We start from the raw sequence: 113,900 nt of genomic DNA, 5'->3' as shown, positions 1-113,900 counted from the left end.
TCAGCAAAGTGAGAGATGACTTGATCCAGTAGGTTCAATCACCATATTTTAGTTGCCATCATATCCCCTGATTGTTGAGGTCAGCCTTCAATCTGAAGTGTTTGTTCTCTAATCACAAACCTTCACATTTGGAAAAAAAAAAAAAAAGAAAAAGAAAAATATCAACAGATTACCATTATTAACTGAGAATTTTTTAAATTTTCACCCTGTACCTGTGTACCTGTAACACAGGTTGACAACTGCAGAGCTGTGCTGGTACAGTAGCACTGCCATCATCTACTTCTAAGTGGTGTGCCTCCATGAAAGACAGCACACTGGGGAAATTTATACCTGTTCATCTGCATCTACCATTAACATGGGTGTGCAAATATCTGCTTCTACCATTACCACGTACAGCTTTCCTGCAGTTATACTGGATATTGGAAATGCAGCAATATCTCTTTTCAGCGTCTCTCTGTATTTTCATGCCAGTCACTTAGGAACTCATCATGTGGAAGAAAAATAAAGCATCCTCCTATAAGAAGAGCCACAGTGTCACAGAGATGGCAGACCTCTGTTTTTCCACTCATCAAATATGTTTCCATCACACCAGTGAGCTTTTAGCCTAGCTACACACTCAGGGAGAAGTTTTGTTTCCCCACTGCCCTGATACTTTCCTTGTCATGATAATAAAAAAACCCCCCAAACACAGAGCATCAGCTATGCAGAAACTCTTCACCAGAAATCCAATTGCAGCTGTCCTAATTCCCACCACAGAGGACATTAGAAATCTCTTAGAGGCAGGAACCTTGGGGACAAAATGGGTAAATACCATTAGGCACCAGGTGAAAATCATCCTCCATTGCATGTTCCTGAAGCAGCTTTTCCCCAGTAACTTCCACTCTCAGCAGGTAAGCAAGCAGAACAGCATGAGGGCAGAACAGCGTTCTGGCACTACTGCAACTTGTACCAGGTTTTCTCTAAGCTTGAGCTGAAATTTCATACTAGAAACAGTTATTAAGACCTCTTACAAATGTAAATCATAGGCAAAATAGGCATTTCAGCAGGGTGCTTATGTGCATTTGAACAGCTGTTCTAAAGTAGCAGCTCTTTCATCCACACAGATATTTCTTGTGTCAAAGCTAGGATGAAGGTTTGGGAACAAAATATTCTTGCATGGAAGAACAGCACTACTTGGTAATTAAGCACATTGTGATTCACAACACCAGAGGAATGTCAGCAAGGCACGATTGTCCTCTGATTAGGACAAAAAAAAAAGATTCAGAAAACAAACCTGGTTTCTCTATGGTTTTCTTGTGAGACTCTTTAAGGCTCTATTCTCTGCCCACAAAACAAGAAGAACAGTGCTCCCTTGTGAGACACAGAAATTGTCTCATTTGTAGTGTCCAGACTCTGTTCTATGTGCTATTAAATAACATTACATGCTACTAATAAAGCTGAGTTTATTGTGGTGGCAGGTGCAATCAACAAACAGTGTCATGACATCCCAAGAATGTTGTGGAAAACATAAGAGAAAGCAAAACCTGTAACAGAATGGATATCTGTGGTGATTTTGGCTGAGACAGAATTATTTTTCTTCATGGTATCTAGTGTGGGGCTGTGTTTTGAATTTGTGCTGGAAACAGTGTTGGTATCACAGGGATGTTTCGAGCAGCGCTTGCACAGAGCCAAGGCCTTTTCTGCCTCTCACACCACCAGTGAGTGTGTTGAGGATGTACAAGAAGCTGAAAAGGGACACAGCTCGAACAGCTGACCCCAGCTGACCACAGGGATATTCCAGACCATGTGGCATCATTCCCAGCATACAAAGCTAGTAGAAGAAGAAGGAAGGGGGGACACATGTTACACATGATAGAGCCCGGCTTTCCTGGAGATGGCTGAACACCTGCCTGCCCATGGGTAGTGATGAATGAAAGAACAAATGAATTCCATGTTTTGATTTACTTGCACACATTGCTTTTAGTTTACCTATTAAACTGTGTTTATCTCAACCCACGAATTTTCTCAGTTTTGCTCTTCAGATTCTCTCCCTCATCCCACTGAGGGGGGAATGACCGAGTGGCTGTGTGGTGCTTAGTTGCCAGCAGTGATTAAACCACAACAACATCTCTGAGGAAAACATGCTTTGCACAAATGTTTGAATACTCCTGGATCCTTTGTGAGAAATGGGCTGTGGATTCTGGAAAAAAAAAAGAGTTGGGTAAGAGTAACTGGCCAAATAGCAGAAGGAGCACCCTGACAAGTAGCACCACAGAAAGTGCCATGGCAAACATTTTTGTGGCACATGGAACTAAACTTTCTCTCCTATGTCAAGTCTAGAGCCAAAAAAAAAGAATAGCGTGTAAAATTTTTACCTCTGCTATTTAGCTTTACAAAGATGGAAGTAGAAAATCAGTGAAACAATGGCCCTGAAGAAGAGTATCTGAAACATACTAGCAAAATAAGCTAAGAAAAAGTGGCTGCAGCCAGTGCTCCCCTGTGCTGGAAACCTTGAAAGGTCACTCCAGTGAACCAGAAAAGCATACAAGAAGCAGCCAAAAGGCTTAATAAACTGAAGCACCCTGAGCAATTTGGGAAATTAGGAATTGGTTTATGTGGGTTTTTTTTCTGGAGTTCACCACCTTGTCTGCAAGAAGGAATAAATGAAAAGTTATTCTAGTGGTTATGGGCTGGTGAAGTGTGAAATGCACCATGTGCAGCTGCCTACTCAGCTACAGCTTTCACTAACATACAATACCACCTAGGTAGCCACTGCCTAGTGTAGCACACAAACCTCTTTTTCTAAAGGAACTAAAATGTCAGTGGCCTAACACTGCAGTTGGAAAAACCCAGTTGTCTTGTTGGATTATATTTCTCTTCAGATACAAGAATATGTAGGTGTGGAGCTTCAAGTCTTTTCCAACCTAAATGGTCCTACAATTCTGTGAAATTATGCAAACATCTCTGCAAAAATAACACAGCAAAATTTTCAGTTAAGGATAAACTAAAACATTTGAAATGAAACCCTGAGTCTTTAGATAATGGAAATCTGTGAAAACACAGCTCAACATACATCTTTGCTTTTCAGTAGACCATGTTGCTCTCTCCTGACTGGATCAGAAGAGATTAAAACCGTACCACCAACAGAATCTCCAGCTCACTCTGTGGAGTGTGCAGAGTTCATGGATGTTTGAAATACGGCTGGCATTTCAATAGGACTTGGAAAGGGCAAAGACATCTAAAGCCTGCTATACATTCATGTGGCCAGATGCCAAATACAGAGTGGTCCTGGACAGGGGAAGGATATTAACTTTTCCACTGTTCATATTGTATTGAATTGTCATTTACTTTATGTGGAACTATTTTCTGTGGCCCAAGATCTTTATTTATTCCTTGCATTTCCCCTAAAAATAACCCTGACTGACACTTCAAAGGCTAGATTAAGCAGGGGAACTACACAGCAGTATTGTTAAGGTAGCCACTCTGGGCAATTGGTTAGCAAAGCCTTCCTAAAGCAAAGGTTTGAGTGTTGGGCTTGTGATCCCACTAGGATAAGTTTCATCTTCTCAGTTTGGGATCTAGTTCTCAGAAAGAGCAGTCCCAGACTGTGGTCATGCTCTGTCTGTGTTTACAAAACAAAATCTAGGGGAGGTTGACCTTGTCTGCAGAGAGGACCAAAGGGCAGACTCTCAAAGTTCCCTGGCATACCTAAAATCAGCATGCCTGTTGTATACAGCTTTCTTTTCAAATTTAGAAACAGAGCCTTTTCTCATCTCACTTGTTCCTGGCTGTGGAAAGGTCTCCAGCTATTTATATATGTTGCAGAGGTGCCAAAAGGCACAAAACACGGCTGGCAGCTTCCAGGGGGCTTGGCTTCACTAAGACTGTCACTATTCAGAGTTTTTTGGAAGCTACTTTATTCCAGCAAATCTTTTGTTCTAGGAGAACTTTGATCTGGGAATTTCTGTGTAAATATACTTCCTAGCCTGGTATCCTTTAGATTTCATAATTACAAAAAAGGGGACAGAGCAGCTTCCTGTTCTTGATAGCCTTTTATCAGCTCATTTATTTATTATCCATGAATGAGCTTGTTCAGATGCAATACAAGTCTTTAAAACCTTCCATATAAAATATGAGATACACTGCAATTTGGTAAATGGTATAGTTTTATGATTTCTTTACATAGCCTGCATCTTTGAATCTGTTGTAGCAAACATGTATCCAGAGACCATAAGCCAATTATCCATTCTGCCAAGTACAGCGTGGTTTGTGGTTTCAATTCATATTGATTTACTTCTCCAACAAACACAAAAACTTTGACTAATATTAAAAAATAATTATTATGAAGGCAGTTTTGAGATTCAAAATTTAACTTCTGCATAGGCTCTGAGACAAGAGCCCTAAACTAAGTAATTTTTCATTTCCCTCTCTCCTTTTTATCTTTTTCTTTTTAAGCTGGGAAAAGAAATCAGAGAAAACATAATAGATCTAAACCATAACTGGTTCACATAATTCTTATATTTTTATATATATATATATATATATATATATATATAAACTTAAAAAGTCTGTAAGTCAAAGAGAAGTTAAACACTGAGAACAACATAATCTGGCTTTCCATTCTTTCCCATGATACAGTTTGGATTTTCTATGAACTCTCCCATAATTAGGACTCAGTCATCGTGAAACACTTTTGTCCCTTACTGTTTCTAGGTAACCTCAATTAAAAGCCATGCAGAGTGACAACAAAATACTGCCAACACATCAGTCATGCACTGCACGATAAAAATAAGTTCTTTTTTGTGCGTGCTTATCTTTGAATGTAAGAATATTTGTCAATTCAAAGGAGCTGGGAAGGGTTACTTTGATTACTTATTTGTTACACTTTAATGCTGTCCTCTTTTCCAGTTTTCCCAGCATATTGCCCTTCTCATTCAGATTCCCTTCCAGTATCATCATTGGTATCATCAAGCAGAATTCTTCCCCCAGCTTCTCATGAACCATCTCATTGCTGTGTGGCCAACCTCCTAACTTGCCATGGCTCCCTGAGAACCCATTTGTGCTTTTTCTGGGTGCTGTAGTCTGATTTGAAGGTAAACCTCAAACAAGAAGTGACAAGTAATGCTTGGGCCTAGCAGCTGCTTCAGCCACTCAGCACGGGTGATATGCAAACCTCAACTCGGGACCGGATGGATATTTTAAGAACCACAGATGCACAGCTGGAAAGTAGCCTGTTTAACCCATGGTAAAGATCGTGGAGCAGATCTTCCCGGAAACTATACTAAAGTCCATGGAAAATAAGGAGGGGATTGCTGACAGCCAACATAGCTTCACCAAGGGCAAATTGTTCCTGCCAAAACTTGTGGCTTTCCATGATGGGTGAGGGTGTTGGTGGATGAGGGCAGAGTAACTGATGTCATCTACCTGGACTTGTACAAACAAAGCACATGACACTGTCCCACACAACATCCTTGTCTCTAAAGCGGAGAGGCCCAGACCACACCACAAGGATTTGGCTGGATGGTCACACTCAACGCAGTCACTGGCTCAATGTTCCAGTGGAGACCGGCAATGAGTGCCATTCCTCAGGGGCTGGGGCAGTTTAACACTTTTGTTGGCTACATGGACAGTGGGACTGAGAACACCCTCAGTGAGTGTGCCCACAACACCGAGATGTGAGGTGCAGTCAACACACGGGAGGGAAGGAATGCCATCCAGAAGGACCTGGACAGGCCTGAGAGCTGGGCCTGCACAAACTTTATGAAGTTCAACAATCCCAAGCATAGGGTCCTGCACCTGGGCCAGGGCAATCCCAAGCACAAACACAGGCTGGGTGGAGAACGGACTGAGAGCAGTCATGAGGAGAAGGACTTGAAGGGTGTTGGTGGACAAGAGGCTCGAAATGACCCATCCCTGAGTGCACACAGCCCAAAAAGCCAGACACATCCTGTGCTGCATAAAAAGCAGCATGGCCAGTAGGTCAGGGAAGATGATTTTGCCCTACTCTAGGTCAAAATGGAAATGCCTTTTGTCTTCTCCACTCTGGTGAGACTTCACTCGGAGTTCTGCATCCATTTCGGGGGTTCCCAGCATAAGAAAGATGAGGACTTGCTGGAGCAGGTCTGGAGGAGGGCCAGTAAGATGGTCAGAGAGGGATGGAGCACCTCTCCTATGGCAACAGGCTGAGAGAGTTGAGGTTCAGCATGAAGAAGAGAGGGCTTCAGGCAAAGGTTAGAGCAGCCTTTCAGTATCTAAAGGGGAAGGGGGCTTGTTACAAGAGCCTGTGGATCAGATATAAGGAATTCATTATGAGAATGGTGAGAAGTGGTTGCCCAGTGAAGTTGTGGATGTCCTCTCCTTGGTGGTGTTCAAGGCCAGGCTGGATGGTGCCCTCAGCAACCTGGTCTAGTGGAAGGTGTCCCTGCCCATGGATGGATGGAGCTGGATGATCTAAGGTCCATTTCAACACAAACCATTCTAGGATTCTGTGCTGATACCAGCTGCAAGAGATGGCATACATCAACATGTACAGCTTAGCAACTTAGCTTTGAAAAGAATGAGGTGTTCTGTAGCACAAACTCAAGCACATGGCCACAGGCTGTCCAAGCCATGATGAAGCAGCATCTCACATAGACAGTAAATACTAGTGGGCTTTCTCCAAGCACCCAAAGTATACAGGATGTTAGAGAGAAATGTTTGCATATATGGAGCAGACAGATTCAGTCTGGAGCTGGACAGCTCAGAGTGGATTGTGAGGGCAGGGAAAAACTACTGGTAAGGGAGGAAACAATGAAACAGAGAGGAAAACCAACTGGGGGCCAGAAATCGTAGTGAGGGAAACCCATGCACAAACCCTCCACTGAGCTTCTGGGCAGGAAAGATCGGGCAGAGCCTTGAGAAACCCTCAGCATGCTGACTGCTCTGACTGAAAATATGAGTCATCAGCCCCTAGGATGACTCACGGCTGCTCTCCTCCACCCTGAGTGGCAAATGAAAATATAGATGAAGAGGAAGGTCGGGCTGAGGACAGTACTACAAGCCAGGGAATTTCTCAGCCTCTCACTATGTCAACACTCGTGTCATGAATCCTTTCACATTCAGCAGTTGGTGGCTGAGGAGGAGACGGCAGTGACCATCTGGGGAAGGAGAGGGGTGCCATCCTCCCTCATGTTGCCTGCCAGGGAGGGAGACGTTTTGGCAATAGAAGAAAGCACCTGAGAGACAGAAAAAGGGCAACTGGTACATGTAGCAATTTAGCAAATGAACTAGAAATAGGAAGGGGAAAATCATAACGGGTTTTGCGTATCTTGGTTAATTGAGTTACAGCTATGAGGATAGCACTGCTGAATAGCTTGCCAGGCTGAAATCCAGGCCTTATTGGAGTCACTGGAAATCTGGCAACAGACCTGAGCAAATTTGGTTTTCACCACAGCTTTAATGCCATGTGAGACAGAGAAACAACCAAAGCTCAAGGTCCAGGAAAAGGCTGAGCTGATTACTGGCTATGCGGGTGCAGCCAGGCCAGGTCTCCCCTAGCACCTCTGCTCCCAGCACTGGGCAGAGGGGCTCCACGCCAGGCTGGGCCTGGGTCCTGCAGCTGAGGAAAATCAATGTGCTGACAGGGATATGTGGGCTCTGGGACCTGAACTTATAGACATCACCTTGGCAATTACCATACAGCCAGGCCATAGGAAGCTGCCTGTAGTCACTCTGCTGCTAGACTCTGCTACTGTGGCATCTGTATTGCATTAAATTTCCATCACCTTTCTTTCAGTCCAGACCGACTGTAAGGAGGGGATAAAGTTGTTTATGAGCCATTAATGCTCTCTAGACTGGCACATTCCCATATCAGATCATGCCACTCTTGCTTCTCACCTCCCTTGTTTTTCCCTTACACCTGTTAAGACTACAAGTTACTGGAGCTGTGACTCCATCTCTTGGGCATTGTTTGTCCAGCAAAGCCTCCACTTCCTTTAATTCCTGGACCTACCAGTGAGATAATATTAAAACATTCACACATTGTCTTGTCACATAGCAGAGAATTGGCTTTCTTTGCAATGGGTTTTTCCTAAAGTCTTTTGGGCACGGTTGGATCATACTCTGTTCCCACAACAAAGTGAGTTGGGTGATTTAGTAGCATGTAAGAAAATTATTAACACAAATCTGAGCAGCAACATTTCAGCTTCTTTTCCCAGACCAGTGAAATTCAGCATTAACTCTGTGCAGTGAAGCATTCACTTTATTTAAGTACTTCATCTTCTTTAATTACCTTCAGCATGGAATCCCCCTCCCTTTCCATTCCTTTCAAGCAGCTATTGGCCTCCAGCTAAAACAATGGCCTTTCGCTCCCCCCCCACTTTTTCTTTTATCAAACCATTTCCCTTATCACAGAGCCAAAAAATGTCAAGATAGATATACTTTTTGCAGATACACTTACTGCTTGTGTAAATGAATGAATGCTCAGGAGAGAGCATGCTTTATGGGTAACAGACAAGTTAATAGGAACTTGAGAGGCTTGGGATTGTTTCTATGCCTCTCATTCCTGCCTCAGGACAGTTCAGGATTTGTGATTCCATAGTCAGCAATGGTTATTGACTGACTGTTCCCAGCCATGAGTTTTGCTGCACAGACTGAGCACTGCATGGACTCAACCTTACCCTTCAGAGATGCTTCTCTCTTCTCATTCCTGTACAGAGTCAGTTTTCACTGCCTGCCAGGTCCATGCTTCTGGCACCCAGCTGAAAGGAGTGGTCAAAAGCACTGGAATCATCTGCCACATACTGGAATTGTCTCCCCATGGAAGTGGTGGAGTCACCATCCCTGGAGGTGTTTAAAAAAAGTTTGGATGTGGCACTTGGTGCCATGGTTTAGCTGAGGTGTTAGGGCATGGATTAGACTCAGTGATTTTAAAGCTCTCTTCCAACCTAGTGATTCAGTGATTCTGTGAAAAGCCATCACTAGCAACTCATTACATGCATGGAAACTCAGCTGGGAGACAAGACAAAAGGAACAGAGGTCTCACTGCAGTCTGGGATACTGAGGAAAGGCTAGAAACATTTCCTGTTTCCAAGAACTGGCCCTTAAGGGAGAAGATACCAATATGTGAATGCTGTCCTGAATGTTTTTAATATGCCTCTGAATCTCACAGAAAATTCAGGAAAATTTGAGATGTTTTGAAGGTTCTGCTCTATTTTCTCTGCTGTTGCTTCTTTGTTTTCAATTTTTCTGAGGTCATGTTCCGTGGCTTATACCAGTATGATTTTCTCTATAGCAACTAAGCTGTTCTATGTTAAAAAAAAATTAGAAATCAAAGGCAAATGGCTCATCTAGACCAGTACCTGCCAATTTGCATCATAATGCGGGTCTCTTAGTGCAATGTTCTGCCTCAGAAAACTACTCTGTTGCCACACTTCATAATAAGACTTAATGGCAAATTTTCCCCTTGTCACAGTACCCCCACTGGTGCAATGTTCTCTAATGGACAAAGGGGTAAAAGAAGATTAAAAAAAAGTCCATATGCCTTGTGGCAACAGTCCTGAAGCTTGATGGCCTATTTTAGAATGTGCAATTTGAAGAGCGCTGCTTGTTTAGCCCAGCCAAGCAAAGGCTGGCACAAAATGTGATTATCCCAGGCATATTTATAGGGGGCATACATTGGGGAGGAAGAAGAGCTAATGAAGAAAAAATGGCACAAGAACAAATGGGAGTAAGTGAGCCACAATAAAATTAGGCTGGAAACCAGCAAACAATTCTACCTGTACTGTTCTGGAAGAACCTCCCAGGAGGAGAACAGTAAGGGAAAGAACATGGCTATTTTTAGAAAACAACAACATTAGTTTAGGAACGTTTTATCACTGTATGGCTTGATGGTTATGAAAGCAGATGATAATTTCAGGAATCTTCTAGTTCTATACACTTCTCTTTCTTGACCATTTAAGTTTCTTCTGAAAACAGACTTCACCCAAGGATTTTAGGATATGTTAAGTTTTTTTGATCAAAATTAATCCAATCTTATTTGAGGTACAGCCTCGGCAGACTTGAATGAAAAAAAAACCAAAAGTGATTTGCTCGACCAAATCAATCCGACGTCTGTCTGAAAGATGTTTTCTGATTCACACCGGAATTAAATCACATGGCCGGCAATCCCCAAGAGGCAATCTGAAGTGATCATTGAGTACCCGTTTGTGTTAACTCTGTTAACCTCCGCCAGCAGCAGAAAAAGGGCTCAGTGCCAGCACATCTTATAGTTTTAATTAGTTTTCTTCCAGACATGGCACTCCCCATCCTGCGAGCCCTCTAGCGGTGCCCTCCGCGCTTGTGGGCCGAGCAGAGCCGGGTCACCATCGGGGTGGGTGCTGCCACAGCCAGCCCTGCTCAGTGCCACACGAGTAAAAGCCACAACAATTTTCATCCCCACGGCGCATCTGTGGCGTGCATTTCCTGCTTTGGTGGAAGACCCAAAGGAGAGTACCCCCAAATTTCCTGTTTCCCTCCCAGATACTTCACCTGGCTTAACAAACACTATTATATTTTCTTACAAATCACACCAAGCCGATACATGGCATGTTTGGCCACATGAGAATAGGGCCCTGATGGTCTGCATGAGCACTGGCATATTTCCATGCATATCATATGTGAGCAGATACCCAACTGTACGGCACAGGAGTAAAACACAGCTGGAACCACCCCTGCAGTGCTGCTGGCACCTGGGGATGCTGCAGAGCCCAGCAGAGCCACTGCCGCTGTGTCCCCAGCTTGCTGCCAGCAGCCTCCCTCTGTCACAAAGCCAGCAGCCTTGCTCAGTGCCCTCCCAGTGGCACTGGGCTCTGCAGCTCTTTGTCTGCTCACGTTCAGGAATTCCATGATAACTGCTGGGATATATATACATATTTTTTAAGTGCCGTCCCTGCACAGAGACCTCCATTGTCGCTGCTGCCTGGCCACAGGGGGAAAATCCAAAGAGGCACTTTGCTGTGTTTCTATTTCTGTCTCCTGGACTGCAGAACACCTCATAGTTTAGTCAGTTCCTTGCTGAAGTCTGACTTTCACAGCACTAAATATAGGAATAGTGCACTCTGCAGGGGCTAAATTTAGCTTTGCTGCGTTAGAAGGGGAGGTACCTCATTACTGGAGGCAGGAAAGCTAAACCACTGCAGGCAGGGAAACTTGGGTGATGCAGTAACAACCCCTGCTCTGTTGTGCCAGTGCAGGGAGGAATTGAATTAGTAAATTCAGTTGTGGGTTTGATTTCTTTCTTTTTGAAGAAATCTGGTCAATGCTTCAGTGAGGTTTTATAGTAGTTCACTTCCTCCAGAAGAAATTACATACCTCCACATTATTTCTGTAAAAACATTTAGGAATATTCCTTATTTAAATCAAGGAGAGACTTTAAAATAATACAAATCAAATTTCAAGGTTTCAGGCATCTGAGCTTGGTACAGCTGGCATGTAAATCCTTGCATAAAAGATCCTCAGAGGCAGTAAATCATGACTACCTGCCATGAGCCTGGGCAGGCTTTTCAGGAATGTTAATCACTGCTAAAAAAATGAGGGCCAGTCGTTGCAGCCTTTCACCTTTAAGTCACCTATTCTAGCATAGTTGGCAGGGGGGCACACGGCCTGGACTCTGTTCCTAAGATGCAATTCAGTGCGGATTAGGCACCATGCCTCTGTTCCCCTGTCTGTCAGCTGCGGGGGGCAGAATTTCCCCTGTGCCGCAGAGCACTTTCAGAGCACAGTGACAGGCTAAAACCATTACCTTAGCACCTCTTTCAGAATCACAGAGCCCTGGGAGGATTTGAAAGACAGGATTTCGACCAAAATGCTATGCAGGAAAATGCCTGACTGCTTGAAAACATGTTTCCTAGCAGGTGTCATCAGCCATGAGTCAGCAAAGGCAGGTGAGCGCCAGAGGCAGCAGACCAAGGCTGTGGATGCATCCTGGGAGATGTAGTGCAAGGAGATAACACCGCAGTGGAAGCAGCTGATATAAAATAATTTTTTTTCAGGTATTAGGACAGCATTTCAGAAGTGTAAGGGGTAGGTTTTGTCAAAATTTTACAGTCCCATTTTTCCACTATTTTTCTCATTTATGTATAGTGTTCACCAATACGAAACAAGGCAATGAGTCAGATCATCTTACACGTGGAGAATTATTAAATAGCAAAACAAATCAAAACACAACTTAATTGAGTTATTTCACCTTCATACAGATGATAACGATACACAAACTACACAGTGGAGGAGGTGACCGGTTATAACAAAAAAATATTGTTGGGATGCCCCAAATTTTCTCCTCAGAATCAAACATAATGAGGAAAAATACCCTTTTACGAGTCCACACTAGATTCAGCGCTGCCTAATCCAGGACAAGTGACAGCTGCACAACCATTTTACTGCAGACTGCTGACAAAAGTAGATTATTCACTTGGTACCTAATGTCTGTACTGGGAAGGTAAATGCACCCCCAGCACTTACTCTCTACTACAGACTGGACTTTTTTCACATACTTTTATAGCCCAACTTCCATATAGCCCAAAACGTTTTGGTCCTTGTTGATTTTCAAGCTGTGCCTGTGAATTGTCTGGAAGCAGATTATTTGGCTGGGACCAAAACAGATCAGTGACAGCAGCTGAGCACTTGTGGAAAGATGACTGGGGCTGAAAAATAACAGTACAGAAATTACAGAGGAAAATAAAGTGGCTGCTCTCTGGATGGAATGTGGTCAGTACACCCGACCTCCCACACACAACACAGTCTGAGGGGGACTAAACACAGGGTGGGGCAGAGTGGAAACACCATGACCAGACTCTGTCAAAACCCTTGCAGAGGAGGGAACTCAGTGGTACTTTCTAGCAAGTACACAGCTGAAAGTCAAGGGAAACAGAGGAAGATGTCCTGCAGTCGAATCAGCAGCTGTAGTGAAACCTCTCTCCTTGAACTGACCCACGTCCCCATGCAACATTTTTCTTGGGTGCCATACGGAGATGTCTGCCCCAAGGTATGACCACACCTCAGTAACTCAGATGTATGACTAAAGTCACTCAAGCTCATCATAAATATAAAGAAATAGTATAAAAGTAAGTCAAGAATGGGAAGAAGTTGGGGAAGACTCCACCATAAATTCTGGGATCAGCTGACAGGCTGAACCTGTCTTCTCCCCTCATAGGGACCCCTACTGGGTAAGAACTGAAGGATTATTTTAAACTAACTTTTGTTAGGGATTAGATCTTGTTAGTATGTTGCTTTAAATTACATTCCTTTGAATATGTTTTTGATGTGAGATACCACCGCCAGCAGTCCTTGAACCTTGACCCATGGCAATTATATTAATAAAGAGTGTTATTCCATCACCTGTTACTGTGAGATCTTCAAGGGGACTGGCAGTTGCTGGCAGTGGGTGAAGGTGTGGAGACCCAGGAGGAGGTTTCTCAGGCATGTGTCCCTCAACAAGTCAGTCAAACGCTAAGGGGTGGAGTAAATCTCCCCTTTTCATGTGACAATATTATAAACAGAATCATACTCAGCATGTGGAAACAAACTTCGGGACTGTTTATTAGCACAGATACAATCACCTGAGTTTAAAATAAGGAAACCAAAATCGTCTGTCTTTTCCCTCAATGCATCCACTAAATAATGTTAAGTCAAATACTGCTTGGTCTCACTCACAAACTACACTCATCTACCAGCCCTCTCAAACCCTGTCACTTCAAATTTTGGTTCTGGGAGTCAATGCTTGTGTCACTGACACACTGAGGTGTAGGAGTAGATAAGTCTTCAGAAAGGAACAATCAGCAGGATTTTAAAATTCAGGATACGTTTGCCATCCATCTGTTCACACTTTCTATTGCCTGTTATGAGCAAACCATGCTCCCTTGGTCTCATGCACAGCCAGCCTTGGGTCTTCAGAAGGCCTTACAAAAACACCGTATGACTACATATTCATGAAGTAACTATCAAAAGAAAGAAAAGGAGAAACAATTTCCAAACATGAACTCATTGAAACAAAATTAGAAAGCATGGGGAAAAGAAGAGACTCCATGAAGGACCATCTATAATTTAAATATTTTTGTGGGTTTTGCTTGTGTCCCTGAGAGACTAAAGATAAGGTAACTCCTTAAGTTAAGCATCTCACAACCCTGATGCTCTTTCCATATTCTGAATATTTCAGCTGGTATAAGGAAAGATGTTACCAATTCCTTCAAAATCTCTTCCCTCTCTGACACTAAGGGGTCATGAGCACAAACCCAGTGACTACAACATTAGAGATGATACTCTGCTTGTACACCTGCTTCCCAAGATCCTTTTCCCACAGTTCTCACATGTGCCAATGGAGATTTCAGATACTAATTATTCACATCTGTTCAACATGGCCAGTGACAGGACATCTGGAAATAAGCCTAATGAAACATACAATATTATACCACGAAGCAACATTAACAAAACAAAAAAGCCCAACAAACAAAACTCCTGTCTGTGCAGAGAAAGAAAAACAAGAGATAAAATTAAGTATGTTGATCTAGGTGCCCAGGAGTTCCCTTGCGCGAAGACTCACATCAAGATTTTTTTTCATTTCACGTAACAGTTCCAGGCTGATTTAATGCTACAGGCCGTAACTCTTAGTCTTCTATATTTTCAAAAGACAAGGAATATTTTATCCTTTCCTGGTTGAGGCTGTTGATCTTCTGTGTAATAACTTGCATGGTGTTTTGTTTGGGATTTGAGACCAAACCAACATTGATAACGTGGGGATGTTTTTGTTAAAACTTTCACAGATAGTGTTGGAATTCTGGAAACTTAGATTTTGGGGGTTTAGTATATAGTAATACATGTGAGTCAAGATGGAGGGCTTTGGGCATTGTCTGAGTCCTTCTTCACCTTCTTCTTCCTTCTTCTTCATAGGTTTATGTGGTTTTCTGTAATTAGTTGTTGAAGTCCACATTGCAGGCTTCAAGTAGTTATTTGGCTTAAAATTAAAAAAAAATAGGTGGCATTTCATAATTGAATGGATTGTCCTTAAAAAGACCTGGAAAAGACAGAGAAGCACTCCATTTTACCTCTTTTCTCTAACTTGTTAGTTAGAGCTCATGGCTCATGAGTCTGTAAATAGATAAGAAATAATAAACATCCAGGTCCGAACACGAAACCTACATTTCCCATGTATTAATCCCAACCTTGGCAAGGAAAAAAGGAAGCAAGAACCTTCACAGGTAGCATTTCTGTGGGTCATATCTTTGGGTATTTCAGCTTTAAAAAAAGGGATAACATTTTCCTTGCTCTCTACACTACTATGCATTTTTTAGATATTTGATTATTAATCATACTGTTGGTATTTTCATCTTTAATTCTTAATAATGATACTTCCCCTTTTTTAGCTTAACACTTGCCATCCCTATCAACATGAGTATGTACTCTCTTTTAGTTGTCATGTAGATGAACATATTAATTTAATCTTTAAATCAATGTCAGCTGGGAGAGCAGATTTACGAATGTAACTGAAAATCCCCAGTTCTTTTGTTGTGCAAAGCAGATTGTATAGCTGAGCTCTGCCTTCTCCAAGAACGTCTATGAATTCTTCTCCAATTCTGTATCAATAGATTTGGAGACACTTTCCTATTTCCTTATTCCTTTTCCTGTTTGTGTGAGCAGTAAAGGCACAGAGAAGGAAGCACAGGGGAAGCCAATCAACTCTTACTCAGGTCAGCATTGACCACTGAAACTTCTGTAATAGAAATTCCCTGAAAAGAAAACGTTTCCCCATCTGCCTGTGTATCTGACCGGCAGAGTGAAGGAGAAATGGGCTAGGAGGCCTTCCAGCTTGCAAAACACCCTAAATGGTGCTATTACAATGTGCTATGAATATTGTATATCTAAATAGTCACACAGATGTGACTTAACATCTCTATCTAAAAATCTGATATGAGACAAAAAATTTCATATACTGTCTGCAACATATACAAATAAATGTTTATGTGGTTAGATAAACCTATGACATAACCTGAAATGGTTTGCCATAGTGACAGTTTTGTTGTCAGACTGAGGAATCTTCCTTCAAATGTGGCTTTGGGTGCCTGTTTGGTGTAGACCTTTCAGCTGTTTACTTAGGTTGTGGATTTGTCCTTCACAGAGTATTCTTTGTTACATATCTGTTTATTATCTGCCACAATGGTTCTTGGTGCAGGACTGGAGTTTTTGATTGGAGTTTTTGTCATTTCTTTGATGACAAAGAAAATTCTTCCTAAGACCAAAAATATCTATCCAGAAGCTTTCAACTGAAGTGATTGCTACACTTATGTGGGGCCAATTGCTCTGAATAATTGATGAAACCACCAAAAGAGACAAGATGTGCAATGCTATTTAAGGATCACATATTATGCAAGTTGTATAAAAGAAAAGATGCATCCCATCTTCAAGCTCACACAGCCAATGCCATCTCCTTTGGAACCAGGAATCAGCTGACCCTACCTTCAATAGCAGCCAACAAATGTTTGATTTGAAGGACTTTAAAAAATGCCCTGTAACTCCTCATCCATGAGGTGATGAATTGCTAGACAAAAAAAGTGTGAACAATCTTCAGATGCGAATTCTTGACAACATTGGGAACAAGATGAAAAAGAAAAAATATATGACCTAGCTTGAATATTTGTGCCAGTATTTAGTCTTTAACTTATAAGATAATTTCTTAATCTTACAGAACCTTGACATAATTATCTTGCTGAGTCCAAGATAGCATGTCAATGACCACAGTATGTTATTCAATGATAATTCTATTAAAACAGGAGTTCACAACTTGAGTGAAAAAGACAAAAGATGTGCAATCAAATACTGCACATATATAGTCTTTTTATCTTGTAGAAACTTTCTGCGGTTTTATCCAGTTTGTCGTATGACTCCAGCCTTAAACAATAACAGTAGAAGAGTGAAGATTGAGGATTTGGAGAAGGAAAGAAGAAAGCACAAATGCTATCATCCTGTAACAAACCGCAGAGAGAGACAGACGTGGTTTGGAACACATCACTGTCAGAGACATTAGATGCACATTGCTTGCAAGGGATAAAATGAAAGCAACTGGTGTAACAGTAGAGCCTGATTCAGGATAAATTATGAGAGTTAAGGCAGTAAAATGGATCCATTAGTGAATCTGCTTATTTTCGGCACTTCAGCCAGTCTGAGATGGGCTTAATGTGCTTATTTCCCATTTTTGCCTTGTGTTTATCTCCTGTCTTTTCACAACGTAACTTCATATTTCCACTTAGACTACATTAATAAGAACATGCAAAGAAAGCCTAGTCTCATCTCTGTTAAGTGTACATGAAATAGTTTTTTAAAACACATATTTTTAATGACATCATTTTACAAAGTTACTTCGCAGAATTCTTCCAGATGAACCAAAACTTCTAATTCTCTAGTTTAGATTCCTGACTGAAGATGTGCATTTTTCCATACTGAAAAAGGCTGACTTTCTTTAAACAACAGAGAGTTGGTCTCTGTGTTTATGAAATCGGTTGATCTAAAGTTAGAGTTTCTTAAGAGCTGAAGAAGAAAGGATTCAAAGCTTTCTTTGATCAAAGACTGACGTTAGAAACAGCAAAGGAAACAATAAAACGAAGCAAACAAAGCAATATTCCACAACTTCTGACTGCCAGTTCAACCTCCCAGTGCCAAAAATGGGGCAGAATATGGCCTAGCTTATCAAATACATTCAAGTTCTGACTTATTGCTCCCCAGTTTATAAGATGTTTACATAGCTAAGTGGCTCAACAGAAAGGAAGCATAACTTTGAAGTTCACAGGACTACTCTTTGCAAGGAGATAAGCAAGTGTGGATGTGCCACCAGGAATTTGCATCCCATTGGTACAGTTTCATGGCCTAAATAAGCTCAAGGCCAAGCAGGGAGGGAGGGGAGAAGACTGCTGCCTACTGCCACCTGAAGTGCTCATCCAGAGTAGCCATTTAACCAGCACCAGCTAAACACCCATCTCCAGGACTGAGTTTAAACACAGGCTGGTAATTTGAAGTACAGACAAACAAGAAATAAACCTCTAATTAGTTTCAATATGAGGAAAAATTACATTTCTATTGATATTAGAAATCTGAGCTCCTACTTCAAATCACCCACATCAATTTTCTGTAATCACTGCTGACTACTTATTATTTTCTTTCATTTCAGCAATCTATATATTTAATAAGGTAGCTTTACCTTTTTTAAAACTTCAATTTGTAATAAGTAAACAAGGTAGAGAAAAATCATTTATTCAAAGTATTAGAATATAGGTTTCAAGTTTTTCTCTGATTATATTATTATAGAAATGAACCTATTTTGTATTTCAAATGAACTTTAAACAACAAATGTTAATAATTAATTATAGTACCATAAATTAAGCAATTTTAAACTACCATTTATTGACTCATTGAGCTTTTGTAAGTAGCTACAGAAGTAAATTTTTTTAAATTGAATGAATGGGGTGAAATGCCTTTAACTAAATTATCATCTTCTTCTTTATTTATGAAGTACAAAAAGCCATTTCCTGAATTAAGAAACTTTCTATTCATCCAAATGCCAGCACCTACAGACTTTCTATATTGGCATATTCACTGCTGCTATCCAGAATTCTTTAAAGTGCAACTTTTACTGAATATTTTGAAACTTGTTCAGTGTGGAAAAATCTATTAAGTCATATTAGAAATTATTTAGAATGCTGGCATTCAATGTATAAAATTGTGCTTCAGTCTTCTTCCAAGATTAACTTGATACAAAAAGTAAATAGAAAGGTAATTGGGCCAGAAATGAAACATTTTCTTTCCCTTTTCCTAAATTTACTACAGTGGAAATATAAGAATGTAAAGAAATATTTTATAATTTCTTAAGGATACACAAAGTATCTTTATCAGATAAAAAGACCCCCAAGCATATTGTGTAAAGATTTTCATTTGAAATCAAATTAAAATATCTTATAGTTAGTACCACAATTCTTGATTTTGGAAAATATGAATACCAAAATATGTAATTTATGTCACTGAATTAAAAGAAAATTTTAAGCTTATTGATTTAAAAGTGACATGAATTAAAATCAATCCTTAGTAGAGCCTGTGGAATGAGACTCTCACTGGTAGAAAATTATTTAATCTTATGAAGTTTCCTTCATTCTAATTTGAAAACCAATTCTGAAAAAGCTTCTGAAATAATTTATTGTAGTAAGTATAATTATTATTATTAATGTTATTTATTAAATTACTGTGGGCCAGCAATTCATTATCAATAGATAATTTTTCCTCTGAGAATCCAAAACTGAAATTTTGAGTTGAATTTTCTCAGCTTCAGTTATATACATTGTACAAGTCACAAGCAATCTTCCAAATCTTCCATTTCTCCATCAGACCAACCCAATTCTAGGTTTAGTTTTTGAGCAGAAATGCTTGTGTGCATGAAATTTTTCCTACTTTTGTTCTCTACCTTTGCTTTGATACGACTTAGTTAGGCCTGTGACAAACACCCACACAGGAGATCTCTAACAAGCAGCAGAAAGAGTATTATAGGAACTTGAGTCTCTCCCTTCAAAATACATCTGGACCAATGTTTCAATGCCAAGTTTAAAAATTTAAGTGTAAATCTCTTCTGACCAGTATGATATACTGAATCCAGAGGCAGCTGCGTATCCCCAGCAGCAGTGCAATATCTGGACGCAAATAGAACAGAAATATCATCAGTTTTCAGAGTAAAGTGCAGGATGAAGCTGGTGACAGTGTCCTGTCACAAATCACCCCACAGGGAAAGTCCTAAATAAATGAATCAATGAAAGAAACTCATTATTCAACTAAATCTGTCCTGCAGAGATCTGAAATATGCAGGAGAGCAAATGTAAAATTTTACATTTATGCACTCTCCCCATACACAAAAACTGGTACCCATACTTTTAAGCTCAAATGTTACAGTACAGCACCATTTGGTTTCTTCACAAAGATAAAAATGTACCAAGAAAGACAGAAATTTCCATTACTGTACATGCTCAACTCATTCTCATGTACAGCACATGAGGGAGGTGAAAACTTGTAGAGCACAGTATCATTCCTACAATTTGTATCAGCACAAGGCTGCTCCTCTCTGGAGCTGCTCTAAGGTTCTGCCCTGTGCCCCCAAGGCCCTGATAGAGTGTTCCATGGGGCTCTCCTCATGCCGTGGAAGTGCCACTGCCCCCGAGCTCCCCACCCATGTCCCCAGAGCAGCCAGTGTCCCCATGGCAGAGCAGCAGGCCCCCAGACCACGCCCAGACTGTCAAATCTGCAACAGCTCAGGGTGGAGACCATGCAGGCACAATACTAAGTCCATAACTTGCACTGAGACAATTCTGCACACATTTATAGGCAAAGCAGATCTCTAATTAGCCAGGAGATAGACCAATTACCATAAAAGAAGATCATAGGAAACAACTTCTCCCTAATACCTAATCTAAACCTACTCTCCTTTAGTTTGAAGCCATTCCCCTTTGTCTTGTCACTATGTGGTCTTATAAATAGTCTTCCCGAACCTTCTTGCAGGCTCCCTTCAGGTACCAAAATGCTGCAATTAGGTCACTCTGAAGCCTTCTCTGCTCTAGGCTGAACAATCCCAACTCTCTCAGCCTTTCCTCGTAGGTGCTCCATCCCTGTAATCATCTTGGTGGCCTCCTCAGGACTCGCTCCAATGACTCCATCCTCATATTAATAAGGTGCTGGTTTTCCTGCTCATAGAGCAACTGAGTAAGAGGCCAAGGATATTCCCACTTCCATAACAGAGCTACAGCATTTCAGCACAGTCACTAGGGGCTGCAATCAAGCATTACTAATGTGCTCAATAGCTTAGGCATTAAGTTCACTAAAGAATAAAAAAGGCATGGAATGAACACGTAGGCAAAATGTAATGGATAGCCACAGGTGGGAGGAAAAATCAGCTTTGAATTCTCCCTAGAATAATTCCTTGCATAAGACTTTATATAAGCTGACAGCCTTTCATATTCTCAGAATAGGATCCCAAAATTCACTGGGAAGGTCTGCACCCTCCAGTAAGAATGGCCCCAAGACTGCACTCACCAACTGGCACACTGTTTATTGTAAGGGAAAACAGGGAGAGTCAGTTTCAGGTGGGGTTGGAACCCAGTTTCGACAGCATTTGGGACTTTGACGTCACCAACTGGGTCAGCTTACAACCTGGCAAGCCTGCAGAGGCACATCGCTCCCTGTCTGTGACTGTGTGGAAAACAGATATACAGGCAGCGGCAGGAAGAAAAGCTGACCTTGATCAAAGCCTCTCTGGAGTCCAGTCTTTTAAAGAAAACAGAAGAAAAAAACCCAGCTGTCTTGCCTCCTGGAACTGCTGCTCTACAAGAGTAGAGGTGCAGGAAAACCAGGCAGCACCGAAGCAACCTGCTAAGCCAGAGGTGTGTTTGAGCACACACTTACTTGCCAACAGCCCCACAGGGAAGGCTGGGCTCAAACAGAGCTCTCCAAGATGGAAGGAAAAACTGTGAAGCCTATCTAGCTTTTGCCACTTGAGAGCATTTTTGCTCCAGAGGGCTTTTGTATATTTGAAGCCACCCAGTTGTTTTTATGAACGAGACCTATACCCAGCATCTCATTTCAAAGTGAGTCAGAGGCAAAAGCAGCAGGAGAGGGTAAAAGTTTGGTTTCAATGCCAGGCTAGCACTCATCTCATTTGTTTCATTATTTGGAACCACATGCCCAACGGAAGAAACAGGGAAACAATAATACCAGCTTTATTTTAGAGCAGTGCCCAAGGGACTTGTCATCTGACATTCAACATTGCCAGAAATCCCGGTGCAATGAGGACAGTTACATTCCCTAACTTTGCTTCCCTACTCAGTAAGTGGCACACCTGCTTCATGGAAGATAAGAACAGCTTTTGATTTGTGCTTCAACTTCTAGAGTAAATAAAATTTTCCCTCAAGATCTTGAAGAAAATATTGACAATATGACACAACCATATACCTAAGTACTCAAAATTCTCAGCACAGAAATCAAAACCTTCTATTGACAAAAAAGTGCAACTGTGTTTTGATTTAACCTCATGTTTCGGAGACCTTCAGTTTCTAGGAGTTTCAGATTGGAAAAGTTGGTTATCATAAATCCAAATCTCTTAAAAGCATATATTTTAGATAAAGAGGAGGAAATCAACAATATTCTTACTAGGTAGGCATAGCAACATTTTGCATGTAAGCCACATGCAGAAGTTTAAAGGAGAAAATAAGTAGCACACAAGACAAATCCAGACTTTAGAATATTTTTGTGGAGTTTTCTGAAAAAGTGAGCCTCTTTTTATGAATAAAGAACCACCATGATGACTTGGCATGGCATCTCTTCATTGAAGCCACCAACAGACAGGAAGGAGAACCAAAACTTGTGGTGGAAGGAACCCGCTGGGCAATCCCTTTTATAAGGGCAGAGAGGCGATACATTATTTGTTCTGCCTCACCAGCTTCCTGCCTAGCTGGGCTCCAGCTGGAGCTACCCATCCAGAGCAATCAGAGTGCAGGGAGCCTCCAAGGCACACCAGGACCATGAAGGCACTAAACCTGATTCTCGCCTGTTTGAACTAGATCGTCTTTCCCCTTGCTGGGAACGGGCCTAAACAAGATCATGCCCAAAGTCATCTGAAACTGAATCAATGCAAGGCCAGCTCTGTTGATGGAAGTGGCTTCCAGCAGTTTTTCAGGCCAGAAAGGACCAGCAGACCACAGAGACTGACCTGCTTGACAAAGGCTGCTGCAGAGAATATCTGCTGGGAAAAGGCACCTCATTCTAACCTGGAGTGAGGCCAGGGAAAGTCTAAGATCAGTGTCTCCAGCCCCTGACTGAGAAGAATGAGGCTGTTCACAATACAGCAAACATCATTCAGTTTCTTTCCTCTCAATAAAATAAGCCAGCTCAGTTTGCCCTTGAAATTCATTTTATTAGACTCCATGTCCCCAGGGCAACCAAGCCTCTAAATCCTTGAAATTTTCTCCTCTCCTCCCTTCAATAGCTCTGTCCATGGAGAAGAGGCTTAACACTTGCCTACCAGTTTCTTCTCTTTTTAATCTCTCTTTTCCCCTGGCTCCTCAGGCTAGCCAGTTCTCCCAGGTTTTAGGCCCTGGGTTCATGGTACACCTTTCAATTTTTTTTTCCCTCCAAGGTAAAGCATATGTCACAAAACAGATATTAGGCAATGAGGAAGTAGATAAGCTATTAAAGGCTATGACTTACAGGGACCAGACTGCAGTTACCTCTGTCCACTTCCCCTTACAACATTCTCTGGAAGCTCTGCATTCCCTCCCTACAAGCTAGTGAGTGCTTGTAGGAGGATGGCACAGCAGCACAGTGACAAGGTTCATTACTCTCTGCAGAAGCCACCCACATCACAATCCATGGTCTGGAGAAAGGAGGAGCATCCTCCATGACCCACCTGTCACCCCACTCAGAGGAGAAAGAAAATGGACACAGCCTAGAGGAGTTAAGCAGAGCTTTGGAGTATGATCCAGCTGATGAGCTCTTAAGTTGATCTGCAATGAGAGCCGTGCTCCCTCACAAAGAAAAAACACAGGAATGGATTATATATTTAATCACAGGACAGTAGAAAGAAGAGAATAAGTAAGAGCATGAGAGTGCTTCAAAGATGAAGAATAAATCCCAGTTCTGAGGTCAACCAAGCCTGTGATGGAAGGATTGAGGCACAAGTTTGGAGACAGAACAAAAGAGTTTGCCAGTTTCCCAGTTCCAGTTCTTTATGAGGGAATTCCTGCAGTTCTGCAAGGAGCACCAGATCTGCACACCTCCCATGGGTTTCAATGCCAAACCATACAACACGCATACAAATCTCACCTAAGCACTAATAACTGAAGCAAATTGTTACTGAAAAATGCTACTGCTAACACAAGGCAGAGTCCAGCTCCTATTAATTTCACAGTAGCTATTTTCTAATGCCTTTGAGACCAGGGCCATGCAGTTTCTTCTAGATCTAATGGAAAAACAGAGCTGTATCCACTGACAGAGCAAAGGAATCCAGCAAAGACAAGTGGTGCCTGGAAACTACAGTGTCCTCTTCACAGACAATTTGAGGAACATCACACTGCTGTAGCAGTAATTCCCCCCTTCGCTACACCTAGACCTTCTCTCTTTTGGGATTAAACTGTCCAATACTCTTACAACCTTTTGAGAATCTCTGGAGAGAAGGGCTATGCAAGAAAAGTGGTTTTGCTCACACAAATTTCCTAGTTGCACATGGCAAGAGGAAGCAAAATAACTCACAGTTGGACTGACAGAGAAGAGATGGAGCGCAGTAAGAACAGAGATAAATTAGCAGGGCAGTCCCTGAATCTTGCAAGTAGCTTGAATTAGCTGACTCTGATCCCATTTCATTTGGGGTTGCATAAATATCTTCTTAGCCCTAAAGTACAAACTACCCCATCAAGCAGAGATTGGGTCATCTTTTCTCATGCATGTCTTTGACAGTGTGAGAGTGATAGCCTCCCTTTCATTCTGTGTACAAAACGGGGAAAATACTCATTTATCTTAAAGAAGGTAATACAGGGAATGGAAGAAACCAGTGTTCTCTGTCAGTAAATAAGCCAGTACACAGAGAGTAAACAGATAATTTGACTCTAGACATGGCACAAGCAGGTAGCTTTATTGGCCATGGGAACATGTGGCTAGTTTGGGCTAGGTTTGTGGAGGAGAGGAGGGAGAAAGTGTTTACCATACCTGATAAGCTTTGCTGCACGGGGTGGAGAGCTGCACATGGGGCCATGCTGAACCACGGGTGAGGAATATAGAGGTCCATGACCACACGGAATGCAGCCAAATTAGGTGCAAGAAATACGATAACCATGGGAGGGAGCTCTTAATTTATTGCTGTCTTAGATGTGATGGGGGTTTCTGCAGCCCTCAGTGAGAGATAAAAGTACTTCGCGAAGGAAAAGTGAAACAGCATTTAACGGTCTGAAACTACAAAGAATAAAATTAATGCTAACTTGAGGGGGAGAATAGTCCCATCCCCCTTGCCTCCCACCCGCATCACTCACTGCAGTGAACTCAGGTGAATAATACAGACTGATGCATTTGCCTAACATGTGGTTTCATACTCATTGTCATTACAATGGAGGAAAAAGATATAGAATAAATAAACCTCAAGGACTTTCTTTTAGAAAGTTCAGAGTGGAACATTTTCAAGGGTAAGTATTTGCTACAGCACCCTGTAAGCTCTTTTTTCCTTGCTCCTCTCATTTAAGCCTTCATCTGCACAGTGACTCTCCTGCTATTATGGGCTCACTGAGCAAATGGCTAATACAGAAGCCAGCTTATAGAAAACCACTACTTCTTAATCTGTATCTATTTGAGGGTACAGGTGCAAGAGCACCAAGTTCCATTTCAACCCACAGGTGGGATCAAGCACTGTGATCAGTTTTAAGAAGCTCTAAAACACTTTTGAACAGGATGTGGTCCAAAATTGTCAGATGATAGAAACCAGTGTGAAGCAACAAAATGTATCTCACCAGGGTGTGGTTAGAAAGTGTGACGGTTCTTCATCTCCAGAGACCAATTAAAGTACCTATTCCAGAGGCTACTATAACACTCTTTGAAGGAAGGGAAAAAAAATCCATGGATTACTCTTGCAAAAATTCTGGAATGAATTCTTTATATCTTCTTCTCTGTGTTTTTTTGTGGGGGAGAGTTGTTTGGTTTTGATTGGTTGGGTTGGGGGGGTGGTTTTTTGATTCATTGGTTTTGTTTGTTTGGGGAGATTGCTTTGTTATGGTGGTTTTTTTGTTTATTACTTTATTTGGGGCAGTTTTGGTGGGTTTTTTTAATTTGTTTGGGGGGGTTGGGTTTTTTTGGGGGGGTTTTATTTGGTTTGGGGTTTTTTTGGCTTAGGTTTGTTGCTGTATTTGTTGTTGTTTGGTTGGAGGTTTTTTGGTGGTTTTTGTTTTTTTGTTTTTTTTTTTTTTTTTTTTGCCTGGAAGCCATAGGGGTTAAAATCATAATTATAAGTTAAAATTTGTCATATCTGTTTAAGTTCTGTGGTAGGACCTCATGAAGGTTTGGTTATTAAAAATGTTCACAATGATAATTATTGTTTCAAACAAATGCATTTATTAGAAATCAGCTATTTAAGGGGGAAAAAAACCCAATCAAACAAAAAACAGACGAAAAACCCCAAGATTCCCTTTTGAAAAATTCAAGAAGGTGACATTTTAAAAAAAAAACCAATTTCACATTATTCATGTGTCCCTTGATTTTTATCTTTTTTTTAATCCACTATCTTTAAAATTTTAACCCAGTTTCAACTTTTGGTAAACAAAAGGCAAAAATCCCTATGAATTTTCTAAAACCTAGCCTCCCAGCAGCAGAAAGACTCAATATGGTGCCTCAACTGTGTGGAAAACCCAGCAGAAAAGGGATATTCAATGCAGCACGTCTGACAGCCCATGTCAGCTGGACAGCTGCAAGTGTGTGGATGCAGTTTCCTTTGGCATGTGAAAACATATGCTGAGGAGTTGGAACAATTCTTGGGTGGGGGGAAGAGAAGTCAGCAGGTAAAAGACCAAAAGTTGAATCCAGGCTTCCCGGTTCTGCTTATTGCTCTGCCTCCTGGAACTTGGTGCTTTATTGTGATTGTTACACAGCCTGCCCTTCAACAGATATGATGGCAGAAGTATTTAATGGCAGTAATAAGAAAAAGTCTATACACTTGTAGATAACAGCACACACTGTTATGTTTGAAGCATACAAATATCACTGATGTGTGTTGTTGTGTAGGAAATGGAAAGATAGAATATTCCACAGTTACTGAAGGGTTTGATCTGCAGCCTTGGGAGAAGCTCAGACTAATGTAAAAATAAAAGTACACAGACATTAAGCAGAAAAATTATAAACTTATGTTTCTATAGTTGTAAGTAAGAATACACCTTAAGCTAGTAAGAAACTGTATTAGGTAAGATAGTGAAAAATTTTATAGTGTAGTAATGTAATTTTATAGAATAAGCTAAGAGTTTAGATGTTATAATAGAAGCGTATGTGTGTACGTATGTTGTAGCCCATTGGATAAAAGTATGCACAGTGCAGCAAAATTAATCAAAGGTGATAGGTCAAAAAAACCCAAAATAAACTCTTCGGCAACTTTCTATAACATTAGAATGTTATATATTGCCTTGTAACAAAGAAACTTGTGACTACTCTGAGCTGTGGCCGACTTCTTGTTCCTCTAAAATCTCATGGACTTTTAGGCTGATGTTTATCTGAGCAATAAATTGTTTTTAGCCCAACACTCGTCCCATCCCCTTGTTAAGACATCGATAATATTCTTGTAGCTGTAACTCCCCCTTTCCACTAACAATCTTTGCTCTTCAATATATTCCTTGTGATGACTGTCATGGAGCAAAGGAATCCAAAGACATATGGATTGGCCAAGGGACTCTCTCCAAAGTGTGAGGTACCACTGAGAAAACAGAGAAACTTAAGTGTCTGAACTTCTTCAGTTTTCTGAGAAAAGCTCAGGTTTATCCAGAAGGAACATATTGGTTCTGATCCATTTCCAGTGCTTTAGGGACTGACTATCCATGGGTTCAGATAAAGTCACTTATTTTTCACAAAACTGTCTTTTTTCTTCTCCTGAAGATTAATAGCTTAAGACTTGGTTCTCAGCCCTGATCCTACAGATATGGCACACACAAAAAGAAGCACTAAACAAAATTTGCATTCTCTGTTTTATGTGACAACTGAGGAAGTGGAAAAAGAAATAACAAAAAAAAAATCGACAAAACAAGGAAAAGGAAAATCACATAACAGAATCATAGAATGGCTTGTGTTGGAAGGGGCTTTATCTAGTCCAACCTCCCCTACTTCGGGCAGGGACATTTTTCACTAGACCAGATCACTCAAAGCCCCATCCAACCTGGCCTTGAACATTTCCAGGGATGGGACATCCACAGCTTCTGTGGGCAACCTGCCCCAGTGCCTCACCACTCTCTGAGTAAAGAATTTCTTTCTAATAGCTAATCTAACACTACCCTTGTTCAGTTTGAAATCATTGCCCCTTGTCCCACGACTACATGTCCTTGTAAAAAGCCCCTCTCCAGCTCTCTGTAAGCCTCCTTCAGGTACTGGAGGGTTGCTAGAAGGTATTCCCACATGGATTGAGAATATTCCACAAACTCACAAAAGTATTTGACTCCAGTTTCAGCATATACACGATTTAGGTACATTCACAGAACCGAGCTATAGTCACCTCTGTGTTTTTCTGCAGCAATAGCATTGCACAGGGTTTAGCTGACTTCCCACAATGGATTTCTCAAAGAACCAAAGCTCACAAAACCAGGATTATAAAGATGAGGATCTGAGTATTCCTTCTGTAGATCTTGGGTGAGTGTTTAGCTAAACCAAAACAAGCGAATTGAACTAAACCAAAACAAAATGACACTGAATGAAAGAAAGAAAGAACAAGTATCTCTGGGCCCTTTCAAACCAAATCATTCCCAGTGTAGTTTTATGTATCTGAATACTTCCAGTTGAATGGCTAAAGAAAGATTTTGATTGATTTGATTCCTTACTATTATTTAAGAACACACAATACATCAAGGAAAGATGGCAGGACCAGGGAAAAGCTGGCAGGAGAAAGCTGGCAGTGTAGTAGTGGAAACAGATGGTCTACTAACAAAAACTCCATTATGATTAAGAGAAAGTACTGTTAATAGGGTTACATTTCTAAAGAAGGAGTTCTGCCAAGACCAGCACAAAACAGAGTAGTTATTAAAAACGTGATTGAAGCCATTAATATAGATTAGAAATCATCTCTCAGCTGAGCTGTGAGCACTGAGAATGTGTTTGCTTCTACCCCATTACAATATGAATTAAAATACTAAGCACAAACTACTATTTCAGGTTCTTATGAAATTAGAATGAAAATTAAAGAGTAAAAGTGATGAAAAGCAAGGGAAGAAAATCATGGAAATATCACAGCTGGATGTCACTTGCTGCTAATTTTTCAACCAGTACTCCAAGTGTTTAGAAACACGGTAAAATCAAAATACATTAGGGCCCCATACATTCCATCTAACTTCACTTACTGTATACTGCCTAAGACACATATACAAATTGCTTCTATAGATAAGATGGATAGATACTTATCCCCTGAGGGTGACAATGTCCTTCCTAAAACCGTTCACTGAGATACAGCTGTATTTAAGCTGAGGTCCTTAAGTCCCCTCCAAAAGTCACTGAATGCCCTCATTTAGTCTTCAAAAGTGATTGAGTGATCTGATGGCACAAATTCAACTTCTGAGTTTGTGAATTTCTGAATGACTGCTGAACATCCACTAGAGATACTAATTTCTAGGAATGCATAGGAATTTAGTTATTCATTAAGATCTTGACCTCTCTTTTTAAAATCAGACTACAGGATGAGAATATCCAGTACTACAAACCCTTTGCCCTGATACATAAACTCTTGATACTAGGCCAAACTCTGCTCACTGCATATTTCTTTTCCTTCAGCAGGGCTGCTGTCCTGAAACAGCGTACATACCACAATTATTACAATTAAAAATTATTGACCTTGTTAAATATTAAGAAAACTATTACATTTAGCAGTTGTCTCTGGTTCAGAATAATCATAAGCCAGCAACAACTGAAGCACCCATGTGTTATCAACATTATTCTCATGATAAATCCAAAACACAGAACAGTTCCACCTACTAAGAAGAAAATTACTCCAGCTCAGCCAAAAGCAGGACATTCTCATGATTCCTCCAGTCCTTGCACTGACAGCTCTTCACAAGCTGAGGCATCAGGCAGCCTGGTATTTACCTATTCACACCAGGACTAGCTGGGTTTTCCCACTGAGCTGCAGAGGGCACATGAGAAGATTTCTGCTGTGAGGCTCCGCAAGAAGATGCCAGCTGAGCTGCTGCTTTGTGTGTGGCCTGGAGGTCCACAACTCGCCTGACAAATTCTTGCAGGCCCAAAACTGGTTTGTATGTCCAGTAACTCAGACCACATTAGACAGCCAAGACAGCGAAACCTGGGTGCTAGGGTTGACACAGTGTGCAGAAAATGGCACTTTATGTAATAGAGATACAATTGTAGCAGGCTGACAGGCCGGTTATCAGCACCATGTTTACCTGAAACTGCAATTAACTTTTTGTCTTTGCTACAAATTATGCCTCTCTGATTGCCCAGTTCCTTTCTTGGGCGCCATTCTTTGCACTAGAAAATCCATTCTACAACCTGCCCCCCTCCCCCCCCCCAAAAAATCCCCAAAACAAACACGCAAACCAAGAACCCAAATCAACAAAATAATAAAAAGCAACAAAGCAAAGCAACCCTGACACAACCCTTTACAAACTCTTATTCCTCTTTGAAACCATTGCGTTTTAGTTATGCCTGACTGGCAAGAGGTAGAATTGATCTGGATCTGTGTGCAAAGGTGTGTTCAGTCTTGCTTCTCCCAGCACAGGGATATCGGCTTTGGCCATATAAAATCACACAGAGCAAACACAAGAGCTCTGACTACACCTACTGCTCATAGGAGATAGCAGGGATACCCCTCCACAGCTGCATGTTAACATGACAAACTACCCACAGCTGCTTAGAAAGAGCCAAGATGTTCCTGTTTCCATCATCCTTGATCTCACAGTTCCCTTTCCAGTGGTTCATTGGTCAGTGAGGTAATTCTGAATGTCACTCTGTATCTCTGCAGTGCGGCTTAGCTAAAGGTCTCAAGACTGAAGTGTGAAATGACAGGAACATTTATTACAGGTTTCCACCACTGCACAAGAGCTCTCACTTTTTGCAGCTTGAAATAAACCCAAGTAACAGCACCAAAGCAAGTGCAACCACAGTGGGTTTGAGCAGGAAAAGCCTTCTTCTTAGGGGGGCTAGTGAAGGAGAGGAGGTGGTTCTCTCTCACCAGAAAAAGTACTGCCACTCAAATTTTCCACTTATAGTCAGGCCCTCCGTGACACCTTAAAAATCAGCACAAGAACTGACCACTGAATGACAATATATAAACCCTGAGAAAAGGGGGTGACAGTAGATGCTTTCTGCTCTGCCTTGACACAGAAGCCACAGCGATGAAGCTCCACACTGCAGCAATCCTGCTCCTCTTCTGGCTTGGCATCTTCACTATGCACACAGTTCAAGGTAAGTTTGCAACTCAAGAGGAAGACAGGAATTGCTCCACATTGCACCTGTGGTCTTTTGAGCAGGATGAACTGTTACAGAGAGCTGATTTATAAGATAAAACATACAAGAAATCCAAATGAAAACTGCAAGAAAGGCAGCTTCATAGGGGATTCCATCTGATGTCCCGCCACATGGTGGTCATTTTCTGCCTTAATGCAAGGAGAGATTCTGTGCCTGGGAGCACTTAAAGGGTTTCTGTGCAACGTTCTCCTTCCTAAAATCAAAAAATCTTGAAGGCATAAGGTCATTTAGTCTCACTGATGCCATACCCCTGTGTGTACTATACATTAATAGGATTTCATGAAAAATATTTCTTGAATAAGATGTACTTTTTTCTTTTTCCAGATAGATTACTTTTATATGAGTTCTCTTGTTATCCGTCTTTAAGTATTAATATTATAATTTTAATTATATAATTATATTTAATTATTAATTAATTGTTATCTGTCTTTCTCTAACTATATAGCTTTAATTCCCTCTAATACAACTATTTTAAAAAGTTCTTCCAGTTCTGTATCGTATATCCCATATTGCCTTGTTTCTAGACCAATCTTGCGGTACAGAAAGGGAAACTATCAATGACAAGTAAAAGGGGAAGAACAGATTTATACAGTACCTTCTCTCTTTTCATTGAATTGGACATCTTCTTTCAAACCAATTATGAATGCTGAGATGAGCCCTGTTTATTAGCCATGCTTTAAATAAGTTTGTCTGCAGTGCTGGTTAGGTCAGTATTTTTGGCTACAAGTACCATGTGAAAATACCCATTACCACACATATTCTTATCACAATTAAATTCATTCAAGCCCATAAAAATCACACAAAACACTGACATGTAAGCCATATGCAAACCCACAAATATGTACTCAGAAACACAGAGAAAAGGCATCCTCACAAAACCACACCAAAACCAAACTGACACCAGCTAAGCATTCACAGGACTATGAAGCTAACACAGCCTTTATGCTGACCCACTACCTCTCCAGCTACATCCCACTACATTTTTCTATTTTCCTTGGTGACACTGCTCTTCATCCTGGCAACGGCGGCTTCATATCACAGACTGCCAGTTCCCAATGTCATTGTCCAGGCTGTATCATTGGCCATAAGTATCACCAAGTCTGAAAAAGCATACCGAGGTGGTCAACAAGAGAGAGAAAAAAGGACTAGAAAGAATGATAAAAAATACCAAATAGACCTGGAAATAAAGGTAGTTATATGCGCAGAGCCATTGGGGTTTGTTCCTAGCCTTAGGGAAGCTTTGCTGCTATTCCCTGATGATTGTGTAGTAGCAGAGGAAATAGCTCCAGGACTAGTAAGGATTTCTTGACTGTCTTTGAGCTCTTTTAATGCCACATTTTGAAAACCAGTCTGAGGCAGTAAGAAATGTGTCATAAATCATTCAAATAATTACATTGTGTTACTCATGACTAAAGCAAGATCAGAAGAGATATTCCTTCAGGCAAACAAAATCTCAGGAATTAGCAGATCTGCCAGTACCTGTGTGCTGGCTATCCCACACTGTCTCAAAAGACTGATGTGTGATTGTCTCTGCTATTCCAACTATTTCAAATAAAGAACAGCTCACAGATAGTGAGACTGTTGTGCAGCAGGTTTTACATTTAGCAAGGCGTACCAGAACAGCTCTTGGACTTTGCTTAAGTCAGTAGCTCTCTAAATTCTTTATAAAAACCCCACTGAGTAGTGTTCTGTTTGTCCCCTGCATGCTTTCCCAAACCTGTCTTCCATGAACAGGGGAAAACCAGAAATGGGCAAGTGGAGACTAACACTAATGTATGCCTATGCTCCATCTCACCTAAATGAGCTCCCATTTTTTAGCAATCATCATGTAAGATAACTGCCCAGAAAATTTTATACCAATATGGTGATCCTCTTTTTTAATCACCACTGCATTTTTCTGAATTGTATCAAAATCTTGGAAGAATGCAAGGATTAAGTGGCACTCAACTGCCTATGAAATCAGAGCTATAGCTGGAGGATGTAAGCATTTATTCTTCTAGCAGATATATCTCTCTTTTTGTCAACTATTTTTATTAATACTACTCTTTAATGTGAGAGAAGTAGGCTTGCTTTTCTTTCCTTCACTTGGAAAATAGGAAGAATTACTGATACATATTCAAAAGATATGTGGAAACCCACCCAATAAAGTGCCAGCTCTAAATGCTCAGGGATACTTGCAGATGATGCAGACCTAATTATGAATGATGTCAAACTCTTCTACTGCTATGGAAGCAGTGACTCCCTAGGGATAGACAACACTTAGAGATGGTAGGATGCATCACAAAGAATAGCTTAAGGTCTTTGGTATAACTGGTATTGTGGCTGTACACCATGAGACTCTCATGGTCTAACCACCATAATGAGTCTTTTGGAATTCCTAGTTTATTCAGCAATTACAGCTAAATATCAATAAAATATTTTTTCCTGTTTCATTTATCTATTTTTCCCTTCTAGGGAGTGCTAGTAGTCAGTCCATGAGAAAATTCAGTTGTGTAACTCTGTCTACAAAGCAGTTGAACATCCGAAACCTTGTGAGCTATGAAAAGCAGCAAGTACCAACAAATGCTATCATGTAAGTATCCCATGCACCCTTCAGACTTCCTTATGCAAACACAAAACCATCAAACAGGGAAGGGATATCAGAACACAATTCATGACCCAACTCACTAAATCTGCCATGTCTAGGTCACCCTTCCAGTTCTTCCATGGAGGAGTCACCTGGCAGCTGAGGGAGTGAGAGGAGAGGAGAGGAGTGGGCCTCAGAGATCTGGGAGATGTGTGCTGCTCATGAATAATGACAGGAAGCTCACTGACCGGCTCACATCTTTGTTCCCAATGGGTGGGGAAAAATTTCAGCAAGGTTGGAGCAGTCAGAGGTTCCATGCATGAACTGACTCAAGGGGACAGATCGTGTGAAAGACTGCGGGGTAACTCTGAGTCCTACTAGGAGATGTGTTTGGTTGTTTGAGCTCACAAGCATGCAATTTTATCACTTCTGGGATCTGCTCCTGGGAGATAAACATTCATTATGATTTAGCATAAAGTCCCGGAGTAGCAGATATGCTTGATATTTTAATATCAGTTTATAGGTACGTGACTATGTATGTTACCTATATCATAAATAGGGAAATAATGTTTATAACTGCTGTTATTCCAACTAACACCTACAAACTCCAGCATCTAATATTGTTTTACCATGTTTTTCCTCATGTTCTGCATCAAAAGCAAGAACAGCAGACCTGGGTTTAGAGACTGGGATTTAACAGCCAGCTTGTTTGTTTTCCTTTTTTCTATAGGTTTATCACTGCAGGAGGTATCAGGATCTGTGTAAGTCCTGATCAGAGATGGGTGCAGAATGCTATAAAGAGAATAGATGAAAGACGTGCTGCCAAACGCAAATAATCCAAGCATCTAAGGCCAACCAGCTGGCAACATCTTCAGTGCTGCAGATAACAAGGAAGAAAACTTAACTATCTGCTTTTATTTCCTATTTATTAAGTGCCAATAAAATCTTTGAACAAACACAAACTCACCAGAATCCATTCTTCACTGGTTGAATGCCTGCAGACTTCTTCATTTTACGGTTGAATTCTATTAGTCTGTTTATTTTCTGAAATGCTTGCTAATATTTATTTACAACTGAATGTGGATATCATCTCATCCTTGCTGTCCTGACCAGGATGGCATTTAATGGTGAATAACTGATAGTTTCACATAGTGTGGTGAAGATGACCACCCATAGAGCTGGAAGAGTGCACACCTACATGCTGATGGAGATCAGAGCATTCTACACTGAGTGCTGGTTTTAAGAAGATGCTGTATAAGTTAGTCATTCACACCTATATAACCTACACACAAACTGATTTCATTCTTTGGGCTATCACCTGATCAGTGCCATATTCAGAAGATGATCCTTGAGTCTTCTATTTTTACACACAGTACTACACTATTAGCTCAGTTCACAAAGGTGTGTGAATGTTCTCACCAAGGGATGATGTGGAGTAATTCAGTGTAACTCAGTGAATATAACCCTGCCGGGCGACTGAGAGACAGGACTTCAAAAGAGGGGGTGTAAAAGTAATCTAAGCAGGGAGCTTTAAGTCAAAGCTTGAGCAAAAATAGGTCAGAGTTTGAGTTGAAGTTAAAGATTATTGAAGTCAAAGCTGAAGTTAGGCTAAAAAGGAGTTGAAGCCATTGAAGTTAGATATTATTCTCACAGTGCAGTGTTATATCCTTCTTATAGCCCAAAACAGGCCACAGCCCTAAACAGTCAAAAGACTTTCCCCACAAACTACAGTCAGCTTATTGTTTGCATTATTTGGTAGTCTTTACAAAATTATATAGTTTTAAAGACCTTGATAGTGACATATGCAGCTCTCTTCCTAGTGCTTTTTCATATCTGTGATCATTCTACACCATGGCCTGTACCCAACCACAGCTAAGATGTCTTGATTCACAAGCTCCACTGTGCTCCCCACGTCATCTCTTATCTGTTCTACATAACCCTGTTCAGTCTTGCCCTGGGGAAGCCTTATCCTATAAATGGCATCTGCAAAGTGACTTCAGTTTTGCCCTCATTGAAACAAACCTGAAACAACTGGTTTGCTTTTCCCATTGCTTTACTCTGAATAAGAACAAACCAGGTCTGGAATCTGTATTTCACAAACTCGTAGGAACTCCCTGCCCTAGAGAACTATGTACATAGAAATGTCTTACTGTCCTAAAACTGATACATGCCACTAACAGAAGGCTTTGAATTTTAATAAACTTACTATAAACCTGAATCAAATGACAAGTTTGGTTGCATGACTATAGCGCAGATGGATACTGCTGAAACAGGTCCCAAGATGACAGCACAAATATGAGAACTTATGGGCTAGTTAGCTAGAACTGACACTACTGCCAACTCATGATTCAGATGGCTTTGGAATGATCTGATATTTCAGCTCACATTACAGACAATACCTCTTCAAAAGTTTGAGTACTTCAAGAACAGAGTTCATACCATGCTCGGGTGGTCCTCACATTATCAGAAGCAGAAATGCAAGAGGTCTCCACCCAGAAAGAGAAAAGATGGTATTTGAGGATCTTGAGGGGTAGAGAAGAGGTATAGGAAGAGGTGCTTCTAAAATAAAGTTCCTTTCATATTACCACATGTATGCAGGCTGCCCTGCTGCTAACCTATGGGCTTTTCATCCTACAGAACCTCTTAGTGAGACTTATGGAACTACAGCACTTCCAAACTGCACCACAGAAATAAGATCAGACTACTCTAAAAGCCAGTCTTTATAGTTCCCTGCTTTGGTCAAGAGTTTAGACAGAATTTGTCTCTCATGGCTCACATTTTGCCAGAGCTCAGTCCTGCATGGGGAAACAGATTTAGTTTCCAATATCCAAGACAGGCTTTTAAATAGTGGTATTGCCAAAGCAGGGAAAAGAAGGATGAATGTATGTGTTACCATACAGAACAGGCCAAGGCAGGCTACTGAATCTCTGTTGCAGGGAGTTATGCTTCCTTACTGAAGTTCTCTATATCAGCAAGACTAGAGAAAAATAGTTGTTGCTACAAACTTTTTAAGGAGAGCTTTACAGGTAGAAAGAAATGTTGACAATAAGATGCTGCTGGAGTATGGCATATAAACTGTGTTGATTGATTTTGAATTGCTGATCTCAAGGCCAAAGATCCTCATATTATAGACAACAGAAACACTCCTGTTCCTTTCAGCATCACCAGAGTACTTGTAGGCTACAAAACCAGGTCCCCTATAAAAGCATTTTTATGGTAAATGCTCACAAATACCGTCAACTCTGACCGATCAAATTCATCCAGGACCCAAACTATCGAACATGCTTTTTTCAGGCAGAATTTTAATGCCTATGCTCATACTTAATGGTATTAGTATCATATCCTGGAATGAATCTTCCTGAAGTGAATATAATTTTGTTTTAATTAGGACTCTCACAACCTGAGGATATATTAACCATCACATAGCAATTAATACTTTATATCTGTTCATCCTCATCAAAACTCATAGAATGATTAATAATTTTTAAGAGTGAATCATCCTACTTAAACAATTACTCCTTGTTTGTTATACCTTGCAAGATCCATAGAGATACTTGTACAGTCCTTGACAGTTAATCACTATTGGTGATCAGGGCTCTCAACATCTCTTCCTACTCCAGGTATTAAACTCCAGGAACTTGTCTGTCTTTCCCTGACTGTTCCTTACCCCAGACCTTGCTGTGGTTCCAGTTGCGTGCTACTTTTGTCAGCTCTAGCTGTGGATAATGTGGAAGCTTATCTGTAATAGCACTGTTTCCCCCCAGCACTTTTCCCTAAGGCTCACAAAAGAAAGAATGGAAAACATGATTAAACCTCCTTTTCACACACACAAGCACAAAAGGAAAGTGCAAAAAGAAGAGCCAGAGTGCTGCTCTTGTGTTGGGGCCAAGTAAGAACCATAGTCTTGGTCTTTCCAACATCCTTAGGAAGCACCTATAAAACAGAAAAATGCACTTACAAAAACCACAAAAAATTAGGCTTAGGGGCTAAAGCACACTTGAAGATTTGGGGCTGTGGTTGGACTAATGTTCTCCCAGCTCCTGGCTACCCAACATTTCTTCTCCAAGTGAGGTAGAGAGCAGGAGACTCATGGTCACCATTTCCCTTCTTGCTCAACCTTTGCTAGATCGCAGTCAATCTTCTTTGACTCCTTTTGTCATACCTGTGCACCACTTTGCCACAAAGGGCTCTCCAGATACACTTGGGTAGACCCTTGTGCATCAATATTTGAAAAAATCAACCATATCTCTCCTGTCCCACACCACTTGAGTTTCCACAGAGACTTAAGAGATGCACTCTGTTTGGATCTTTGGCACAGGAGAAAGGCAGCAGAGAGGACAGTGGACAAACCCTCAGCCTGTGTAAATATTCACACCTTCCCTCACTTCAACAGAGCAGACAAGGCAGTTCCTCACCCCTTTGGGCACACTGGCTTTTTTGCACAAAACCAGTAATTCTTCCTAGGCAATGACTTCACAAAGCTGCTGCTGTATCCTTTTCACTACTTATTTTTGATTAAGGAACGGGAAAGTTAAAGGTTTACAATGACCATCAGCTTTCCTGGAAAATGCTAATGCATCATTCCATCCCCAGCCCGCAGTTCGGGATATTCCTTGATTTTTGGAGGTTTTTGGTTTTGTTTTGCCTCGGTTTTTTACATAATTTCTGACTACATTTTGTGCTTTGCTTTATACTGGAGGCTTTCAGTTAACAGATTGCCTGAGATCCATCACTGGAAGAAGAAAATGGAGGAGGACTGGGTACCTCTGTACCTCAGTGATGCTATTCTGCCAAATATTCGTGCATGATGTAACAAGTAAGACACATTAATTTAGTAAACACAAATATTTTCTTCTCTTATTCCTGTGGAAAAATGCAGTGCCTGCATTTTGGAAAGCTAAACCTTGTATTCTAAATTGCAAATTAATAGATTACTGAACCCAAACTATTGGGATTTGCTACAGAAGATGCTAATACAAGTTCTGTGGCAAGTGAGTACAGGAAAAAGTGAGGGGAAAGAGTAAAAATAGAAAAGGGGTGAGAAGGAGTCATTTCAGCAGGAAGTGGTATGAGGTTACTGCCATTAAGTCCTTAATAAGTTATAGTCTTTTAGCAGCTGCCTTGCTCCATTGAGTTTTTGTCTCTGCACTGCATGTGCACCAAGTCTCTCTTCACTTTGGGAAAAGAAGCTGCTTAAAAGAATTGCCATAAACCTGGAAGCCTCAAGTATACTCTTTCACTAGCAAAGATGGGGGTATGAACAAACTGAAAACATCTGAAATTACTAATCTGCAGATGCTTGTCAGTGTAATTCAGATCACAAATTTTAGCTGGGTACAATTTGTACAGCACTCTAAAGCTTTCTACAGAGTGCTCTGTGGTCAGCACCATCACTGCTGCATGTCCCAGGTAATTCTAAGGGCAGTAGAACCTGGACTGTTCCAAGGGCATTTCTGATTGCCCTTACTGCCTGTGGGGGTCTCCCCAGCCACGATGGCCCTTTCTCATGCTGAGAGCTATTTCTGTCAGTATTGTGCCACCTCCTGCTGTCTATCCACCCACAACTTTTAGTTTGGTTAGAGGATCTGAGAAGAAGAGAAGACATTGCACAGAGGGTTTAAAAAGCATTCTACTGTTATGTCATGGTTTACCTTCCCTCCCATTTACCGTTGTATGAAACAGTAAATAACTATTCCAAACCAAGTATGGGATTGCAATTTAAATAAACTTTTTAACTTTGTGAGGCTTATTTGAGATATTTGCAGAGCGTGTTCTGGTTCAAGGCCTGCATGTAGCCTCTCCTCTACATCTTTTAAAGGAACAACAGAAAAATGGGGGTGCACAGCAGGCTCCTTCCTGGAAATGTTTTGGTTTTCCTTCCCATCTGTGTGGCTTAGAACAAAAGCATCTAGACCAAATTATTACGTGTTTGTTATGAAAAGGAAGTGGCCGGTCCTGTCACCAAGGCAGAAGAAAAGGAGTCCAAAAATAAAAGCTCATGTCCTGCTCTCCTAATGATTTACTGTTCATTTTTGTGCAGTGTCTGTCATTTGATTTGGGCTGAGTATTATGTACCATATTGAATATTTCTTGCAGTAACTCCTTAAAAACTCAAGGAAAAAGAACGTCAAAGGCTATTGTGAAACAGTAACACCAGAAACAAATCTGCTAGCTCTTTTGTTCCCTCTGGGTTTCTGAGCCTTTTGGTTCTCTTCTGGGGCTACAGTTTTCTCAAGAACCATTATTGTTATAAGACTAAGCACTAAGACTTGGGAGTCTCTGAGAGATGGGTGTTGAAAAGAGTGATGGCAATAGTGCACAAGAACATAAATGCACACAAGTGGACACATGTTCAAGACAAGGTTTTTATAAGCTCCTCAGCAGGGAAAATACCTACTTGTATCCCACCCTCTGCTGTCTAACATCCATCATGTTGTCAGCTCTAACATGCCCACTTCCCTGAAGCCATTAGCAAGTTACTCTGGTATTTCCCAGTGGAACAACATTGACTCACAGAAAACCCCTCAAGTGATAATAGCCCAGTACCTCTCTCTGCAAAGTGAGAAGAAAAGGAAATGAAGAAAATGTTAGGGCTCAAATCAACCTCCAGTGTCAAAACCTGCCTATAAATAAACCGTGAACAGGAATTGCCATGCTTGAGTTGCCAGTTCACCTGGTACTATCCTTGGTGTGCTTTTCATGAGGTGCTATCTGCTTCAGGTTTGATTTATAAAGGCCTTCTAGCATCAGCATCTCTCATGAGGGAGACCTTGTCTGCTCAGAAGGACTTGTAATAATACCAAATGAGTTAAGCAACTAATCTGGCAAAATATTGCAGCTCTCCATTTCAAGATTTTTATTACACTAGGAAAAAGTGAAGCGGTAATTACTTAGTAGATACAGTTCATTATATGATTATAAAAAACTTACTCTAAGGCCTATTTTATGGGCTTAGATTTAACTTTTAAAATCAAAAATCATCCAATTGGAGAAAAAAAGCTGGGGTGAACTTCACTCTTTAAACTCAAATTGGTTGATACCTCCCTATTTTGACTACTTGTGGCAAATGGAAGTTACAAAAATGCATCTTTTAAACTAGAGACATAAGAAACAGTTATCACTCAGAAAACTTTGGAAGAAGCTTTGTAGTTACAGCTACAGGTTTTAGTAGAACTATAGCTGGGTGGAATTTTCCGTCTCAAAAAGTCTTTGAGAGCTCTCAGGACTTCAGATGCAGTCTGGAGTTACATTAGCGTATTTGCAAACTCTTAAATGTTTGAAGAGCAGGATTCATGAGATGGTTTGTGATGGTTATGTTCTGTGGGAGAGAACACATCTGTGCTTTCCCTCAGCCAGACCAAACACCTGATCCCTGTGGGATCAGCTAGGGCTCCCTGGAGTCAGGAGAAAGCACTAAACTTTGGACAAACTCCACCCCACAGAAGGGATGTGTGGTACCTCTCCTAGAGGTACCAGGGAGAGTAACCACTGGCATACACAGCCATTATGATTGGGGTACCTCATTCCTATTAACAAAACTGGCTCTTCTTTTGATGTGTGAGCTTGTCACTGGTCTGTTGGGCAGAAAGTGCCATTCTGTGCTTCTGTGGGGCCCTTTATGTACCACATTCAAAATATAGACAGCACAGTGAGCAAAAAAGTAGCTAAATTAAAACTGGCTAAAATAAAACATATTTCAGAGAACTTCAGCTACAACAGGTTTTGAACAGGAAATGGTGCCTACTGACAAATAATGGACAGGAAAGACATAGTTCTTTTTCACCAGAATTTAAATCTTCTACATATGCCCAGTGCCCACTACTCCACTTCCATTTTCTGCCAAAAACAGGATCTTAAAAATTAACAACAATATATAAACTCAATGAAATGAGGCTCATTACTTTCTTTTCTGCTTTAACACAAAAGCCACAAGCAGTGAAACTCACACCACAGCCACCATGCACATAGTGAGATGCAAATTTCCAGTCCAATAGGAAGACAGAGATTCCCAAACATGTTGCACCTGCAGTCTGGTGAGTTTAGAATTCCTTCTCACACAGAGCTGATTCCTCTGATCAAAACAGCCAGAAATTCTGTTGAAGGCAATTACAGCATAACTTGCCTAATGAAATATTCATCTTAGTGGTAGGCTTCCAACTTAGTGCAAGGAGAGTTCCTGCACCTCAGGAATCTCTTCTCTCCTGTAACTTTGACATCTGGAAGCCATATATATAATGTCTTTTAGTGTCATTGATGCCTTATGGCAATGAGCTCCATGGGTTAATGGCATTTTATGAAGATTCCCAAGCCAGTTTCAGATACAGTCTTTCCCTTTTTGCCTTGCGTACTTTCACCACTTATTTACCATTTTCTTACCTATTTAGACCTAATCTTCTAGTAACCTCATCATTTATCAGTCTGTCAGCTTTCTGGCAATGTATCTTACCTTTTTGTTGGAATCTTATTTTATTGCTACATGTGTTATAGATGTGAGGATAAACAAAATTTGTTGATTTTGGGAACAAAAACAGCATTCAAGATGTATGGGTACAAGTGATTTATATAATGAAGTCTTATTCCTGACTTTGTACAGTTAATACCTTTATACCACCATTGCCTACTATTTGCAGTGGTGACACAGCCTCAAATCCACAGACCACACCTGCTGCTAAAGCTCTCATGTGATGTGCATAATAACAAACAGAAAAAAAAGCTTTGGTAAAGACATAGATTAAAGCACAAAACCCCACACATTCACACAACATGGGAAAGCCAAACCAAAGGACACCTCTAACTTTTCATGAAATGACCCTTGCACTCTGAGGTTACTGAGTAACTGAGTTTACTGCCACTATTTTTGCTGCTGCTTATTCACAGTGTCTTCCTGAAGAGTTCTATAGCTGATTTTTTTTTTGTTTGCAGCATTGTTAGTAGTTTTTCAGAGCCAAATAATTCTGGTTTGGGGGAGGGATAATTTACTATAAACATTCTCATGTGGGGAGAGAGGTGCGGGAGAAAATCAGTAGAAAAATACCCTGGGGTTTTTTGTTGCTAAGTACCAGAGCTATGCAGAGGTGACAAGGCTTAGAAGTGTAACCAAGGTAGCTAATAGTTCCGTTGACTAACACGCTAAAGAAGAGAGATTTTGCCTAAAAATAAGTGAAAAGGAGACCAAAAAAAACCATGCCTAGGAGACTATGTTGTGAGGATACTTTTCAAAGAATTTGCTGTCAGAGGCAAGTTTGTTTTTTTTCTGAAAAGCCAGTGTTCAAGGCACAGTGGGCAGCAACAGCTTTTAAGAGGGGAAATAACTGCAAGGAGTAAAAGGAGGGGAGATGGATTGGTCCCATCATGAAAAGAAGAAATGGAAAGGGAACAATAGGGAAGGACAGTAGCACCAAAGGAGTGTGGGAGGCAGAGGGCAAAAAGACAAAAAATCAGAAAAGTGAGTAACAGGAGGGAAAAAGGAGATAAAAGAAATTGTAGATGTGGACCTTGGTGCTCAGGTCATGTCATTTAGATGGCTGATTCCTGATTCCTGTGAGCTGAAAACGTGCTCACAGATTCTCTGGGTTTCTTGGTAAGAGCTGCCCAGACTGTCATGTCTGCCATAGTGCATTCCCTCTGCAGAACACACCTGTATAGGGAAGAGAGGGATAATGATTGGGAATCACCATTACTCCCCTAGCTCTCAGAACAAAGCTGTTGGTCTTCTCACAGTTACACTTCAGTCTTTTCAAAACTGCATCCCAGGGTGAGGAGGGGATGGCTTCTATTTTTGTATACCTACCTTAAGACAAACCAACTTTCCTTTTGGAGCTGAGCTGCTGTGCATACACAAATTATAGGTGCTGTACAATCCTGGAAGTTGGCACCAAAAAAAAAACCACCGCAGTTTATACACTTGGAGAAAAAGGAGCACAGATTTAATTCTATGTAAACACTGGTCTGTCCTTGGGAGAACATTCTGAGATGTTCCCTACCAGCTGTACTTAGTGCTGCTCCACAAACATACTTGTTTCCTAAGCACAAATAATGCTTTTTGCCAGGTACTTTAATCCTTTAGCTTAGTTACACTTTCACCAACACTTCTCCAGCTATTTTCTGTATATGAGGCCTCCCAGAGTAGTTCTCAGTTGCATGCAGCAACACCAACTGTTCAGATTCTACACATAACCACAATTATATGTATTCATAATATAGATAATCATAGTTGTGCTCAGTGTATGAAAAGTTAATATGGCTGTCTGATTTTGCATGGAATGTGTGATGACAAATGTATTTAAAAGGTCCCATTAAAGCATTTATAGCAAATCTTGGATTAGGAATCAGAAGTGCAATGGCAGCCTAGCCTGACTTCTTTTCTGAAGGTTCCTTACCCAGTGCCCCACAAGAACTGAGGACTGACTATGTGAGGACTGATCTCCAGTGGGAGCAAGTTGCCATGGAAATATCAGATGAAAGGTCAAAAAAAAAGACCTTCCAGCAGAGCAGTATATGTTATTCCCAACAGACACAAAGGGCTGGACAAATGCATCAAAGACTGCACTTTTTCCAGAGACCATGCCCACTCCTGGTTCTTGTCCCAAGACGACATTATCTTCCAGATGGGTTCATAAGGCTCCATTAGCTCTCTAGCCCATCTACAGAGGCTTCCCCAAACGTACCCTCAGGGCCATGATCCCTCCTAAGCCAACTCCCAAGGCCACGCATTTTCCTGAAGTTATACCCAATGCCAAGGGCACTCCGAGAGCCACAGTCACTCTTAAACTTATGAATGAGCAAGTGACTAAACAGGGTACCAAATACTGCAAGGAACAGCAAGCTCACACAAACTACTTGCAACCGTAAATCAAGAAAGAATCTGAATGAACGTGGGCTTCATTCAACCCTACACTTCTGCTTGTGTTTTCTGGGAATTAATGACTACATGAGGTTCAGCCATCCAGCTGTGACCTCATCATGTGAGGAGGGGTGTGTCTACCATACAGGGCATTGCTAATTAGATGGAAACATGGGGTTTGAGTTCTCTGAGACTTCAGAATCCTTTGAGGAAATCCAAGTTCGTTGAATAAATCAAAACACCTCATGAAGCCACAAAATTATATTATTTCACTCCAGTAAGGAATCCTGCTCATACAACCAAAGATGACTTTTGATAGTTGAGATTTGGCTGAAGTTAAAAAAAAAAAAAAGTCTCAGGTAGACTAAAACATTTTGCAAATTCATTTTTACCTTAGCAAACTATTGGGTTGGCAATATAAATAGTAAATCCCACAAAAATCCAGAAAGGTTTAATTGCTTTATCTTTCTACATTTGTATTTATAGTTCATATTTAAATTTTAAAATACCATTACATTTTTGTTGTTTTTATAATTTAATATAACATTTATAGATAATATAACTTTTAATATAAAATATGCTTAAAGGTTTGAAAATGAAATAAATTACAAAGACTGATTTCCTGGAAAATGAAATAAAATTTGTTTTTATAAAGTTTGCATTTTGGTCTAATTTGAGAACAAATGAGAAATAAGTACTCTTGGAAACCGCCATAAATCTTGGTATTGATAATGATAATATAGTGTAGGATGAGGTACTAAACATATTAGCTGTTACAACTAAAGAAAAATACATGAGAAGTCTGAAATCTGGCTGAGGAACTGAGTAAGTTCCAGTAATTCACTGTATGCTTGTCTGTTAGTAATTAGTCCAACTTAGCCCATACCAAGTAATTACAGAGAGCATTTTAGAGGGCAAATACACAGATGGGGAAAATCAGATATTTCAGGGTTACAGAAATTGTGTTCTGATTCATTTTTAAAGACACTTGACATTTACACATATGACAAAGTTGTGGGCTGGCAAAATGGGGGTAATGGAAGGGAAAACACAGAAGAGGGAAGCCACAATGAACAAAAGAGGTTGGGGAAGGTCCAACAAAACCTCATTTTTACTCAGATAACAATTGTGGAAATTGTCTTGCTTCAGTGTTCACAATGACATGATGCCCACCAAGCACTGCCCTCAGAAAAACCTGCAGACACCATCTTCACAGAAGAGCAGGGAAAGGAGACAGAGGATAATTTAGCTGCATGTTTGAATCCTAGCTTTATACAGTAAAGGATTATTTATGACCACCTGCCACCCAGCCACCTGTTATACCTTCCAGCAAATGTTTAAGTGCTGCACAGGGAATATACATGGCTGCTTTGAACTGGCTGTAACAATTAACTTAGAGAACTCAGTAAACAAAATAAGAGAGGACACACTAAAAGCTAGGAAGTTTGCAATCATAGGAGAAAATTAAAAGCATGTATTTTATAAATCAACTAAGCCACAACCTTTCCCTTACAACTTTGAGAAAGCTGCTAAATGAACTAAGATCCTTTGGGGAATCTAAACTCCCTTCGTATATAGAGCAGCATCAAAGGAGGGGCGGGCAGTCTGTTCTACTGGAGTCTGAGCCCACCATCAGATAAAGACCCTTGGAGTAGAGCATTATTTCAGTTTGCTAAAGGTTTGCAGCCTTATGCTAGAGTTTCTCCCCTCTCTCTTCTATTATTTCAGATTAAATTTGCCATGGGCAGTACCTACCTTACTCTCAATGTTCCAAAATAAACAAAAGAAGCCCTATCCTGTACTTCTGCTGGAATAAGCAGTGCTACTTCTAAGGGCTCCATGAAGGCTCCCTTCCTGCTAGGAATCTACTGCCATCTTGGGGCTTGCACTTCTCACCCACAGAGCCATCCTCACAGGCGGCACTGAAGGAGAAGGGAGGCTGGTGAGAGCTTTCCAGAGTACAGTGAACAGAGACAAAAACTCTCATCTTCCAAGTCTCCTAATATCCTTAAAAATGCTGCCACACCCTCTTTGTAAAATGTAGATCATACAGGCAAATCACACTGTCCTGTTTATTTGTCTAATTCTTGTCTGACAATTCAGCTGTGATTTTGGGTCCTTCTGGCTGTTCATTTGGTGTGATCTTTTTCACTTGGCAAACACAAGTCATGGCTCCTTTCTCACTGATGTGACTGACAAGTGTTGCTGGACCTCTCACAGTCAAATAGTAGACAGATCCAGACACACTCACTCAGTCCAGCAGCACCATGCCATCACTACCCTTTGACTCAAGCAAAATTATTCCTTTTGATGCCAGCAGCAATTTAACAGAATACAGAGGGAGGACATGCAGAATTTGGCCCAGTAGTTTTGACTGACAAAAATCATGGTTGCTTTGGCTGTTTATTCCCATAGGAATTATTTTTGTTTTTGATGACGTGGGTTACTGGAAAGCACTTCTAGGCTTCAGAAGAACTGATTCAAATCTGATTGGGGGAGAGGGGAGCAGGCAGGTGGTGTGTGTTAATTTGAGATTGTTCAGATCAACTAACCCTTAGGTCGTTTTCTCTGCCAAAGTTCTCTCCTGGATTTATTCAGCACTGTATGAATTACTGCCTTTCTGCTTCTGCTCCTGGGGGGTCAGGCAACCACTACTGCACAAGATTCATGATGATCTTCTTCCAAGACTCCAAATACAAGCTGGTACAGTCAGAGTGGAGTCAGTGATCCTCCACATCCAGCTAGGTAAGACAAAAAGGAAAAAGAACTGCCAAGAATGAAATAATACTGTATGAGATTGCATTTTTATGTGAGCTGCTTCATCTCCCTTTCCTGGCATCAGATCAAATCAGCTTGAGTTGCAGAGCAAACTGTAATCTGTTATAAGCCCCTTCCAGACAGGCAAAGGAATGTCCCTCCTTACTGTAAGCCAGATTCTTTGGTGTAAGACTAATGCTTTATTAACTTTTGATTTGCCTAATGGACATATTCCTGCAGTTTAAACTCACAGGTTACAAAATTATCTGTTAGATGACTTTGTTTTTAATTCTGAAAGCATTTGTCTAACTGATTTTAAATTAAAAGGCTTCTAGAAGAAAGTCCAAGCACCCAAACAGGTGGCTGCAGTCATACTCCATCACTTGAAATAGCTAGTGAAGCTCAGCCTTGCTAGGGGAGGTACAGTGACTGTTTGAGTCTCCTGTGTTTCTGTGGGATGCAGAGTTGCACAGTCCTTTTGTCAGGGTCTCTACAAAGCCATTATTACACCAGAAAAAAAATTCTCTACTAACTTTACTTGCTAAGATGAGTGTAAGCAAAATGCTCCTTTTGCACAGTACAAATGGTCCTTGTGTCATCAAAAGCACAGTTTTGCTTTTTGCTATTCAGAAGGGGAGTTTTCCACTGAAACAACAGTAGATCCAGTGAAACAGCAGTAGATCCCACATGTGATACAATGAGGAAAACACAGAATGTATCTGAGCATGCTACAAGCTGATCATGAATGATTTAGACTTTAAAACCTCTTGGACTACTGCTAGTGATGCAAAAGAATCCTTCATAACAATTGACACTATATAATCTACATCTGAAATCATGAAGAATTCTGCTCATGGCCAAGGAATTTTTATATGGCTGAAAAACAAGAAGCCTGTACTACTCCCATACCATCTGCAGGGCAGTAGCAACAGGGAGTGGTGAAAACGTCTAACTGTCCAATATGAAAGGAGTGCTTCAGGCCACCCAATGGACACCGATCCAGGCCAATACTTTTGGACCTCACTGGAAGACCTAGACCAAACTTAGGGCCCAAAACCGGCCTCCCTACACAATCACTCTCTGGGTGAACTGAAATGCCAAACACTCAGCTCCTCCTGTCCTTCATAAATACCTCTGAACATTTTCCTAAGCCACACTTCAGGTAACAAGGATCTCAATTACCTCCCCTTCTTGCTTCTTCAGATGGTACCCATTAGAACTGAGGTAAATCCTAAGAGTAAAATCTAGTTTTGAAGGTGTTCAGGATGGAATCACTCTGTAGGGAGATGACATCACATTCTAGGCCTCTCAGTCTAGTTCTTCTCAATACCACTATGTTTGATAATAAAACCAAGTAACTTTTCACATGGGAATGGCCCCTGCGGTCACAGTAGCCAAAGGCTGGAGCAGTAAATGTGTCAATAGTGGTTCTACAGCAATCTTCACAACCCTTATCCCTTTCAGAGTGGAGAATATGGAATTCCTTATGCAAGGCAGGAAATTCAATCTGTGCTTGCCTTGTGTCATGCACTTGGCCCAGCTCAGATCAGAAGACTGGAAACAATTCCCTCTCCCTTCTGAACCAGACAAGGAGCATCAGTGTAAACAAGATGCTTTCTAGTGGGCACAAAGACAGGTCTTATTTGAAATACTCATTTCAGCTGTTTACCAGAGTTTGCCAATGTTTAATCCTCTCCTCCATGTTTATTTATGTGATCAATGCTAAGATAAGCTTGTTATTCTCTCATTTCCAGTTCATGTCAGTTGCTGTTTTTCTTCATATCTTTATTCTATCAATTGATTAGCAGAGCACAGTAAATCAAAGAACTTTGACAGAACCAAATGGGTTTGCTATGATTGCTGTGAGTTCTGGTACAACAGACCTTTAGGACTGTTGTTGGAGTCACCTAGGTATCTTTCACCCAAAGCACATCCAAGCAAGGGAAGCATTTCTAGGGCCCTGAAGTAAACGCAGGGGCTTCCTCCTTCAAAACAAATGCACAAAGAATCAGTGAGCACTGAAATTCAGGAGCTCTGAGAGACTGTTCTCTAGCAACACTCTTCAATAATTCAGCATGAAGAAAGAAAGGCTAGGGGCCTGCTGCTGAGTGGGCAGCGCTGGCAGAGCTGTCCTGAACTTGGTCTAACAGAGATTTGCACAATGACCCAAAGCTGCACCATCCCAAAACTGGAATTACAGCTTGACATAACTCTCCTGACAAAGACAACTGTGCTCCCCTCAGACAAAAATTCAATATAGAAGTGTCACAGTTCCCAAGAGCTTTGCTTGATTCTGGGCCTAGTTCATTCCTTCTGGCCAAAGAGAACTCCAACAGGCTCCACAAAACTCCTGCAAGCTGAGAGTGTCCCAAGGCTTCAACAGGACACCACACAGCATTAGGATGTCAGAGGGATATGCTCTATCAAGGAGAGAAGAAATGTTGACAGCTGTGATTTTAATCTGGTTTCTCAGGGCTTCTGCTGCCCCTGCCATGGGGCCAGCAGGGAAAAGGCTTGGTGACACCTCCAAGCATCCATCTATCTGGATCTGCAGACCATGCACAAGCTGTGTGGCCTGGCCCCAGCACGGACCATGTGTTCAATCATTTCAGATAAGGAAAGCTTTGGGGTCTCTAACCCAAAGGGAGGCAGATATTGCACAACTCCAAAGCAATTGTATAAACACAAGTCTTTTTTAGAAGCCAGAAAGCCCAAAGAACCCTTGCTCCAGGTGACATGGTCATGGTTTACCAAACCCACTCTGTGTACCAAGGGGTAACAACTATTCTTAAAATCTTGGACATAGTCTAAAAAATCTCTAAAAATAAAATTCCCAGATAAACTAGTATGTGTTTTATACAAAATATCTGAACTTTTGCCACTCAAAATGGAAAAAAAAGATCAGTTGTATAGAAAGTTCTACTTTTTTCCTGTTTCCAAGTGAAAACACAGTCTGTTTACAGAATTTTGTCATTTCCAAGGGTCAATAGCCTTAAGTTTCACTACATCTAGCTGTCAAAATGTAACATTTATATTGCCTTTCCTACCTGGGAGTGTCTGGTTGCATAATGAACATTTTTAAGACTTTATGACAACCCCAGAAACCAGGGGTTAAGTCCTATATATCATCCCATAATGAGTAAACTGACATGGAAACTGAGTGCTGTGTCAGTTGTTAAACTATTAGTAAGTGTTAGACCTAAGAAAAGAGCAAAAATCTTTGTTCCAAGGCATTCCTGAGTCTTGGAAATTGCTGCCATCTGCGATGCTCTTGTCTTTATTATTGCTTTATACAACAACAGAGCTAATTAAAAATCTCCTAAGTACTACAAATGAATGTCAATTAGTGTAAATTCTTATTTGCTTATCTACTTTTTAGTGGATTCTTTAAATGTATGTCAAGTCTCAGTCATTTCCAGACAAGATCTGATGAGGAGATGCCTCTAGTCCGTAATGCAAGAACATACTGCAGTCCATCCATATACCAGTTTTATGTATTTTTTCCCAAGAATTTTGTATGTACATCCACATCACAGCATAGACTTATTTCCTAAATTGAAAAAAAAAAAGTGATGAACAAACATATATAACATTAGGAAGAAAGACAAAGTTAGTTTGACTGCATGAGACCAACAGTGGAGTTGATCCTCCATTGTTCTGTTCTTTGGTTCATTGCACTCCCAAAAAGACAGTGAGTGCTGTATGCAGAATTTGGGTTCCATGTGAATTAGTCATAAAACTGTCCTGACTCAGTGGTGTCTAATACTCAGTTTGAATGTGAGCTGATGTGGAAGGGAACACCACAACTTGGAGTGAGGGAACTTTTTTACAAAGCTGTTCCCTTAGAATTTTTATATCTCTATGTGAATGATTTTTTTAGCTTTAAAATCCAAAAGGAAAAAAAAGTCACAAAAATACAATAAATTGACTTGTTTTCATTAGATCATTATTGCACTGACTAAACACGCAGATCACCTCTGGCAAGGGTGGCTAACCACTTTCTGTTCAAAGCTGGCAAGCCAAAAGGAAATCCATGACTTAAAGGAAGCTTTCAGAAGCTGTTAAAAGTTTCTTAACAGCAAGTTCTCCTATGCTGCTTCTGAAAAAATTCAGAGAAATATAAGTATATAACAAAATTCCTTGCACCACTGAAGTACCTCTCCTTCTCTATCCTTTCAGTAACTGAACATCCTGTCTCAGATGACATAACTAAATTACAACCAAAACACTGATAAATACTGGCTCCAAGAAAAGACATCAGCTCCATCCTCAGGGAAGGTAATGTTTTTAGAATGACAGCTATTTCTGAAGAAACATTTTTTTTAAAATCAATTGTGTATTAGACAGACATGTACACACTATCTAGACAGAAACACAGATGATTTGTTTTAGAGGAGTTTTCAGAAATAACCAGCACTGTTTCATCCTCCCCCTCATTTTACATAAATAGCTACAGACACGTTTTACATGCATTCACATATAGGGAGTGAGATTCTTACCACTGTACAATGCCAGAAAGAACAGCAGCCTCCTGGTAACTCTAAACCAGCCCACAGCATGTACCTATACAATAGGTCTATCATTAAATACAGATTTAGCTAGAGAAGATCCCCACTTTTCTGACATTCCAGCATAACTTTCCACAAAGGAGTTGAATGGGCTCCTCAACTGCACAGCAATTTTTCAGTATTTTTATTCTGAGCTTTTCCAGTGAGTAGGCATGCGAGATTTCCCTTGACAGTCTGTCTCAGGTTCACAGGACAGCCTGCTCTTCTGTGACTTACTTGAAAGCCCTGTCAGCAGATTCCTCATGGCTCTTGAAACCTGAAGCTTAGTCCCTTCTAGTCTCCCAGATGCAGTAGATATTCATTGAAACCTTTTATAATCTTATTTAAAATGTTAGATATTTTTCCACTATTACAATGAGGGTTAGATATTTTAATGGTGTCAAAAAACCCAGCATGAGGTCACAGTGCTGAATTGGTACTTTTCCTTTGCCATACCTCTGGCTTATACCAGCTAGAGACCAGCATCTCTTCAATCACCTGAGGAGAAATCTCATTTTCTCTTACAGGACCTGAGTTTGTCTTCTGCTCATGCTGGGATGATCCAAGTATATCTGCAACCCAGTATTAGTTTTTTATCTGTCCCTAGTTGTCTCCTGGCAGCCCTCCCTTTCCTCAAGCAGAGCTAGCTAAGTGGCAAGCAGCTCTGAGGGTGGATCTTCATACCTACACAAAACCCCACAGGAACAAGCTGTGTTTTGTGTGAACACAAGGTGAGCCTCGTGTAAAACTACGTGTAAGAGGATGTAGGAAGAGGGAGTTTGATTGCTTTCAGCTTAATTTTCCTACCCCACCTTCTGTTTCTAGCTAGTGCTGCTGTCCTATATATTTCTGCTGCTTTTCCTGTCACCCCCTTTTTAGTTATTCCCATTTCATATAAACTCCCATTTTATTTTTAGATCCATTTCTTTTCACAATGTGCTTTGCCCAAGGCAAAAGCAAACATACAAACAAATCTTCCAGCCAAACCCTGAGATCTTTTCTTGGTGTTTGCTGCTCAGCTCTCACCAGAGTCCCTGTGCTTCACAGTCCACTCTGGCTTTCTGTGTGAGGAAGCGTGGTGCTAGAGAACAGATAAACCAGAAGGAAGGAAGAAGAGAAATAAATATAGTGAGAGCTCAAACTTTCTCACAAGCTCTGCTCAAAGCACAGGGCAGAAAGGGGTGCTTAGCTCCCCAAAGCACCTGGTAGCTGCATTGAGCCCCAATGTCCTGTTTGTATCCAGCCCCCAATGTGCCCCTGTACAATGTGCCTTCCTCCTTGCCTCTGAGAGATCAGGATGTGCCTGTAAAAACTCTCATCTAAGGAAAAGGCAGAGACTATTCCGTGCTGCAGGAATACTTGTCCCAAAAGGCAAGGTTCCCTCAGATAACATAACTCCTTGCAAGAGAGCATGGCCCCAGGTGAGCTGAGAAGGGCACAGACACCCACACTGCCAGGACTGTAGGTGTGAGCCAAAGGTAAACTCAGCCCTCTGAAGGGAATGGCTAAAAGCTTGTCACTGCTGATGTTGGCACCTATCTCAGACTTCAGCCATCTGTAAATGGCTTTGTCTGTATGAAAGCAGTGAACCCTGCAGCAGCCCATGTGCCTTACCAAGGTTGTTTGTTAATGAAGCTACACACACAAGCACAATACCCAGAGGAAGGATGGTTTGGAAGGGGTTTTGGAAGAACAGGCATAGTGTGTGCCAGGTACATGAAATGTGAATCCATCTATCTCAGCAGAGCCAGATACAAGACTGAGCAGGGGAGCATGTCCCTGAAGCAGACACTGGATTCAGTTTCACCACATAAGTGTTATACTTGCTACTTTATTTGAGAAATCTTACAGAGGGAAGGAAGAACAGACAAAATCAGTAAAATTGTTAAAATATTAAAATAAATATTAAATATTATGCCCAGAAAAATATTCTCTGTATGCAAAATTCAGTCATTGCGTTAATGAAACATCTCTAAGGAATCCATTTTGAGGTGGTCACAGAAGTTGAAAGGATGTCTTCTACAATTGTTAATGGAGAAAAAATAAATGGAAAAAAAAAAAAGTAAAAGGAGAAACATGAGAAACCACCAGAGCATGGCCTAACAATAGCTCTTTGTTCTGTTCTTCATGTTCGACTTGGTGAAGAACAAGCCTAGGGCTGAGGACACAACCAGTCAATTGGAAATTGAAATATGTTTGCTCTCCTTCATGTTTGCCCAAAACCACTCAGTGGGGTTCCTGGTAGCTTTAGATTTATGCAAGCTGAGACTACAAAAAAGCAGTGCTACCTCAGGAGTCCCAGAACAAATCTACTTAAGCAGCTCTTTTCACCAGCTCTGTACCTTTTTTTGAGGCTGATGAAAGTTTAGCATACACTTGAAGGATACCTGGCCATGTTCAAGCCTCCAGAGATACAAGTTAAAGAACAGAGATCCCAGAAAGAGCTTTAAAGGCCATGGGCCTCAATCACCAGAGATGCTCCTCTGATTTCCAGAGAAATATGAACATGACTGAAGACTACGAAACTACAATCTTATCAGAAAAACAATGTAAACCTTTACTTGGTGGGGAGGGACAGAATATTTTATTACTGCAGTGTAAGTAACAAATCAACCCTTGGTTCCCCAAAGTCAGAAAGAATTTGGACCAACAGATGAGTACAGAGTGAACTAAGTTTAGCTTAAGCAATATTAGTTTAAATATCATAGAAAAAAATGGGATACACGGACAATGATACCACTTCAAGTTGACATTTTTCAGACTGTCTTCTGCTTTGAACCATGATCAGAAAAATGCAGGAATAAAACTTGGGGGGCAGGGAATATTACGTTTATTTGCTTCTAAAGTAGTTTTTTTCATTTTCAAATGAATATTTTCCAAGATTCTGTCTTAAGACTCTAGCACCTACTCAGATTAAAAGTGAAGGTTTTGAAACATAAATGCTTGAGCAGACATTCTTCTGCTTTGACATGAAACTGCACAAATATTCAAGCCAACTCTGCCCAGCATCCAGCAGTGTTTGCACCTTCAGCCTACTCAAGCCTACCAAGTCCAAGATAGGAACAACAGAGTTGGCCTCTACCATTTTTACTGTAATCCCACCAATTTTATAGCAGTTAAGAATGGTGCCTCTGTCTGGTTGACACTTCAGTTCTCAGCCCAGCAAAGCAATGCAGGCCTGTTTTCATCACAACACAAGTTAATGGGCCAGACTCATACACCAAGCTGGGGTAGCCAAGACACAAAGATCTGCCAGTGCTGTTACACAGCCATGAAATGCAGCCTTCTGCCAGCATGATGAACAGCAAGGGAAAGATAACATTTCAAATTGCTGCAGGATGATTTCTCAGAGGTTTTCTGCCAGAGCACAGAGGGACAGAAATGAATTAAGCAAGGTTGGGAATCTACTGCCCCAAATCCCTTTGGTATAGCCATGGGGGCGGGATCGGGGGGGGGGGGGGGAATTTTAAACAACAAAAACAAACAAAAAAAACACACCACCCTAAAAACAACTGCAAATTGAATTTCTGGGCACACTTCTAAAATTTGGCTTTTGGCTCAATATTCAGTGTTTTTAAACACTGTTCTTATGCATTCAACCAGAGACAAAAGCAGCACCACGTGTATACCTTGTATGAAAAGCAAATAAGCACAAGAAAAGCAGCCATTCCATGAGAACTGTCACAAATACCTTTTTTTTTTCAGTGAAAAGAAATTTTGAGTCAGTCATTTTTCTGCTAGATTTCAGTGGAACACCATCAAAAGTCCATTCCTTCCTAGTACTTTTGATCAGAAAGTATGACATATTACAAAAATACCACCTTGTGACAGCTTTTAAATTCATAGATCCGACTGAGGACTCTCTCACAACTACTTCTGAATACTGAGGAGATGCAATAAGGCTCAGATCCTCAGGTGGCAACTTTATGCAACCAAGAACAATGACAAATATATGGAACTAGTACTCTGCTTCAGTTTAAGCCATCTTCTAGAAAGCACTAACACAAAGTGACTGCAATATCCAAAGCTCTTGTTACATTCAATTCCAAAGGCGGCTTCTTTAAGTGGACAAGCTTCATCTTAACACAGAAATAACAAGAGCATCACAAAGAGAAGCTTGAAGTAAAAGGGATTCAAGTTTAACTCACATCCAAAATATAGAGTGAAGACAGGAAACAAGAAATACCAGACAAATCAAACCTTGCCACAGCAAGAGACAAGAAATAAAATTACAGCAAACTCAAAGCTTTGAAGAAATGAGTGAATTGAAATGATCAAAAGTAAGGCTAAGTCTTCAATTTTATATGTCACTTAAAGGATAGATGTTTTGTGCCACTTGAAGTCTATAAACTCCCTGTTGCATCAGTCTGGGGTTGGTTGAGAGAGACGAATTGCTATCACTGCCAGGGAAGTATGGATGCCAGTGAAAAAGCTCCTATCCAAGTACATACCAGATAGTTTTTAACATTAAGAGACATGGCCTTTGTTCCTGACTGCCAGAAGATCACAATAATCTACCCACGAGTTTCAAATGCTGTTCTACTTTTTCAGTTCTAATTCCTTTTCCCTGATACTTGGTTTCCAGCTTCCTGTATGTATAAAATGCCAGCACAATACCACATTTTGCTGTGGATTATTATTTCCATATAGTCCACAGCAAATGTTAGAGTATACAACTCTCATTTCAACAGTCATTTAGCAAGAGGTGAGATTTACTTGCTAATGGATGCCCTTTTTTTTCCTAACAAGATTAGAGTGCATGGCTTAGTCTTCTGTTTCCAATTACACATGCCATTTGTCAAAACAGGGTAGCAGTTCAAAACTCAAGTCCATAATTAGTTTCTTTTCTGACATCTCAAAGACATTAATTCTCAAGTTAGATGTGCACCAAAAATGGAACCACTGCTTCAAACCATACACAACTAGACTAACACTTTCTTCCAGAGCTGCTGCTATTTCAGAACTCAAAAAACAATTCTGTACTTCAGCTGACACAGCAAACATTGCTGGACTGTATTTTATGCAAACAGTATACACATATAAGGAATTTTACTGTCAGCTTGTCTTCCTTCTGGGTTTTTATCTTATAAAGAAAGCTGAAGATCCTGTTCTAAATAAAGACATGCCTAGATTTGTGGCAGCCTGCTAAAAATCAGATTATCTCAGGCAATGTGTACAGTTTAATCTGTAGAGAAGCATTTTCCCAGCAAAGTCTCCTTCTTCTTTGATCAGCAGCTGCAGGTGTTGAATGCCTCAGCACTGCCTAATGCAGTGAGAAGCAGACTCAGAGCTCATTTGTTGCAGCCAGGCAGAACCAGCTCAAGGCTTGTTGTCCATATTCCCTGAGTCAGTGGGGATGCCAAAGGATGAGACACCAGGGACAAGCGGCTCTCACCATAGTAAAAGGCAAAGGGGTTGAAGAGCCGTGGGACACAAAGCCCCAGCTGAATTGCCCCTGGCAGGGTGGCCAAGGCTATGGTGCAAGGAGGGGCCAGCCACAGCTCCCCAGGGCTCACACCTCGCTGGCAGGGCTTTGCCACAGGCCAGGCAGGCAGCTCTCCTACTGCCCACAGCAGCCTTGTTACCCTGGGCAGCCACCACCTCCTTTATATCAACAACTAGCCCTGCAGATGTGGTGAGATGACAAAACAGAAGGATTTCTATACAGCTTTGAGGCCACCCATTTCCCAGTGTTCTGTCAGTGCTGTTTACATGGTGGTCCTGCTGCACCTTGTTTACACCTCCAAATCCAGCAGGAGACAGATCATGTAAGCCACAATTACCCAAGAAGGGAGTCAGAGGCGTGTAACACTGCAGCCATTTCTTCCCAACAAATCATTTTATCTTAACTCTCAAGAAGCGTCACATGTGCCGAAACATCACTGTAAAACTTAGTGATAAAAATGGGCTGAAAATGCGAAAAACTCCTTTATTCACAACTATGAAGCCAAGAAAAGAAAAATACCCTTTCATGCTTACTCTTGTGGTTTGATGTAAAACAATTACTTTTGCTTCAATTTAAAACAGATTTGTGTTTTATATTTTTTTTCATAAACAAGGAGTAAACAAAAGCATCTTAAGAAAAAGCCAAATGAAAATCCTCGTTTCCCTTCAAAATACTGATTTAACCTTATATTTTTTAGTTTGTTTTTCCTCAAAGGAAATTTCAGCTTCTTATTCAAAGACATTATTTTCCTCAGGAAATTTTCAGGAAAATTACTATGTTGCCAGTAGCAAAATAAGCCACAGGATTCTGCAGTTCTTAATTCACCCTGTACAGGACTAACAATACACACACGTGCTTTACCCAAATCCTTCTCATCTGCACAAAACTCCTGTCTGTCCTATTTGTGTCCCCACACTGCTCAGCATCTTCCCCCTAGTACCAACATTTATGCTGCTTTCTGCATCCCATCTCTTTACTCTCACCACACCCACGGGCTAGCTCCTCTCTTCTCCATGAAGTACCTCCTTCTTTGGTTGTTCACAAGCCAAAATTCACTCTCAGCAAGAAAAAGCAGCAGGAGGGCAGGGGTAGGTGTGGAGGAGCTCTCTCGTGGCAAGGAGACTTTGATCTTTTCACCTTTTCAGTGTGTAACTCCCCACTGGAAGCAGCTGGTTATCTTTGCACATTAAGTGGAAGAACACAAAGAAATTCTTAACGAGGTCTGTCTAAAACAGAGACAAGACAAAAATCTCATTTCCTGTCCTGCTATTGTTTATGGCATGCCTTGGAAGCCACAACTGCAATCTGGGTCCCTGGTGTCCTTGGCACCAAGGGAAAGACAATTCGTGCACCATATGTTCTACAATCTACAGAGGCGAGACAAACAGTGAGGGAACGCATCGCTCATCCCGTTTTATGGGTGGCTTAAAGCCAAGGAGTGACTTGCTGAGGCTGACAGTCCAAGCGACTGAATGTAGCTCTCCTGGTTATCAGCTCAGCTCCTAAATCATGCTCTCTCCTCATTCAGAGCCCTCCTAGCAGAACAAAGGGATTTATGCCTCAAAGAGCAATTCTATCCTGGCTAGAAGAGGGACGATAGAAAGCTTAAAAATAGTGTTATATCATAGCTTAGGTAGAAAAACAACCTTCCTATCATGAAACTGCAGCATATTTCTCTCACAGTTCCTGCTGAACTTATATATTTCCCAGGGAAAGGGTTTTCTAAACATTAGTAGAATTGAAAAGTGATGAAAAACTACCCCTTCACAGTACCCAGCCAGAATTCCCGGTTCAAAAGGATGGGAAGAGTCCTAAAAGCTTCTCCATGGGATCTGTAATAACAGGAAAACAACATCCAGGTTCCCAACTGGACCTTGTATTAAAAAAAAATCAGTTATAATTGCAATAAAAATCAAGGTTATCAGCCTTAGCAACTAAACATTCCCTGCTTTAGCTCTATCTGAAGTGACTACCCTACTTTTTTCCATTATACCTGTACATTACTTTCCTGATTACACCATTCATTATATTGCAAGACCTCCTGGGGGCTTTTTCCTTCCTTTTTCCCACTCTCTTAAGTGGTATTCTCCCCAGAATTGCAGTCTTCAAGACAGGCAATAATATTTGCAAAATCATACAATGCACTTAGATTAAAAGATGCTACTTTTTTTAGTGCTCAGAAAACAGAATATTCTGGTTTGAAATTTACAAAATTAAAGATTTAACTTTTCATTTTGAAAGGGTAATTTGAGAGACTCATCTTCTAAACAAAAGCAATTTTTAGCTTTAATTTTTAAAATGCATAGCTATTAAACTGATCTTCATTAAAAGCCTACAAGACCAATTGCTTCTAAGTACAAAAAAGGAATACTGAAAACAAAACAATATCTAAATAAAAAGGTGCACGTTTCTTAAATTTTCTCACCATGAACTGCTTACAAGTAAGCCACATTTTTACATGTTAGAAAGGAAGCAGGAAGCCTCAGCAAAACTTAAAAGTTACTAACAGGTATATTATGTCTGTTCTCACATAAGTCTCTTTTTGAAGGTAGAAAGACAAAGCTAAACAATTGGCAAGCCAGGTCAATATAACTTGTCCTTTCAATTCTGCACATACAAAGAGACCAAGGACAGAGACAAGTTGGACAATTTGCCTTGCAAGATGCAGATAGGGAGCATTTTAATGCTTTTTAGAATGTAACAGCTTTCATGAAGCTGTAATTGCTAGCACTTTTGCTGGAAAAAATTGAATATGGGAACCCATCTGGATTTGTTGACTGAGTACTGTGCCTTTTGCATTGCCAGTGAAACTCAGAACAATTTTGCTATTAACATTCTCTGTGAACTGAATCAGACTTAAGTCTTCCAGAATTACCTGTTTAAAGGTGAAGAACTACCTGAAGGGATATTTTCACCTTGATTTAAGTATCAAACCAAGCAGAAGTCTTACAAAACTGAACATTGCCTCTAGAAATCCATCTTTAAGCCCCTCCAACATTTGTACATTTTCATGAGTTAAGTGAAAGCTGCTTGGAGAAGGGAGTAGGTGTGGAAATTACTTTAAGTCTCCCTCAGTTATTACCAGAGAGCTGGAGCATGTGTGACACTGATGAGACAGAACAAGCAGCCTGCAGTGTGCAGGAGCCCTGGCCACAGCGGGATCCCCATGATATAGGCAAAGCAACTGCAGACCCCTGAGATTACTCTGTTTTAGAGGAGACAGATGGTGAAACAGAGACAGACTTCTCTCAAACCTTTCAGATTACAAAGGCATATGACGTCCCTTCCTAATCTTTCAGTCTAGTGGACAGAAGTGCTTTCCCAGAAAGGAAGATTGTGAAAGACCGCACCTGCAAACTGTGAAAAAAGTTGTGGGGCTTGCTTCACTCACTTTTTGACACCTACAATGAGGATGTCTCCATCTGAGATGAGAGATCACTTACGATCCAATCCGTTATAGTCCAGGCCAGGGAAAACAAGCACTTTTACAATATCATTCAGCTGCCTATCTTTAGGAAAAGAGAAAATGAACTGCTGATGTACCCATTGTTCTCTCTTGTACGTAGATTCCAAGTAACCTGCTCAGACTGCAAGCACCCACACTGTGTCAGACCAGCAGTGCTTAAAAGCAGCATACTGGGTACAGAAGAAGCACAGGCAGTAAAGCCTCTTTTGTTTTCTTTCTAATAAGAGGGACTGTAAAGCACTGTCAAGATAACTATTTCCCCCCATCTAGTGGTAGGATTGCGTTTAAAAATGTCCCACCCATCTTATCTGACTACATTTTGAAGCTGGTAAAGGTTGAAAACAGTACCACTGCTCTGCAAGATCCCAAAAACCTACAGCTGTGATTACTGCAAGTGACCACGTGTCAGATGTCCTCACTTCTTAGTTCATGCTTTTAACATCCACATCATGTTCTCTCTGCTTTCCAAAGTGCTTAAGATACATGAAAGATATAAACCTATCATACTAGTCAATAGCTTGTCTATTTATAGATCGGGTGCTCTTCACTCTTCCCAATTATAGTTTATGTCTATATTTAGTACTCCTAAAGAGCTTTGTTATTCATCTGAAGAAACTGCCATTGACATGTGACATCTGCTTCAGAGTCAACTCACCTTTTAACTGCTTCAGAAAATGAAAATGAAAGAAATTTCTAGACTTGGAAGAGCAGAAGGTGATAACCCAGATCTGGGTCAGATTTTCAGCAATGTTCAGCTGAGCACCATGGGTACGTGTTTCTAAGCTAGTCCTTGTCCATACTGTACAAGTTGGTTATAGAATATTCCTAAAGGACAAATTTTGATTGTTTTCTATTACAGGCTGCTAAGCTGCTCAGTGTAAGAGGGTAAATCCCATTTAATTTTGGAGTTATTCTCAGGAATTTTTCAAATTGGGGCTTTCAAAGAAATAGCTTTTTACCAAAACCAGAAAGTTTCCAGCGTGCAATTCCTAAAAGACAGTACTACCCTTCTATACCTATCCTTATACTGGATCTATGATCCATACTTATTCTCCTTCTGGTTACTGAAGTCAATTGAATCAAATACAGGAAATCCTCCTGTGGGCCTAGGTAATATTCTCTGAAGTCATTCGTTTGAATGGAAATAGGCTTGAAACACCAAACAGACACAGCTGAGCATTCACAGAGAGAGCACAAACAGGTACAAGAAACACATCTTAGGCAAACCATAAGCAATATGCCAAAAAGCCTATGAGAAGACTGAATATGGAAAAACCTGTTACAAAACTTACTCTCTTAAGATAGCACAAAATTGAGACAATTCATTGTGGATCTAAATGGGGCTTAATGAGCCAAATCCATATTGTGAATTATCTGCCTTTCCTTTACCTTCCCACAGTGCAGAATATATCACCATAAACAGAAACGTTCATAGAGAACTACTTACCTTTCCGGTGGGAATGCACCAACAGGAAAGCCACAATATACCTACCTTCTAGTAAGTACTTCCAAGATGCAGTCAGATGAACAGACAACTAGCTTAATAATATTTTAGCCAGTCAGAATTCAACTCAGGCCATTTCCAGCAAGCCTCTAAAAACCTTGCTGCTAGTCCTAAAATCATTGTGCATTTATTCCACTAATTCTTTATCCCATTCCCATTCCACGCCAAAAAAGAAGTCCACACAAGTGACAGTAAAATTGGTCCTAAATTTATCCTCTTTCACTGACTCCAGCCTGGGAATGGGTTTTTTAGCCCTTCTCTTTTGCTGGTCTCCTGCTTCCTGAGCAGAACCTGGGGACTAAGAGAAGAAGGGTATTTCCTCATAAGAAATAAATCACACTTTTTTTTCCAGCCTTATCCTTAACGAGATGACAATGCTTCATGTGACAAAGAAACACAATCCATTTCTATCTCAAGGCAGGAAACATCCTCCATCAATAATGATGTGATAATATCTGGTATCTAGATCATCTCTTTCTCTTTGGCTTTTCGTCCACTGGTTTGCCTACTTTCCCTTCAACTTCTGTGCTGATAGACTTTAATTTATCTGGTTTTATAACAGATAGAAAAGAAGTGACTGATCATGGACACAATTGCCTTTGCCAAAAGTTAAATTCCAAATCAGAGCAAACGAGGCTTACATCTGCTCCCTGGCCTTCCCTGCCAACAATAATAACCACTTACAATAGTTATATTTTATACTACTAACTATAATAGGAACAGAAGCAGAAGTTACTGGTTCCTCAGCATAAAGAAATCAGTAAAACAGAAAGCACTCTATTATCTGTTTGGTTTCACCTTCACTTTGAATCATGGCTTTATCCCCCAAACCTGGCAAGGTGCTCTAGAAATAAGGGTTTGCAAGTGCTTGTACCAATATCTCAATATCACACTAAAATTCTGCTTTCAAACAATTTACAATCAGCAACTGCATCATCCTTTGAAAAGTTCGTTGCTGGTTTGAAAAGTTCGTTGCTGGTTTGAAAAGGCCTGCATGCAACACTAGATAAAAATTGAGGGGTTTGTCACAGACCTACTTGGAGCCAGAGGCTGAAAAGTTAGGGAGAAAGAAGGCCACAGGTGCAGGGAGGAGTCATCATGGCAGTCAGCACTCAGAAGCTGGCAGCATCATATAAGCTGTCCTTAAACAGGACACTGTTTTGAGTTTTATTCACCACTGTGGAGTGTCAATGCCCCTCTCAGTGCAAAGGCATTTCTTTTAGCTGAGCTATCAGCCTGAAATGAGAAGAATTTCAGCTTACAAGCTGGCTTTCGCAGGTTGTGTTTGGGGACCTGCAACGTGGTAAATATCACAGAGCACCAGGCAGCACAGATGCCTGTGAATACTTTGCCAGGTAAACATGTATGCCTACAGCATTGTAAGAACAAGCCATTCCTTGGCAAGCTACTGGATTTAACCTGAACGGGCACAGATTACTTGCTTCTTTTCAACTAAAATAAAACCTTACAGGCATCTTAACATTCCTTCATAAAGAGATGGAAACAAACATTGCTGTTACCATCAAATTTGCTGTCTTTTAGCCTGCAGTTTCATGGACAGGATGACCTCAGGTAGCACTTAAAGACTGTTGGCACCAGGCTTGGCTTTTGAACTGCACTCTGGATATGACACAATTAACTGTAAAACAGATGTCCCCAAACAAGGAGGTAAATCACACTGACAGACCATTGTCCCAATTCAGTGAGGTGTAGCTGACCTAGAGGAAGAACATAGCTCTACCAACTATAGCACACAAAGAATCTCTGCAAGATAGAAGAATCAGAAGGGTTTGAGCCAAAAAGTATGAGTTCTCTGCAGTCTGTCCCAGAATTCAGAAACTGGGATTAGTTAAACATTCGAACAGTGTCTGAATGACTTGCTCTCTAATGCTCATAAGCACCAGATAAGAGACATAGCAGCCTCTTGGAAGTTGAGCTGTAAGCTCTGGAAAACACACACTCTAGAGACTGTGCTCTACAGCTCAAACACTGAGGAAGGAGGGTGTATGGTTTGGGGTCAGTGTATTTAATCTCTTCATGATCCTTCACCAGAAAGGCCTTACCCCAAGGTGACTGCTTAAAAACTCCAGACACTAAAGAGAGGGAAGGAAACTGAACCCATGGCCACATTCTTCACTTTAACCATTCAGATAGCCACCCATCGCTATAGATAAAACTCTTGAAACCACAGGTTATTTATTACCTCAGAAGAGCCCTATGACACCACCCTTTTCTCCACGTTTCTCCTCCTGTGCGAGCCAAAGAATTATTAAGCACACAAATCTGTCACTGGCAAAATGGCAAAGCCTACTCTTTCCTTCACTCACATCAGACTCATGAACCTCTTCACACACAAACCCTTTCCAACCATTGCACTTCACACAGATGTTTCCCCACACACACCGCCCCTCCCCTCTGCTAACATTTCCCCTCCAATTAGGCAGCACCACATATGTATTTTCCCCCACCTTACCCTATGTTTCACAACATGAAAAAACACTATTTCCTGGCCACGAGACCGCTGTGCTCATTAGCAAGCCATACTTTCACTTGTGAGACTCAGACACTCTTTGGGCTACCACTTCTGTTACAAGAACACTCTTCTGTGAGCATTAGGGGGCAGTCCACACGGGTTCCATCCAGCCCTTGGGTTCCTTCTCTATGATGCCAAGAGAGCTGGCCATAGTCTGAGTGAACTGTAGACACAATGACACATTTCAGAAACTAAAATTCTCTGCTGATGAGCATAAAAGGTACAAGGCATAAGTAGCAAGATAATCAGGCCTGAAACATTACTTGAGGGAATGATTTCATAAATGAAAAACACTGGTCTCTGTGGAAAGATGAGCCCCAAAAAAGGCAGGAGTAACCAAGGTTCTTCCACCATCACTGTCAGTGGTGCCCTACAGCTGGGCCAAGGCCTGTGCCTGTCACTGCCTCTGGCAACTTCACAACCTGTGGCAGAATGATTTCTTGCACTTTACAAATGGGAATGATAAACACAAGATAATCAGGACTAGCTCTGTGCTGAGGGTCTGTAATGGAGGCAAACCTTTACACCGGCCACAAGCAGCTCACCCCAAAGGTCTGCAGCTGATGCCTATGTGTCAAGATAGCCTTTTCTTTCCCCTGTGAGCCAAAAGGCATAAGGAAGGGGGGGGGAAATTCAGTCATTTCGTCAGAGGATGCTAGGACAGCTTGTGAGGTACCAGTCCTGAATCACACTAGTTGCACAGTGAGAAAAAGGAAATGAAACCTAGAAATCAGTGTCTTCAAATTTTCTAGATAAGTCCACGGCACGGCTAGGAAGATAAGAAATGCTGAAACCAGACAAGTTTCTACAGCATCTGCTCAGTCTAGTGCTGAAGTACAGCACGGTGCTGGATTGTATCAACACACAGGAGCAAACTGGTGACCTTACTGACTCAGGGACAATGACATGTAGCTGCAAGACACTGCCTGAGTAGTGCCCATTCATCTTTAAACTTCCAAGACTCTCAGCAGAAAACACATAGTTAGCGTGTGTTTAACTCCTTTTTATGCTCAGAGGCACAACTGTGGCTCTTCACATCCACTCCCATGGGTTAACCACACAGGCAGCTATAAACAGCAATTTGCTGCAAGTGCAGAGCATAGACTGCAAATCAATAAAGGCTGATACTATTATGTTTTAAAGAATTAAATGTTCTTTTCAAAAACAACAGCAGCCACTCAGAATTCAATTGTTTTGAGGGAGTCACTAAGGTCTAGGCACTGCTGGCAGCAAGGGCAGCTTTGAATGCAGTGCTGAGTATCCTGTACTCAGTGACCATCATATAAATGCTTGAGAAAATAGCAAAGCCTCCCAGACTATAGCTATTTCTGCCTAGAGGAGCAAAACCCTTTTTATGGCAGTAGGAGATTTCAAAGTCTTTGCTTTATTAGAGCAAAATACCCAATAGCTGCATAACAAAGATTTATTGCCTCCCTACATAAACACTTTTCCGGCTTCCTTCTCATCCTTCAACTGTATCAATCATGAGAACAGTTTTGGATATCTTTTTACCTTTTACTCTATAATTCCTTCCCACAACAAAAATTGTTAAAACAGGGAAGAAGGCAGCTCTTAAGGAGCAGCAGTCAAGCCCTTGGCTAGCAAAAACTGACTGGCTTCCAATTACAGTTTTCATCAGCTAAAGATCTAGTAAGTCTTTGATTTGTTTCCTCAACAAATAATGGCCTAGGCTCAAGGAACATACCAGGCAGCTGCTTTTGAGAATTCATGCAGTGTGCAAAATAAAGTGATTAATGCACATAGAAAGACTTTTGAAAAACAATTTTCTTCATGCTTTCCCTCCTCAAAAAAATACCAAAACTAAATAACACCTAAATACATCAGACTAGGAACTGGATGGGTAGAAGGTCTGTACCACACAGCACAGGCATTAGTGGTGTCCCTCAGTGAAAATGCTCACTAGCCAAAAAATCCCACTAGCCCCTTTGGGAACAGCCTGGCATGAGATTTTCTTTGCCCAATATTGCCCTAGAATGTTTTGCACAAACTTTGAGGTAAAGCCATCTGAGCAGCCAGCCACACAACTGGATGAAGGCAAAACTTTGAAGAAATGGCACAAGGTGTTTCAAATTCCCAACCAGCACCAGCTTGCGCAGCACTGGTACCCCCAGGCTGAAAGCAAAAAGACCTGACACAATCACCTTGGTACTCTGCAGGAACAGACCTCAGATCTATGATGGGAAACATTTGAGGCTTCAAGGGCCCTTGTGAAATGACTGACTTCAGTTTGATATCTGGGGGTCTACAATGCAAATTTGTCACGCAGCAGTCCCCATAATACATCAGGAGCAGCCCAAGGACTGGTCATGGCCAGGCACAAGGAACAACCGGGAAATTTAGTTTGGTTCTTCCTGTACTGCTATAGCCTGCAAGGAAGAGAATAATACCATTAGATCACCAGAACAACATTTTTCCCAGCACAATAATGCTTGGAAAAAAACAGCCAAACAAATACACACTGGCAAATTGAAGAAAAAATAGAAACCAAAGTTGTGCCATCTGGTGCAATAATGGCTCCAAATTATACAGCTCCAGGAAAAAGCATTTGGGTTGTAACCTGGCACTAAAAAGGCAAATCAAGAGTAAAGTACTTAAAATCCAGTGTCATTTGATCACTTTATGAAAAGGCAGTATAGTCTATCCCGTGCATTTGTAAAAGGAGAACTATGTTTTTAAAGTGTTTGTATTTCCTACTTTTATGTGTTCAGACCACTCACAGCAAATATTAAGAGTATTATGCAACCCCTAAATGTAGTGCTTGCCCTTGGTTTGCCTTGTATTTCCTTACACTCCACACCTTTAGAGGTCAAAACACTTTTCAGATACTCTGCTGTGCCTTGCTCCTGAGATGACCAACCTGGTAGCCAAAAACCTCCCCTTGTCAGAAATGCAGAGTCTTCCAGACTCTTTTAGAACCTCACTTTCTGCATGTAGGTTTTTAGATTTCTGAAGCTATCTCCAGGTGAATGAAATATTGTCCAACTCAGCACAAAATTTCATAGAACCAGCTTTAAGGAGATAACAGTACATTTCTTTAGAGGAGGGATGACCAAATATCTGAGAGGTTACTGATATTAACAGAGCACTGTACTATATATCACTGTAATTTTGAGACAGAAACATAACTTTTTTCCTGCTTAGGTCAGACCCAAGTCCATTTTGGTGTTCTGTCCCACTGGCAGCAGCCAGTACTAATGCTTCAAAGGAAAGCAGTTGAAAATACCTCTGAGAAACAATAGCCACGTCCTTAATGCTTTCTTCCATGCCTCAAAGAGGAGTTGGCTTATGCCTCTGAAGAATACAGACGGAACAGCCTTTTAAGTATTTCTCATATCATTTAATCTGGGGTGGTTTTTAATATCCATGCAAGTAGATAATTCTTTATTGACCCACTGAGCTCTGGTTCTCAGCAGGAGGCAACCACAGCATCAATTTTGCACTGTGTGCTCTCCATTAACTTTTCATCAGAATATCCACGTATTAGACTTTCCACTGTATTACTGTATTTTTTCAAACACACAAGCAGCTCAGTTCCCTTTTAAAACTGTGGCTCTATGCTTCATTAAGCTATCTGTGATAGCATCTACCCAAATGTTCTGCCTTCACAGCAGACTGCAAATTCAGAGCCTGGGCAAGTGAGGAGAAACTTGGATTACTTTTGCCGATGGGCATTATTGTACTTTTATCCATGTCAAATCTCTTCTCTCACTGCACTGCCAAGATGTTTAATTGCTGCTGGAGTGCCTAACAAACCCAACAGCTTTCACCAACTGAAACAAATTACCACGACCGGCTAAATTCCCTATCTCGCTCTGTTGTTCCTTCTCCACACTGCTGATGGGGATAGAGAGCACCCCCGGCTAGACCTACATTGCTCTGCTGATCAGATCCTCCAGACTGAGCACACACTTAACTTGGCTTCACGGTGAAGACTATTCAAGCTGCTAGCTTCAAGTATGTGGTGTGATACAGAAGGATGCAAAAGGGAAAAAATGAAAGATTAGAAGTGTACCCTGTTTTGTAGCCTGCTGGCTTTACTGTGGAGAGCTGCAAACCCAGTGGGTGACTAATTAGATTAACTGGATTGAAAGGAATTAACAGGAATTGATACCCACAAGGACGTTAATGCATTTTGGGGTTGCAGGTATCCAAATGATATGGCTCTGAATTAGGTGGCTATTTCTCTGCAATTCTCCATCAATTTCCAGAGAGATGAAACTAAATACCACCTTAGCTGGACATGCAAAGCTGTCACAACCTGATTTTGGATAAGGATCTTCTTGCCAGCTATCTCACATCTGAATAGAGGCATCTCTAGAGACAAACAAATGGAAAATGCCTCAGGAAGCCATGATTTTCCCAGACATACAACTGAAGTGAGGAACCACAATTATTTTTCATCCATCATCCTACTTTTTTTTACCATGACAGGAGCAAGCTCAACAACACAGTGATTTGAGCTAGCAATGCTCATATTTAGACCAAGAAAAGACAATCTGTGGTAAAGTTGCTTGGTTAATTGAGCCACTCAGCAGAAGTGGCTTGGAGTCATCTGTCTCCCCTTCTACCCAGCCCTTTGTTATCCTCTTCTGGTTTCTTTCTCAATTCAGTGTCTCAGAGCAGAGGTCCAAGAGCACTTCTGTGTCTTCTACACACCTCGGATTTTACAATCCACTGCATACCTTACAATTCACAGAGCCTTTTTTCATTAAGGATTACTTTCATCTTTCCTGGGTAGCTCCAAATGCTCCTGTGAGCATGATCCCCTCTATATGGACCCCACACACAGAGCCAAGAGCGGGACCTGACTCTCTGTTCCTCAGCACACCTCAACTTTCCCATTTGTTTCTCAGGTGAGTGGCGCTGTGGTCACACATTTGAAACAGGACTTCCTCAGAGAGGCTGTGAAAACAACCATCTCTCTCTTCTCATGTGAAACTTAGCTCTTGCCAAGCCCCCAAGCCCAGGAAACCCTAACCAGTCAGTACTCGTCACCAGGAAGTAAAGCCTTTTTCTAGATCTGATTAGCAAATGATTTTTGTTACAGTCCTATCATCATGTAGAATACAACAGCTTTATTTTAGCACTGCCACGTATATCATCCAGAATCTGTTGTTTTCCTGCACTGAAGGATGCCTTGTTGTTTCTTCAGCTCATCCATTTAACATGATAAACATAAGCAAGAAAGAGCTCCAGAGTTCCATAGAGTTCTTTTCCTGAACAAACAGAATCAAGCCATAGATTGGGTTATTTTTGTGGCTCCTGTGGCTACCCCACCTTACACTACCCCACAATACTTGACAATAATTCCAGAAGCCCATCCACAGAGAAAAACTGTCTAGCACCGTGGTCCTACCACATCATGCTTGCCAGAAATGACATGGCCTCAGCATCAGGATGCCAGCTGGTACCCATCTCACCCAAAACCAAAAGCCACAAAGAAGCTTTTCAAAATATGTACAGAGCCTTCAGTTATCCTGTCAGACAGGTTAAAGCCCAGCACAACAGTTGAGGGCAGACTTGCCCTGACCCTAAAAGTAGTCAACTGCTCCTTTTTCTCCCTTACACTCAAAGAAGAGATCCACTTTATTATTCTGCCAGAAATTATCATCCCTACCCTCACAGCAACTATTTTTCTCCACTCTATTTTAAAACAGAGATAATCAGTAGGGAAATTGCCTGCTTTGGTGGTATTAAAAATCAATCTATTGCTAGCTCTCAAGTCTTTAAAATAACTGAAAATAATGTGGAGATTGTTGGTACGGATAGCAAGAATCAAAAACGTGACAAATTTAACAGATACCTGTTGCTGTACTTGAGGATCCCTGTTAAGCAGCACACATGCAGTAACTCAGTCTGCTCCCTCACCATTCCGTTTCACAGAACACTTACAGACATCAAGTGTCTGTAAGTATGACAGGTACAAAGCACAGAATGAGCCCAGAAAGGCAAGACTGGACGGCCAGTGTGGAAGAGGGGGAGGTGGCAGAGATGTTTTCTTTTGTTCTAAGTAGGAAGGGATAGGAGACAGATACCGTGATGCTTTTCATCCCGAAGGAACAAGACGAGGCACTGCCTGGACAATGAGAGACAGATGAAGCCAAGCGCAGTGGGAACCACAAGAGTGTGATGCAACCACAGGAGCCGGCATCGAGAAAGGGAAAACCCAGCCCTGCGGCTGTGTGTTTTCATCGGCACAAGGCAAAGGCAGAAGCTGTTGCTCGGGGGTTTTGCGATTGTTCAGCACCCTGGCGCTGGCCGCCCTGCTGCGCTGAGCTCCGGCCGATTGGAGCCGGGTGTGCTGGGCGGGCGGCCCCGGGCACGGCCCCGCCTCGAGAACACCTTTCCCCAGGCTCCCACGGCGGAATCGCTCAGTGAGGAAGGGTGCTTAACCCCGCCAAGTTCCTTCCTGTGCCTGGGGAGGAGTCTGCCGAGCGTTCGCATCCCTCTGAAACGAGACGGGTTTTTAGGGGCCAAAATCAGCTCCTGGGCGCTGCCCCGTCAGGCGGGGGCCGAAGAAGCAGCACGAAGATGTGCTGAACGTATCTGTGCCGCTGCTGGGGGCTGTAACATGCTTTGGTTGTCCTGCACCACGCTCCTGAGCATTGCGGGAAAGGCTGGAAAAGTCAGCACAGGCAAAAAAAAAAAATTAAAAAAATAATTAAAAATAAATCACTCCTTAGTCACTGAAAAGTCCATATGGGAGCAAAGCTCTTCTGTGATATCCTCTAATGAACCAAAAGAAGATCCAGAACAACAGAGAGAAAAACAACTTCCATTCTGCTTTGGTCGTCATTAGTTGAACTAGGAATCAACTACATTCTTTCCAGCAGCCAAATCTTATAGGCTGTGACATAAGAAGAGGGGGTAAATCTCACATAGAACAAACTAAACGTGCAGTACAACGATTCAGAAAAAATACCCGCAATTCCTGACTTCTGAGCCTTTGATCAGATTTTAAATTTGCTTTGACTTTTAGTTTTTTACTAGCTGCTAAAGAGGCTATAAAGAAATACAGAAACATGTAAAGCTAGAAGCTATGAGGTCAGCTTTAAGGGTCTGGAAAAGCAGCCAGACTTGAACCCTGAGTAAATGTCCTTGTCTTTGACATCCCATGACAAATATCTGTCTCAATGGGCTGCCAAAAAATTCCATCAGCAGTGCTCAAAATATTCCAGTAAATATTTAGCTGTTATTTTGCTTTGCCCTGGGACTGAGAGGGAACGGAGTTTCTTGGATACAAGCAAACAAGAAATGAAATAAAACAAAAACAAACAAACCCCACATCACTTTCTCCACAACTGTATGCAGAACTCCAGGCATGATATGCATGCACAGGAACAGCACAAGAAAAGGCTTATTCATAATTTAATTTACAGCCAAACCACAGGTACTACTGCTAGAATTGACTGTGGTAAGACAGTAACCAACAGCAATCATACTCTAAACAAGTGTGATCACCTCGTAATCCGCATTTGAAGGCATCCAGCTCACAGAATAGAGCTTGAGAATGGTTGAACAACCTTACTTTTTCATTTGGTACAAACCCACCTTCAAGTTTACAAAGCCTCAACAACACACAACTTCTCAAGCAAATGTATATCAAAAAATTGCAAAGAATTTGTGACTTACATCAGAAACAAGGTCCCTAAAAATTCTACTTTCAGGAAATCATTAATACTTCAGCACAAACTACTTACTCTGTCCTCATAATCATTAATTTATATTTCTGATTACAAATACTAATGAAGGTTCTATTATGTAGCTTTGGGGTTAAAATGAGTGATTACTTTTCAAATGGGTGATAATCCTCCAAATGAGTGGAAGATTAAACAAATATCTGAAACAAAAGGATAGAGAGGAACCATCTTTTCTCTCCCTCCAATGCAAGCTCAATAGAGGGCTCAAAAGAGACAACAGAAAAGCAGTAACATACACTGAAATATTCAGAGCTTCTGTATAATTAATTTGTAACACTGAATGGAAACTCCATTATTAAACATAAAAAAGGGAAAGTGTCTGGAGAGGAAACCATTACTGGAGAGGTGCTTCAGGCAAGTGACAGAAAAATCCTCCAGAGTTTCCTTGCACTTTGAAAGAAGACAGAATAAGAAAGAGAAGCCACTGGGGAAGAAGCCTCATAGTAAAGCTGCCAAAGATAGGTGAACCTGCCCAAGTGTAGTATTGAGGGAAGGCACACAGTCCTCCATTATTAAAAAAAAAAAAAAAAAAAAAAAAAAAAAAAAAAAAAGGAACACCAAATCTGAAAGAAAGAGGCAAATTTCAGAACAAGAAGCTGATGTGCCAGCTCCACCAGTGTTTTCTGACTTCTAACAGAGTGTAAACCAGCAGGCTGCTTGTGGAAAAAAAATGCTAAGTTCTGCAAGATCTTTAGAAGCATGTAACAAGAGACATCTCAGGAGGATTATAGTATAGTATGGATCAGTAGAAAAAATAATCAAGAATGCCACCAGAATGCACACTACCAAACGCATAATTGGGGATGAGAGCAACATCAGCCAGTGGCCTTCAGTGACAGCTGGAGTTTAGCAAGTGCACATAAGAACTGTACTCTGTATGCACTGGGTCACAGTCCACAGAAGATAACACTGTTACAAGCAAGTAAGAAGTACAATGGAATATTCCAAAATCTATTTTAAGATTGCCAAGATCTATTCAATACATTGTTGAATAGAAGGAGTGACTCCTGCTAATGACCTAATAAAATGGCTCGTTTATTAATAACAGTAGGACAAAATATATAGCTAGTGTTGTCCCAAAGGTACCCACCAAACAGAGGTAAAGATGTAGATCATTCTACCTCCCAGGTAACAAGAGGAAAGACCATGTTAGGTGCTAGGTAGCAAGATAGTTATAAAAACCACAAACACACTCTCTGGTCAGTGCTGGAACAAAACCATGAATTTTCAATGCTGTCATCATGGATTATGTCACAAAAATTTGCCACACTGATTGATAGAAAAACTAAATCATACTCAGAGTCCACCAGAAAAGTTTCCAAATGAATTCTAAACAGCTACAATGTTACAAAAATACCCTTCCCTAACTAAAATAACAAACAGTTGTATTACTATAACAGTTAATAAGCATTAGTTTACATTATATACTGCAAAGTAAGGAAGTGGAATTTTAATGTAGGCTTTGGTACTGTTCATGCTTATGTAAAACAAATAAAATACAGCCTGGCCCTGGAAATAAAGGCCTCAATTCTCGGAAGCTTAGAGCTGTCCATGAAGGACAAGGGATACCCATGGACAACTAAGATAACATCAGCCTCCTGGGCCCTCTAACACATCTTTGAAACCCTCCCAGCATTGTCTGGCATCATAGATAAGTAATTGCAGCAAAACTGACTCCAGGGACATCTGGATATACAGACAAACAGCAACAGTGCTGCAGAAACACAACTGCTTTGCAGTTTGGCTACGATTAGTAATTGGCAATGTGAGAGTCAGTGAAATTGCGTTGCACCTGAACACTTGAAGGGTATAAGAACCCTGTGTAGAACCATGTCCCAGGTGCCCCAGTTTGGCTAGAAAACCTCCTGCAAACAAATATTCGTTTAGCCTTGTAACACTATACTTTGTACGCCTGTCCCTCTCCTCAGTTGGCAAAGGCCAGTTGCAAAGTTTTGTGGCATTATCAAGAGCAGAGGGGTACACTGTCCCAGGACCTTTTACCTGTACAATTCCTTTATGAAGTGCTAGCATCCTCTAGGAAAGAGAATACGCAGCCTAGAAAAACATTTTACAGAACAATTGAAGGAAAAGTCCCAATTCACCAATAGGATGTTCAAAATACTCCACAGGCTAAAACTGTGGCATTTTGTCTGGCTCCAAGTCCAGATGAAATGGCAGAAAGTGAAGGAAACCTTAAGCATTAGAGATTCCAGGAAGACAAAAAGAGAAAACCAAAAATCTATTGGTATGGGATGTGACTGTGGTACACAATACAGTAACTTCATAAAAACCAACCAAAAGGTAAATAAAATCACAAGTGATAAAATCCTAATTTATACTGGGTTCTCTTACTTCAGACAATAAGGCTGCTCTGCACAGAAAAATGACAAAAATAACAAAGAAATGTTATTCACTAATTCAACCTGAGCCCTTAAACAGAGATGTGATTGAAGTGGTTTTTATCCCTACTTCTACAGAACGTACACTGACCCCTGTAGGAGACAGCAGTTCCACTCTTCCCAATGGATTAGGGCAGCAGCCCCAGAGCACACAGGATACATGGTCTGCTTCTCTACTTGCACAGTCAGAACTCAGTAACACTCACTGGCCTTGCTGTTCCCCAGGAAAACGTGTCCTAAATTGTACCTAACTGCAGATCTCTGAATGTGAATGGTGTACTTTCTTAGCAGGAATCAATAAAGGACCAAAAAAATACATAGAAATGTGTCTAGGTTTCTCCTCTTTTTTTAAGCAAAAGTAAGAAGCCAATCAAGAAGGCAGTACTATGTGAACTAGGTGATAAGCAGCAGTAGGGGAAGGGAAAAAACCCAAACCTGAAAGAAGTGTTTGAATAAGATTAAGACTGCCCTGTGTTGAGGAGAAATGCACATAATTCTCTGAAATTTTACCTTGTTGTCCTCTGACATTTTGTTATTTTTTGATCTATCATGTTTTGATCTAGGATGCTTCCCAAGAAGGAAAAAAAAAAACTTGAAAAATCAGATACTTCATTATTAAATGGTTGTGTCTCATTTCACTTTCCTACCACATTCAAACTTCATAAGCTTTTGACTTAACTGGTACTGCTGTTGATTTCCACCTGGGTGGTAAATTACCTTTTGCAAAGCCTACTTCACTCAGTGAATTAATATGACTGCACTGATTATATTGTGAGAAGGAACAGAGTTGATTCCAAAGAACCTGGGGTTTGAGATATTTCCTAGCAGAGACTGAGCTAAAGGAGTATGATCTTTGCCATGTCAGAGAGGCAGGCATGGGGTAACCTAGACCCCCAGAATTTGTTTCCAAGGTTTGTGTCATATGCTTTCTCTTCCAAACCTCCAAGCAAATCTGTCAAGTGAAGAAAGTCTGAGCAGCTGGCTCCAGTTTACATTAATCCCTTCAGAAGTTTCCAGGAATAAGGAAGAGCCTGCAGGTTATACAAGCCAGAACTGGCTCAGGCTATACGGAAAGAAAAAGGAGATTCACAAAAGAGCCAGAGGAGCCCAATTTCTTAAAAAACAAGCAAACAAACAAAAACAACAACAACAAAAACAACAACAACAAAAAAAAAACCACACACACACAAACAGAGATTATTTAGGACAAATAATTTCAGTGTCTACCTGCTGTTCTTCACACACCTGCTCCAAAGCAGAGAAGCAAGAACTTGCCTTTGCACAGCCAGCTCCAAGGTGTGAGCAGCCAACACTTCCTCCCTTTTTCATCCCTCTACAGACATCAAGTTCTAACACAGCATAGCCCTGCTTTATTCACCACAAAACCAATTCATCCAGAGTGTTGGGGCTCTCTCCCACCCTCCTAAGGAAGCAGAAGAAAGGTCTCACTGCCCAGAATGCTTCTGCAATGTTCAGCCAGCATTTTTACACTCATTTGTCTTCCCTTGAATTTGTCTGTGCCCCTGTGCTCCACTTTACATAGCAGCTTGCCTTCATCATGGCCTAACAATTGTCATCATTTAATTGAGCTGGGTAGAATTCCTCCTTTGATAGTTCTTCACAAGTCAGCCTTCACAGTTTAGGTGTTAATAGTTCCACTCTGGAAACTTTACTTCTGCAGTGCAGCAATTTTTTCTGCACTTTTCATCTCAACATTAGTCTTTTCTACAGGAAGAACACCACAAATATTTGAGTGACTCAGTCTGCTGCTTCCACCAAGCATGCACATGTCCTCTGCAGCTCCTAACACCGGAGCACCAAGCCCACTCCATCTGTTGAGATCATAGCAGGCTGTTGGGATGGCTGGAACAAGAGAGATCCAGCCATCTGTGCTAATCAGAGTCCCTTACAAGGTTACTCCCACCCGGGAAGGAAGGAAATAGCAGGCAGGTTATAGGAGGATAGTATACTTACCCCTGCTACTCTGGGCAGAGACCAAGTTGGATAACAATGTTCTGCCAGCATAAAGTCAGCCTGAAGTTTAATTTACCTAACAAGCCAGGCACAAACTCCACTGAAGGAAAAGATCCAGCTGTGTGTGAATTCTGGTTCCAATTCTGAACACTCAACAACTTTACGTAAGTAACGTAGAAAGCCCAACTTGAAAAGAAAACTCTGTACATAGCAGGGCAGCACTAATGAATCATTAGCACCAGTGACAAACCCTGCACCAGCAGAGCTTTGAGCTGATGCCAAAGACAAACTTAATGCCACTTAACACATAAAAGTTTGCTGTGCTTGCTCATATACAACAACCAACATAACTGCACATTAGACCTTCACTGCGGTTTTTTTTAGACACTACTGGAAGTCAAAATTTATTAAACTGTAGGCATTGCTCCTTCAGGCTGGGACAGACAAGTCCTACCTGCTTCTGGAAGAGGTGCACTCTTTCCTGCCATGGTATCCAGTCCACTTTGACTTTCCTACTCAGAAATGGTGACAAGTGGGTGTGATACAAGATCAGCCTGATGCTGCAACTCATGCTCTGGGTCTGCAGCAAGACATTAAGCACTCCCTGACTGTACCTGCATTTCTGATGGGACGAGAAGGATTTGTTAGATGGGATTGCTGACCTGCCAGGTAGAGGAGGTGTTTCAGATGGATTTCCAAGTATTACTGCAAACCAAACAGCAAAAAGGCCACACAAGAACAGTTGATGTTATCATGGAGAAACAGAATTTGGAAATAACAATGTGCAGCACAGGCCTGACTAAGACTCAGCTTAGCTTGTCATGGCACAGGTACAGAATCCACCAGGAAGCCCCACCTCCACTATCAGGAAGATGCAGCCAGGTTTCCTGAGAAAGCTGAGGTTTTAACATATCCAATCTTCCTCCTGAAGGCAGCTGTTGGATCCAGCAGCAGCTGCAGTGAAGCCAAAGGGGTTGACTCAATGAATACACCAGTAGAGATGAACAACTATAACAGAACAAGCAGGGCCAGACTGGCAGCATCAGATTGACAACCCCAGGGTGCTGTGGACAATACGAGTTCATGTGGGCTTGAGGTAAAATTAGACAAATTCAAATGATGTGATCTGCGTGGGGCCAGAATGTTATTAGCCACTGAGGGTTGCCCACAGCCTCAGAATTGGCTTATAAAAAACAGCAGACAGCATGATCAGAGGTGTGTGGAAAAGCAAAGGTTTTAATAAAGATGAAAACAAAAGGCCATACAAATCAAAAGAGTAATAAGCCATGCAAGGTGCAGGGAGTTCCCTTACACCTGCTAAGACACCCCAAAAATGCTCTGAAAATCTCTGTGCTCTTTTTTAAGTATGTAATGATCAAGGAGGGGGTTTTGGCACGCTGCAGAGTAGAAACAGCTACAGTTCTTGAGGTACAGTTTAAACCATCCAACAGGTGCCTTTGTGCTGGCACTCGGCCAATTATGGTGAGAAGAACATCCAAGTTTCTGGTTCATTGCCTTATGAGGGGTGTAACTCAAACCCTTTCCTAATATGGGAACACCTGCTACTGTAGGGGTGCATTACTACATTCAGAGGATTACTAGGATACATATAATCCATTGGCAGGTGTGAGACAGCATCCCAGGGAAATGTAACCCATGACAGAGCTGTGGTCCTGTACTTCTCCTGCAGATCACTGTTGCTCATTGTCAAAACCAGGTGCTAGGTGAGGTGGGCATTTGACTTTGTACAAGCATTCCTATATTCCGTCAGATTTGGTCTTAAGATATTTAGTATATGCTCAGCTGATATGCAGAAGTGCAGCCTGTTCACTAGAGGCAGACAGAAAAGCTCAAAAGCTTCATGCCCCACACAGCAGTGTGAGCTCACAGTACCATCCATTCTGCATTACCACTGCAGCACACAGGAGAGGACTCAGACCCCTGTGTACAGAGGTGGCAGGATTTTATAGCTACCCTTTTTCCCCACCACCAGCCTTAACACTTCATGGTTCACCCCCTGCAAAACACTGCCTTCTGTTGCTCTATACAGTCTTTCAGAATAACTCCCTTGTCTGACATGTAACAAGGTCAGGACTTAAACATTTGCTTTTTTTTTTTTGTGCATATGTTCGTTTTGTAACTTTCTGTTAAATTGGCTCTACACCTTTTTCTGCCATTCAAATGACTTCCACACCCATAACAAAACAGCCAGTATCTGATGTCAATTCTGAATTGGGCTGGTTCACAGATTCAGTATAACTGAGCAATCATTCAGATTCAGGCTCATTCTGTTGGCATAATTCTGCACCATTCCACAGCTCATTACACGAGGGTTTTTCCAAAATGGCCTCTGCATTCAGTAATTTCCAATGAGAATATCAATTGCCTCATGGCAGTGAGAGTAATTAAAGAGCTTGGATATGGTCATTTCATTGCCTTGTGAATAAGACCTAGAACTACTTCTTAAACTGATCCTATGTCCAAGGCCTGCAATCCTGCTGCAGGCAAGACAGTCTCTTTCACTGCTTATAAAATACATAACAAAGCTAAAACAAAGAGCCTCTGAAAAAGAAATGTGGTTTTACACTTGGTTTCCAAAGTCACAGAGCCAAATAGACCAGACTCTAAAGAAACTCCAAAAACAAAACATAGAACCAAAACAAAACTAAAAGCCAACCCACAAAAGCATTCACCTATGGTGCAGATAGCAAAATGACCAGAAAGACATTAGCTGTATAATTGCTCTTCTGGGTACTTTTCAGGTAAGAAATTATTCATAATGAAAGTGGAAGAAGAGGAAGAAGAGCACTCTTTACCGTGACATGACTTAAATCAACAGTCAAGGTGCTACAAAATTAAAAATGGATAAAATAAGCAGTCACCTTTCTCAGGTACATCTAGAGTTCGTCATTATAACTGGCACAACACCAACAACATCCCCATCACGACTTTACAAAGTAGGGGACAAGAGAAGCACACCCACTGCTTTGCTCAGGAAGGAATGGTACCCAGTTAAATGAATCAATGGATCTTGTGGAATACGGACAATTCCTAAATTGCAGGGGGTTTTACGCAATGAGTGTGCTGAAAGTGAAAGCAGCACTGAATCAAGAGTGCAGGGAAGTCCATCCAGCTGCTTCAGCAAGACCTGCTAAGCATCTCTCTTTGCAGTTTTGATGCCATAACTCTGAAAGCAAATTCCAGCCAGAGCAAGTTCACAGTGGTAGCGCAAACTCACCACACTTTGATGCATCTACAGGGGATCCTCAAAGCTTATAAAATTTATCTGCATTTTCATCAGTAATGCTACTTGTAAAGCATCACCCTTCAAGACTTACTCATCCCCCAGACCCATTTAAAACAAGACCTTCTGCTACAAATACATACTGGATTTTTCATGTCACATTTGCCAACTAATCCTTTCCTTTGGGCTTCTGAGGGTAATAAGATCAAGTACAAGCCAGAAAGCATTTCCCACTGGGAAGTCAGAGGAAACCAAAACAGAGAGAACCCAAGCCCGAGATAAGACAGAGCCCTGCTTTCTGTGTGACACATTGGGCAGCACTGCAGGTCAGGTGCCCAAGCTCCAAGCAGAGGTGCAGATGGGCTGGTGTTTACCCAGGGCACACAGAAGCTGCAAGAAGGCAGCATAAGCAGAAATAAACCCCTGCAGTAAGCTCCTGCAGCTGTGCCTTCAGTATGCAGGCTCCTCAAATACACCATTAGCCCTTTTCCCTCACAAGCAAAAGGGCCACAGGAAACTAGAACAGGAGTAAAGGATTTGCAAGCAAGATACAAAGGTCAGTTAAGCAACTGTCCCCAGTCAGAAAGAAGGAAGCACAAGCATCTCCAGCATCACTGACTCCATTGTTTCTTCAGGCTAATAACACCGGTGGAGAATGAAGCCCTCTCTTCCTGACACAGTCGAGCTCTTTTGAGGTTGTTACAACTTCAGTTTGGGTCAATGCAGAACTGCATAGGCAAAATGATAGCTCTGTAGCTGCTTACTGTCCTGTTCCCAGGCACACAGCTTGAAAGAGGGTCCAGATCACTTTAACCTTCATCAAAGCCTGTCTGAACAAGCTGCCATATAGCATTAATCTAATACAGAGCTCAGGTCCTTCTCAGCACATGTGAGGCTGCAGTAGCCCCTTGGGTCTGGACACAATCAATCAATCAGTCTCAAGCACTACTCAAAGTGATTTCATTTAATTATTATACAACCACACTTAGAAGACAGGCAATTTCTAGTGTCCTCCATCATTAACATCAGATGCATTTCATCTGTTAAAGGATCAACTTACTCGGGACTAAAACATTCTCACACAGAGCAGTGCAACCTGTGTACTCACAAAATATTTCTTAGCAGCATCCATAGCTGATGCTATACATCAGCTATAGTGGTGAAAGCTCCTTTCCTTTTAGGGAAGAAAAAAGAAAGAGAACTAGAAAGGAAGGGAAAACACTCTCCCAGTGGCTATGCAGGAAAAGAAGTGATGTGTCCCCAAATGAGCATCCTTGCCAGGCACAACTCCAGTACAGCAGGTCATTTGTCCCCATCCTTTTCTCACAGGAAAAGATCAGAGCGCATGCTGAGCAGGGACAAGCTCTGTGTGCCAGTTCTGTGCACACATCATTGGGTCCCCTCATGTAAAAGCAAGAGCTGCAGCCCAGCAGGCAACACTCACAGCTGTGATTGTCACTTCAGGCTGTGAGTGCAAGACCATGAGAACAACAAGGGAAAGGAAATAATGTCCCAAAGGCTCTGCAAAAAACTGTTGTGGCAGCCTGAAGACCAGGACATGGAATTGCCTGGGCAAGGCAGCTTATGGAGCCACTAAGAGAAGGCCATGAGCAATACCAGGGGCTGAAACACCTAATACACTAAGCAACAAACGTGCTGAACAATTAGCTGTAAAACAAGAAGCAACACTACCATCTAGCTTGGATCACAACCTGGGATACCAGCAGAGGTGTCTGGTAAATACTTGTTAAATACAACCTTCAGTGCACTCAATGGAGGAGCAGATGCATTTACAGCAACTACTGCTACTTCCAGCTTGATATCATATGGCCTGCCTTCATCACCAAGATCCAAGCTTACATTTCACTGTATTTCCAGATGACACTGTTGCTCATGGTCAGCCATAAAATTATCACTAAAATAAGCCAAGGAAGTGATGACTCAGTTTTGATACTGGAAAACTGTCAGGTAATTCACCTCTCTGCTGTAACCATGCAATAGTTTTGTCAGAGGGAACCCACACACACATTCTCAGCTATGTGCTGAGGTATGAGAAAAGGTATGAGATGTGTGACCCTGTTGTCAGCAACCCATGGGCTTGCTGGTGCTCAGGAGGTTCCTCATTGCCAGCAGTTTCCCTGGGGACTCTGCACCAACAGCTGCACTGCCACAATAACTGTATGGTGTAACAGTGTTATAAATGATCAGAGCCAATTCCAAAACTCAAATATTTATTTAACAAATTTGAAAAGCAATTTCAGAAAACGCCACGATAAAGCAGGACAACATCGATCGAATGTTGGGTGGACAATCCGGGAGCAGCAAAGGGTGCGTCTCCGGAGTACTGCCCACAAATTCGGCGTCTCAGGGTAGGTGTTTTATACTATTTTTTTACCCTGAGGCATAAACAAGACGGTAACAAAGAACCCGAAGAACATGACATCATGTACATAACACAATCATTGAAATGTCTGGTATCCTGCAAGGGATATCTGAGAGTTTCCTGAGAAATTGAAAAGACGTCTGAATGAAAAGTCTCCGAATCTTCTGTTGGAAGGTTCCTGCCACCCTCCGCCCAGATCGATATCGAATCTCCTGATGAACTGTGAAGATGTGGCCAGCCCATGATTAATGGGCCATTTCCCGGTTATCTCTCCGGTAGATGTGGAGGTAACACCTTTGGAGTAAGAAAAGACTGTGGAATGTAAAGAGACGCCCTGGAATTGTTTCCAGGAATCCAGGGTTTTTACATCCCACTGCAAAGTTTAATGCACACAATTTTTGATACACGAATTTAATACAGTGCATCTATTACAACAGGGTCCAGCAAACCCTGGGCTGATTTACTTAGAAGAGGCAGAGCTGCATTGCCTGCAGCACAGCTCTGTGCTCCTGGCTCCTTTTGGTGAGAACATGCCTCACTGAAGGGTGTGCATTTTCCTCAGAAAACTGGCACCGTGTCAAGCAGTGGGCAGGATGGGCTGGCCACCACAGAAACACCATTGAAACCATTTCCTTAACACTTCCTTTCCCTTCTGCACTTAACACATCACCCAAGTTCGAAAAGGAAAATGCAGGAAGACAGTCAGGTGGCAAAATTCAGCTCTGCGTTCCCTCATAATCAGATTTAATTCACAAACTCCCTGCATGACCTTCGAAAGCTGCTCCTGGGAGATTTTTCTGCAATGCATTCAGATACCTAAAATTATGAGAAGGTTTTCAGCAGTATTTCCACAAGATCAAGGTGTTCAACTTCAGTTATTTCAATGTGGAAAAGGATGTGAAGAACAGAACAAAACACACATACAAAACTGTAAGAAACCTCTCTGAATTCCTTTGGAATTGTGCTTCAGGTTCCCATCCATAAAATAAGGGACACAGCACATACAGAGAACAGAGAGCTGTCATGAATGTAAATAAAATGAACTGTCATACTACCCAGGGTGCCCTGCAGTATCATGAATAGATACCTTCCCTCCTCCCTCACACCAGCCTGGAGGGCAGGCAGGAATGGACTTTCATTCCACAGTGGTTGAATTCCCTGAAGAGCCTAATCACTAATTGGGACTAAGCATGAGAAGTACCCAGCTCATTCACTGCACATCCCAGTTAAAGACAATCAATATAGCAAAAGTAAACAAAAGAAGCAGCTGTAGCCTGCAAAAGAACAGTATTCTTTCATTCAGCATTCCACAGAAAAATAAAATAATCCAGCATTCTTTGATCAAATTTTCTCCCTCAAAGCAGAGTCTAAGGAAGTCCACATTTATATGCAAAGGTTACCTTCAGTTAGGAAAGGCAAAGCATCCACTAACTGCCAGTTAGAAAGATGAAGGCTCCCATTGCTTTCACAGACCTCTCAAAACAAACAACAACAAAAAAATAGAGATAGAACAGCAAACATAATTCAGAAACTACTGACCAAGGGGGACCATCAGGCTAGCATATTTTGTAGAATCATAAAATACTTGTACAGAAACAAGGGGATTAGACTGAGAAGTACTTTAATATCTTATAATCATTCTTTTACATATTGTAACTTTCTTGATGTTTGGGGAAAGTGAGTGCACACGAGTCCATGTGATTTTCCAGGAACAAATCCAAGCGTGATGCTTCTCAGAAACAGATTTGTTTCCTTGTACAAAGAGTACAGGAAGCTCCATTCATGTTTTGTGCCCACTTCAGACTAGGCAGCAATACCACAAGCACTCCTAGCAAGCTTGCAATGGCTCTGAAACCTGCCCACCAAAGAGACTGAGCATTCAGGGGACACTGAGCAGGGATCCCACCCAAGCAACAGGGTCAGCACACAGAAAGTAAGCTAAAAGTAAATAAGCCACTTTTCAAGCAGCATGTTACCAGGTCAACAATCCCTGTGACAGAGCCCTCATGTCCACAGGGGGATGGAGCTATTCCTCATGACAATTAAAGCACTACTACCATTTATTCACTCTAAGATTACAAATGCCCAGTCAGAAAGGCTGGATGAAGAATTCCCCTCGAGACCATTTCGGTGGGCTTTCAACAACCTGTCAATCTGCCCCATATGAAAACACACCTTAATAAGTAAGGCATCACTCCTCAGAACCATTTTTCTAGGTGTGCAGGAAATTACATCCATTAAGATATGCATGCCATCAGCATTTTCATTGCTTAGTGCAATTGGAGTGCTGTATAACATCCAGATCCTGCTGCCCACAGAAAGGCAGGGCTGTCCTTCCAGAAGATCAGATAAGCCAAAACATCAAGCAACACGTGTGGTCATTTCCAACCCAATCCTGTTGCAAGGCCTTGTTATCTCACCACCCAGGCACACCCATCAGTTCATTACAGTGACTGAAGGAGCAAACAAAGTAGGCATTTGATCTTGACAACAGCTCCAAAGATTACACTCTCATTCTTCCTTCACAGCTCCCCAATTCGAGATGTGCTCCACACCAGGGAAGACAAACTTTTCCCTTGCTCCATGCCTTGCACCCAGACCTCTGCTGGTGTCTGAACCCAGAGAACGTCGTTGCTCATACACACACACACAGAGCTGTCCCATTGCGCTTACTGTTCTTCAAACATAACAAGCAACCATGCTTTGCATCTACAAAGCCTCCAGTGTTTTAGTTACCTGGAAAACCTCATGTCTGGGGGAACATAAATAATTTGAAAAGTCAGTAATACCCACAGTCCAGCATTGCCTTTCCAGAGATGCAAATGGCAAGGCACAGATAAGCTGAAGGATCACTGTATGCTCTTCTCTTACTTCTATAGTCTATGGCTGTGCAAGTGGCAAAGTTCATAGTGATTTACACAGGGACCAGCTTGGAAATTGTTTAATTGCAGATACATTTGGGCTCTGACCTATTGAGAGCAAACAAGGACTACAACTCAGCCCCAGAGTCAGCTGGTAAAAGAGAATAAGCTGTAACTGGAGGCGACCTTTTTTCCAGTTGAGAGCTGCTCCTGGGGCACCCCACCCACACTCTCCTTCTCCCAGCCCCAGGCTGCTCCCAGCCAGTGCCTCCTTGGTGCCAAGAAAGCAGAAGTGCCAGCAGGAATATCAGCTACTAGCCTGGAGATTGCCTGCACAAAGAAATCAACCAGGCCAGGAGATACTTGCACAGCAGAGTATGAACACTGAAGAGAGACAATTATGAAGAATTCAGACGGTCATCTGTTTAAAAGTGACCCTCACTTCGCCTCTTCTTCACAAACAAGATATCTGGACTGCACATCCCACCGCAAAGAACATTAAGCAAGAAAACAGAGAACTAAAATCTACAAATGAGCAACACTCCTCTGCTCAGCTTCTCTATCCAACCGAAGTGACATACCAACACCCTGTATTCTTCTATCCAGTTGACTCACTTCTAAAATAAGACTATTTTTACTCAGAAAAGACATTGTCAGGTAATAAACAGTTAAAGTCTTTCTTATGCCTGCCAGATTTTCTAGAAAAATCTCTACTATAGGACAAGACAAACTATGCCTGTGAGACCAACACTAACACTTCCCAACAAACACTTGTGATAGGATTTAAGTGCACACACTAATACTAAAAGAGATCATCTTTAATTTCTTAAATAAGTACTGGAAATTTTGTTTCCCACAGAAGAAAATTAAGGACAGTACACTAGAAAGCACAAAACCAAATTACATTGAAGGGTGATGGAGAAAGAAATTACAAATAAAGTCAGAGAACCTTAGCTGTCCCATTTTCAAAACACGAGCATCCATTTTCCTGTCCTGGCCAGTCTGTAAACAGCTATTACTTCTGGGAAATGAGTTTCACTTGATATGTGAAGGATTTGCAGCTTAATGTGATTACTTATATGAGCACATTAGGGCTTCACTGACCAAGTGATGGGACACAACTCTTTCTTGAAAAATTCACAGAGTTCAAAAAAAGGAAGCCGACTGCCTCAGTTTCCTGATAGTGGTTCTCCAAATGTGTGCGAAGCTTTTAAGACCTTTGATCTGGGTATGGGGACAGGCAGGCAAAGTTATTTTAAGACATCTTCTCAGCAGAGCACTGACGTTTACACTCACGTGGCAAGATTCATTGAGAATTTACAATACAGGGGCACAAAGACTTAATTTCTTCGCACTTTTTATTTCAGTCACAAGTATGTTCCTGCAGTGGCAACCTTATTTGTTTCTCTGCCTCAATTTACTTTATTTTTCTACCCCACCTGCACAGCCACACTGCTGATCCCATCTCTCTTTATGCCTGCAGCAATACTGTTCATGGCTTGATCTCACCAAGCACTGTGTTGCCCATTTTTACCTCCAGGAGATATGATCAAGAATTTATGAAGTCACACTTTTCTTCTACAGCAGTGCCACAACACAGATACAATTATTGAAGTGCTGTAAACACAAGGGAAAAGTTGAGAAGTAAAATAGACTATTTAGTGTTAGAAAGGATACAGCTCTAGGATAATCTTTCACTCATTCATTAGGAGTAGAGGAGAAAGCCCAGCCTGACATCATCCTCTTATCATTCTGGAACCAGGCACAGGTTTCCAAAGAGAAGACCAGCAGCATCCAGCCTGCCTGCAAGGGTCCTCCCCTCTTCATTTCATGCCTCAGAGAGGAGCCAGAATCTGGCTGCTCTTCATACAGACCCTAGGTAGAATATATCCCCCAAAGGCAGTAGGCAAGTTTTCAGAATTCCAGTTTTGTGGGACTGGGGTTTTCACAGTGAGCATCAGATAGGGATAAGAAATCAAACACAGAATTCATAATTACATTCAGTGATTAATGTTGAAACTGTGAAGTGTCAGAACTTCGTTATAAAGACCAGTGTAAAAAAAAAAACAAAACACTACCCCCAAAAAATACCCTTTTCCTATTTCTTCTCCCTCAAAAAAGTTACTTGCAAATGTGTTGGTTTGACTGTCCTGAGTTTGTTTTCTGTTCCTATTGACCACAAAGACAACTCAGCTTTGAAGAAGAACACACAAATCAAGTCTCAGTTTTGATTTCTTTGACTAGGCATCCCTCTGAGATCAAAGTTGTGCTCCATTACTTCTCTGATAACAAAGCTGATTTTTAAAGATTCATGCTTGTCCCTGCCCTTACTCATTATTCTCTTCTCTCCATTTCCCATCTCTGCCTCAGAGATAAATCTCAGTGGTGAATCCCAACAGTGCCAGACCCAAATCTGATGACTGTTTAAAGTGGGGAGAAGTTGAACTCCAGGACTTTAGGTTGTTTACATTGCACCAGCACTAGAAGAAGTACACAGGGAATTGTATCCTTAGCAAACATCTTTTGAGAGGAAGAGTTTTTCAAGGCCACAGCAGCCCAGTCTTAGGCACCACTGCTCAGCTGCAGTTTGAAGCAGTACAGCACATGTGACACTGTCACAGCTTTATCCTTTTGTCCCAGCTACAGAAGAAGAGATGAAATGAGATGGCATAAAACGTATGAGATAAAACTGCCCCTTTGACATTTTCCAGCCAAACTTTAACTGGCAGAGTTTGTACTAGTTCATCGCTTTTTTTGGCATGGACAATCTTGTCCCTTTCTGTCATGGGGCTCATCATCACACAGAGCCAGAGCCTGAGTTTGCAGAGGAGGTAATTCCAAAGAAAAAGCTCCCAGGTTTCTACTCACAGGATGAGCACACCTGGTACAGAAGCATCAGGTTGCTACAGGGTTTGTTTTTTTAAAGTAGAAAGAGTGCATTTTTAAAGGCACCTCTATCAAACATAACACATCTTTGAAAGAAAGCTTTTTACACTGAAGGGGTTAATAGTTTCCATCCCATGTACCGAGAGAAGATTCATTCCCCAGGTCTTCCAGTTTCTGAACCCTCCTGCAGGGTCACAGAGGGAAAAATGTAACTCCAAATTACTCAGCAACAGTGGCAGTAACACATCTGTCCTACAGCCAAGATGTCTCTGACAGCTATCATGTCCCAGGAACCATTCCATTATTTCAGATAGTTACTTGGAGTTGGTGGCCAGATGGCAGCAGCAGGATAATAGCTGGCAAATTTATACATGTCTTTGCTTCTTCCAAGGTACAGAAAGATAGTTTCCAGAAATACTCACTGTTAAAAATGGCTCTTCCTAGTCATTCCTGATATTTTCTAATGGCTGCCTGCCTCTGCTGTATTTGCGTCACAAAAATCAACACAGGAGTCTTTGTTAAAAGAGCACAGTCAGAGTGGGACCAGCCACCTTAGGTACTCTAATCATGCTGAGCATTTCATTTTATTTTTAAGCCCATCTGTTTAATGAACAACGAGAAATAACTTTGGTCTTTCTTACTGTAGGTTTTCCTTCTACAGACATCATCTTGTGGTCTGCCTCATACCTGATGATTTATTAATTACCATCCCCACTACTACTAAGAGCAGAAGTGTTATCAGTAGGGTACTGTTGCTCACTGATAAAGTGAGGAATGTCATCAACTGCATATAATAAAGATCTGTCGAATTGCACAGATCTACCGGCAGTTGTGGATGAGGATGATGTGCTTCCTTGACTTTAAACAGAACTTTCTTGTCCCATCCCACTTCTCCGTCATGTTCTCACATCCCAATATAGCTACACCATTGTTAAAGAAGCTACAGTTTAAAATGGTCTTGCAAGAAAAAGCAACATTAAACCAAACCACAGCCATCTGCACTCAATGTTTTCATCATCCAAGCCAGGTGGGGGTGTATCAATACTCCAAGTGACTTAAGTAACCTCGAAAAAGATAATCATTCATAGATCCCTGAATACCTCACTGATGTACCTCAGTTCTCAGAGGCTCCATAGCACAATGTGTTCTAGAAGAAAATATTCTCTAAAAAGGAATTGTTACATTAACAGAAAGAATAATGATCTCATTTAACTCTAGAGCAAATAAAAGCCAGTAAGATTCCAGTCCAGAAATTTACCCCCTTTTCAGGGCAGTACTTGAGTAAAAATACTAATATATGCTTGAATTTATTTATCTATGCTTATTTAGGGTATTTAGCTTTATACACAAAAAGATATAAATGGAAACACAGGCAGAAGTTTCAAAGCAGAGCATAAAACAGTATCTCCTCCTACCCCTGGTAAAGAGCTTTCTCCCAGCTGCTGGTATCCCAACAGGGCTGGATGCAGAGAGCTGGGAAGCAAAGCCATACCAAACACCTACAGGGAGAACAGGCAAGTGCCTCAGTATTTTGGGCTCTCTCACAGCCAGGCCTCTGGCTTGCACCCTGCTGCCAGAAACAAAGCCTCCCACTGCTGGGCTGTATTCAGCCACCCTGTGCTATTTCCTTGGGAACCTGTGCTAATTAATCACAGGCTTTTCACCTATAGAGATGAGATATTTTGCTCCAGCCTCTGCAGTGGCAGGAAGAACCAAGGAAACCTTTTTGATTCTACCCCCTCCTTTGTACAGCACTTTTGTTTCAGGGCTGAAGCAAGGTACAGACCTTGTCACTCCAGCAGGACACATGTGAGGAATAGAAAGAAAACTAACAAGGGTTGAATGTCAGGCATTATGGTGACAAAAATCAAAACCATCATTGAACTGCTTCCTGCTGGTGTGTATTATAAAGTAGAAACTGCTGTTGTAAGAAACGCAAACCAATCAAATGCTAATTGTGATGTGATTGTACACCATGTTCATAGCACCTGCAAAACATTTCGCGCATGTGCACTCAATGGAGCAAAGACACAAAGAACATGAACAGTGGAACTGTTTTAAGGAACAGTGCTGCTGTTTCCATCTCTCTCCCCACTACCCAACCTGTTCATCCTGAGGGAAAAATGTGGAACACCAGGCAGAGGCATAGAGAGGGTAGGAAGCTCTACTTGATTACTATCCTCACTAAATAAATGTCAGAAGCAGAATTCAAAGTGACTATTTCCCCTCTTAACCAAAATAAAAATTCCAGAGATCTTGTAGTGAGTAGGCCAGAGGAAAGGCCCAAAGCACAAATCCAGAATAACTCAGGACTCAAACCTGCAGGCTGAGTCCATCCTAGTAACTCCAGATCTTGATTACTCACTAACCATTTGCCAGCAATGCAGCATCTCTTCGCCCCCCACATGGGATGAAACAGCCAAATATATCCACTTGTCCTGATTCTGAATAGAAGAGTTAATTTTTTGGAGTAGTCAGAAGGGGGCATAGCTGGGCCAAGGAGGTTATTCTGTACTGCCTCACATCATGGCTGGGGGCAGAGGAAAGGGACTCTTCTGTGGACAAAGGGTTCCTTCCAGTAGGGAAAAGGTGGTGGAAGGAGCCATCTACATTTGCTATTATTAGGTGGTTTTCCTTGTGAATCATTTCTTTCCTTATACCTTTCACTATTAATATTGTTGCTGTTACTGTTTGTTTTCTTACCTAATGGCTGTTTGCAGTAAATTTTTCTTATTCCAGCCCATAAACTTCGCCTTTGTGCCTCTAACTGGAGGAGCAGAGGGGAAGAAGCAGCACAAGGTTTTTTTCAGTGGGAGTACTGAATTGAGAATACCATTCCTAAACCATGACACCACTTTACAGGGCCAGGATTTGCCCGTCTTGTTGGCTCTGCCTTTTGATCCACAACCTGCTCTCAGAAGCAGCTCCCAATGTTTTGAATCACACCCTGTTAGCAATAACAGTGACCTAGCTTTTTAAGACGCGGCATTTCAGGTGTTCCAAGTTCTGTCTTTTACTCTTCCTTCACCTGTAAATAAAACTAGGAATCAACATTATCATCATTTTGCAGCCCCAAGGAGGACTGGAACTGCCTTCTGCTCATTGCTTTGCAAACACATGCTGAGAATCATCCTCACACCAATGAATCTGTAGTTAGAGAGATGGGGATAAGGTGCAGTAAGTTAACTTAAAAGCAAAAGGATTTGTCTGCAGTCAACTTGCAGAGCAGGAATGGAACCTAGGCCTCCCTAGCTCTCTTTCCCTGGCTATTTAAAGCCATTTCTGTGCCTGTCAGGTACTAATGGTAGCACATGATTGCAGTCAAATTTACCTTAAAGGGAAACTGCCTGTTCCAGAAATACAGCAGAAGGGGAACCTCTCCAAGTCACCTGATCCATATGTTTTCTCTGACACAAGATCAAGTTTACCATGATAACACCCAACATGTTAATGTGATAGTTCTGAAACCCCTCTAATATCAAACACTAACTTCCCAACATTGCTGGATCTCATACTGGAACATTTTTTCCTGAAGGTCCATGCTAAATATCCTGTGCTAGAGAATAACTCAAACCCTGCACCTGTGATCAAAATAATACTACAAAAAATAAAGAATACCATTTTCACTGATATTTCTAAGTTGCAACTGTTTCTGGCACATTTTTTTCCCTAGGCTCTGGGAAAACATAGTGGAATTAGTTGCCATTCGCACTTCCAACTGAAGCCTGGGAATTGTTTGTCAAGGACTGTCCTTGAATGCTTTGCTCCCAGAGTGAAGTCAAGTTGGTTTTCATTTGAAAGACTAATTAATTTTTAACAATCAAAAAAATAGGAGTTGATGGTTCCCTCTGCTTTGTCAGCAGTGAGAATGTGATTAGATGGCTTGGGCCCAGAACCTGTCTGCCCTTGATGACATCTGCCAAATTTACAAGCTCTGGCAGATCACAATTAAAGGCACCTTTCAGAGGGAGACTGTAAATGGTATCAAGGCCTTACTTACTCTTTTAGGATACAGCAGGAAAGCCTGTCACGTGAAACTTGAGGGCTGAACCAACCCTACTGAATGGTTAAGGTGCTTTGGTGTCCATTAGGAAGCCTGCAAGCCTTTCACTTTGTGTCAATCACTACCCTTATATGAGGAAAAGGCAGCTGTGAGGGGAGGCTGGGGTTACCCACCCACCTGGAAGCAGCAGCAGCACCCTCACCACCTCCTAGTCACATCATCCAGGATGCCTCCCAGGAGCCACACATGGCTACAGCAGCAGGGAAAGCCCAAAACAAAATCCAGGCTCGTGACCCTCCCTGCACCTCACATGAAAAACTGTAGCCTCAAAGTAAGATAACCCTGGGGGGAAATTGGTTTGCTCACCCCATCAAAACCCTTGGAGCAATCTTGGGTGCAGTCCTCTACAAGGAGAAAATTGTATGGACTTTTCTCCACTGCTGAGGACAGGAATGGAGCATTCTGCATCCAAGTGCTATCCCTTGAGGCACTGACTTGCACTTTTCCTCACCTACCCTGCAGAGGGCTCATTGAGCTCAGACATGCCCATATTCCAGGTATGGTCACACCATTTTACTTAGCAAGGGAAGAAATATTGCATAGCACACTCCGTGCATGATCTGCCTAATTGCAACACGTATAGGAATAAAAAGATTACCCTCTAAAAAATAAGCAACATTTTTCCATCCCTCAGCATGCCAAATAAGATCTAAATCCCCATTAGTTACTCTCTGTGCTCAAGGAGGAAACCATTGTGTTTCCACCTTTGTGGTAACAGCATTGGTTAAATCCTGGCCAGCTCCATTAAATGCATATACAGCTCCCATGCAAGAGCAGAAAGCTCTGGAAGCTAGACAATGGTGGCTCTTCAAATAAGAATGATTTCACCTTATTGTTTATTGACTTTTTATTGTATCTAACAGGCAACATGTCAGATAAAAGCATAAATTCTTACTGAAAAAAACTACCACTCCAAAGTCATAGCAAAAAAAAAAAGCAAACCCAGCCCAAGAGTTACAAGTGCCATAGATAGCAATCTCAAGGGCATTTACTAAAGCTGATGACCTGCATTAGTAAAGGTGAAGGAAAAAGCAAGCTCATACTTCATTATAGCAGCGCCTGTGTAATGGTCTCACACTCCCTACAGCTGAAGGACAGCAGCCTTCAGGTATTAGCAAAATTATTATATGCATTGGGAAGTTTCATCCTCAGTTACTCAGCAGGAGAAGCTCTAGTGTGATCTGCACTGCCTTCCCCACTTTGCCAAGGGCTGCAGAACTTGGAAAAAACCCAAGGTAAATAGGAATGCAGCCTCAGGCTGTGCTCCTCTAAAGTGAAAGGACTTCAAGGGCTGCTTTAGTACCCTCCCTTCAGGACAACAAAAGGCTCTCTAGCCCTCAGCTGACTTCCAAGTAAAATGGAAGCATTGAACCATCTTGTAAGAGGACAGTGTGGTGTATTTCTACAACATAATTAATTTCTACAGTAGTATCCTTAAAAATATTCATCCTTTTCATCGGTGAGAGCTGCAAAATGGAAACATCTTCTGAAAGCTCACTTCTACTTTTTTTGCCCTCTCCTAAAAATAAAGGGGTTTAGATCTACTGTCTACCAATGGTACATCAGAGGGAAAAAAAAAAAAAAAAAAAAAAAAAAAAAAAAAAAAAAGAGAAAAGGAAAAAATACCAAGAAAATTGAATTCTGTGAGGAAAGAAAATTCTTTGCCTCTACTGATGCTCCCAGGAATCCCAAGGCACTGGTGGTCAGTCTGGTAAATGTAAGTGCTACTTAAAACAAAAAAGGTATTATGGAGAGCCTAGTGCTAGCAAAAGGTGCCAAATACGCTTGGCAGCAAAAGCTTCAGACAAATGAGTGACAGGGTGTTGTTACACAGTGTACTACTAGTGAGGAGACCATATACACAGGTGACCTGTTAAAAAGGTTAGAAGAAAGGGCTGCTATTAAAATCCAATGGCCTACACCTAAGCTCTTTGCACTGCCAGGTCATTCAAATCACCTTGTGCTGTACTAGAGATGCACTGGAGAGATCTTCAGCAAATTTACCTGTAAAGCCAAAGGAGGCACTGATACAAGTGCCATAATAATGAAGACATGGGGGGAAAAGAAAATAAAAGGGAGGGTGGGGAAGAATCAAGAGACCACTGGTTTCTTCGCTGACTTGAAGCCTGTGCCCAGTAAACCACGCAGTCCCCCTGGTGCTACTTAAACTTCAGAAGTGACACACAGCTGCTGAGCAGAGGAAATTCTGCTGTGTTCATGGCTGAAAATATATGAGGAGCCAGCACAGGAAGAAAGCTAAAGATAAGTTTTTTCACTGTTAAAGACCACTGCATTCACCACTAATAGTTCTTATCTAGGCAAAGCAGACCTGGCGCAAACTTCAGAGACAGATCCGCAGGGAAATATCACCACACCTTAGGGAGCAACACAGAAGATAGGAGATGGCACTCAATTTTGAATCAGTGCCCAGGAGTGGCATAGATATTTGGGACACATGGAGGAGAGATAAATAGAATCGACTATGAACACAGTATTTTAAAAAAAAGGTAATGAGCCAGAGCTCTGCTAGGCTGAACTGCAACTGTTTCATGAAGCAAAGACAGGAGATTTCTATCCCATGGAAAGTACAGACAAGCTCATGTTCACTTCACCCTCACAAAATAGAGACCAAATTTGAGTGTAATAATAGATTATCTAAAGCTTTAGATTCTTCTTTCTTAATTACTTCAGAAACTTTAGTATCACAGGACCTTGACTACAGCTTCTTCTGTGTCTCTTAAACAGGAGATTTACTGACAGCTCATGCATCCCTAAACAAAGGAGATTCAGCTAGGTGTCTTTAAAGAAGCACAAAGGATAAAAATCGATCCTATGAGCAACAAGGAGCCCAGGAATGTTACAGTACTTCGATTTTCCTGTCTTCATCCAGTAATGCTGGACCCGCCTTGTCACTTATCATTCTAGTACTAGAAGACATTGTGCAAATAGGGCACAACTTCAGAGCACTGTGAAGAGTCCTGGTGCTACTCAGAGGTGATGCAGCAACCACATCCACTAGGATATGCCATGCCAGACACTGTACAACACCTGCTTGAGGAGATCTAGCACCTCTCCCAAAAATTCAGTTTTAAGGTGTCAGAAAGTAGCATTTCTACTGCTTCCCCTGAAAACCTGTCAAAGTAATACATCTTACTACTAGAAAATATTACAGGAAAATGAAGGCAAACAAATTTATAAATCTCATTATTGGGGTGACAGTGCTCTCTCAACAGCCTACAATATTGTTTTTCAAAAGAGAGTCATCCAAATGCCAAAACTGAATTATCAGTAAATAGCTTCTGATTGGGAATTTCCATACAGAGTTGCCAAGCACCAGCCAAGAGGAGAACCATACTTTTCTCTCCCTTGTTGGTATTGGGCATCATGAGGTATGATAAACCTGGTTTTAAGTTTCCCAAGAGCCTCATATCCTGATGACATAAAATTCCTATTTTCTGTAAACACTAACTGGGATCAGAGGGTTTTTAAGAGCAGATTATTAGAACAGGCAGTTCCAAAATCCAAATGAAAATATAAGCTCAGTTATTTAGAAACTGGGATTTAGTTCACACTGTTCCCAATGCTTGAATTTTTTTTTTCCTGTAAACTAACATAAAGCCACACAGTCTTTTAAGATAAGCAAAAATAAAACCCATTTGTGCAGTGCTTCCAGGGAGATAACTGAGCCTGGAGATTTGTGAAGGCAAGGGCAGCTACTGATTTCCCACAGAGGTGCGATGCCCCCCACTGTTTTTGCAGGGCTGACTGGCTCAGTGGGATACCAGCAGTGGGATGCCAGCTCAGCCCACAGCAGTGATGGATGGTGCTCCTGCTCCAGCACCTCCATTCTGCCAGCTGGCTCAGAAATCACTTATACACATGGGGAATTCTACCATTCTGTGTGCCTGCACTAAACACACCTTCTTCACACCTCTCTTACTCCACAAAGAGACTCCAACCACCAGCAAATCTTGTTTTGATTTCCAAATCCTTTCATATTTGTTTCTGCAACCCAGGAAGCCAAGCTACTGCACTGCTGGGAGTCCATTTTGGGGCAGATTTTGACATGCAGGTTGGATCCTTTGCTTGCATGCAAGGCTAGATGCCTTATCTCATCCATAGCATGGGACAGAGACAAGAGATGAGATGTCTTTGTCAGCTTCAGGAGTGTTTTTCTGATTCTGGTACTGCCCTGGATGACTTTGAAAGGGAGATGGGTACTACTTTCCCACAAGTCTGCCATAGCAGAGCATATCCAATAAGCAGATTTGGAAGAGTGTACCACCAGTACAAAAGGCCTTCAGAAATAAAATACCGAGGAGGGGAAAGATTTGAAATATGCAATTTTACGTATTTTGAGAAGCAACAAGTCTAATAGTGTATGATTTGTGCATCAGCTCCAACCATCTCATGGCTGCCCAGATTATTAAAAGTTTTACCCAGTAACAATTATTAGTAATTATGTCTTCCAAGAGCAAAAATTATCTGGAAATACATTGTTACCTCTTAAAGAAGTATGGCTTCTATCCCTCATTAAATCATTTCACAGGCCTAAGAGTCCTAGGGGGCCTCCAGGCGGTACAGTAGCCTTAACCAGCTTCTGTCCAGAATGTTCCTATGCAAACAAACTACCCAAGAAACCAGAAACAACTAATTACAAATGCTCTTATCTACAGCCAGCATAGAAGATGCCATTCCATGAGATTTCAGGCAACCTACTGAAGTCTAACTGATCACAAAATGCATTAGCAAGTCAATATATCCTTATCAGTAGTGAATATAAGAGCATTAAACATGCTTTTCCAAAAAGACAGAGAACCCACAAAATATATACAAGCTTAATGCAATTGATGATTTGAGGATTTCACATAAGGATTTTGCCAGAACTGCAGAGCTTTGGATGCGCACTTAAAGTACATTAATAATACACATTATAATGAAACTAGCACAGCTAGGCAGGCCTGCAGTAATTGCTGCTGAAGTTGCAGATCTGACTAATACTATTTTTATTACATGTCATGCTGCCCAGGTAGCAAATGCTCCCCCCCATCTTGAGGGGTCAGATGAATCAAAAATCTCATGTTTGGCTTTCCAATTTTTTTTTTTTTCCGAAACAGTCTGCTCCTGCAAAGGACAACTTCCAACAAATTCGCCAGCACATAGTATACTTAGTTCTTGAGAAAGGGTGTGATGTGAAACAGAATTAGTGTCCTAAACCAGATATTCTAACCTGAACAAGGTTGCAGTATTAGGCATTGATCATAGAACAGCTCTCCCCTTGGATATCAAAGATCTGCCCATAGTTAGGAACAGCTGCACACCAAGAAAGAGCTCAGGATCTCACAAGAACAAGAAGAGCTTCCACTGGTGATCTTTTGGACTGGTTTCCCTTGAAGGGCAGCCACAGCACACTCATGAAATGCTTACACATCCCACCTACTAACAAGAGATAAACACTCAAGACAATACATATCTATGTCATATGGATACTTACTAGCAGATGACAACACAAGCAGCAGAAAAACATCACAGAGAGGTTTCTCATGCCCTCAACACACTCGGTGGCTTTACATGGCTTTAACTTCAGCCAGCAACACATTGCAGAGCCTGTCAGCAATGCAGCAGCTTGGTTCAGCTGCACACCCTAACAAATCTTTAATGAGGACTTGCAAGCAAGAGGCTGCATTGGGGAAGGAGGAGTTGATGGCCTCACCGTCAGAAAGCCCACAGAAAGCCATTTGCTCTTCAGGGATTTCATGAGACAGCATCTGGCAGCATCAGTACTTTTTGTCCCCTACGTGAAGCAAACAGAGTTCTATTGCCACTTTCCCATATTTTCCCCACAAGCTCTCCCTTCTCCACATCCTGCAGAGCAGCTTTGTTTTCCCCACAGCTAGATGAACTCACTTGAACAGGGAAACCAAATTCCACCACCACTCTGTGCTAATTGCTCCTCTGACTCTAGGGAAGAACGTGTACCTTCTACAGAAACGAGCTGAAGCTACTTTTAATCTGGTTACAATTGGACTCTTCAGCATCCTATGGCAATCACAAAGAACTCCACATCACCACCAGAGCAGGTAAATAACTACTCAGACATCCATAAAAGTTCCCCACCTGAGGCAAGACCTGCATTACAATGCAGTCATTGCAGGAAAACCCGAGGATAGATATCCCCTGAGTGCCATGGAAGGCATTATTCCTTTTACTACCGTTTTCCTGGGTAAACCTCTGAACCTGCTCTATTTCATTACATGCAGACTGAAATTTGTGCACAAAAATTAGTAGGTCATAGAAATGAGAAGCTAATTCATGGAAATGCATGTACTGAATGCAGTTCACTTTTCTCTTTTTAGCACATTCTGTATACTGCACGGGGACAGCCTCATTACTGAAAAGACGACAAACTGATTTAATATTTCATAGCTGTAGTTACAGTAAACGTGATGTCAGTTGGGAGGTAGGAATTGAGTGCAGCCAATGACACGCTGGGGTATTTTTGCAGACGGGCAGTTCACAGTTCTATTTTTACCACCTTTGGGGGCTACAGTTCGATCGGTGGAGTAGCTCATCTGCATCGCCCAGACACGTCTGTGTGACGCCATCCTGGGTGAGCACCACAAAGGACTACTCTGATCACGTACGGCTGCAGCCTGCGTGGGTCTCGGAGCAAAGAAAGGTAGAGGAGGATTTCTGCCTGTCAGCAAGAGGTGGGGGGAACAGCCCTGAGAGCTGGATTAAGCATCTGGAAAATTACTGCAGCCTCACAGCTTTTGCTGCCTGCTACCCGGGGTGAGTCATCACCGGTTGCCGCGGCAACGCCTGCTCGCCTCCTCCGGCTGCTGATCAATTTTGTCTGTGCGAAGGTCCCCTGAAAGCAGGAGCTGCACAGATAATGGCACAAAGGCACAGAAACTCCTATCAGAGAGTATTTACGTTTCGAATGTGCTAGTCCTGGGATTTACAGAAGGAGAAATAAGAGTTGGGGCAGAAGGGCAGGCACAGCAAACGCCTGGTTTGATTCGCTTCCATACCGCTGGCAGACGGGCGTGGTTAACAAATTACCCTGCCACCATTTTCCACTAACCAATACCTATAAATAAAACAATATCCTCTCCCAGACGGTAACGTACGACGTTCATCGTCGCTGTCAGATGCTCCATAATTCAAACTCACGCTCTGAAGTGGGGGCTGGCACAGCCGAGCGCACAGAGGCAAGAGCCGGCCAAAGCGTTAATGCTTCTCCGCCCAACCTCACCCCTCTAGCCTCGAAAAAACGACCCCAGGCAAGGCAGCTCATCTTGGAAATACCCTATTCACCACTTCCTACGTGCAAAGACAGTTGCAGACGGCTTGAAATTTCGCAGCCAAGCAATACTCAAGTCCCCAACACCTATCAATTAGCCCTTCTCCACCAAAATTCTAGGTTAAAAGGGGTGGGTGTTAGGTCACTTCTGCTGAAACAAGGAAATCTGAGTATTTGGCAAATCTGTGGGTATCATAGAGTTCACTTAATACCTCCAATGAGGTTTGTCTGATACCCTTTGGTTTTGAACCTTCGTTTATTAATTTATTGCATGAGGCAGTTTAAAATGGCTACTGGTAAGCGTCCGATGTTGTTGTAAGTGTAATGAATGGCCCTGCCACCCACTTGTCCAAGACTATCTACAGGAATGTGAAAGCTACTGATAAGGCAAACCTCGCCTTGAGACAAAAAAGGGAAAGCCAGTCAGGACAGCATTTATGCTGCAAGCAGAGACCAAGGCTCACACTTGTCATGCTGATCCATAACATTGACTCTTGACTCGTGTGCTCAGATCATGGACACACTTGAACCTTAGAACATCCTATCCAGCTCTCATTTCTGTTATCTATTTATATCAGCTTGAGGTGCTACTCTTCAGAGCCATTCAAGGACTGAATTGAGAACACAGATTTTGTGGTCTCCCTCTCTAGAAACTCTTTTGACTCAGCCCCTGAGGTGGGAAGAAGAGAAGTCACACAGGCACATCAAGGCCTGAATGACTTTCAAGTCACTTACCTGCCAGGTTTTCTTCCAGCATGTCCTCTGAAGAGAGGACTTGCATCTAAGTGCACATTCTCAAAAACAGGAGCTTCTGCACTAGCAGGACAGGCTAACTTAGAGCACAGCAGCAATCCAATGGCAACTTGAAGCTAAGACATTAAAAACTTTCTCTCCCCCTCCCTGCCTTATTTTCTAAGTTTTTGAAGCAATCTGGTAGGCATACATGCTTTTTCAGCACGAGGCAGTCTGCCTTTGTTTACCTCTCAGATTGGCTTTAAAATTCAAGCATCATCTTAGGTGCAATGTTTAGGCATTTTTGTGAAAAGGTAGATGGGATAAGCTGCTCTTTTCTCCTGAGTTTTCTCTGCGGGGAAAAGTCAGATTTTCTTTTAATTTCTGTTCTTTGTGTGTAGATACCATATCACTATGTAAGAACAAGACCATGATTCATTCATTTAAAATTGTTTTTGAAGCTATGGCTTCTCTACACAAAACCAATCTTTGCATGGTCAAAACAAACTTTTTTGAAGGATGGTAGCAGACTGTGACTTTTTCTGGCGACCTCTTAACTGTTGCAACTCTCACAGGAATAACATTCTGTTTCTTTCCTTCTCCAGCATCATGCAGTAATCAAATTATGAAAACAAGTCACACAGCAGCAGGACAAGGAACAGCAGCAAGAAGGATTAAAATTTCTGCAATCTCACCAGGGAAATGCTCTCAGCAAAGCATTCCAGCCCATGTTAGACTTAAACTCAGTGTCAGTTTCAAAACAAAAACCAACCAATCTGCTCTGTAGTCTCCCACCAGCAGAGCATAAGGAATTTACTGTTGGAAGTCAAGGAAAGCAGCTACTTTTAGAAAGATCCACGGCTCAAACCTGTCCTACAGACTGAGCAGAGAAGCCACAAAGACGAAAAATGCCCCCAAAGGTTCCTGTCAGATGGCACCTGCATGTCTGGGAGGATGAACTTGTGAAAAGATGTCTATGATGTGAAAAAAGCTGAGTGTCTTTGAGCTAGAACAGTTGTTGTAGAGTGGGAATGGCAGCAGACCCTTTAGCCACCCAGTAAGGGGATCATAGCAGCAAGAAAGCAGAAGTAACTGTGAAAGATTTGCAAAAAATGAAACATAATTTGATATTTCATGTCCAGCACTTTGGCAGAAACAGCTGAAGAGACAAAGAGCTTCTAAACTTCTTTGGGTCTCATATGAAAGCACTAGACTGTTTTTTGCTGACTACACAAAGCATAAGCCCAGTGTGACCTTTCAGATCAAATTCCAAAGTATGACAGCCATCAGTCTCCCCTACAAAGGAGAATTTTCAAAGCAGAACTACACGGGCATCGTTTTAATATTCATGTGCACATAAACATTTTCAGTACAGACACCTTTTTCTAGTGCCTTTTACCTTGCTTTGAACATCCACACAGGGAATCACAGGAAGACCAGCAGAAATTCTAACCCATGAACTGGAGTGCTGCTGTCCTGTTCTTTTCCAGGGCTGGAGGGGGAAGAGAGGAGAGAGGAATATGGGACTTTCCACTCACACTAGAACTAATTCCAGCTGTCAGTAGTAGTTTCTTACTTGTGATAAGATATCAGAGAAGGACAAAGTGAATGCTGACTCCCTTCCTGAATTCATCAGACATTTTGCAATTCACCCAAATTTCATTTCATGGTTTAAATTCCCTTAATATGTTGACAGATAATTCCAGGCCTGAGGGCAGAACTGAAGGAAGACTGCAAAGCTGAAGTCTCAAAGACTGAGCCTTGCACAGGGACATGGTTTCAGCAGTGAGAAGCTTTCCTAATCTTCATTACTTCACTAATTTCTACAGTGATGCTGCATCCTTTTGTCTCAGATGAGAAAAGTGGGTAGAAATATTTTAGCTCCCTGTAGCACAGGTAAAAAAATTATTAGCTCTTTCCACTCAGTCCCCAATAACATGGGGACATCCCTCAGCTGATGCTCTACCTATGAAGCAGCCAAAAGCAAATTAGCACAGCCAGTTTTCTGACCTGGTCAAAGTTGAGAAGGTTTTGCAGAACAGGCAGGCTGCATCACACACTTGCAGGAAAGGTAATTCCCATCTGTTCCAATCATTCCAGAAGAACATGTGGCTTAAATATGGAGTGAATCAATTTAAGAACCACATTGTGAGGCTACATGCTGACTCAGATGCACCTCCAAAATGTACATATTCTTCAGTAATGGTCAAAGAGGAGCTTCACAGGCTTACGTGGCCCATGTCGGCAAAGAAGCACCACTATCAGTTCTCAGACATCAAATCACTATGAGGTTGTTGAGTTATTGCAGTTATTTCACACCAATGGCAGACAAGCATTTCCTGAATCATCTAAAGCAGACAGGAACACTGCTTCACTAGGGAAAATAAGAGATTAGGTTAAGTTTGAGATATGTATCATAAGGAGATACAGAGGGGATGTAAAATTCTTCAAGCAAAATGTGCTGGTGCCAAAAGTTCACAAAAGATCAACAGTTCATAAAGATAAAGTAAGATCCAATGTCATATAGCAATTGCCTTATCTGGAACTTCTGAAAGCCCTGTACCAAATCATCAGGCAAAACACGGTCATTTAAGGTGCAATAATGTGACCCTGCATGCAGAGTACAAGAGTAAATATCTTAAGACACCATCAAGAAGTCCAGACAAACTCATGTTTCATTAACTAAACACATTTTGTTTGAGAAAAGACAAAGTAGCAGTGAGAAGATTGGTTATTAAGAGTTCCTTTTAAATCCAGGCTTATAACCCATGAAATAAAAAGCTACTGCCAGAAAAAAGATACTTCATATAAACTGAAGCATATATGATCTAATTAATTTTGAAAATAGGAGATATTTTGGAAAAAATAGACCTCTCAAGCTTCAGAGCTGCTATATGATCAGAAGTAGCAAACATTTTTTCACATAAAAAGGAAAAAAGCACCAAACAAATAAGAACACAACCAGGGGGGGGGAAAAAAAAAAGGCAGCTTTCTTCATCCCAGGAAGATTATTTAGGGACGGAACACATACACACCAGAAAATAAAACTGAATATAAATACAACTAAATTAATCTTACTCAATTTCATTTGATGATAAAGACCAAAACACAAACAAATATACAGGCCATTTGAATAATGCATGCTGTTCTTACACTCCAGAGGGAATACTAATACAAATAAGATTAAAAGTGTTATTCGTAGATAGCCTCTAAAAATAGAACTAGTTGTTTTCAAGAAGCATAACCGGGAGAAGAAATGAAGATGTTTAGATCCCTAAGAAATTCATCTATTTATGCTTTCACTGTCACTGGACTTGTGCTAAAACCATCCTAAAGATTCTGACAGCTTGCCCTCAGTGTGGACAATGCCTCTGTAGATTCTCAGCAGTATTTGGTTTGTGGTCATTAGCAAGGAGAGGAGGATTTTGAATACATCTGAAGTGCACCGATTTCTCCTATCAGGCCTTGGACTTTTTGCTAAGACTGTCAATATGAAGACAAAGGAAAGCCTAGGGACTTCTCCACTATTGCTCATTTTCTGTCTGGATCACTAAAGAGCCCAAACCCAGTAAAAGCTGTGTTATCCCCTCACCAATTTTCAGAGACATCTCAGCAAGGACTGAATGTTTTCCCTTAACACACCTCAAGTGGTTAATCCCATTTTGCAGCTCTCTGCCACCACTGCCACCACCACCACTCCCAGTCCAGGTTAATAACTTTAAGTGTTAGCACCTACCAGTGAAAACTCGGCACAGGGACAGTGCTGATGTGTTACCACAGCAACAATTATTTCTGAACTTGCATCCTCTTGGCTGCCAAGGGCCATTTGGAGACTCCCTGCTCCCCTTCAGCCCACAGACAATGGGGACACATACAGCTGCCTCAGAAGCTGAAGAGCTGAACTGACAGCAGCAGAATGAAAAAAAAAAACCAAAACAAAACAAAAAACAACCAAACCACATTAATTTAAGAGAATTATTGTCTGCAAATGTGAGGATGAGTGTTTCCACCAAGGACAGCATCTATGTACATCCAGAAGGAAAGATAACAGGAGAATTTCCAAAAGTAACCAAGAGCTAAGCAGACCTAAGGAACTTTAAAGCCCCAAGTACAGTACATTACACACTCAGCCAGCTCATCTACATCAGATCTGCAATGCAGAATTGCACATGTATCAGATATCAAGGCAGTACTATCATCGACAATATTTTCCTTCTAACAAGCAAGGCCTTAGAGATGCACTAACCAAAAGCCTTTCCTTACGTGGGTTTTTCTTTTATCATCTTTGAGCAATCCAACACAAGGAAAGACATGGAGGAAAGCAAATCCCCAGTGAAAACTCAGGGCATGAGGCAAGATCACAGCCCTCCCTCCCCTGAAGAGGAGGGTGTTTTTCTGTTTGGGGCAGATGGAGGAGTTCCCTCTGCAGGTAAGAATGGACACATGATTTCCAGCTAGGAAAGGGCTGGTCACACTTCAGGATGACTCCCTTTCCCAAATCAGATATTGATAAGGCTCTTTGTGGACAGTGGACTGTAAATTGCTCTAGGATGCTCTAAGATTAAATACCATAGTATAAATTATTCTAATTACTGGGTGTGGATTTATGCACTGCAGGACAGAAAATAGCCCCATCCTGTCAGAGGAATAACTTCTTAAAAAAAAACAGAAAACTTGGCAAAACCCAGCAGTCCTGCAGCCTATGAACAGACAAGTCATGCTTTTCTACCTCTCTTTCATTTCTTGTGCCTGTACCCAGGACATCTGTATACACCAGTGTGTGCTGTTTTTGGTGACTGCTCAGGAACAAATCTAACAAGTAGACTACATTATGCCACCGTTAAAAGCTGTCACTTTATAAAAACAATTTTCCTGGGACTGTATAAATTATTCCCTTAACTGGCATGTCAAGACTTTTGTGCTGATGATTTTCTGTGTCAGCCTGTTAACTGTTTGATGTTAAGGTGAATCTTACCAGCACCCTTGGCCCAGCCCTAGGGCTCAGGATGAAGGCTGCTTAAAAGGCAGCAGCAGATGCAGGCTGAGCTCCATAAGCAGCTGAGTCACAGGTTGCAGGACATACCTCTAGGCCTACAGTAACACATCTGTAGCACCCCACCCCTAAAATCCATCACTTAAATATGCATCATTATCTCACAGGAAAGGAAGTTTGTAATCCCATTTCCAGTAGCCACTGAGCAGACCTATAGTGACCCATCAGAAATTGCCAGCAAGCACTGCTTGGCAAAAGACTAGAAAGGGAACTTACAGGCTAACCCTTCTCATCTTATATTGCCAGAGCATGCATTCATGCTTCACAGTCAACAACAGATCTTCTGAATTTGCCCAACCTTTTTTAGGTAAATTTGTTTCTCCTAATTCCACAAAGACGGGGGAAAAAAAAAATCAAGTGGGATCAAGCTCCACATTTTACTTATTCATCATGGGAATCAGCAGGCTTAAAACCCCTCCCCCCCAAAAAAAAATTACACAGTTTTCTCCAACTACATTAATAAATACCAAGTATCTTTCCCTGTTCATCTTTAGCAAACCCCCATATTCCTCATTTATAGCATTCCCCCATATCCTACCCCAGACCCTTCACTTCCAGGGTGAGGGGTCAAACTAGTTATGTGTTCTTCCACATTTTTTCTTGCTCTTCTAGAAATTTTTTGAGACAGTTGTTAGAACTGACTATGGTGTTCAAGAGGTGGTTACAAAACTGACTTATACAGCCACAGATGTTTAACTACCTTTCTCTACAATTCTTAACTGCTGTGTGCTCACCAGTCTGTGAAATATCCACAATACCCCCCAAGATCTTTCCTAAATGGCAGCAAATTACAGCCCATCTGTATTATATCTATTCAGGCTGAAGGTTTTTTTCTACCCAGAGGTGCTCATAAATTTCAGACATCAGTTTCCTCATCTAATATCATCTGCAACAGAGCCAGGTCAGTATAGCCAGACACTTGTTCTCTAGGAGCTTGATCAAGGCCCAGTGCAGTCGTCACCCCAGCTAACAAAAAGCAATCAGAAATGGATGCCACGTTTTAGCCTGGCTGGGCAGTGGACAACCTGCTGAGCTCACATCTTATTCATTCCACCTCATTTATCTTCTTTGTATGGACTGTGGGATTTAGGAAATACTTCTGTCATGGGAGTGCACTGCAGAGAGTTTGTACCACTTCACTTTTCCATTTAAGGTGCATGCAAGGAAAAATCCAATTAAAAAATAAGTACCAAAATAGTTTATACACCTCCCAACCAACCCCAAAGTGGTCCATTAGGGCCATTGGCTATATTAATTTTGCTCCATTGCACTCAAGCACACCTAAACCTTTAGAGGGAAAATGTGATAAATGTCACAGAAACCTCAATTTAAATCAAGTACTACAGCTCTGAAGCTCCCCACCCCCTAGTAGTAGTAAGCTGAAAGCATACACACAGATGCTTAAAACAGCAGCCTATCACAGCTTTCAGATTCACTGAACATCCCTACAGAGCCGTTCCTTCTTGCATCCTCCCAGCTGTATCACCAGGATCTTTCTGTCCCATGCGAGTCATTAAATAGCCGCCTAACACCATCTACTGGATTTGGAAGAAAAAAACAATACCAGCAACTCACTGCCAGGCAGAAAGGGAAAAAATATCACTCCAGACATTGAGGGGTCTGTGGCTCTGCTTTGAATTGGTCCTGCCCCCTCACCCACACCTTATTTTTGCTTTCTTTCTTCTTTCTGAAAGGCAAATTTGAGCTGCTGACACTAACAGGGAATCACAGACAAAGTCCCCTGCTTTGGAGGGGCAAATTTTGCAGGGGGCTGTGCCATGCAATGACATTTCTGGATCACTGACCTGTGTACCAGCTTTACCCTTTCCTGATTAAAGAAAATAACACCAGAAAAAAACCCCACAAAAACCACATACAGCTATCCTGTAAACAAGGCTTCTGCAAAGTCAGGATAGAATTCTGCAGGAGTGTAAAAATGAGCTGGCTTTCTGCTGAGAATCTGGGACCTCAGCATGAGTCAGAATCTGGGGATGCGGAGCCTATGCAGCAAGTGGAAGCAGCCATTACACATTCAGACATTATCTCAGACATCAGTCCTTGGTTTTTAACATCCTGTACAAAGGCCGAAGCACCAGTTCTCACTGCCATGCAAACATGTACTTTGCAAAGACCAGCAGGCATATTTTTAACATCCCATTAGGCAGCTGCCACTGCTGTCAGATTCAAGATCATAGCTTTTAATTAGTTATTTAGGGCAGGAAACTGCACCCCCTTTCTTGTATCTTCAGGTCAAATTGATTTCACACATCACCTGGCTCTTTACAACATGGCATGCAATGGTTAAGCTTTTTGTTCCATAAAGGTGAACACTGGCTGAAATTACCTTGGGTATAAAGCATATTGTGGAGGTTGAGTTTCCTACTTCCCACTGCTTTTCTTCCCCCTCTGTTTTCCTATTTCCATACCAAAATTAGGGATGAATCACACGTTCAACAGTCAAACATCAGATTTTATGTAAGGTCCTGATTAAGTCTGTCAGACATTGGGGGAAAGGACAAGTTCTCTATTGACTCCTATTGCTCATTAAGTCAGTTCAAGTGCTACCAGGATTTCACCCTTTGTAGGTGAAATGCATCTTCTCCCTTATTCAAGGTTTCTCTCTGCTCCAGCTTTTTTGGTAGCAGCAATAATTTAGCAAAACCTCACAGCAGTAAGCAGGCTGGCTCAGAAAATACTGCAAAAGCTACAAGGGGTCCCAAATCACAGGTACCCCTGAGCAGCAAGGGGAAATAAAGGTCAGTTCCTCATGCATCAGTGCTGCCCAAAATGGAAGCTTACCTTCTGTGAGAGAGGCAAATACAACCATAGGGTGAATCTGATGTATTTCCAGAAGAAAAAGAGTAGTTTTTATGGCACTACATAAAACACCAGTAAGAATGACTCTGAAACACTGCAGCGAGCTCTGCTCACCAAGTTCAGGATGGATGAATTTCAACTGAGTCAGCACAGAAAAGAGCACTAGAATGAACACAGCAACAGGAAAACAAAATACTCCAGGAGGGAGTGAAATAGAACTAAGCCTTTTCTTGGTTGGGCAGCAAAATTAATACTGGGATCACAGTTATAAAGCAATTTTAATCTGATCCGACAGCAGCTGCCCATCAGAAAGGAGTCAGTCCCATGTGCCCCAGTACCACAGTATCCCTGCATCAAGCAAGGGAGATCACAAGTCCACACAGCTCACTCTGAGGCTGCAGCATGGAGAGGCTGGACAAAGGAGCAGCAGGAATGTACAGCTGAGGAAAAAGCAAGCATCTCCTCCTTCAGCAGAAGACCAGATGAGACATAGTGTAAAACTGTATTCAGAAAGCACTTTGTGAAGTGCTGCCAAGTACAACATTTAATAAAAAAATGCAGCCAAAAAACCCAAAACCACATTTTAAAAAAAATGAAAGAAGAAATTAAAAATTTCAGCAAAAGGACAGCACTAGTCCAAGAACTAATATTTATGAATTAGCCATAAACACATCTAAGCTTGAAATAAGCTTTCTAAATGTCAGCCTTTTCTCCATAGCCTACTGGGTCCTAAGCCTCAATTAATATTCCAAGAAATCTTGATTAGCTTATAAAATGAATTATGTTTTCATTCCAGTGGCAGGGGAATAGATCATACTCCTGGAGATCCCTCACCTTTCTAAATTCTTATGTTGATTTTCTATTTATATCAACCTTTCTAACAGAGAAATTGTTGAACACATTTAACAGCTCCAGAAATTAGATTTCTTGCTATAAGCAATATTAAAAAGCAAAACAAAACAAAGACAGACAAAAAACTGCTCAAGTTGACTCAAGCCAAAGATTTGAACAAATCTGGACAAAACATTTTATTGGAAGCTGACAGAACAGATAAAAAAGCAACATGTCCCTTTTGGACACTAGGCTTTTCAGGGCAAAATTAGTGCAATTGACCAGCATACATTACACAAATGGATTATTTTGCCTGGGTATTTACTTGAGTAGAGAAGAACTTCTATAGGAGGAGACAGCAAGGACCTGAGGACATTGAAACCCATCAGATAGAGAACATGTCCAGTTTCCTGCCTGCCAGCGACTGTTAGGGGAAGGGTTACACATACAGATTATCCATAGGCACACAGCTTGTCCTAGGGCTAAAACTGACTGCTCTGGAGACTTTAGAGTTTCAAAGGAAAAAGCTTAGCTGGTGAAACCCTTTCCACTGCAGAGTGGAATTTCATAGTAACTGAAAGCCTGCCTCAGGACAGCTCGGCTCCCTGATCCTCACACCACAGTCAGCTCTGCCCTTCCGCCAAGTTACGCAGTCACCTCAGAGCAGGGCTTCACACCTGTCCTTGGTCACACTGCTACTCTTCTGCCCTGACAATGCCTTAGTCCTCTGGGCCAGAGGCAGAGTCTGCACCTTCTGTATTTCATACTGCGCTTGGGAACAACTAATGAACAGAGGAGAGCATAAGACATACAGAGATACAGCACCCAAAGAGCAAAGCCACAACTGTCTACAATGGCATATATAAACAAAAGAAAGGCAGACTTTTTTTCAAAAGCTTTTTGATTTGGATTTTTTGACACTGGTGTGTTTTTTCGTGGTGGTTGGTTTTGATTTGTTGGCTGTTTAGAATTTTCTGAACCAAGGATTAGCTGTACAGAAAATAACTTTATTAAATTTTTAAACTGTTTCAACTGACCTTGCTGAAAGAAAGAAGAAACTTCTTGCATAAATACTTGCAGATGTGTATATAGACTTCAATCTTTCTTTCAAGTTAGCCCACCCATACTTTCTAAAACAGTTTTTCCAAAAACTCTTAAAATCTGTTGATTTTTGTCCTTCCTAATTAGAGTGTGTAGTTACTTGAAAAAATAACCAACTCTTCAGAAGTACAAACCCACTTTATTCTTACCAGATCACAGAGTTCTGGCAGAACTAACATTTGTTTATGTCTTTCCTGCTCCAAAAGAATAATTTGGAAGACTTCATATTCCAAACTGACAGAGTATAAGACAAATCTAGGAAGAAATTATGTCAGAGATCTCCATTTAAGGAGTTCAGTACCCTCAAAATAAGTTTCACTTATTCTTTAAGCCATAACAATTCTGAATTCCAACGTGAAAGTAGGTTTAAGCTGCAACAGTACCACTCAGCCCCCCTTCTGAACACTTTAAGCAACTTCGACCTCTCCAAAGCAATTAAATCATATCCTTGAAATTAGACCTTTCCCCAAAAGAAAATTTTTATTTTGGCAAAACCAGCACTTCATAGTAATAGCAACAACACATACTGGCCATGAAAAATCTTTATCTCTTTACATACACACCCAATTTGCCACATTATCAATAAATGTAAATTTAAGACATTCCAGTTATTTACCATTATATTTGTGGCTAAAAGTCCTACTGTTTTTCCCAAAAGTATTGAAGAAACAAAGAAAAAAACAGGGAGAGGTTGTTCATTTTCAGAAGGGTTCAGAGCCTGAACAGGCAGTTCAAACAAGTAGAGGCAACACAGATGTTAGACAGGTTTATACCTCTTTTTCCTCTGCTCCTCTAGAGACCCGGCTCTGAGAGCACCAACACCCCCACAGGCACCACCGTGTAAGTGAGGAACAACTTCTTTACCAAGCAAAGTATAGATTTGAACACTAAAATAACACCTTCCTAGGATGGCCCTCCCTTGGGCCTTTTGGCAGCACCTACAAGAGAAGCCAACACCCCATAATCAGGGACATTTTAAGTATGTCACCCTTCTGCAGGTTCTAGCCCCATACCCCTTATAGAGACAAAGCCACACACACTTGAAATTGGTCTGGACACACTCAGGGCTGCCCTGCTGAACTCCTCATTCACCAGCAGAGACTACATTGAAGTGAGGCAGAAATTAAACTGCTACAAACCGGCCTGGGGCAGTAGAAGCAGAGGATGGGGAGACAAGGGTTGTCCCCCCAGTGCGGGCAGGGCTCTGAGCAGCAGGGCACAAACCTACCACATCTGACCCCAGCAGGCAGGGCAGGACTGGGATGGAAAACATGACCTACCAACAGCCCAGCAAGCATCAGGTCCAGGGAAGTCAAACAGCAACTGAAGAGTCAGAGGACATAATCCCTAAAATAGACCAGGTGGGAACTAATACCCTCAGACTGAGCTTAAATAAAGCTCCAGGAGCGTGGGTGGAGGCTCCAGGTGAGACTGGTCAGGACAACTAAGGCTTATTAGTGAACCCGAGGACCTGACAAAAGCAAAGGTTGCAGTGTAATTTTGTGTTTTAAATTAGGCACTTTGTAAATGTCTCATCACCAGAAGTTACAATTGTGTATTTTACCTCATCCTCTCTGAAAAACAATCTAATAGTAAAATCCAGTAAGTACAGGCTACAGCAGCCAGCAAGCACACTGTGCCTGTGGAATTTGACTCCTTGCTCCTTTTGAAGGAGCAATGTGCCAGCTACAGCCACAGATATCACAGTGACATGGGGACATGAACTCCAGACATGACCATCCTCACAGCGTTTGCTACTCTTGGTGGTGACACCCCATGCAACCCTCAAAGCCCACAGTCCGTCCTGGTCCAGGGCTGCATCTGACCTCCATATGAAGTTTGTCACTAAAGTAAAGGTGAGGTGAATTACATGGAAGCTTCCCCAATTTTTCCCAGAGCAACCTAGAATAACAGAAGACAGCTTTACCTCAATTTCACTGCAAATGCACAGTCTGGCAAACAGATCTCTAAAACATTTTCAGGGGCATCATTTTTTACAGTAGATTACTTGGACACATTGCTTCCTTCTTGGAGTCAAATTGGTTTTTTGGGAAACAGCAATGATGTCTTGTTCAGAGCACAACACACAGGGTTTAGAGTATTAAGACCACAGTGCTACTGATTCTGCCTCTGCTGGTGATACACATACAAGTACTCAACAATATGGAATTTTTAAATGTAAGTCTGCACTAAAAGGCTCCAGCAAGACGACCTCATTTTGTCAGTTCTGTATGTATGGGCAGTAGGAGGAACTCCGACCCCAGAGATCTTCTACTACAGAGGTTGAGAGGAAGGCAAAATGCCCAGTTTTCAGATAAGAAACAAATGTTTGATGCAACGCTGCCTTGAGAAAAAAAGATGCTCAGGTACCTGACCTATGAGGCTTAACTCATTTATACAAAGTCGTACAGAAAGTCTATGAACACTATAGGCATTCAGTTCATACAATCACATCCTCCCCTAGTTCCATTAATTACTCATTTAAAAAATGAGCGATCCTTGAACTCACCATAAAAATCACCCATAATTTATGTTTTGACAACTTCTCAAAAAGAGACACTTTCAAACCACATAGCAAGCATTAGCATCTCTGTGGTAAGGACTAGCATTTATTGTTGCTGTAGACCTACCAGACCATGACACACAACAGCTACAACCATTTGGTAGAAACAGTGTACCGGAGTGTTAAATTCAGAAGGCTTACTTTTAACCTGCAAACTTGTACAGCCCATATTTATGGCTAAAACATAAAAATGGTTAAATAGTAGCAGTTATTACTGTTGCAGCAGCCCTCTTGTTAGTGAGTAGAAGTGAGCCAAGCCACAGATACGTTGTTCATCACAGCATGAAAAGGGTCCTGATTTATTCCTCTTTAGAGCTTAGCCATCCTGACTCCAATCATTTACTGGCTCTGGCTGCAGCAAGCTCCTACTGCAGGTTTCCCTTGCAGCCTCTGACTGCTGGTCATTTCCTGCTAAACCATGACTGCAGGTATTATTAGTTTGCAGACTCTGAATGCAGGCTTTTACCTAGCTAGACTATGGCTACAGTTTCCAACAACAAGTTCCAATTGCAGGGCCAGACTAACCTTACAGCAGAGATTCTCTCTCCTCAGGGTCCTTCTTCACAATTCTCCCCTCACCAGCTAACCCGCTCCCTTTTATCACACTCATCCTTATTGGATGCAGCTGTAATTCATCAGGGGCGAGGCTGGATTGGGTAATTAACACAGCTGTTACTTCTCAGGGGAAGGTCACCTGTATTCTCTTCTCCTACAGTTACCAAGCTCATTTTAAGAACAAACAGAAACACAGAACCCAAATGAGCTGTGCAGAGGATCTGCCCCAAGGACGAAAACCAAGAACCAGCTTCACAATAAAACTACACCTGAGTGCTGAACCACACACCCAGTGTGAACAAACAGCAGCAGCTCAGCTTAAACTGATGGGGCCACGGGTGTCTGTGTTGATGGGCACCCAGGGCTGGCTCACACAAAACGTCTGGGCTCATATTGGAGAATTCAGGAAGGTGGTGTTTATCTGCTCTCTGGTTTTCTGCCTATCAGGGAGCATAGGGACATTCCCTTAAAACTCCACAGTCATGGAACAGAACACCTGAAGCCGCATGTTAGGCCCTTCATTGGCCTGAGTGAGGTGCTGCT

General features: G+C 41.6%; 1 protein-coding gene and 1 long non-coding RNA gene across 2 annotated transcripts; one reads left to right on the top strand and one right to left on the bottom strand.

Annotated features, from left to right (window-relative positions):
* Positions 1–13,808: 13,808 nt before the first annotated feature.
* On the bottom strand, positions 13,809–113,363 carry LOC136284807 (uncharacterized). The gene is made up of 2 exons (XR_010719302.1): positions 113,328–113,363; positions 13,809–15,004 (listed from the first exon to the last, which is right to left on the bottom strand). It is a non-coding gene; the product is annotated as an uncharacterized lncRNA (long non-coding RNA).
* On the top strand, positions 30,961–34,734 carry LOC136285840 (lymphotactin-like). Its single transcript, XM_066177353.1, has 3 exons — positions 30,961–31,143; positions 33,661–33,778; positions 34,503–34,734. The coding sequence occupies exons 1-3, from the start codon at positions 31,074–31,076 to the stop codon at positions 34,606–34,608; spliced, it is 294 nt and encodes a 97-aa protein (XP_066033450.1). The 5' UTR covers positions 30,961–31,073; the 3' UTR covers positions 34,609–34,734.
* Positions 113,364–113,900: the final 537 nt, after the last annotated feature.

This window comes from Chamaea fasciata, unplaced genomic scaffold (genome assembly GCF_029207755.1).
Source record: "Chamaea fasciata isolate MVZ Bird 193981 ecotype frontalis unplaced genomic scaffold, bChaFas1.0.hap1 SCAF_2, whole genome shotgun sequence".
Classification (NCBI taxonomy): Eukaryota; Metazoa; Chordata; class Aves; order Passeriformes; family Sylviidae; genus Chamaea; species Chamaea fasciata.
This window is presented reverse-complemented; position numbering and strand designations above follow the sequence as displayed.

Excerpts from the sequence above, each read along its gene's own strand:
- LOC136285840 (XM_066177353.1), top strand. The coding sequence starts at position 31,074 with ATGAAGCTCCACACTGCAGCAATCCTGCTCCTCTTCTGGCTTGGCATC. Across the intron at positions 31,144-33,660 it reads CACTATGCACACAGTTCAAG|GGAGTGCTAGTAGTCAGTCC; the intron begins GTAAGTTTGCAA and ends TTTCCCTTCTAG. Across the intron at positions 33,779-34,502 it reads GTACCAACAAATGCTATCAT|GTTTATCACTGCAGGAGGTA; the intron begins GTAAGTATCCCA and ends TTTTTTCTATAG.